Source organism: Meles meles, chromosome 12 (assembly GCF_922984935.1).
Source record: "Meles meles chromosome 12, mMelMel3.1 paternal haplotype, whole genome shotgun sequence".
NCBI lineage: Eukaryota > Metazoa > Chordata > Mammalia > Carnivora > Mustelidae > Meles > Meles meles.
In genome coordinates this window covers 75,315,954-75,445,236 of record NC_060077.1, presented here as the reverse complement: position 1 = coordinate 75,445,236, position 129,283 = coordinate 75,315,954, and the positions used below count along the sequence as shown (strand labels likewise).

General features: G+C 39.8%; 1 protein-coding gene across 2 annotated transcripts; it reads left to right on the top strand.

Moving 5' to 3' along the window:
• Nucleotides 1–33,535: 33,535 nt before the first annotated feature.
• MBD2 (methyl-CpG binding domain protein 2) lies at nt 33,536–103,566 on the top strand. Of its 2 annotated transcripts, none has more exons than XM_046024758.1 (7): nt 33,536–34,177; nt 47,752–47,911; nt 65,496–65,633; nt 89,299–89,389; nt 90,858–91,038; nt 95,774–95,912; nt 100,708–103,566. In XM_046024758.1, the coding sequence occupies exons 1-6, from the start codon at nt 33,639–33,641 to the stop codon at nt 95,898–95,900; spliced, it is 1,236 nt and encodes a 411-aa protein (XP_045880714.1). In that variant the 5' UTR covers nt 33,536–33,638; the 3' UTR covers nt 95,901–95,912; nt 100,708–103,566. The 2 variants fall into 2 exon arrangements, with proteins under 2 accessions (XP_045880714.1, XP_045880713.1); XM_046024757.1 differs by lacking the exon at nt 100,708–103,566 and adding an exon at nt 99,895–100,364.
• The last annotated feature ends 25,717 nt before the right edge of the window (nt 103,567–129,283 follow it).

Genomic DNA, 129,283 nt, shown 5'->3' with positions numbered 1-129,283 from the left:
AGAAGGTGCTCAATAAATGTTAATTCTCTTTGCCTTCTGTTAAGATGCTTGTGTGTGTGTGTGTGTGTGTGTGTGTGTGTTCCAATAGAGGAAATTTGGACATTTCTCTGTGTATCTTTGTATTTGTACACATTCACACACATATTTTGCTTTTTTACAGGATTCTCTTCTTACAAGTAGGATCTGAGAACCTTGACAAACCCTTTAGAGGACATGCTGATGCATCCTTAAGAAGGAGTAACCTGTGATACTGGGGCTCAGTTTGGAGACCAAGTCTTCCTCTTCGGGTATTTTGCTCTTAGACTTCTGGACCAGGTCTCCAGTCTAGGATCTAAAATAATTAAAGCTATGCTGTTTCTTTGTGAATGTTATTTGATTACTCTGGATAAAGAACTTTTCAATTAAGTGCCTCTTTGGCCACTAAGTGCCTCTTGAGCTATCACCAAGTGTCCAATTTCTTATAGACAACTAAGGTATTTTTTTTTAATTCCTCCATGCTAAGAATGATACAAACCCCTGAAATGGCATGGCAGAGTAAAATAGCTCCTTTATAATAGCTCTAGGCCCACTAACACTCAACAACTTGAGTAAAAGTGAGCCAGCATTGAAAACCAAGCCACACAGTCGAGCCCTCCTTGGTTAGTTACATTTATTTGCCTGTCAATTGTCAAATTGAAGAGGGGCTTTTAATTTAGTAGAATAGACAAATGGAACCTTGAAAACACTAGGGGAGCAAGCAGGGGTGGTTTTATGAGTATATAGCTGATGCAGTAACACCGAGAGAGCCCCATGCTTAGAAGGGCCCCTCATTGGATTAATGTTTTGCTGTTTTCATCTTGATATTCTTAATTTTGAGCAAGGGGAGCACTCATTTTTATTTTGCACTAAATCTCACAAATTATTTAGCTGGTGCTAGGAACAAAGGAGGGAAGTACCACAGAAATATTAATAAAACACCTATATGTCAGGCACATGGCTAAAAGCTTAAAACAGATTATCTCATTCAACATGCCCTAGAAGGTAGGGATTATCATTTTCATTTTACCAAAAATGAAACTGGCCAGCAGAGACTAAGGTGCTTACTCACGATTATGAATCTAGTAATGGTAAATCCACTTGTCAGGGTTTTTCATAGGGAAGAATTTATTAATAATGTTTCTTCCATAGAGGAAATCACTCCATCTGCCCATTTTCCTTGGTGCTTCAAACATCAGACGACTTGAAGTAGGGAGAATAAACACTATTTGAATACAATAAGAGGCATAAAAATACAGTGTATATGAGTAACATGTGTTGCTTTGTTGTGGAATGAATTAGGAAGTGCCTTTTTAATTCTATACATCCCTTTCTTGGTTTTAATTAGTTGCTATATAAACATATTTAATTAAATAAAATTATGGTTAAACCAATATTCATGGGAGAGCATGGGGTTGCAGTGTGACTAGCATATTTTAAAAAATGCAGACATTTACAAGCTTCAGTTGTCAAGACACCATGAATATTAAAAGACACAAACAACCATGTCACTTAAAAACACCATGAACATTAAAAGTATGAACACCCACATCAGTGAAGGGGGGAAAGTTACCAGTGCTTCTCTCCTCCTAGTCAAACTGGCCACATGTGGCTCAGAGGAGAAACTCTAGACAGTGTTCAAGGGCTTTAACATGAAAAGTGTGAAGGTGTTTTATGTCTGTGTTTTATGTTGGTAGGTAGCTAGGTAGGTAGAGGTTGACTCTGAGGTCAAAGAAAAAATCTGAATTGGCAAAAGCAAATTAGTAGTCTTGTGTGTAGAGGCCAGGGATATTGCTGAACATCTTATAATGCACAGGCCAGCCTTTCACAATAAAGAATTATCTAGCCCAAAGTGTCAGGGGGGCTGACCAGAGGTTGGGCACTTTGACCTTGTAGTAGCATTTTTACCATCCTTTCCTCCATTTTACCATCTCTCTCTCTTCTCATAAGATTCAGGTCCCCAATTGGAATGAAGAACTGATCTTCGCATGTGGGCTTTTAATTATAAATGGACATTTTTTAGAGAAGGGAGGATATAAGAGAGGGAGAGAAGTATTATTTAGTTGCTTTTCTTTGTGGGAATTTACATTCTGAGGCTAAAGAGGAACACATTTGCTAGAAAAGAGATTTAAGAAAATAGCTGCATTTTTTATGGATTTTGTGAGTTGCCCCTAGGGTGAAAGGCTGATGACTCAGAAATAATTTATAAGGTTTAGAAGTGAAAACCAGAAAACACAGAAAGGCTTCAGATGGTTGAAAGCAAACTATAATTATGACACACTGCCGTACAATATGCGTATCATGCAGTATTTACTTAACAGCTTTCATCCAAGGATCTCAAACCCTTTGTGCAAAAACTTTAATCATCATGAAGAAAACCTTTTCCCTCTCTCTCTTTGCACATCCCATTGCACACCAAAGTTGCAGTTTCAAAATTTCTCCGTGTAACCTAAAAATATTTGCTTCATACCATGTGACTGCGGCTATGAGAAGGTGTAAGAGGCTGGAGTTTTTCTAACAGTCAGCTTCTCTTTGCTCTGACCTTTCTTTGTGGTTCTGTAGAAGTCTGATGAAAGCCTGCATAGTTTTAGTAATGACATTTAAAACTTTGCTCGTCAGGTTGTGCTCAATGGACCTTTCTTTGTCATTTTGGAGAAATGGGGACCAATGTGATCACAATACAAGTCATTAGGTCCCAGCTTGTAAATACAGTCTGCAAACTTCAGCCATGGAGGGAAAGAGAACTACTGGATGTCACATAGAAAGTGCAAGCAAATTGAAATAGATCAGGTTTATTTTGTTACATTTATAGGCACCTAACTTTAATGTAACAATTTTTTTAAAAAGGAAACTCTATTTCTGATTGCAAAGACAATTTCATGATTATTATGGAGAATTGGGAAAATATAGGAAGGAAGGAAGAAAATGGAAATAATCCATAATAATCCATAATTCGGGTGCTCAGAGATAACCATACTTTAATAGTCTTTTCATAAAGCACAACTTAGGGGTTTTTTTATTTCACAAATATATTTCCGCATCTATTTCTTTACCAAACCGCAAAAACCATTGTGAGATGCATTGTCAGAACAAATGACATCGAAAAACCTTTATACATTTACTTGCTTTTGTTGTTAATATGGAGGAAATGAATAAATATGGTTTCAGCATCATCTTGGAGATGTTAATAATTTCAGTTTAATCAATAATCTCCATGTCCCTGGTTTCAGTTTACTATAAACTCAAAAAGGAAATAATATTTATATGTATTAGACTTAGTTTTTTTGTTTGTTTGTTTGTTTTTGTATAGGACTTAGTTTTTAAAGCTGGTTCAAAGACTTCATTAAAGTTCCTGTTAATCCTAGAAGTACTGCTTGTGTCCCTGATATTTTTAAAAATTATTTTTCTTCTTATCCATTGTTTAAGATTTTCTAGCAAGACAAAAAATAAAGAGTATAATGTGAAAATCTTTCATAACCCCGCTGCACTTTGATACAACCACTGTTAACAGAGTTAACCACTATTAACAATATATAGATATACTACATCAGACCTTTTCTTATAATGCTTAGTATAAGGTAGACATAGTGATAATCATTTCTAATTTAGATGAGTGGGCTCATACCATACAGACTTTCTACACTATGTTTTTTCAATTAGTATCTCTTGAACATTTATTTTCCATGTACAAAAATGTACTGTATTCTTGGGGCACCTGGGTGCCTTTTAAAAAAATGTACTGTATTCTTTTTAGTGGTCACATTATTTTACAATTCCATATTGATAGGTACTTATAACTTATTTTCTACTGTAATAAATATCCTTGTACATACATCTTTGCCCTTCTTTAGGAATTCGAACCCACCCTTTCCTAGCACAAATTTAACCTAAAAGTCTAGTAAGAATATTATCTTTATCTTTTCATATTAAGAAAACACCCTGTGAAAACATACCATGATACATACACAAGACCTGTCAGTTCTGCTTCTGGACATGCTCTCAAATCTCTCCACTCCTCTGAATTTGCAACTGATACACCCCATGTCCAGGCCACATACATCTGCCTTTTACCATCTATGGGCCCTAGAATGATCTTTTAATGATCTATAATTTCATTTTCCTGCTAAGAACCTTTTAAAGGCTTCCCACAACGTTTAGAGTAAAACTCAAACGCCTTTCTTACCATAGTCTTCACGGCACCACGAGGGCACACTTGACCTCTCTTCCTTACTTCTTCTCATAACAGTTTATCATTTTTTCCTTGCACCTGCACCACGCCAGCCCCCTTACAATTCTGGGGGTGTATAGTAGTCTGCAGTTAGCAAGCTGGAGACCTAGGAGAGCTGGTGATATAGTTCCAGTCTGAACCCAAAGGCCTGACAACCAGGAGAGCCAATGGTGTAAATTCCAGTTTGAGTCAAGCTCTGAAAGCAGAAAATCAATGTCTCAACTCTATGACAGGCAAAGAAGAAACACAGATTCTCACTTAGTTTTTTGGCACGATTTAGGCCTTCAACAGAAGGGGATGAGGCTATCCACATTGGGGACGGCACTCTACTTCACTCATTCTACCAATGTAAATGTTAATCTCATCCAGAAACATTCTCATAGACAGACCCAGAATAATGTTTAACCAATATATGGGCACCCTGTGGCCCAGTCAAATTGATGAATGAAATTACCACAGGACCCTTCCAGCCTCTAGACCACTCAGTCATTTGAAAGTTTTTTCGTATTAACTGGCTTGCTCTTTTTTTCCAGTTCTCAGTTCAAATGTCAACACCTCCAACTGACTTTTCCAAACCACACTCTCTCAGATGGCCTCCCCCAGAATCACATTCTCTCTTGACATACCGAGTATTGTTTATAACACCCAAATATGTAACTGTTTATTTGCTGTTTACTTGTTTTTAATCTCTGTCTCCTACTAGAATGTAAACTGTATTAGGGCAGGGACATAATATGCCTTATACCTTACTAACAGCTACCAAAAACATATGTGCAGTAAATGGCACTATTTCAACATCAGTTGGCTAACTTAATAATGTTAGATTTTTAAGTACTATATAAACAAATCGTCCTTATAGAAGAATTCTAAATTTTATATGTAGGTAAGCTCCTCCAGGAGGAGGAGCTTAGTTTCTTCCTCTTACAGGTGGACTAGATAGTGACTTCCAAAGCATAGAGGATGGAAAGAGAGGAATAGCAAATTTACAGTGGAGAAGGCTGGCAGTCACTGACTCAATCAAATGATCATGTAGGTATCATAAACCACTGGTAAGATGCATTCTGATAACATCACATCTGTGGAAATCTTGCCCAAAACTTAGAACTTCAATGTAATCATAAGAAAACCTCAGACAACTGAGGGACTTTACAAAACTATTGATTAGTAGTCATCAAAGCAGCAACGTCACAAAAAGCAAGGTAAAAGGAAGTGTTACAGGTTAGAAGAGACTAAGACCTGACATCTAAACACAATGTAGATCGAATTCCAGAACAGAAAGAGGACATTTATGGGGGAAAACTGGTGAAACCCAAATAAAATTTCAAGTTTGCAGAGATACATCAATGTCAGTTTCTTAATTTTTTTTTTTTCAGATTTTATTTATTTAGTTGAGGGACAGAGAGAGCACAGGTGAGTGGGGGATAGAGGCAGAAGGAGAAGCAGACTGCTCACTGAGCAGAGAGCCCTATGCAGGGCTCAATCCCAAGATGCCGAGATCATTACCTGAGCCGAAGGCAGATGCTTCATCGACTAAGCCACCCAGGTGTCCCTCATTTCTTAGTTTTGACCAAAGTACCATGGTAATGTGAGATGCAAACACCTGAGGAAACTGGTGAGGGCTGAGAGAGACCTCTCTTCATTATCTTTGCAACGTTTCTCTAAGCGTCAATTTATTCCAAATTACAATGCTTATTTTTAAAAAATAATCACAAACTAGAACCTAAATAAACCTTAATGTTTTATTTTCAATCTTTACAAATAAAAGACAAAAATGAAAAAGAGAGTCCTCTGGACTCAGCACACACACACACAGGGAACTAAGTCTGTGAGTTGATGGCTGTGTTAATTAACTTGACTGTAGTAATCATTTCACAATGTCTATGTATATTAAATCATCATGTTGCATACCCTAAATATATATAATTTTATTTGTAATTATACCTCAATAAAACTGGGGGGGGGAACTTACATAGTTGCTGCTGATATCCAAAAGTGCGATGAATATTTTGCCTTTTTATTAGTTAACATGTGTATAAATTGATAACTACTATCTTCTGAATCATGTTTACAAAATTTTTGAACTTCCTAGGTCTCAACTATTATTTTCCATTTCTCTTACCATACTGTAAAATTCCTCAAAAGATGCTATCTGTGCAGTTAATGCCCATTTAATTTTTATAATTGAAGGATATTTTTGAACATACTGGCACCCGACAGATAATTACTGCTCTTTAAATCATCACTCCATAAAAAGAGTTTCCACATGAGATGATTCTTACTCGTCTATAAGTTTTAGTTATTTTTCTTTTGAGTAAAAGCCAGAAAGATTATCAAGAGATCAATGGTAATGAGAACCTGAAGTCAGAGTTGTTCAGTATGGAATCCACCTGAGGTGATGGACACAGAGCATTACCCACAGATTCTTCGGCCAGGGTCTGAAATTGTTCCTCCTACAAGGTAGTGACTATGCAAGAGCAAAAGCACTTTGTTACTTTTTTTTTTTTTTTTTTTTATTGGACAGACAGAGATCACAAGTAGGCAGAGAGGCAGGCAGAAGGCTCCCTGCCGAGCAGAGAACCAGATGCGGGGCTCAATCCCAGGACCCTGAGATCATGACCTGAGCCGAAGGCAGAGGCTTTAACCCACTGAGCCACCCAGGCGCCCCGCACCTTGTTACTTTTGTTCTCACTCAGGCTGTTATCTTCATTCAGATACTGGCATCTGTTACATTCACTTGCATAATGACAAACCAATAAATAATCCACTGGAGGGAAAAGATTCTGATTTTGAATTTAATTTAATACAAAATCAGAAAATATTCTGGTTTTGGATTTATACAGCATTACCTAAGAAATCGATCCTTACTTGGGATGTTTATAAAATGTTGATTTTCTTTTCTTTCCCTTCATGAAGGCGCAGATCAGAATCAGGAAAGACTAAGAAAGATGAGGAAATATCACAGATGGGAGGAGACTGAGAAAACGAAACAAATAAATGAGAGCTAGGATCCTGGATTGCATCCTGGGACGGAAAAAGGACGTTGGGGGGGAAAAAACAGGCAAATTTGAATCAGCTATGCAGTCCATAGTTTTGCACCAATGTTTGTCTCCTGCTTTTGATAATTTGATTATGGTTATGTACATGATTAACATTAGAGAAACCGAGTAAAGGGGAGAAAACAACTTTCTGAATTATTTTTGCAACTTTCCAATTTTTTTAAGTCTATAATAATTGCAAAATAAAAAGGGTTTTCTGTAATTGCGTTGGAAAATTCCTCAGGAAGTTGTTATTTCAGAGGGAAACATACTGTTTCTCAATAGTTCCAACAGAGTTGGATTTCCCTCCAGCATTGAAACAGAGCATTGTTTCTTTAGTTGAGCAGCAGATAAAGTACGATTACTGATGTGTGCTTTAGGAATATTTTGTACAGAAATACACGTTTCAAGATGCCAGAATTATACTTTGCACCATGAAATGTCTGTACTTTGAGAGGCCCATCAGAGGCAAGACCAACTGAGAGAAAGATCCATATTTCTCAACTTGGTTTATGCCAGAGTGTTGGTTCACTGAGTGGGCTATTGGGCTAAAATGCTTAGATAATTTAAAATTGGGGGAACTTTTCCTCTTTCCATTTTTTTTCTTTCTTGTCAAGTGCATATAGTTGAATTTGAATAAATAAAATGTAGATTTCATGTGACTTCACTGTGGTCCAGTGGAGGAAGTAAGTACCTACGAATTTGCTATTCGAGTGCTGGGGGAGTTCACTCTTTGAGATCATCTTGTAAATGATAATCATTAAAAGTAAGTTCTTTTGGCACTTCAGCAATAATATCGTTTTATAATTACTATTCAGTAATCACCTACCACGTGCTTACCCATTGGTCTCCCTCTGGTCTATCTAATACATAACTCAAGAAAGAAACGTCTCTATTTTACAGAGGAGGGGAAATGGACGCTCAGAAGAGTTAGGCAACTGGCCCACTCTGGCTTTGACCTCAGATTGGGCTATCTCTAAATGTCTCACTATTTGTATGGGTTGGCCTAGCCTGCAACAAATTCTACCCTTAATGAAGTTATGTCATAGTGACATTTCAGTAATACAAGTCCTATGACCTGTTTGAATAGTCTGCTAATTTTAAGAGGAAATGTGATACTTGAAAATGGTCTTATATAATTATATTTCCTTCAATATGAAATATATGAGAAAATCCAACATCTTCTAGTTATTAAGTTATTAGGTTCTATTAGTAATGGAATGTATTAAAGCTAATACATTATGTATTTCATAAGTACGTTAACTTAACTATATCGAGATCCTAGAATGCCTTTTCATAATGTATAGTATTGCAGTATAATAAATGTGTTTTTTAAAAGCCAGAAGTCAGTGATCTAAAAGAAGTAACTCAATGTTTACTTTGAAATGTCTACTTTTTTGGCCCTTTATTTATCATTCAGACGTATAGTGAAAAATTTATGGGTAAACTCCTTAGTACAAAGTCACTCTTTCAAAGCAAAGATAAATAACCAATCTTACCCTGATCTCACTGAGAGTTCCAACTAAAAATTTAAATTATGGACTTTGGACATGGGAAACATTATTCAGTTGAGCTTTTATTTTAGAATACAGATGCTCTGTAATTGAACTGGTAGACAAAGATCAATTACTTGATAAAGAAGCAAGGAAAACATTGTGCCTATTTCCCCTTTCACCTTACAATTAAAGCGACATAATTAGATACTATACTTTCACTCCCTGTTATAAGATACAAGTTTAAACCTATCCCTTACATCGCAAAACCCAACAAGTTTCATTCCCTGCACATCAGCAATCCTTCTCAGTGAAGTCAAAATGCAGTAAAAGGGGTTCTGAGATCCTCCTTGCCAGACCAGACAATGTTCCCTCCAAGGGATGTAATAAACAAAGAATACCAGCACTCCTTACCTGAGTTTTCAGAACTACAGTGTGACCTGCATGATCATTGTTTCCTAAACTTTCCTGAGCACAAGAATAATCTAGATGTCAATTTAAAATACCTTTTCCCAGGCATGTCCTCTAGAAATTCTAATTTCTCTCTTTTTAAAAAAGATTTTATTTATTCATTTGACAGAAAGAGACACACAGAGAGAGGGAACACAAGCAGGGGGAGTGGAAGAAGGAGAAGCAGGCTTCCCACCTAGCAGGGAGTCCCATGTGGGACTCACATAGGGCTCATGCAGGGCTCGATCCCAGGACCCTGGCATCATGACTGGGATCATGACCTGAGCTGAAGGCAGATGCTTAATGACTGAGCCACCCAGGTGCCCCTAGAAATTCTAATTTTATAGATTGTAGTGGAGCCTAAGGTTCTGAATTTTAGATGAATGTCACAGATGATGAGGCATATTTGAGACACAGATTTTAAAAAATAAAATGAAACATCTGGTGCTCCTATGGGGTATTATCGGAAAACTGGAGGAAGTAGAACTCTGCTGTCAAATTTCAGTTTTCCTCATTTATGAATTGTTTTAACCTCTCCTTCAATGCCCATTGTAAAAGGTAATGATAATATCTATCTCTTAAATTTGTAATAAGTATTAAATATGAAGGATCCAGGCTCTTGCTCAGGCTCCAGACTCTCTGGTCTGAGGATCAGCAGCTAGAAGTCACTGAGAACTTGTTAAAAATGCAGAATGTCAAGCTCTGCTCCAGACCCACTGATTTCTGAACACACTTGTTAAGAGGGTGTCTTGGATGATTCATAGGCACGTTAATGTCGGTGAAGCGCTGACCTAGTCACTGAGTGAGTGTTCAGGAAATGCTAGATTCTTTCCTCCTCATTATAGTCGTACCAATAATCCAGTTCAGCTGGAGCTCAGAGACTGTCACCACCATTTCTTTCTTTCTTTTTTTTTTTTTAAAGATTTTATTTATTTATTTGATAGACAGAGATTACAAATAGTCAGAGAGGCAGGCAGAGAGAGAAGAGGAAGCAGGCTTCCCGCTGAGCAGAGAGCCTGATGCGGGGCTCCACCCCAGGAGCCTGAGACCATGACCTGAGCTGAAGGCAGAGGCTTTAACCCACTGAGCCCCCCAGGCGCCCCACCACCATTTCTTATTGCTGGTTTCAGCCCAGCAGGTACCTTTCTCTCTCTTGCACCGTGGAAAGGGGTCCATACGTAAACAAATGCACTGGCTGGAAACCAGGCTACCACAAAAGGTTAAGTCTGAGGATTTCTGCCTTTGCTCCTTCACGCTCCCCCAGGCAGGCAGCTGACAACAGTCATTTTACAGTCTCTTCTAAGGATTATTTCAGAGCCTCTCTACGTGCCTCAATGGGAGTTTCCTGCTCAACTTCTGTTACCATTTAGCAACTATTGGTAGCAGGGGAGACCTATAGTTAATGTTTAAACTGCTGCTTAAATAAAAATTTGGGGAAGGTTTCATAAAAGGGTTTTGGGGCTTCCTTTTTCTCCCCCCCTTCCAGATTTACCATTGAACCCTGCAGCGTCAGAGGAGGAGAACTAGGTAGAACCTGTCTTACTGCATCAAAGACATTTTCGGTAATTGCCTGCATTAAGACGTGCAGCAGCACATGTTAGTACCTGACAGTGAAAATGAAGACCATATTTTAAACATCGGGGGTACACTCAGGGAACAATGGAAAAGGCCAGCTACGACAATGAACATTTTAGCTGAAATGCTTCTATTAAAACTTCAAATAAACTTAGTTTAATGTTTAAAAATAAATAGGCTAATTTTCAAATTCATAGATACCCAAGGCACAAAAAGAAAGTCTTCTTCAATGCCCTGTGTTTCTTAATGAGTTTGCTCCCCAACAGAACCTATTGAAGTATTGAAGTCTGGTCTTTGTTAGGGTGCTATCACTCCTATAAAAATAGTCTTTTTGCTTTTCCCTTTGACACAGATGAACGCCCATCCTGAGCGGCTTCTGCTTACACGATACTCTGTAGCTAAGCCAGCCGACTGCCTTCAACCACAGCCACACCTCTCATTTTCTGCGCTCTGCAGAGGGTGGTAGATTCACTCTTAACCTATTGTTCCTAAATTCTTGGGGGAAAAGATCTGTATATTGAAAGACTGAACACCAAGTTGAGTATGTCTAAATCCCACATGTAGGTCTTTGAACTCACTACCCGTCCTTTGCAGTGTTGTGGAGGGCAAGCTTATCTGCTTTTTTCCATTCTGGTTTGATAGATTTCAGCAGGGAAAATGAGACCTGTCTCAAAATTGAGAAAGTAAGGGAAAACATCTTTCACTAAGATCAATGAGTCACCAAAGGATTAGGTCTTCAACAAAAAGGATTTTGTACCTAAATTCACCAGATAAACCATACTTCATGGTATAGGTTGAATTATATCGTCCCCAAATTCATATGATGAAGTCCCAACCTTCAATACCTCAGGATGTGACTTTACTTAGAGATGGAGTTTTTACAGAGTTACCATGTTAAAATGAGGTCGCTAGGGTGAATCCTAATCCATTCTGACCAGTGTCCTTTTAGAAGAGGGAATTTAGACACAGACACTCACAGAGGGAAAACTGTGAAGTGACATGGGGAGGAGATGGCCATCCATCAAGCCAAGGAGAAAGGCCTGGAACACATTTTACCTCAGAAGAAACAAACTCTGGTAACACTTTGATTTGGGGCTTCTAGCCTCAAGAACTGTGAGACAATCAATTTCTATTGTTTAAACTACCCAGTTTGTGACACTTTGTTGTGATAGCTCTAGCAAATTAACATACCTCATGAGTCACTGGGAAGAGCAAACAGCAAAGGATGTTGTATTTGTCAGGATTAGGGCAGCCAAACTGTCTATAATGTGCTTATAATGTAAAACAGCAAGACTTCTGATATTTTCTTTTTTCAGTTTAACCTTGGCTTGCTTTTAGCTGAATAACAACTACGTCTATTATAACTAGTAACTATTATAGTCATATTGCCTGGCACAGTTCAGGAATGCTTTCACGTGTATTATTTCATTATCATTACAAAATACTTTCTTATTTGTTAATTCTTTGATCTTCACAGAAACCTTGAACCACACGGGAGCTTAGTATATTACCTTCAAGTATGGGACCAAGTAGCAAGAACATTGCTAATACATTCTGTCTGTAAGCGCTGCTGACATCCCAAATCCTTATGGAACTGGGTAGGATTCCCCACTCCATGCTCCCGCAGTCAGGAATAGTTGTGTCAGATAGCAACAGAAAGCTGAACATATCTATTCTGGTTTGTACAGAGATGGGCTGTCTGGCAAATCAAAGGAGAGATGGACCTAAGACTTTCTTTAGATGGAAATGGTGAGATCTGAAGGGCGCTCCCTAAGGGCACCATATCTTCTCACACCTCCAGGGCTACTACTACCAAAGTGCCTGAAATTTCCACCCTGGAAAAGGGTTCTGGAAGAGCCCTTTGTGCAGTGCACATATCCCTTGGGAGAGTTACAGAGTTGACAGTAGAATTTCCTTTGAGTATTTGTATGGGAAAAGGCAAAGACTTGTGGGAAGGGGCAAAGATCAACTGTCCAATTAAAACCAACTTTAAAATGATACTTATAATGCAGGCAATGAGTAAGCGCAGTTTATTGTCACCTCGTGAGTGAATTGAAGGGCTTTCCCCAGTTAATCTAGCTGTCCTAAAAGGCCACTTTCCTTTTGAACTGAATATCTGCATAGAAGTCACTGAGTTTCTTGCACAGAAGTCACTGAGCTTTCTGAAATTTATAATCTATACTGGTTTTTAGGTAACACGGAGGTTGGCAAACTTTTCCTGTAAGGCCACGTAGTAAATATCTAAGTTTCTTACGCATAAGGTCTCTGGTGTCTATTACAAATATTCAGCTCTGCCTTTGTAAGTGTAAGCAGCCAGAGACAATACATCAACAAATGAGCATAGCTGTAATTGCAACTTTATCTATGAGCACTGAAATTTGAATTTCATACTTTTAAAAAGATTTTATTTGAGAGAGAGAGAATGCAGAGCAAGGGAGCGAGAGAGAGATCGTGCATGAGGGTGGGGGGAGAAGCAGAGGGAGAGAGAAAAGCAGACGCGCCATGAACAGGGAGCCCAACTATTTCCTAAACCTATTTCCTAAATCCTATAACTCATATTGACATATAATTTTGTATTCACAAATCTTTTTTATTGCAATATAAGTATTGAATTTATATCCTTTCCTAATTTTAATTCCTTTCAACATGGTACATATTTTGTGTTTCTCATATGCTTTTGCTGTTCAAATACTTTTAGTCTATGAGTTTTCTTTAGACTCATATTGCATTTTAACCAGCTGACTAGTGAGGGTTTCCCAATTCCTTGTCTTTGCTCATTGCTTTGTTCCCCTACCGCCTCCAGTGGCTTATCTCTGCATTTCTGGGAAGGAGTGGCGGTAACTGAATCATAACTTTGCTCCACACTGCCGTCTCAAACTTACCCACTCAGTTAAGCTGCTGCCTTCGGCTCAGGTCATGATCTCGGGGGTCCTGGGATCGAGTCCCACATCGGGCTCTCTGCTTGGCAGGGAGCCTGCTTCCCTCTCTCTCTCTGCCTGCCTCTCTGCCTACTTGTGATCTCTCTCTCTCTCTCTCTCTCTCTCTCTCGCTGTCAAATAAATAAATAAAAATCTTTAAAAAAAAAAAAAAAAAAAAAAACTTACCCACTCAGAACACAGCTGCTATCTCTCCATCTCTTGTAATTACCCCCATATTCCTATCACAACAGAGCACTGGTAATTTTGTTACTTTTTTTTTTCTGTTATTTACCTTTACTTTGAGCTTAGCATGGTCTTAGTAACTAAAGTCAGTATGGATAGTAGAAGTAACTCATGCATATAATTAGGGATTCCAGACAGTTATGCTTTCTCTTACTTCTTTTTGTGGCCTACACAGAAATTTGTGGAAACTGGAAGACCTGAGCTTGTGTTCTAGTCCTGCTATTTGTCACACAGGTAATCTTTGGTCACCAAACTTCCCACAACCTTAGTCACCTCACCTACAATGATACCCACTACCGGGAAGCCTGGATGGCTCAGTTAGTTAAGCATCTGCCTTCGGCTCAGGCCATGATCTCAGGGTCTCTGGGATCGAGTCCCATGGTGGGCTTCTTGCTTAGTGAGGAGACTGCTTCTCTCTCTGCCCCTCTTCTGCTTGTTCTCTCTCTCTCTGACAAATAAATAAAACCTTTAAAAAAATAAATAAAATGATACCCACTCCTCTATCCTCTAAAGACCTGCTTTGTCTACTTTAGGGATTTGTTTGAGGATAAATGCTGAAGATATGTGAAGGGGCTTTATACCAAATGCCAAAATATTCTATTTTATTTTATTCTTTTTTATTTTAGATACAGGGAGCAACACTTACTGGTTTCTTTTTTTTTTTTTTAAAGATTTTATTTATTTATTTGACAGACAGAGATCACAAGTAGGCAGAGAGGCAGGCAGAGCGAGGTGGGGGAGCAGGCTCCCTGCGGAGCAGAGAGCCCGATGTGGGGCTCAATCCCAGGACCTTGGAATCATGACCTGAGCTGAAGGCAGAGGCTTTAACCCACTGAGCCACCCAGACGCTCCAACACTTACTGGTTTTATTTCTAGCTTTCCCCCCCTTTCATCTTTGCTTCTTCTCTTATTTATCTTTCAAATTTTTTTACTTAAATTCAATTAATTAACATATAATGTATTGTTAGTTTCAGAGGTAGAGTTCAGTGATTCAACAGTCTTATATAATACCCAGGGCTCATTACATCACGTGCCTTCCTTAAGGTCCATCACCCAGCTACCCCATCCCTCCATCCTCCCTCCTTCTAGCAACCCTCAGTTTGTTTCCCATGATTCTCTTACAGTTTGTCCCCCTTTCTGATTTTGTCTTGTTTTATCTTTCCCTCTCTTCCCCTATGATCCTCTATTTTGTTTCTTAAATTCCACATATGAGTGAGATCATATGACAATTACCTTTCTCTGATGGGCTTATTTTGCTTAGCATAATACCCTTTAGTTCCATCTACGTCTTTGCAAATGAATGCCAAAATATTTTAAAACTGTATTCACTCGAACATTCAGAGTTGGAAGAGATCATAGAAATTACGGAGTCCAATTGGGTCATTTTACAGAGGAGGAAAGTAAAACCCAGAAAGATTAAATAACTTGCTTGTCGTCATTGAGCTGTTTAGCAGAGCAGGTTTCCTGGTTCCTAAACCAGTGCTTTTTTTTTATCTCAGCAAACTCTTCCTAGGTAGAGCGTGTACCTCCTGGCTCTGTCCCAGGACCCAGGGATCAGGCTGTCGCTTAACTGACGGAATCACCCAGGCATCCCAGCCAAATACTTTTCAAGTGCCAGGTCTGCGGAGTATAATTAAATATACAAGCTTACAAAGAGCAGGACAATTTAAAGATAAATGCACAAGGATTATAGATGACTTGGAATTTTATTTGACAGTATTTGAAATATCTGTCTGGAAATGATTCTTGCCCACTGAGGTGGCGGTTTTGTAAAAGCTTCAATAACAAGGATTTACATTAAGCTTAAACAGATTAGCCCTTGCTTCAGGGTCAACAAATGGCTAACATACGCTGTCAATAATCATCATTTTCAAATGATTTCATTACACACACTAACGTGGAGTAGCAGGTTAATCGTGGAACGGTTCTGCCTAAAGTTTAATTCAAATTGATGTAAAAATTTATATTTGGAATTATTGAAGAGGATACTGACATAATTTTTGGATGAAATAGGCAACAGATTAATTTGTTTACAGTTGAATTTTGGAAGAATACTTTCTTGGACATTGGGTTGAGTTCATTCTCTGTACCTTCGAACAGAATTTTGCTCATAGAATTTAAGAAAGATATAGCTGGCAAGCCTCCAAATTCATATCTCAAATCTTTGAACTGTTGTGATCACAAAAATCTTCTCTGTATAACCTATTTAATTCAAACTTTTTATTCAAGTGGATAAGGAACTATTATTAGGTGTTAAATTAGAGAAAAGACTTCAGTGGACAAAGTACAGGATAATTGTCTTAAGGACATTAGAACTGAGAAGGCCTCCCAAATTTTTGTTAGAGTTGAGCTTCTAGAATCTCATCCACCAGCATTATTCCACTGTCCTCACTGAAGTTTTAATGACCAGATTCAGGATTGTACACATATTTTTATAGATAATAAATTTATAATAAAAATGAAAATTGTAGAGTTCTCTGATGGTCTCATTGGAGTCTGTGCATCTAGCTGGCTCACTAAATTTGAGAAGGATAAAATCAGCTTTACGTTGCTGTTATCTGTTTTTCTATAGCTAAGGCAAATTTTAAGACATAATAGAATTTGAAAGCCCATGAATTTTGATCAGGCCATTTACTAAAGTATTGCTACAACCCCAATCACAAAGAACACAGAGGGTGAGGAAAAAATGCATGCCATAAAAATAATATGTATGTGTTTAATGCAATAAAGTAGAATGCAACTGCTTCAGCAACAAGCCAGCCTTGAGGGCATTAAATACCTTCTCCAGTGGGGTCACCCTTGCCCTGCGTCACCTTTAACCACGGTTCGGGAAAAATTGCTGAGGCAGATTCTCACATTAACATCATGGTATCAGACTGTAACTGTATTTAATGCTTTTGGATCAGCCCTTTGTGCCTTGAAAATTCTTTTATTAGCATTTCTTTTTTTGCAAATGTCAGTAAATGTTTGTGTAACACACACCTTTTTTTTTTTTTTTAACAAATTATCTTAATACTTTAGGAGTAGCTGGGAGAAGGGAGTTAGTCTTGAAGGAATATGCAGAGTGTGGAGCAAAAAAAACAGAGTTCACCACGAACGGCACCACGCACACGTCCTTTGAATTGGGCAATGCTTCCACAAAAGGAACTGAATCGAGTCACACATTTATATAAGTCAATTCAAGCTTTTTTTTTTTTTTTTTAAAGCTCACAGCCCATAGCTCATCCCCTCCAAATCTACTAACTCAGAAATAGACCCAAGGACACAGATGACGTTTTCATTCTCAACTTTATTAGTGGCAAAAGTAGGTTTGTTTTTTTTGTTTGTTTGTTTTCTTTAAAGATTTTATTTGTTTATTTGACAGAGAGAGAGATCACAAGTAGGCAGAGAGGCAGGCAGAGAGAGAGGGGGAAGCAGGCTCCCTGCGGAGCAGAGAGCCCGATGCAGGGCTGGATCCCAGGACCCTGAGATCATGACCTGAGCCGAAGGCAGCGGCTTAATCCACTGAGCCACCCAGGCGCCCTAGTAGGTTTGTTTTTTGTTTTTTGGGGTTTTTTAAAGATTTCATTTGTTTAGGGGCACCTGGGTGGCTCAGTGGGTTAAAGCCTCTGCCTCAGCTCAGGTCATGATCCCAGGGTCCCAGGATTGAGACCCGCATCGGGCTCTCTGTTTAGCAGAAGCCTGCTTCCTCCTCTCTCTCTCTGCATACTTGTGATCTCTGTCTGTCAAATAAATAAATAAAATCTTTAAAAAAAATTTCATTTGTTTATTTGAGAGACAGCACAGCCAGGAGGAGAGGGAGAAGCAGGCTGCCCTGCTGAGCAGGGAGCCCGACATGGGGCTTGATCCCAGAACCCCCAAGCCGAAGGCAGATACTTAGCTGACTGAGCCACCCATGTGCCCCCACAAAACTAGGTTTGAAGGAAGAAGTTTTTTTTTCCCCTCTACCTCATCACCCTCCCCACCATGAATTGAAGATAAATAGTCCCATGTGAACAGCCAACCTGACTTTTCCACCCAGTAACAGGGTAAGAAGCTAGATGTAAGACAGCAGAGGCCTGTCCAGGCATGCAGGAGGCCCAACTCACCTGCCGGTTGCCTGGTTAGAACCTGGAAGCACAGCTCGCCAGCAATGCCACCGGGGAGGCGCGCCCAAGGCCGAGCCGCAGCAAGTTAACCCCACCCGGCCTTATGATTGTCAGACCCTCCTCCTCACTAATTAAATAAATACCTATTCTGGCCGGTGGTGGGGGGGGGGCGGGCAAAGAGAGGATGAAGAAAGAAAAAGAGAGAGAGAAAGTAAATACATTGCCTCTGGGGGAGTAGAGCAGAGGTCCTTTTCATTACTAAAATATTAAGAGCAAATGTTTCACACACACCCCCATCGACAACAGTTGGAAAAATAGATACCACGATTATTTTGGGTATGACTTCATTCTTTTATCTGTATTAAAGTCCAGTTAAGCACACAGCTTCCTTTGGAGACAACTATTCAAGATTTAGAGTAAAGTGGTATCAGTCACTGCCTATAGAATCCAAAATATCTCCCCGGGGGATGGTAGTGAGCAAAGAGAGCTTAACTATTTTTTTTTTTCAATCAACCTCTCTTGTTTTAAATAGGTAATGCTAAGTCTAAGGGTAAATAAAAGAAGGCTTCCCTTAGATTTCTACTGGCAATATCTCATTTATTTATTGAGATAGCTAGAGAAAAGTTTTCCATTTAAGTTGGCATGCTCTCCCTGGAAAGATAATCATAAATCAAGACCCAACACCCTTCTCCCATTCTACATTGATCGTAAGGAGGCTTTCAATAGCTTCTGTACCAATTCTAGTACTCATATCTCCAAAAATAGTATCTGCCACAGGGTATGAAAGATATAAATATAGAGGTAGAGGACATCGAATATACTAGGTGTCAAGCAGCGCAGAACAGATTCTTGCAGCAAGAACAGATCTATTATAGGAGAGGAAAGTAGCAGTTGCTTCAAAGTCGCTGGAAATCAAAACGGTTGACGTATCATTTCCAGAGCCAAAATGTTCAACATATGGAAATGGGTTATTTAAAGCCCAAGTCTTTTCCAGACATATTCATTAAAAATACACTGGACAACCTAGCAAGAAAATGGGCAAAAGATTTGAACAGACACTTCACAGACGATTAACATCATGAGTCATTGGAGAAATGTAACTTAAAACCAGTGCAGACCCATTGAGAAAACTCAAGAAAAATGGACTATCCCATGTGTCGATGAGGATGTGGAGCAACTGAAACTCTCATACACTGTTCAAAACGATGCGATAACTTTGGAAAGCAGTGTGGCAGTTTCTTAAAAAGTTAAACATAGCATTGCCATATGTCATTCAATTCCTAACTATTTGACTTAGAGAAATGAAAACAGATGCCCACACAAAGACTTGTACATGGAAGTTCTTACCAGGTTCATTTGAAAGAGTTGAAATTGCAAACGACCCAAATGTCCATCTGTAATGAACAGATAAAACTGATACATCCATAGAATGGAACATTACTTAGCAGTGAAAAGGAATGGACAATTGATGTTCATCACAACATGGGTGAATCTTAAAATGTATAGCTGAGTAAAAGAAGCCAGGCAAAAAAAAAGAGCAATTGGATGATAACATATATATAAAATTCCGGAAAATGTTAACCCATAATGACACAAAGCAGATCAGTGGCTTTCTGTGGAAAGGGGTAAAGTTAGGGAGGGATTAACAAGGGGCAAGAAACAATTGAATTAAAGTATTAATTAAGCTCTGAGTTTCCTGGATCATTCACTAACGGTAGATCCAGCTTTCCTTTTACTATTCTGTTCAAACTTTTTTGAGACTTTCAAACTTTCTTTTAAAGCAATAGACTCTTGGGGACACGTGGATGGCTCAGTCATTATGCCTCTGCTTTCGGCTCAGGTCATGATCCTGGCCTCCTGGGATGGAGCCCCATATCGGGCTCCCTGCTCAGCAGGGAACCTGCTTCTCCCTTTCCAGCTCTCCAGTGCTCCCTCTCTCACTATCTCTTTCTGTAATAAATAAATAAGTAAACAAATAATCTTAGAGCAATAGACTCTTTAATCAAGTAAAATTTCACCCGAAACACCCACCTCAATCATTGTCTCTGCTGTAGATTAAAGAAGAAACTTAAGACTCTATTTTGTAAGGTTATGTTTTTAAATTCTTATCAATAAGTGCAACGTAACTAGAGAATGGTAACCATAGATTTGCCATTTAGGTTTGTGAGTGATGTTCATATATTGACCTCAGCACCTATTTCTTTATCTAGTTTGGATCACAGAATTTTCAGAAATTCCAGAATCGTATAGATAAGCGATTTCAAATGGTATATATATTTTTGATCAGTGCCCATTGTAAACTGAGTATGCTCTTCAGTTGAACTGATTCAGAAACTAGAGAGGATGTTAATAAATGTTTACCTCTAGATGGAACCCCCAATAGTATCTGACACCTGATATCATTCCTTACCAAAAAAAGGAGGCAAGAAGCACTAAAAATTTACAATAAGTGTTAAAATTATTTACTATGAAAGTATCATAACTCGGTGTGCTGTGCATTTATTATTGTACAACTTTTATTCTGTGGTGAGCACACATAGAGCAGACACTTTCAAGTCTCACCTGGTAATTCACAATGGTGGACACATGTTGCAACAGTGTTTTCACTTGTACAGTTTTATGTGTTCAGACATGTGAAACTCTACATTAAAACTGACAAAAGAAAAAGCTGAGTCAGAACTGAGTAACAAAGCCAATAGCCAGTGAAATAACAGAAGTTCAAGTATCTAATTCAGATGGCAAATGTGAAGAATGTCCCTGATTAGTTTATTCTGAGTTAATCGAAAGAGATATTATAATTGATAGGCTTGACTTAACCCACTGAACCCTTTAAAAGAGGGTCTAGAGATCAGAAGCAGAAATCAGAGGCTCTTCTGTTGGATTTGAAGGCCTAGGCCGCCCTGAGTTACAAGGAAGGAAGACTGCTGCCAACCAAGTGAGCTTGGAGAAAGACCTAAGCCTCAAATCGAGACCCTGGTCCCAGTCAATGCCGTCTGTACCCGCGCCCCCACCCTCCCGCCCCGGAGCGGAGGACCCACCTAAATTGTGCCCAGACTCCTGATCCATGGAAACTATGTGGTCATAAATATGTGTTGTTTTAAGATGCAAAACTTGTGGTAATTTGTTATCCCATATAGAAAACAAATGCAGATGCTTTAATCCCAGGCAAATAAATACTATGAATATTTCAGAGCTATCATTTGGTGTAAACATTCTTTAAGCTCAGACGTATAGTTGAGAGTAATCTCTGTCAGCTCGGAAAACTCGGATCAACTAAAAAAAAAAAAATCAATATGAAGAGGCATTCAAAATTGTATGGTAGGACCCTGAGGGAACTAGTAAGCAATGTTCTGAGGTCTGTGCAAAATGAGCTAAGCCATCAAGTTGAAATGGCCTCCAATGAATTAAAAGTTGTTTTAAAACATATTCAAATGTATTTTTTAAAATTTTTTATTAACATATAATGTATTATTAGCCCCAGGGGTACAGGTCTGTGAATCGCCAGGTTTACACACTTCACAGCACTCACCATAGCACATACCTTCCCCCAATGTCCATAACCCAACCACTCTCTCCCTAACAACCCCCCTGCCCTCCCGCCCCCCCCCCCCCCCCCGCAACCCTCAGTTTGTTTTGTGAGATTAAGAATCTCTTATGGTTTGTCTCCCTACTGTCAAATGTGTTTTATTCTCATTTTTAAAAGTTTAATTTACATACTTAAATATGTATAAATTACAAAGGTTAAAAAATATAACTTCATGGTGAAGGAGATTTCCAGATGCCACCTTAGTCAAGTGATCAAAGTGAATATCCACCAGTAATGGGACAAAAAGAAATCCTGGGTCAGCTGATAAGTTGCAAGGAGAAGAAAGAACACAGTGTCATTTCTGTGACGTTCCTACCAAAGACGGACATTCCCTGAGTTTAATCATGAAGAAACATCAGACAAACCCAAACTGAAGGACATTCTTCAAAATAACCAACCTGAAATCTTCCAATGCTTCAAGTTCAAGAAAGTCGACAAAAGACTGGAGAATTGTTACACAGTTGAAGAAAATCAAAAGACAAGACAACCAAATGTGCTGTATGACTCTGGACTAGATCCTTCTGCTGTAGAGGACATTATTGGAACAGCTGGCAGAACTTGAATGCTGTCTGAGGATTGTGGTTGTCTGTCAATGTTAATTTCTTGATTTGATGGTTTTATTGTGGTTATCATAAAGGAGAATGTCCTTGTTTATTAGAATTACACATTAAAATATTTGGGGTTATAGAACATTATGTTAGCAATTTACTTCCAAATAGTGAGGAAACAAATATTCTTACAATTTTTCGGTCGTTTGAGATTGTTTTAAAATAAAAGATACACAGAAAACTATATACTTGGACCTTTAAAAAAGTATGCATTTGGGGAATCCTTGTGCTTCTCATGGAGTTCTGATTTTAAAAATCTGTTATTTTTTTTTTTTGTCCAAAATGGATGCAATATTAACTAAAACTATCACTAAACTACCTGGCAACCATACAGTTTTTCCTATTTATTATAAAAAGGGAAAAATTTGTCAATTTTCTTTTCTGTGGTTTTGTTAATTGCTTAATATTTCCCCCCATTTTTAATAGATCATGATTTGTATAATCATAAGCTTTGAAAAATTTGCAGGAGGTATTTGCTGGAATAAAAAAAATTTCTCTTGGGGCACTTGGGTGGTTCTGTCAGTTAAGTGCCCAACTCTTGATTTTGGCTCAGGTCATGATCTTAGTGTTGTGAGACTGAGGCCCGAGTTAGGCTCTGCACTCAGCATGGAGTCTGCCTAAAATTCTCTCTCTCCCTCTTCCTTTGCCCCCTCCCTTTCTTTTTCTTTCTGCAATAAATAAATCTTAAAAAAAAAATTCTTCTTATGTTTTCATGCGCTAGTTCTCCACTTCTCTGTAAAATGTAATGTAGTTTGGGATTTTTTCCTTATGTATCTTCCAGTGATATTTATTATTCAGGACCAGTTATTTATAGAATTCTGCAAGTTGTGGCGGCTAATAGCAACTCTATTGTACATATTCCAATGTTATTTTAGTGTAAGCCACAAAAATATACAGTTGGAAAACCATTTCTTTCTGACATAGTTGTAGATGCAAAAAAATCAATACATAATTCCTTTTATTCTTCATTAGATTCCAAGAAATACCTTCTTCATATATAATTACTAGAGACAAGTTACATGTGTAGAAAAGTTTATAAACATTTTCATGTTTATACATCTTTCAAATAAAAATATTTCCCATTCACTTTTTAACATTTCTTTAATACTTTCATACATTTTTCTCTAATGATACCCTCTACGTTGGAATAATTATTCCCTGATTAAGAGATAGAGATGACTAAGGGAAAGAAATGACATCAAGAGAGCAAGCTTTACTCTTTCTCCTAAGGCTGCCACTATAATATTTGATCCTTTAGACAGGGAGCCTACAGAAACTCTGATTTTCAAGACACACCTCGCCTTCAACTAATGCTTTACCAAGCAGTCATACTGGAAAAGCGACACTGAACAGTTCGGGTCTATCATTCTGTCCTAAAAATCCTTTAAGCTCAGAGTTAGAGCTGAGAGTAATCTCTGAAACTTAGATCAGCTAACAAAGAAACATATGAAGAGTTATTCAAAATTATACACTAGGAGCCTGAGGAAGGTAAGTAAGCTACATGCTGAACATGTCAACTTAAAGAGTGACGGTATAATGGACAACGCTGACCCGCACATGCATAAAGCCCTCACCAGAATCATTAATCACCATGTGCAAAACTTAAAATTATATGTTCACAGAGGTGAAGCTGTAGTTCACCACAATGTGTAACTGAAAGAGCCCAGGTTTTCAAACTGCTTTATTATTTACCATTTAGGTAAACTCTGATGGGTAATTTATCATTTCAGTGGCTTAGTTTCTTCATCTATACATTGGAGGGGAAAACGGTAAATTATCCAGGAAAAAAATGGTAATTATCCTTAATATCAATGAGGTTGTGAGTGAGGTACCAAAAAGTAGTCACATTATAATTTTTAAAAAATGGTTATATTTTTACAAAATCATACAAGCACGTGGTTCAAAAAATTAAATACTAAGAAGTATGAAAAGAAAATATGCAGGACTACTCTCATCTCTCTCTGTTCCTCAGTCCCACTCCTCAGAGGCAACAATTTTCTGCTTTCTTAGCTGCTTCCTCTTATATAGTTCACCTCCCCAATTGGTGGGTAAATCAACAAAAAAAGTTACTATAAATTACATAGTATCATAATATTATAACGATTCTATTCCTTTTCTTCTTTATATTCTGTGTAATTTCCCCCCACAGTCTCCAAGAGATTTCTAATGTAATTTCTGCCTAGGCAACAGCATAGACAACCAATCCTCTTTCTGTGCCCACTCCCTCCCCCGACCCCCCAACTAGAGATGTGTCCCCTTATAACTTCTGTCTTCTCCCTCCAACTGGGATATTGCTCTCTGGGCACTTGCACAATTCTTAGGAGCTCCTTTCCCATCATCCTGGAGATTCTTTGGCTTCTCTCCTGTTTCACTGAAATCCTTCCCTGGATCATCTTTCTCAGTCTTGTTTTTCTTTCTTATTCTGGTAGAGTGCATCCTTCAGTGGCTTCCTGGGAAAGAGCCCTTAGGAAATTCATGTTTTGATACCCATATTGCAGTTCTTAAAAATGGTTTTTGACTAGATATAGAATTCTAGTTTGAATTTTTTTAAATTTAAATTCAATTTGCCAATGTATAGTCCACCATTAGTTGCAGATGTAGAGTTCAATAATTCATCAGTTGCGTATAACACCCAGTGCTTATCACATTCCTTGCCCTCCCTGATGCGTATCAGCCAATTACCCCAACCCTCCATCCACCTCCCCACAGGAACGCTCAGTTAGTTTCCTATAGCTGAATCTCTCATGGCTTGTCTCCTTCTCTGATTACTTCCCATTCATTACTTCCCTTCCCCAGTGATCCTCTGTACTGTTTCTTATATTCCACATATGAGTGAAACCATATGATAACTGTCGTTCTTTGCTTGACTTATTTCATTAGGCATAATAGCAACTCTATTGTACATATTCCAATGTTATTTTAATTTACATTGTTACATATTCCAATGTTATGTTAATTTACACCGATGTACACATGGATGTAAATGGTAAGTATCCATCCTTTCTGATGGATGAGTAGTATTCCATTGTATGTATGTATGTATGTGGGTATATATATGTGTGTGTGTGTATATATATGTTTATATATAAAGAAGATGTGTTTTTATATATATGTAATCACATCTTCTTTATTGATTCATCTGTTGATGGACATCTTGGCTCTCTCCACACTTGAAAATAATTTTAAAAAATTTAAGGCCTTTTTTTTCCTTGTAGCTTTCAGTGTTATTGAGAATTTCAGTAGTATTCTTATTCTCAGTGCTTTGCATGTGAATTTTCTATTCTCTGGGAGTTTTTAGGACCTCTCTTTTACCTATGGTGTTCTGAAATTTCATGATGCTCTATGTAGAGATGAGTTTATGTTTTTCTTTATTGTACTGGGGCCTATCCGTCTGGAGACTCATGACCAAGGAATGTTCTTAAATGTATATATTTTGATTATTTACACCTCTTTGGTTTTCTTAAATCGTCATTCCTAAAATTCTTATTGGTCAGATGTTGGAGCTCCTAGTTTGATTTTTTTCAATATTATTCTGGAGTAGTTTCTTAACTTAATTTTTCAGTACTTCTATTTTTAAAGTACTTTCTATTTTTAAAGCATTCTGCAATCACAGTCACATTTCTAAGAGCTCATTCTTACTCTCTGATTTTTTCTTTTTAATATCATCTTTTTTATCCTGAAACATGAGTATATTAATTAGATTTTTTCTAAAAAAAGTGTATTTAATTCATTTTATTGACAGTTTCTTCCAAAATTACTTTTCTCCACTTTTTTCCCCTCTGTTTTTCTACATTAAGGGCTTTCTTCAAGTGTCTAGAGATTCTAGGCTGCCTGTATTAAAGAGTAAAACATGAGAATGGGAAGTTCTGTGCTCATGGACAGGAAAGATTTTAAGACTGTCCTGATAGAATAAAGAAATAGCATAATACACAGAAAGCAGGACATTTACATACCTGGAAGAAGACTTGGGAATAAGTGCTGAACAGTTAAATAATATCTTTTGAGAAGAAATAGGATAGGCAGAAAACAGGTTGGGGCTTAGACCCACTTCATAGAACAGTTGACATGTAATCAGTTGAAGGGTTTTACCTGATTAGATGCAGTGAGAAAGAACCACAAGAACCTAAGAATGGGGTGGTCTGGTCAAAATGATACTGAGAAAAAACATTTGGAAGTGAGTTAAGGATAGGCTGTTATGCTGAAGAATCCAGTGATAATATTATAACCTTAGTGCAAGAAAGAAAAGTCAGTAGTCTGGTCGTTGTACTGCTTCTACAGGCGTGGAAATGACATATGACATGTTCTGCCTCTGGTTAGGAAGACAAAACTAACACCAAAGTACGAACAGAGTAAAAGGAATATTAACATTTGGTATTCTGATTATCTCTCTATATTCAGTAATCTGATTATTTCAGCAAGGGACATGCAAAAATTCTACCTGCAACTCCCCCATTCCCCACCCCCATTCATGTGTACCTTTGAATGATTAAATAGCATATACTCCAAAATGATATTTCTCTGGCAAAGAAAATCCACATTTTCATGCTGGTCACAAGAGGCTTACATTTCAAAGTATGTTCAGAGATTATTACCCTGTCTCATCCATTCCACGATAAAGCAAGACTAGGCAAAACCTAGACCTGAATAAAATTACATTCCTTTCCTTGCATTCCCCCTGCCCCTGCAATACATGCCCCAGAGAAATACCAAAACTTGCTTCCCTTTACAGAAATATTATGGCAGTATTCTGTCCTTCTATCTTATTAGACCATTCAGATGTTGTAATGTAGTTATTCTAAGTTTAGGGTTAACTCATTTGAATATTTTCCAAACTCCTCAGAAAAAAGTATGATTTTGAAATGTAACATCCTGGAAGGGACAATTTTCAGCATTTACAAATGATATAGAAGGAAATGCCTCTTTAGTTTTTAAACAGAGAGATGTTTTTGTTTTGTTTTTCCTAAGCACTCTGGTCTCCTGCTTTAATTCTCTGAAGAGATAGGATGAATGAGGAATTTGGGAAGGAATAGAATGTTTGCAGCTCAGCCCCTTCTCTCTCTTTCTCTCTGGCATTTTGTTGTCTGCCCAGCCAGCTCTTGATTATTCCTGGTCGTGTTATAAAGATGAATAGTAAAGCCTGGACCCCTAGTGAGTAGATGGAGAGACTACATAGTCTGGTCCTAAGCTCACAGGTTAGTCTATTGAACTTTGGGTTCAGTAACAAGCCCATTCACCTCTCATACAATGATGTGTCCTGGAACCTAATCTTTCTCAGTGAGAAAAGAGTTTTTTTTTGGGGGGGGGGGCATCACCTTTCTTATTCCCTTATTTCTTGATTAGATTCCTACTCAAGATTGATAGATGGGGGTGCCAAGTTTGGATCCTTCAAGACCTCAAAGGTAGCCAACAAGTGTGATTCTCTTTTTCATCGGAAGAACTACATAATAGGATGATCTTGCCAGTGCTGCCTAAGCCATGCTAGGCATCAAGTGTAGGGTTCAATTTTTGTGGCTAAATCTGTTGAGTAGATGCCATTGCCAGGGGAGAGTATGCTGAATGAGCAGACAAGAAAAATTGGAGTTGGGGTAGAGGTAGTCCCTTGGAGTGCTTTTTCCTTCCAGCAGGGTATGAAAGACAGATTGTTCTTGTTTTGCTACTGCCAGGGGCCCAGTTGACCAACTCCTCCTTTGCTCTGTTGCTCTGTTCCCTTCTCTCTGACTCTCTCCTTCACTCTTTGCAATCTCTTACCCAAGGGTTTTAAGCTTGGGAGCTGCCTGATTTTTCAGCAAAATATATCCATTGAAGGGAGGAATTGTATCTCAGTTAAAAAATGTTTTCTGCTGCAGTTGTCTAAGAACGCAAGAGGGGCTTAATCCAAAAATGGTCTAGTTTCTCATGTAATACAGTAGCCCGGAGATAAATAGTTGCAAGACTTGGTTCAGCTGCTCAGGAAGTTTCTTCAAGTTCTCTATCCTTTGGCTCTCCTATTCTTATGGTGCTTGCCTTTTATCTTTGTGTTCCTTGCCTTTTTTTTTTTTTAAGAGATTCTAGGCTGCCTGTATTAAAGAGTAAAACATGATAATTTTGAAAATTAATGGAAAATTTTGATTTTCTATTAATCAAAAGTTATAGTTGTAGGATGGCTGTCATGGCTCAAGAAATCACATTCTTGTTTAAGGCAGGAACAAAAGGAAGAGGATAGGGCCAACCCTATCAACCCTATCTCTTATTTTGTCTTGTTTTACAGAAAAATAAAAACTTTCTTCAGAATCACTCCCCGCTCTCCCCCGTTCTCACCTAAGACAGCCTGGGAGTTCAGATTTCCTAGTCTGAACTAGGTATTTAGATACTAAATACTCTGAACTGAGTATTTAGATTTCCTAGTCTTATAGGGAGGTTGGTAGTGGGTGCTGGACTAGACTAAGCAATATGTCTCTCACAGATGGTGACAGAGAAAGTTGCCTGCTCACTGCTCTTCCCATCTTCCACCTCAGCAGAGAGACTTCCAAGCTATGAAGATGAACATGTGACATAAATAATAATAGATGCCTGGAAATAGCAATATGATATATTATATAATATATATCTTGTGTATTATATAATAACTGTACAATTGTGATGAACTTGTTAGGAAGTCTTGAGGTAGATGAAGTGTTGGGATATAAAGTCTGAAAGTAATTCATAATGGGATCGTTAGGCCAAATCATGGGTTATCTATTAGTTTTTTTTTTTTTTTAAGCTATGCTACAAACATAGACCAGGGGTAAATTAGAAATTAGCAAAGCCAAAATGAAAATACTCAGAGGAAAACTTTGTAAAAGATTCCACAATAAACAAAAGACATCGAAATAGATGCGTGTGTATATTATTTTAGAGAATATTAAGAATCAACTTATTCATAGTCAAAGAGCAGAAACATAAATGTAGAGAAATATAGAAATTCAGAAATGGTTGTTTAGACATAAATTCTCATTTTGTGATTAAATCTTTTATGGTACACATCCCACAAACTTTTTGAGGAACTGATGAATAAAATTACTTTCAATTCATGTAGAAGAGATGACTATAAAGAAAATGATATAACTATCTTATCATCAAACATGTTTGTAAAGCCAATTTAACCCTCACCTTTAATTAAGTCAAATTTATTGTTAAATATCTCTTGGGACGTGGAAACCCAAATCAAATTTATTGTTAAATATCTCTTGGGACGTGGAAACCCAATCGTATTTTCTGACTAGAACAGCTGTTATTACTCTGCACGGGGATGCCATGGTGAACATGAGGAACAGCTCTCTAGGTTGGTAAGGGGAAAGACAATGAAACAACCAATTATAATAAAGGGGTGGGGGATATACTTAAATGGGAGTACACAGCCCAGAGGGTGCAGGAGTGGAGGTACTGTGGAAAGGCTCTCTGGATGAAGTGATGTCTCAGGTGAAACCTCAGGGATAAGTCGGAGTCAGCAAAAGAAAGGCACTGAGGTGTGTGTGTGTGTGTGTGTGTGTGTGTGTGTGTGTGTGGTGGAAACAAAGGAGCAAATTCCAGGGTGAAGAAGCCAGAGATAATATGGCTGTTTGAAAGCAGCTAAGCACACAAGACTGAACTTGGGGTCAAGAGACTTGGGTTCTAGTCCTAGCTCTGCTACTTCCAGAGACATAGGTGAAAGCCACTTACAGCATGAAATCCACTGGCAAGATGCATTTATCTACTTACAGGGTTACTGCCCCTCCCCCTCTCCTAAATACCAACCACATTCAGCCCTCATTTTTCATGGATCATGTGTCTAGCATTCTGGTGTTTTGCAGCCAGAATTAAGGTTAAAAACCACTGTTTATCACGTTAAGTGGTACCATGGGGCTCTGAAACCTAAAGAGCATTTTCTTTTTACTGGTAGTACTGTATTTTCTATTTTTAGGAAGTTAAATCAAATAAGCATCTCTCCAACCCTTAATCCTAAACACTTAATACCAGCCACTTACCTATAGCTAATGTAACAGTGAGCAGGACAATTTTAAAGTACTGGATGCCGTCTTCTGAAATAAATTTCCTTGGTTCAAAATTCACCTCTCCTTGTTTTCTCTTGCCTTTCAAATAATTAACTCTTCTCTTTTTAGTTTGAACTCTGCAGGGTAAGATTCCTCTGTAGTCATTCCAAGTGGAAAGCAATTAAAAAAATCTTTATTTATCCTGTATGTACTTGAAAGTGTCAGTCGGCTTCCTGACATGCCAGGCCAGCAGCATTTCATTTTGCTTGGGAATTAGGTGAAAAGCAGTTGGGCCAACTCAGTGAATCATAAAACCTGCTAATTGGAGCTGGAGAATGTTTTTTTGGCTATGCCCTCGCTTGTATTTAATATCTTGATAAAGTCTGACCATGCTTCTTGAATTCTGTAAAAGAGGAAAGTGATGCCCCTGCCGTCACTTGATCCAAATATGCTCCTGGAAAAAAAGTAAGGTTTTTCATTGTTTAAATCTGTCTTTTACTGAGCATCTGATTACACTCGTACATTTAAATGTAGGTTATATATTTATCAATAAAATACACAGATCTCAAAACAAACACCACCTTCCAACAGGCCTTTTTAGTTTCATTCACTGAATTTGTTCTCTTTTTCTTAATAAAAACACAAACATGTATGGTGTTTTTCCTGGGAACTGCTTTTTCTTTAAGGGCTTAACCTCAGTTTTTCCAGGTAAACAATAAAGGAGAAAAGAATGGATAGTTTTAAAGAACGGATAGTTTTCCAGAGGTGACAGCTGGTGTTTCAGCACCTGCTTTTACACCTGGGAAACAGAGATCAGAGGTGGTTAAATCTCAATTGTTTGTTTAATGGACCAGATTTCATAATTTTCCCTAGTTGTTGTTTTTCACTTTTGCCATAAAATAAGGCTAGCAAAACCCTTTGCACTGTAACAGAGATAAAACTGAAAAATTTGGTCACAACTCTACAGCTTGAGAAAAACAACGTTCCTGTTTGTCAAGGAGTGATATAAAGTGCATTTTTCCGTAATTGTGAAGTGGTATATTATTTGTCCAATTTTTAAGAGAAACAAAGTGATCTTTTAAGTATTTAGCACCTTTTCTCAATATTTTTAGGATCTCAATCCAGACTCTGTAAGAATTTAATGTTTCCTTAATTAGATTTCTTTCTTCTTTTAGTGGGAGAATAACAAAACAAAACAAAACAAAACAAATTTATACTTTGCATTATGGTATCACAGCAGAAAAATTCAAATTGTGACCCAGAAAACTTCTGAAAAACCTATTTGAGATTTTTCTTAACTGAAGGAACATTAAACTATGATTTAGTAAATGGAATCTGGTAATAGAAGTCAAAGTAATTACTTGGAACTCAAACTAATTTATTCCTTTAAACATGCTTTTTATATCCATTATGTCACTTGATCTATATAGCCTTTCCATGACAAAGCATGGAATAATAAAAACTTCCAAAAGTATATCTTTTCCCATGAATTGTCTCAACTACCATATTTACTAAGATTTTTGCTTTGTTCATCCTTTAAGTTTAATTAGGTGTGAAAATCAAAATCCTTTTTACAGAGTGTTTGTCATCCAGACTTTGATCTCATTTTTCTCTGACTTTAACTCCTTCACCTGAGCCAGATTGTAGGTGTTCCTTAAGATTTAATTATTGGTCCACTTTTTATTTTTATTATTTTAAAATTACTATTACTACTATTTTAACCATGTATGTTCTTCCTCGGAGATCTTATTTGCTTGCAGAGTTAACTTCAATTACCACTTTCACAAGATGACTTCTAAAAACACATCAGAACTGACCACTCTCCTGAGAATTTGACTTGAATTTCCAACTCTTTGCTAGACACATTTTTAGAATGCCTTCCCGGAGGAAGCTGTAACTTAGTGTTTCTCAAATCAAAGACATCAAAAGATATCTAAGGTTAAGTTCAGGTTCAGATTTGTGTGTATGATTTAGTGTTTGCATATATTGCAAATGTGTCAAATAAATTTTGATTTTCCATTAATCATTTTTTTCTTTTTTTCTTTTTTTTTTTTTAAGATTTTATTTATTTGACAGAGAGATCACAAGTAGTCAGAGAGGCAGGCAGAGAAAGAGGTGGGAAGCAGGCTCCCTGCTGAGCAGGGAACCCAATACCGGGCTCTGATCCCAGGACCCTGAGACCATGACCCAAGCAGAAGGCAGAGGCTTTAATCAACTGAGCCACCCAGGCGCCCCAATCCATTTTTTCTGTACAATAAACTCAGCCCTCAACTCAAGTCCTATGTGTACAAAAACTGAAATTTATCATCAATCTGATAAAATGTGCATTACATTTTTCAGTCTTCCAAACAGTTCTTCACATACCATCTTGAATTTTGATAGTACATTTCTGTAAGTATTAAGCATCACATAGAAAACGTGCTTCTCTGGAATTTAAATCAGTTTTCTTAATCACTTTGGCATTGTTCTTTAAACTCAATTCTGAATGATGAGTTGGCAGATCCAAATGAATTCCACCCAGATTCCTAAAGGGTTGTCATAATGGGTTAAGTTAGTCTTTCAACACAAGGGAGTATTTACCGAGCCAAAGGCCACTGATAATTGTCAAATGCCTTTTATACAAGGAAGTCTAAACTAAGAAAAAATCCTCCAAAATATGATAAATTTTAGGTGGATTCAGGGGTTCTGGTCATTTTAAGAATTTAAGGGTAAACCCCTGTAGAAGTGGGGGAATGTTCCAAGTTGCCATTTTTCTCCTTATAGCTTTACAAAGTTTCTGGACGATAATCACTCCAAGGATCTAAATCCAGAATCCAGACTTTGGAGCATAGTGATATTCATCTAATGGGACACTTTGACCCACTTCTTTAATCTGAGCTCCTTGGCAAATTTTGGTAGAGGCGGGAAAGGGAGTATTGGGTTATCTATCACCTCCTTAAATGAACTGTCGAGTTAGTGACTATAAAATGAGATATTCTGTTACGCATTAATTGGGAAGCAAACGTAGGTAAAATCATATAGAGAGGGAAGTTAACCCTACAGGAAATAAAGTAACCGCAGTCCTTCTGACATTCCTCCACAAATGACTCCGAGGGCCCGACCCGCCTTCCGGGCTCTGCGCACGCCGCGGCGGTGGGGCCGGAGGCCGGAAGGGCGCGGCCGGGGACGGAGCGGGTGGGGCCGGGGGCGTGTCCTCGAGGAGGCGGAGACAATATGGCCGCCCAGAGCGCTTGGAGGACCTAGGAGGCGGCGGCCGGGGCCACGCCCCGAGCGGGAGGGCCGCTCTGTGCGCGTCCGCTCTATGATGCTTGCGCGCGTCCCCCGCGCGCCGCGCTGCGGGCGGGGCGGGTCTCCGGGATTCCAAGGGCTCGGTTACGGAAGAAGCGCAGCGCCGGCTGGGGAGGGGGCTGGATGCGCGCGCACCCGGGGGGAGGCCGCTGCTGCCCGGAGCAGGAGGAGGGGGAGAGCGCGGCGGGCGGCAGCGGCGCTGGCGGCGACTCCGCCATAGAGCAGGGGGGCCAGGGCAGCGCGCTCGCCCCGTCCCCGGTGAGCGGCGTGCGCAGGGAAGGCGCTCGGGGCGGCGGCCGTGGCCGGGGGCGGTGGAAGCAGGCGGGCCGGGGCGGCGGCATCTGTGGCCGTGGCCGGGGCCGGGGCCGTGGCCGGGGACGGGGCCGGGGCCGGGGCCGGGGCCGCGGCCGTCCCCCGAGTGGCGGCGGCGGCCTTGGCGGCGACGGCGGCGGCTGCGGCGGCAGCAGCGGTGGCGGCGGCGCCCCCCGGCGGGAGCCGGTCCCTTTCCCGTCGGGGAGCGCGGGGCCGGGGCCCAGGGGACCCCGGGCCACGGAGAGCGGGAAGAGGATGGACTGCCCGGCCCTCCCCCCCGGATGGAAGAAGGAGGAAGTGATCCGAAAATCTGGGCTCAGTGCCGGCAAGAGCGATGTCTACTACTTCAGGTACCGCCCTGGGGGCGGGGAGGGTCAGCGGGGTCAGGTCGGGGTCAAGGGTCAGCAGCTGACCTGGGCAGGGGATGTCTTGATGAGAGCAGGGCCCGAGGGAAGTGGCAGAGACAGGCTGGCCTGGTAGTTGAAGGTCCCTGAGCTCTTGGGTGAGAGTTGACCCCAGTACAGTGACAGGGCAGGCACAGTGTCTGAATGGTGGGAACCCGGAGGGCGTCTTAATGTTGACGGTGCTGGGGAAAATGTTTGGTGGAAAAAGGGTACTCTCCCGCAAGGATGGTTAGGCCATAGAAGGGTTAAAAGAAGGTGTAATTCATCGAAACTATAAAACCCAGTCACTGTTGGCTCCTGTCCCAGCCTTTCCCAGATTCATCATCACAAGAGTGTTTAATCATGCACATGTGGAAGAATTCGCTATCTGCAGTAATAAGGTTTCAGTTACTTTGTGAGATCCAGAAAAGTTTGGTATAAAGTAGCTACTTGGAATGCCTGAAGTTTCCTGGAACTGTCTTGGTGTCGCAGAATTTACTCACTTTTGAAAACTGAAACACTGTAATATGTTGTTAGACTCCTAGACCAAAATTTGTCCCCAGGGGATGTTTGGCAATGTCTGGGGACATTTTTGGTTCTCATACCTTTGGAGGGTATGATCCTGGCATCTAGTGGTTAGAGGCCAGGGATGTTGTGAGATATTCTATAACACACATGATTGTCCCCACACAAAGAATTACCTGGCCCAAATGTCACCAGTTTGAGAAATCTTGGTCTGCATGATTCAGGTTTTTACCCTGATGTGGTCTTGCAATCCTGTGGTCATGCTGTCCATGTCATTGGATAATCCACTAAGCTGAGAAAAATGCCTGTGGCTATTGATATCAGTGGAATTTTGTTATCAAAAAATTTACTAACTTTTAAAAATAAACCATCCTATTTATAGAAGAGAGTATAGACATGTTATATTCAGAGGTGTGGAGGGCCATTTTTTTGGGCCGATTGAATCATTTTTCGGGGAATACATTTGCGTGTTGGAGCCCGTTATTGTCTGTCATTTAGCCATTGGAATAATGTTTTAAAGGATTTACTTTCTTCATCAAGTAGGTTAATACATTGGCCCTGAGGGGGAGAGGGGAATACACATACATACACTCTACAATGTTTATGAATTGAGAGTACTTTTTAATAGACTTGAAAGGTTAAAAAAAAATAATACAAATGTGTGTGTGTTTATACACACAAGAATGTGATCACCAGTGCACCTGGGTGACTCAGTGGATTAAGCCTCTGCCTTCAGCTCAGGTCATGATCTCTGGGTCCTGGGATCAAGCCCCAAATCAGGCTCTCTGCTCAGAAGGGAGCTTGCTCTGCTCCCCCCACCCCCCAGCCCTCAACCTCCCCCATCCCCGCCTGCCTCTGCTACTCGTGATCTCTCTCTGTCAAATAAATTAAAAAAAAAAAAAAAAAAAAAGAATGTGATCACCACTGGAAAATATATAAATATGAACATATTCCTGATGGTTGTTCAAATATATGGAAGAATAGTTTCTGTAAATTTATTTCACCTTTTCAAGAAAAAGAAATGAAAGTGGTGTTGCATTAGAACTTATTTTGTCACTTGATCAGAGATCACTTGTTTTGAAATCTTAAATGATAAAATGGCAAACTTATTCTAAACATTCAAAGGTGATTATCTTATATTTCTCCATTATTAAATACTAAATTTACTTCAGTAATACTGAAAAGGTTATTGTGGAACAGTTGTTACTCCTCTCAAGTTCACTTGTTTCATTTAGTGCTATTCACAATTGCTCACTTTTGCACATTCTTTCCTTAACAACTTATGTTTTCCTTCTAAGCGGATAATATGCTATTTTCTAAGTGGATAATATGCTACTTTCTTTCCGTGAACTATGTATTGACTTGTAGCCAATTATATTTTACAAGAATATTCTGTGTCTGGGATTGAACTCCTTGAGGAATAGGTGTCTAGTCTATTCTCAGTAGAGCGTCTTAGACTTTGAATTTCACTCTCTATGGCATTTCTCCTGGGATATAGTGTGTTTGGTTTGGGATGACGTATTTGTTCAGACTAACTTTGGGCTATTGCGAAGTGTTTTTTGTTGTTTTCCTTGCAGTAGCTGGAAAAGTTATTTAAAAAAGCATCTTGCTGTAGTGCTAATTTTGATTTGTGGTCACTTAATATTTTTTTAAATGTGTTGTAAATTTTTCAGTGTTAACTTTTTAAATACAAACTCAAACATTTTATGGTATTTACAAAGAACTTTCCAAACAAATTCATCTTACAGTAAATGAGAAACCAGTATAGTGATACTTTCAGAATTAAAATGTTTTTATTAGTGCAGCATGATTTGCTTTTTACTTATGCAAAATGAAAAGACACTTTGAATAGATTTGTGCTGCATTATGTTTAGTTCAGGGTTGGAAGGAATGTTGTCTAATTGATTACTGACTACCTACAACATGTTAATTACTTTTCAGGATTGTAACACTCACTGTTGATAACCTTCTGTGAGGTTACATTCAGAGGTAGTGCGACTCAGGGTAGCATGATGTGGTATTTGTAGTACAGCAGTTTTTCTGACTTTGACTTCCTTTTGCCATGATGAATGGTGGAGGGCACCTACTCATAGTGAAGGTGAATACATTCTTTTTCAACCAAACTGTCACACTTTGCATATCAGCATCCCCATATATGCCTCAGTCTTCAAAAAACCAGTAGCTCCGGGCGCCTGGGTGGCTCATTCGTTAAGTTTCTGTCTTCCGCTAAGGTCATGATCCCAGGGTCATGGGATTGAGCTCCCTGCTCCTTGGGGAGCCTGCTTATCCCTCTCTCACTCCCGCTGCTTGTGTTCCTTCTATCGCTGATTCTCTCTGTCAGATAAATAAATAAAATCTTAAAAAACAAAAACAAACAAAAAAACCAGTAGCTCACAGACACCAGGCATCTCTGTTGATAGGTGGGTTAAGAGTTAACGCTCCCCTTCCCCCCAAAAAAAGAGTTAACGCTCCCATCGGTAATGTGAACACCTGCGCCCATTTGTTCACACAGATTCTAATAATGCTAACTCTTGAATTAGCCTGCCCCTGGGGAGATTAATTTAAACAAATCTGCGCCTGTTAACGTAGAGTGTGGCTTACACTTATTAATTGGTCTGAAATTAAGCTCAATCGTGAAAGCCTCAAATTTTGGTAAAATTGTGTTTTGGCTGTTTCCTGAGACTACCAGGTTCTAATAGGAAGGCGTGCCTTGAGTTGCCAGTTAAGCAGTATAATTATGCCTCCTGTCAGGATTACTGATAGTGTGTGGCAGTTCATACATTATCATATAAAGTATGTTTTTAAAAAAGGTGTGGTTAGATAAAGTGCTGGATCCATTGGTAATAGTTTCTGAAAGTTTGTTGCCATCATATAAACCCATTATGTGAACAGTAATTTTCTAACTGGTCTACTTGACTCCTGTCATTTCTAGTTTTTGGTTCCCTGCAGTTGCTGACTGGTATTTTTTGAAATTATTTTCCTCTGCATAGGAGGACCCTATGGGAGCCAACTCATGCTATTTTTATCAAGTCTAAACTTGTTGATTTCTAGACTTTTAGTTATCATTAGGTTAAAGATCTGGGAATCATGGCAAACTGTTAAGCTGCTGTCATAAAATATGTGGTTGGAGTTTGGAAACAATAGTAAACATTTTTGTTTCTTGTGTCAAAATTATGATGCATTTGTACCTGATCACTTCCCTGAAAAAAGGATACAGGGGAACCAGAGAACAATTAAAATTATCATAGGGAACAGGTGCATGAAGAGAGACTAAAGTTATTTCACTTTGATCTGGAAAGAAGAGGACTCAGAGGCAGTAAAACCGAGGTCTATAAAATCATGAATGAATGATAAAAGTGGAAGTCTAGGGAAGGCAGCAGCACACAGGGATGAAGAGGTCAGGAGTTGGTCTTCTAACTCTGCACAAAAGCATTTGGTGCAACCTTGAGCTTGTCACTTACACTTCCTGGTCCTGTGGTTTGTCAGTTTGTAAAGTGCATATGCTTTTTACCTGTACCTCATTGTGTTACAAGAATTCAATTTCAGGTCACTGAAATAAATACGTAGATCTCTTAAAGCTTCAGATATGTTTAATGACTAATTAAGGAAAATAATTCATTAAAGTTGTATGGGCTGAACATACATGTAGGTTTAAAAAAAATGTATACGTATATCTGACTTGCTACCAGAGATTGGTATGCTGCTTTGAGGGCATGAATTCTGAGTCACTAAGCATGTCAGAGTTCAACCAGGCCTTTCCCTCTTTTTTTTGGCCTTTTATCTTAAAAAAAAAAACACCAAAAAACAAAACAAAACAAAAAACCAAAAAACAAAAAAACCCAACAACAACAACAACAAAAACCTCTGCCTTGTGTTCTTTGTTGGGAAAAACTAGCTGAATGGACCAGGGAAGAAACTCATCATCACAGTTCTTAAATATTAAAGTCTCTTTGGCTTTCAGTAAATTGTCTTTTCCCCTAATAATTGGATTTCTGGCCATCACTATAGTTTAGCCTGGTGTCCCATCTGTTACTGCACTATTTACGAAGAACCTATGGCTCTCTCACATAGCTGTCTTTCCTCCTAGTACAGTACTGAACACATAGATGCTAAATAAGTGTTTACGAATTGACATGACTCTTAAAAATTTGTGAAACAAGTCTTAAATGACCTGTTAGCCATTGCTTTATATTTTCTGGTGGTGTGCTGGAGTGAAATTGGTTGAGATAGGAAGTCCAAACATTTTCTAGTTCCTTATTTTCATCATTAATATTGAGGATATTATGGAAGGCCAGAAAGCATTTTAGAGATACAGGTACAAGGATAAGTAAATTGCTCGTAGTGCAAAGATACAAGTGAGAAATCAACATTTGAATTTCATTGAGTCTAAGTTTTTTTTTTAGCATAGGATCTTATGTGCCTTATTTCTTTGTGAGTTTTGTGTCACAACTCTCATAGTTTTGGCAGACATTAGTATTATTTTTTTTAAAAAATACTTTACATATATTATCTTACTGGGTTCTTAAAACACTGTTATCTATAGGTACAATTCTCCATTTTACTGATGGGGACTTAGGACAGGGAAGTTAAGTAATATGCTTGAGGTTGTACTGTTGGTAAGGGCAGAGTTAGATTCCTGATGCAGGGGATTTAACCCCAGAACTTTTAACCACACTGTTCTCCTGCCTCCCGTAGAGATCCCTATGTGTAATTCTCAAATATTGCAACATTTTATGCCTAATTTACATTATTGAGCTTGGCAAGCTACTAAAACCATGCAGCTAGTTACTATTATATTTGTACCTTAAGTTGACAAAGGGTAAATTTTAAATCCTCTTTGGTACTGAAGCTGTTATACCAAAAGATGATCTTCCAGCTCTGTGTAATATTGGAGAAGAAAAAAAAAAAAAGGAAAAAATTGTAAATTAACATAATTTAAAGCAGTTTTATTCTGGATAATAGAAGCGGTCATTTTGTTCAGAAATGTTTCCCACCTTTTCTCTTACTTGCTCTCCATATATATTTAACTTAGGATTGACCCTATTATTTCTCAGATATTCATATAGGCAGTATGTTCCCTAAGGAGCAAGCTATAGGTCATCTTCATTTTTAAAAGTTTTCACTTAGGGGCGCCTGGGTGGCTCAGTGGGTTAAAGCCTCTGCCTTCTGCTCAGGTCATGATCCCAGGGTTCTGGGATCGAGCCCCGCATCGGGCTCTCTGCTCAGCAGGGAGCCTGCTTCCTCCTCTCTCTCTGCCTGCCTCTCTGCCTAGTTGTGATTTCTCTCTGTCAAATAAATAAAATAAAAAAAAAAAAGAAATTGAGGAGAGCTAAAAAAAAAAAGATCACCTTATTAAAAAAAAAAAAAGTTTTAACTTAAATTAGAAGAAATCACATTGTAGCTTGAGGGTTAAATGTAGCTTATGAGATAGTTTTATATGTTTCCTGCAAAAAGCTCCTGTGCTTCTTTCAGAGTTGAGGTAGAATTGAAATGTGCCCTACAGACCAATTAAAAAAAAAAATCTCTTTAGTTGGAGGGGGAACTAAGTGTAATGTTTATTACTAAGTGCTTACTGCATAATTGCAAGTTTGACTTGCTTCTAATCTTTTTTCTTCCTTTTTTTTTTTTTTTAAAAAGCTTTATTTATTTGATAGAGAAAAAAAGAGCAAGCGTGCACACAAGTGGGGGGAGGGGCAGAGGGAGAAGCAAACTCCCCGCTAAGCAGGGAGCTGGACAATGGGCTTGATCCAGGGACCTTGGGATCACGACTCGAACTGAAGGCAGGTACTTCAGTCAGGTACTGACTGAGCCACCCAGGAGCACTTTTAGTTTTTTCTTCTTGATATTGCCTGATTGAACCCTGGATCTGGAAATAAAAGATAAACAGCTATGGGGAAAACTGTGCTCTGGTAATTCTTTCTCCGCTGTACCATCACAGCTGTTGGTGTTGTGCTAGAGGAAATTTTGTTAGGGTGCAACACTGCCATCTGTCCTACATTTGATTTTTAAAAGCTGACATGCAAAGTCTCACCTGCCAGAACCCCCACAATACCTGTGAGAGAGGAAATACATAGCTCAAAAGGAACCGACATATATTCTAAAAATAATCTCAAACAAATTGATGATTTTTTTCAAATTGCTTTTAAAAAGTATCATTTGTGAGATAATACTCAATTATCTCAATAATCTCAATAATATACTCAAACTCAAAATTTAATTTTTCATAATTTTAATTAATGGGATAGAAGCTGGTCATTTGCAAAGGTGGTAATACTTTGTTAATATTTTGACATATTGCCTTCCATTCTGTGCGTATATGTGTTTATGCTCTTTTATTGTTCTTTTTATACTGGAAGAATCCATATGTAAGATCAAGGATGAGTGTCCTTAAAATAATTTCTAACATGTATGCATGTCTTTAAGGCCTTTTCCAGAGGCCCCTAGCTCTTTTTTCAAAATATAGTCTTTTTGGGTATACTTACCTGACTATTTTTTATTGTGGAAAAATTCAAATACCTGCAAAAGCAGAAGTAGTTAGACAAGTATCTCCCATGAGCTCATCAATCAGTTTTAACAGTTATCAACTCCTGGCCAAGCTTGTTTCATCAATATTCAACCCCCTTTTCCCCATTATAGTTTGAAATAACTCCCAGATGTTTTTAATTTCTGACATTTCCACAAGTGTCCAGAATAACCAGTGTTTTTCCTTTTTCCTTTCTCAAAAAGTGAGTACTTTAAGGCAGTGGGCTGAGATTAGGTATAATTCTACATTTAGTCATTTTTTATTTTTTAGTGGATCACCCTGGCTTTCATTTTTTTCTCAACTATGATAAAAGAGGTAATAGAATTTGCTATAAGTAATATACTGTTTACATGTAATATTTGTTCCATAAATGCTAGTTTATGGAATGAGAATGATTGACACATAATTTGGATTATATTTAAGGTCTTTTATACCATTTGTGTTGGTGATTCCTTAAACATATATGCTAAGGAAAAAGGTGGAATGCTGTCACATTTTACCAGCAGTCAAATTGTATATAATTTTTTTCCTTAATAGTGCTTTAAAAATAATTCTCTACTCCAGTCCCAACTGCTAAGGAAATTCTTTAATGCTCCATTTTGCCCAAACTCTATATTTAAAAAACAACAACAACAACAACAACAACAAAAAACTACTTTTCACTTTTCAGGGAATATATTCATTTTGTATATTTTAGTGTTTATATTCTAAACATTTCAGTATAGAAATTTTCAAATGGATATATAAAAGTAGAGAAAATCATATAAGAAATTATCAAGTATCCAGTTCAGCGATTGTTAATCTTATTTCTTCCATATCCCATTCCACTACCCCGACTCAGTCTTCATTATTTTGAAACCAATCTGACATCAGATAATTTCATTCATAAATGACTACTTCAGTATGCTCTTTGTGAAGATAAAACTTAAACTTGTAGAAGTTTTATAACCATGCAGAATTCAGTATTTCAATACTAGAATACAAGAGATGCCAATAAGCAGTTCGTGATTATTTACCTGTTACTGGTGGCAATTGTTGACATTCCGCTACTTCATTCTGGGAAAGTTTTATGGAAGAAGTATAGTGTGAATTGGTATTTCTGGGCTCTTGGGGATCAGGGTTGGAGTCATGCATTATAGATTAGGTAAAAGGTAAAAGATATTCAGCAAAGGACTGAAGAGGGAAACCATTCAGCCTGTTCAGAATAAATAAACCAATATAGTTGGAGCAAAGGTCACTGGGTTCAGAAGAGTGGAAAGTAGGTTTTAAAGGTTCTGAGGAGGTAGAGGAAAAAGACTCTTACACGCAGGGCTAAGATGTTTGGCTTCCATTTGCTAATGGGTTAAAGTCATTGAAGGCTTTTAAATTGGAACTCTGGTCAGAGTGGTGTTTTAGGAAGAGTCCTTTGGATAGTTGAGAATGCAGAGACAAGCAAATACAGTCACTTATCTTGTCCTGGTGATTTAGACCCAAGGTGATAAAGACTTGATTAGGCAACAACAAAGGAAAGGAAGGATGGATTCAAAGGTGAAAATGAAGGAACTGGATTTAGTAACTGACAGGATATGGGAGAATATGAATAAGGCAAGCGGAGATAAAATCTGCGGAGGAGGGCTGAGGATGGGTCACTTTAGGACAGGCCTGCATGTAAGGATTGGGAGGAAAAGAGTTAGAGACAGGGGATGACTTGTAGGTAGATTTCTTTGTGTTTATGGCATTCAGTTTTGAGGCAATGGCATGTATTATTTAAATTAATTGATTTGGCAGTTTTCTGATTATATGTTTTTGTACTGACGTACAAAAAGTTAATTTTAATTTCAGATCTTAGTCCCAGCCAAAACTTGACTTGTGGAGACACTTGTCATATAAAGTCAGAGAAATCTTTTTCTTTTAATACGTATTCTGTAGCTAACAAGTAAGCTTTAATATTTGAAGAAGGTAGAAAATAGGGGCGCCTGGGTGGCTCAGTGGGTTAGCCTCTGCCTTCAGCTCAGGTCATGATCCCAGGGTCCTGGGATCAAGCCCAGCATCAGGTTCTCTGCTCAGCGGGGAGCCTTCTTCCCTCTCTCTCTCTCTCTCTCTGCCTGCCTCTCTGCTTACTTGTGATCTCTCTGTCAAATAAATAAATAAAATCTTAAGAAAAAAAGTAGAAAACAAAAGAAAGTTAGGTGTTTCTTTATTCTCAAAACGTTTCCAGTGCTGTAGTTTAGAGAATTTTTAGTGTGGAGGTTTTTATTATTCCTCACAAAATACTGTTGGCAAGTGATGCACTTCGGAACACGACCTCCGGCCGCATAGCCACCATCTGCTGTCCGCAGTGCTCCTTGACACTCATAGGCCGGTTTCACCGTATTGCACTCTGATTATTGCCATCCCTGCAGTTCATCCTGTTAGAAACTGGCTTAAAGATATATTTGTGTTTGCTCAGAGTCTGGTCTCCTCATAATGTTTGACTAAACGTCATGATGATCCGTGTTACCCAAGTAACATGAGAAAAGAGGTTCTGCTGTGTTAGGGGAGTGTTTTCAGAGCGCAGTTGCACGGCAAGCAACAGGTTTTCAGAAGAATTAGTTTTTATATGGAAACTGGCAAGGCATGTGACAGTTGCTAGCTCAGGGAATGATGATTGCCATGAATTTATAGAGTGATAAAATGAGAATATTACTAAATTAAGATGACCACAATTTAAGTAGTTTCTGTATCTCAGTTAAGTTTTTTTTTTTTTAAGTTGAAAGTCAGATACCAAATTTCTTTCTCTTTGATAATCTGTAGTTAGAAACCTCTAAGGATGGAGTTAGGCTTAAGAAGTGCTTTAAACAGTTTAGGGGCGCCTGGGAGGCTCAGTGGGTTAAAGCCTCTGCCTTCGGCTCAGGTCATGATCCCAGGGTCTTGGGATCAAGCCCTACATCGGGCTCTCTGCTCAGCAGGGAGCCTACCCCCCCAATCTCTCTCTGCCTGCCTCTGTGCCTGCTTGTGATCTCTGTCTGTAAAATAAATAAAATCTTTAAAAAAAAAAAAAGTGCTTTAAACAGTTTAATCAAAATGAAAGCAGGGGTGCCTGGGTGGCTCAGTGGGTTAAGCCGCTGCCTTCGGCTCAGGTCATGATCTCAGGGTCCTGGGATCGAGTCCTGCATCAGGCTCTCTGCTCAGCAGGGGGCCTGCTTCCCTCTCTCTCTCTGCCTGCCTCTCTGCCTACTTGTGATCTCTTTCTGTCAAGTAAATAAATAAAATCTTAAAAAAAAAAAAAAAAAAAGCCTCTGTCTTCGGCTCAGGTTGTGATCCCGGGGTCCTGGGATCAAGCCCGGGCTTTCTGCTCGGCAGGGAGCCTGCTCCCCGTCCCGCCGCCCCCCCCACACCCCCCCCCCCTGCCTGCCTCTCTGCCTTCTTGTGATCTCTGTCAAATAAATAAAATCTTAAAAAAAAAATGAAAGCAAAGACACAGTTCAAATGATGAAATGTTCTTACATGAAAAAAAGTTCATGTCTTTTAATTTAATCATTACTTTAGGGTATTTGAAGGGTAGGAGAAGTTAAAGGTGAAATCACAAGTCGGTTCAGGACTGGCGTATCTGGGGGCAGTTGGTAGGGAATTTTTTTTTGTGGTTGAAAGTGAAATATTAGTATTTCATTACTGGGATTACAGGTAATCACTTTGGTTAGAAACTGAAAATGACTAATATCCTTCATTAGTCTTCTAGAATTTTTTTTAAAAAAGTAATTTTCCTAGGTTGTAGTTTGCTGCTTTTAGAATAAAAGCTTAGTCACGTTAAGTTCTGGTGTGTGGGGGACTGCAATTTACCGCAGCCATCTTAGAGGACAGACTGATAACTTAGTCTGGGTTAAGACCAGAGCTTAAGTGACAGGCAGTCTTTTTGTTAATCTAACATTATTTCATCTGCCACTGCCAGGTTTGTTTTGGTGCTGTGCACATATGTTATATCTGATGGGCAGAATTCTTATTTAACCATTCCCTTGGGCCTTGTCTTTCTGTATGCTTGTCTTCATCCTATACGGAGGAAGGTCCCTTGTTTAAAAATCTCCTGGGGCAGGCAGGTTGCTGTTCCATTTCTTTTCTTTTCTTTTTTTTTAAAGATTTTATTTATTTGAAAGGGAGAGAGCACAGCAGAGGGAGAAGCAGATTCCTTGCTGAGCAGAGAGCCCGATGTAGACAGAGCTCAATCCCCGGACTCTGGGACCATGACCCAAGTTGAAGTCAGCTGCTTAACTAGCTGAGCCACCCAGGCACCTCTAGGTTGACTTTTCTTAAAGCACCAAAGACAAACTATAGCAGTTACAGAGAAGAAAATGGCTTGTACCACTGTGTGTATGACGAGTACTTGTAGCTATCCAGTATGGATGCTTCATAGAATTCCATCTTATGACGGGGGACAGTGAATTTGGTATGAATACCAGACTGGTTACCAGTTGATATTCCACCTTTTTTGGGGTATGTTGACTGTTAAAACTTGATTTCCACTTTCTTACTTCATTGCTAATTTAGTTATCAGTGGAATGTCTTAGACCTTTCAGTTTCCATTTGGTTTTTAAAATTAATAAACATAGGAACAGTTTAAGCCATATTAAACTGCTAATCTAGATCATAAACTAGGCAATTACATTTCATGAGTATGGACTTTTAACTGAGTTCTTAAGTATTTAGATTTTCTTAATTTGGGGAGGAGTGTTTAAAACTGATCTCTAATGAGCTTTGTTCTGTGGAGGAATGTTGTAGTGAGGCTCTAGTATGCTTTCAGCTGCAGTAGGTAACTGGTATTCCAGCTGTTCATAAGGAATGACTCATTGCAGGGCTTACTGGAGAAATTAGTCAATTGATTTCTTAAAGAATGACTTTCGGGGCGCCTGGGTGGCTCAGTGGGTTAAGCTGCTGCCTTCGGCTCAGGTCATGATCTCGGAGTCCTGGGATCGAGTCCCACATCGGGCTCTCTGCTCAGCGGCGAGTCTGCTTCCCTCTCTCTCTGCCTGCCTCTGCTTGTGATCTCTCTCTGTCAATTAAATAAATAAAAAAATCTTAAAAAAAAAAAAAGAATGACTTTCTAGTTGTCTCTAAGCCAGATGCTTAAAAATAATAGTGCTTATCTTTTTGGGAGAAGTTGCTACCTTAGTATTTTCATCTAATGGAACACTAGTCTCTCGAAACTAAGTCCACTCTTAAGCTCAGCTTTTATTGCACCAATGAGGTGTCTCATCAGAGTGATATCTGATTGAGAATGTCGGTTGTGACCTCCTTCTGTAGGTTGCATTTTAGAACTTGAATTGTGTTTCAGGAATACTTACATTATGTGATTGTGGGGAAAAAAATCCTGTGATGATCATTTTTTGTCTTGACGTCATTGGTGGCAGAATACCATAAGTTTGTGACAAAGTGCAGTGTGTTGGTTTGGATTTGACCCGAAGAGAAGTTTTGCTCTTCCAGGGCAGTTTTTTATTGTTTGGTTTCCCGGCCAAAACACTCTGTTGTCTTCCTCTTCAGTCATTTTTCATTTATTGTGGTCAGTTTGTACAAGGTTAAGTTCTAAATAGGACATGTTGGCTTTTGGAGAAATATTTTAGAATTCTTACAGTTTTCTTCTGGTAACATATCTATGCTGACATTAACAGTTGATTTTAGCAAATTTGGCCCCGAAAATTAATTAGATGAGATGGGGCATTCTTCCTATAAAATTTTTCTTAAAGATGAATGCTATATAGCAAAAAAAAATTTTAGGAAAGGCTAGTTTTCTGTATAATTCAGGCACTTTTATAATTTTTTGGCTTTGACAATATTTCTTATGATAAGTAAGTTATCCTGATAAGCTTCTCACGTAGGAGTTTGGCTAATAAAACTCATGTCAGCAATGTACAAACACATTTGCAGATGTTTGCCTTAGTTTTCTGCTTTGAGTCGTTACATTAGGGACCATTTAAATATTGTCAGAATTCAATATTTTTTCTTTTGTAAATGTGATTTCAGATTGTTAGTCCAAAGAATATATGGGTTCCAAGTATTTTTATGTGTGTGTTTTTAATAAGAATTGTTGACTTCAGAAGAGTTTTTTCTGAAGTTCTGATCACTGCTAACATTGTGTGTATGTAATACTTACAAAAAAAGAAAAAGCACTTCAGAAGTCAGTTTAGAAATAAGTTTGTAATATTGAAGACATTTGCAGTGTGCGTATTGTGCTGTGCGTGCAGTTTGTACAGGGATTCTGTCCGTGGCTGCTGAGTGATCGGTGCGCTAATCTGCAGTAACATCTGTTACGTACTCCGTTGGTGTACCTAGGGGAGTGTAATATTCTGTGATACATTATGTCTTCTTACAGGGAAGTTATGAAATTCCTTTAAAACTTTGCCATTTTTTTGAGGAACAAAGATGTAAAACATGTAAAATTCTGGTGTAACAATCAGGATAGGAAGAAAGAGTGAACAAAGGTTTATGTACAGATCTAGGGGAAACATTGTAATTTTTTGTACAATGAATGTTCTCTTTCTTCTAGTCCGAGTGGTAAGAAGTTCAGAAGCAAACCTCAGTTGGCAAGGTACCTGGGAAATACTGTTGACCTCAGCAGTTTTGACTTCAGAACTGGAAAGATGATGCCTAGTAAATTACAGAAGAACAAACAGAGACTGCGGAATGATCCTCTCAATCAAAATAAGGTTGGTGAATTTACTTAGAGCATATGGTTGCTATTTCAGAAGCTCGCCACAAAGTATCTTACACTGTAATTATGTCACTAGAATTTTGGCTGCCTGAACCTCCCAATCTCTCCCCCCTCCACTCCCCCCCAAAGTCCAAAGTATTTGGACTTACAGATCTGATTAATTTCCTGGTAGTTTACAATACTTTACGTAAGTAAATTGTGCATAGTTGAAAATAGTATTTCAGTGTCTGTCTAGGCCAACATAACATTTTTGGCCCACTGGGACTGTTTACAAAAGATTTCTGTGTTGATGTTAATTGACTCTCTCTTTTTTTTCTTAAAAAATATTTCCTATTTCCCAAAGAGGCAAATTTTAATGTGGCAAGTATGCTTACCACATAGTTTATGCTTACCTATCAGTTTTCAGAATTAGGATTTGAGAAAGGGCAATTTTTATTTTGACTTTTTATGATGCTGAGGTTAATGACTTCTAGCAGTAATATTCACATCCTAATATTGTGATTGGAGATTTTTCCATTAGCTCTAAATTTTATTGAGCTGCTTAGTTGATGGTTTATTTTATAAGAATTTAAACAGTAGTATTTGGATTATTTTGCTAATTTAATTGTATCAGAGCACCCAATATCTTTACCAAGAAAGGCCCCCCCCCCCCCCCAGGGCAGCTAATCTTATATACCCATTTTGATTCAATTTTTCTTCCTCCAAATTTCAGAGATCTGTGTGTATTTCCACCACTGTCATTTCACAGACTATGTGAAAATAGTGGAGGGAAAAGTAAGGGCTTTTCTTTCCAGGGTGTGCATAACCTTGATACAACCTCTCATGCTGCTTGGGAGTACTGTGTTCATTTTAGGAGCCCGGAGGCAGTGTGTAGGATGGGATGGGCTCTGGAACCAGGCAGGCGTGGTTTGATGTACTGGCTCTGTCACTTATTAGCTCAGGCAGTCATGGGTAACTCTTTTTAACCTCTGATGGCCTCAGATCTCTCATTTGTAAAACTAAAGTAATGAACTCTTTCCCTTTGCATTATTGCAAGGAGTAAATAGAAATTTATATGAAAACATCTAATAAAGTATTTGACCCATGTGCGTTCCTCTCCTTTCTCCACTGTACCTTCCTAAGCACCAAGCTTCCTTGGTGAACATTGCTTGGTGGCCAGTGTACATGGAAATTTTTTGACCCAAGATTTATTCCTCTGTATCTTTTTACTCTTCCTGAAGATGATACAGGTCTCTGCTTTATGTCCCTCTTTATTCAGAATTCAGCTTAATAGTTTGTTAATAATAGTCTAATATCCAAAAATTGGTATGGGAGACCCAGTACATTGTTTCTTCATCTGTTGCATTGGTTACCATGCATCGATTTACCGTAGGGACATTGTCAGGTACCTTGTTTCTAGGCGGAATGGGAAGGGAAGGCTGAAATTGCTTTCTCTGTTGCTTAACTGTGGGGGTTACTTTGGGTTGATAGCTATGAAGGTGTTAAGAGTAAAAGATGGTGGTGGTAGAGGAAGCATAAAAGAAAGTGATAAACTGTAGTGTGTATAGCTCTGTGATTCAGCTTAAGAAAACCCTTATTTTAGGTTGATTTTTCTCCTTAAATATATAGAGCAAAATTAAGATTTAGTTTTCTAAAACTGCCTTTAAAAAAAAAAACTAACCACAATGCTGGGTACCTATCAAAAGAGGTCAGATATTTATGAAATGAATGGGATGCTTTCAAGCCGCCCTATTGTTTTCAGAATCACAGTTAAACTACACTAAGTATATGAAGATGTGTTCTTGATAGTTACGATTCTCTAAAAACCCAAAACTAATTCGTCTCTTTAGTTTGTGTGCACCTTTACGCTCTAGCTGCGCTGGACCGCTCACCGTCCTGCACCATGGCGTGTGCTTTCAAGATTCTGCTTGCTCATGTGCTGTTTCCTCTGCTTGGAATGCGCTTCCCCCCTTCCCCTCCATCTGGTGAACTCCTCCTCATCCAAGGCCCAGCTCCATTGTCTCCACCTCTGTGAAGCCTGCCCCTGCATTCTCCAGGCAGAACCAGTCCCTTCTCCCATAATACCTCCCTGGTGCTTTGTCATTGTATTTGTGATTGTTTGTCTGCTTCGACTAGACTGTGAGCTCCATGAGGGCAAGGACTGTCTTTCTTTTCTTTTCTTTTTTTTTTTTTTTGTATAGGTAGTCCAAAGCCTAGCACTTGGTAGGTACTTAGTAAAATGTTTGCTTCATGTTTATTTGAGTTAATATCCACCTCATTCCAGAAGTTTATAGTGGTCATAAATATTGAATAAATTAATATACCATACATTATTTTGAAAGTGCCTTTCATTGTCATTGTTTTCTGAAGTTTCTGTCTGAATTTGGGGGGGGGCATAGTCTTATTTTTGCACCTGATTTTATCTTAATTAAGCAGTCACAAAAATGGAGTTTTGAAGTTTTAAAAATAAGCTGTCTTTTGGAGTAATGCCAATATTGACTATCTCTAAAAAAGCAGAAAATATTTTTGTGGCTAATTCTGTATTATATCTTTTTTAAAAATAATACAGTATGAAGAACACTGGGAGATATAAATCGGTAAATGGGAGTGTTAGCTAGTTTTGGTATATATTATAAACTTGGCTAAAGTGCATAATTATGTTGTTTTTGAGGTTTTTAAAAACCCTTGAAAGAGGGATGCCTGGGTGGCTCCATTGGTTAAGCGACTGTCTTCAGCTCAGGTCATGATCCCAGGGTCCTGGGATCAAGTCCCCAGAGGGCTCCCAGCTCAGCGGGAAGCCTGCTTCTCCCTCTGCCTCTGTTTGCCACTGCCCTGCTTGTGCTCTCTCTCTCTCTGACAAATAAATAAATAAAACTTAAACAAAAAAACCCTTGAAAGAATTTGAGATGTTATTAAAATAAACTTCGAAATAGTTTAAATTGTAGTTTATAATGACTGATTATAAACTGAGATCTTAGCATATGTTCCATATCAAAAGTAAGTTTACTGGATGCATAATACTTCAGGTATGGTAGAGAAAATATCTTTTGAAGATCTTTGCAAAGTGGCAGTTATTTTAGGATGAAAGGGTATAGTGGAATGGGCATTATCTTTTGATTAATATTTACTGTTTCTGCAGTACCTATTCCTTCTTGTCTAAGTCTCAGTCTTAACCTTACTCTGAAAATCTGTTCCATTCTTGATCATATTGTGCCTTACTGATTCGCCACTACCATAGTTATTTCCAGTTGCCACCTCCGTCTTTCTAGTGGATAAAGTGTATCTATCAGTTAGGTTGTTGGAGCTATTCCATTAGGTTAATGGAAAAAGACTAGACAAAGATTTGGAAGTCCTCAATATGGAGTTTGAAGTGATGAGCAGCTTTCTCCAAATCTTACTCCCAGGAAGAAGTTATAGTTACATGGTGATGGAAATGTAGGCACCAGCCATGTGTGGCTGGCTAGTGAGTAGTGGGAATGTGGCTAGTGAGACTGAATAACTAATTTTTAGTTTTATTTAAGTTTAAATAGCCACATATTTCTGGTGGCTACTGTACTGGACAATATTGAGAGCTGTGCCTCTCCATATGTAAATAAGACAACAAAACCTTTGCTTAGAAAGCTAAATATTTAGGCATTTATCCAGGCTTTGATCTTTTAAAGAGGGATGTTTTAAGGTTTCAGAGATATGACCCTCAATTTAAAAAAGGAAGCTAATTTCTTAAAAGGGTAAGTTTCCTTAAAAATGTAATTGGAAAGACTAGAATTGGATTTAAAAAAAGAATAGAGTGATTCCGGGTGCAAAATATGTTTTGGGAAATCCAGTAGTTTGGTTTTGTTGTTAGCAGTTCCTTTTGTTTCAGTGTTTCAGATGTGTAAACATTAAAATGAAATTCTTACGTTTCTAGTTCTTAACAGCACTGAAATGTGTATAAATTAAAGCTACAAAACGAATACTGTCCAGGTTCCCTAACGTTAATGTGACATATGTATATTTTATAAAATGCTTACAATATATATTGGTATGCAACAAGTTATTTTTTTAGATTGGCTTGTCAGTGCTACTAAGACCTTGGAAAGACTCAGTTCTTTCATCACATTCTCTCTTCACACAGATTTGATACATTGGGAAATAAAGAGCATCACGTTGTCTTATACGGAATTAGTTGTATAAGTCTGCCATTACTGATTTCTCATAAATTACTTTGGTTTATGGTAGTAGTCTATTGTGATTTTATAAATACTTTGTCTTGGGTTCTATATGGCTGTGTCCTGGGTATGTAACCAAGTGATGTAGAATGTACTTATTTTAATTATTCTCAACAAAATAATAAAAATTCTTGTAGTGAGCTAATATATCTTGGGGGCAGTATCTGTAGTTTGAGAAACTAAGTGAACAGCTAGTGATGGTGGGAATCAGATTGGGTATTGGATATGGAACGGGTGCAGTGTGGAGAATGGATCTGGGAAAAGATGAAACTGGAAGTAGGGATAGTGGGCTGTTGTAGTCTAGAAGAGTGATGGCAACTAATGCTATAGCAGGAAGTCTGGAAAGGTAAGAGATTCAGTCAAGAGAAATTAGGTATAAGTACTGATGATTGTGGAGAGAACTTTTCATACCTGCTGCAGTTTTGGCTTGAGTCACTTGGGGGTGAAGATCGATAAAGAATAGGGGAGGAAGAGCAAGTCTGGAGATGGGGTGAAGAAGATGGGTTAAAACTTTTATTTCTTGGAGTCCTGACGGGTTAGGTGCCTGCCCAGGAACTCTGAGGTCACACTTTGAGAACTGTCTTTGTAGATTGTCGTAGCTTGTTAGAATTGCTTAACAAAGGTGCAAATAAGAGAAAAGTATCTTGTCACACTGTTAGTAGTGAATAAATGAATAAATTAATTTTGTGGAGAGTAAGAAGGAACTTCCAGAAAGGTAGTAGGAGAATCAAGAAAATTTGGTGTTCTAAAAGCCTAGGAAAGAAAATTTTTGTTAAATGACATGGTGAGGTCAAGGGGGATAAAGACTTTGTAGTAACCATTGGTTTCCAAATTAGAAGGCATCTGATAGCCTTTCATAACCAGTTTTGAGGGGCCTGGTCTTAAGAAGTCTTTCTTAAAATGCTAGAAAGTTTCTGGGAAATGAGAAATTAGAAGCAAAATGTAGCCTGCTTATTTAAAAGTTTTAAAATTTAGATTTATTATTATTTGATTAGGTAATTTGTACACAAGGTGAAAGAATAGTCAGTAAAAAAAGTCTCCCTCTCCAGCCTTTCATGTGTGGTCTTCTTCCCGAGACGAAACTGTTATTAATCGTTTTTTTTTGTTTGTTTGTTTGTTTGTTTGTTTTTTTTGTATGGCCTTCCAGAGCTTCTATACATTTAAAAACATGGGCATATATGTGCATTTTTACCCCTCTCCCCATAAAAATGGTTAGACTACTCTTACAGAGCTTGAATGAGAGGTGAAGGAGAGAGGACAATATTTAGAATGTGTGACTAAGGAACATTATTATTTTTTCCTTCAGTGTATGAAAGAGGCAAATAGAGAAGACAGGCAGGTGTCCAACCAGAGAGAACATTCTTCAGGAGGCCCTCCAGGAACCTTTGAACTGAGTGCAGTATTTTCTGTTAGGAGAGAGTTTTCTGAGGAGAGAGTTTTATCTTTATCAAATTCTCAAAGGAAAATAGAACTAAGGAAGTTAATAATGACTGTTTTAGAAGCAGGAGAGGAAGCAAGGCCTTGGCAAAAGATATGAGGCACCAACTCACTTGTATCTCAAATTAGGCCTTTGTTGAACAGATAAGGGATTTTTTCAGTTATTCCAGTAGTACCTTAGGGAGCTGACTTATTTGTATCCTTGGGACCCCATGGTCAATTAACTAGTACTAATGAACTCTGTGGTAGGGTCAGTTCTAATTACCAGCCCCTGATAGAGTACACTGTGTGGTAAGAACTGCCTCTTGGATTCTTCCTAGAATCTTTCCATCCACACTGGAAACAGTGACCTCATTCCTTCTACCAACAGTCCTGACCTTTAGAGAAAGTAACTAAAATCTTTGCGAAGTTGCTGGTGTCCTCTTCATCAGTGTATTAAGCATTTGTTGAATGGAGTGTCTTCTGGTATCTCTCTAGTGGATATAGTTGGGGGTGAAAAGAGGGAGTGAGCAGATCACAGGTGAAAAATTAGCCTTTGTAGGCCTTGAATTCCTTATAAGGGATTATTGGCATCTCCCTTAAGTATGGGCCACTGTTCAGTTTCTGTTAATTTGAAATGTAATAGACAAAGTGGAAGTGAGCAGCAAGTAGCTATTACAGTAGTCTGCTGATAAATGATGATAGCCTGGACATGTGATGGTGGGAAGAAGCAGTTTCTAGATATGTTTTGAATATAGAATTTACAGGATTTGCTAATGATTGGGTGAGGAAGAAGAGAAAGAAAAGACTCAAGTGTGAGACCTTAGGTTTTTAGATGAGTGGGAAGATTGGGTTACCATTCACTGAGGTCACCTTAGGAGAATTTATATGGATGGATAAAACACATTTTAAACATGCATAGTTTGAGTTGCTTATTAAACGTCCAAATGGAAGTGTCATGTGTGCAGTTGGTATGCTGATGGAGAGGGCTCAGCTGGAAGGTCGTTGGCACATAGGTAGTATTCTGAGTGATGGGACTAAAGGAGATTACCCAGACTTAAGGATCCCAAACCAACCTCTGAGAAAATCCAATAATTAGAACTTGGTTAGAGTAGAAGGAATCAGCAAAGTGGGTTGAGAAAGAATGTCTAGTAAGATAGAGACATGGGAGAGGAGAAAGCTTCAAAAAGAAGAGTGGTCAGTTACATTGATGCTGTTGAAGGGTTGAGTGGAGGAAGACTGAGAAACTTCCATTGAATTTGGCAGCATGAACCTAATTAATAACCTTGGTTTTCAGTGGCAACAGAAGCCAGATTTTAGAGGGTTTAAAATGAGTGAGAGAGAAAATTAGCATGGGCAAATCTTTCAGTAAATTTTGTTTGGATAGAGAAGAGAATCACCAGATGGTAGATAAAGAAATGCTCATTTGGTTAAACTCCCAACTTAAAGGACTTCGAAAAGTTTAAGAAGAATGGGGTCTGTAGCACAAGTGGAGAAACGGCAGAGGTCAAGAAAGTTAGGTACATTTGCAGTATGATGATGGTGGACCATAGAACCTGTGCTGGGTAGGGTGGAATGTGAAAGTAGTTAAGGCCGAGGGAGAAAATAGGGCAGTCAATGGATAGGAGATATTGCTGGGGTGAAAGAAATGCAGAGGGCGGTTCTGAGGAAGTGAGCTGCAGTGATAGGAAGTAGGAATTGGAGAGTTGGATGCTTGATTGAGATACTGGAGATGGTGTCGTTACTAGTATTGACAACCCTGTGGCTGTAATTTTAGTTGAGTGAGGGTGCGCAGAGGAAGAGATCAAAGGACTCAGGGTGTTGGGTGAATTATCCACATGGATAATGAGGTCTCGCAGAAGGAGGACAAGAGTTGGAATGGAGAGAAAGACTGAAATGGAAACTAAAGTCTAGCGAGAAAGGGAGGAGAGGAAAATATAGTATAGCCAGATACGAGCTTCAAAGAACTGGTATTTTTAAAGGATCAAAAATGGAGAAATTATTTGAGAAAAATAGGAGAGTTATGATAAAACCTATACCACCTCTTGGCCCTTGGATATGCAGTTGAGAGTGAGAAGGAAAAAGGGAGAAAGGAGTTGGGGGAGGGAGAAAAAGAGAAAAGTTTGATTTGAGAGAACCTGAGGGGCTATAGTATCTTCAAGGGATGGCCAGGACAGTAAGTGCAGGAGCTGGAGAGAATGTTTAGAGAAAATATTGAGGACATAGGAAAGCCTAGTCGGTCATTCAGGAGTGTACGGTATAAGATTGGGAGTGGGTTGGGTCAAAAAAGTTTAAAACCCACTGAACAATGGGATAGATGAGTGAATGTACAGAATATTACAGGGATGAGTGATGGGTGATAATGTATGATCAGAGGGAATTGACTGTTTGGTTACTCCTGAGATTGGAATGTGATATGCAGTGGTATTAATTGATAAATGTTAGAACAGAGTATACAGTTGAAATATGGTCCTGACTGTGGGCTGTCTCTGTGACTCAGACAAAGACACTGGCCAGATACCTATAAGTATATGTGCTCAATAGTAATAGATGGAGGAAGTCTTGGGACTGTTTCTCTTACATTGATAATCTCAAGGCAGATAATACAGGTGACTATTCTTTACATAATAAAATTGAGATGGATATTGTAGACTGCATTAAATTATATTATCCACCTATTTAGCACCCGTAAGTTTAAAGCAGAAAATGAGACTTGAAGAGTAAGGTCTTCATAACCAAAGTTTTACATATAATAGACATTTTATGCAATCATTTATCCCACAGAAAATTTTTTTAGCACAGTCTATGCTTAGGCATTATTGCAGACTCTGAAGATAGAGCAAGGGAAGTCCCTGTCATTATAGACCTATAGGTCAGGAAGAGAAACCCTACAGAAAATGATTTGTGTGACTATGTCCACAATTTTCCCAAGGATGTATACACAGCTAGTGTCAGGCTGGATGTAACGGAGACAGTTTCACAGAGTAGCTGCCTTAGTTTGAATAGAGCTGCTCTGTAAGTATTGGGTTGAAACTCATTCCCATCTTTTGCATAAGTCCTTTAATGACCTGCTGTTCGCTAAAGCTGCAAGAAGTTATTTTTCAAGTAGAACTCTTCAAACCTCCAGCTTTTCAATTAACTACAGTCCTTTTTTTTTTTTTACAATTTTTTTACAAGTCCTTTTTAATGAGCTCAAAGTGTAGTCCACCTTATTTTTTTAAAATTTATATATATATATATATTCCCATTGATCTCCTTAAAAAATCTTGTTCCTCACTTGGGATTTTACACTAAGTGGATTTTTCAGTACAAAATCATAGATCCCAGATATTCTTTACTTTTTTGTAAAAGCTTACGGAGTTGCCACAACTTTGTGAATATACTAAAAAAAACAACTGAATTGTAAACTGTAAAATGGTGAATTTTATGGTATGTGAATTGTATCTCAATTTTTTAAAAAATTGAAAGATAATAAAGTGCATTGTCTTGATTTTGTGAAAAGGAATTAACTATAGGCTACTGTACATATTCTGGAATAAATCTGAAATTATTTTTTGATGATAATACTGGTTTGGTCTAAAGACACCACTCAGGCTCTCTTGTGAAGCAGGAGATGGCTTTCCTCCTGGAGAAGCTTAATAGGTTTAAGTTCCTAAATTAATTTCTTTCTGATCCGCAAGTAGGCGGAGAGGCAGGCAGAGAGAGAATGGGGGAAGCAGGCTCCCTGCTCAGCAGAGAGCCCGGTGCGGGGCTCAATCCCAGGACGCTGGGATAATGACCTGAGCCAATGGCAGAGGCTTTAACCCACTGAGCCACCCAGGTGCCCCCCCCCCTTTTTTTTAAGATTCTATTTATTTATTTGACAGAGATCACAAATAGGCAGAGAGGCAGGCAAAAAGAGAGAGGGGAAGCAGGCTCCCTGCTGAGCAGAGAGCCTGATGGGGCTCCATCCCAGGACCCTGGAATCATGACCTGAGCTGAAGGCAGAGGCTTTAACCCACTGAGCCACCCAGGCACCCAAGTTCCTGAATTTCATTAGCATGGTCAAAAGCATGTTAATGCTGATAATAGAAATAGCAACTATTTTTTTGTTAAAGATTTTATTTATTTGACAGACAGATCACAAGTAGGCAGAGAGGCAGGCAGAGGGGGGGGGGAAGCAGGTTCACCGCTGAGCAGAGAGCCCCATGCGGGGCTCCATCGCAGGACCCTGAGATCATGACTTGAGCTGAAGGCAGAGGCTTAACCCACTGAGCCACCCAGGCGCTCCAGAAATAGCAGCTATTTATTCAGAATTTACAAGCCAACATGATTATAAAATACATGCCTATTTTGTTAATTATTGTCTTTCCCTAACCCCCAGAATGTTAGCTCTGAAGCAGGGACTTTTTGTTTTGATGATGATCTTATACCCAGCATGTGGCTGGCACACAGTAGGCAAATTTGTTTAGGATATTTGTTCAGTGACTGAATGAAAGCTGCATTGCAGCAGCATCATACATGCATTACCTTGTTTGATCTTTGTAAGGATCTTATGAGTGGTTATTTACAGATGAGAAAAGTGACCTTAGAAAAAATAGTCTTTGCTTTTCAAATTGGGGCATGAATATCTCTTGGGGGCTATGTACTATATGGAAAGCCATAGAATTAGAATGGTACTTGAATGATACTTGGACGTATCAGTTTTACTTGATCATTTTGGGTAGGTAGAACAGCGTTTTTACATTAAAACAAACATGGCTTGAGGTGCCTGGGTGGCTCAGTTGGTTAAGCATCTGCCTTCAGCTCAGGTCATGATCCTGGATCCTGGGATCGAGCCTTGAGCCCTGCTTCTGGCTCCCTGATGAATGGGGAGTCTGCTTTCCCCTCTGCCCCTCCCCCTGCTCACACTTGCTTGCTCTCTCAAGTAAATAAATAAAATCTTTTAAAAAACTTAAGGGGCACCTGGCTCACTCAGTTGTTAAGGGTCTGTCTTCAGCTCAGGTCGTGATCCCAAGGTCCTGGGATCGAGTCCTGCATGAGCCCCACATCGGGCTCCTTGCTCAGCGGGAAGCCTGCTGCTCCCTCTTGCACTCCTGCTCGTGTTCCCTCTCTCGCTGTCTCTCTCTGTCAAATGAATAAATAAAATCTTAAAAAAAAATACAAAAAACCTTAAATATGGCTAATTTTTAAAATAAAGTACAAAATTTGCAGGATTTAAGATAAAAATGAGTCCTTTTGGCTCTAGTCATAGAATATGTACAGTTCCAAAAGTCATTCAGCTTTAATTCAAAGCCGGGCTGGGAAAAGTGATTAGTTAGAATAAAAAATTAAATTCCTGCTGTTTGGACTATGCTGTGTGACGGCTTATGTGGTATACACAACAGGGATGATTTTAAAAGTATTTCTGTATCCTTAACTTCTGTGTGTCCTCTTTCCTGTAGTTGATCTAAGCATGCACCTGAGATGGAGGTACAAGCTCTTTTTTTTTCGCGTTCCCCTTTCGTAGTCTACCTTCTCTCATTTTATAGGAGAGCACACTTTTTACTTGTCTGCAGATTTACCATGGTGCAGAATGTGTGATCTCTAGTAAAGGAGTAATTTAAGATATTGGTGTTGATGCCAAGAAAATGAATTACTTGGTAACAGTTAAGTTTTTCTGCCAGTATAATTCTTTGTCTGAAATTTATAGAGAACTTAATGTAGACATTAATTAAAAATTTTTGATGATTCACAATGCAATATTTTGACATATAACTCAAAAGAAGTTCAGAGATTGACAATAAATCTCATTCTATTTACTCATTTATGCGAACAAGTTTTCTTGGTGTTCATCTTTAAAAAATGAGAAGTAGGAACAGAATTGGTTCTAAATCTTGGCCCATTCTAGCAGCTAATAATACTCATCCAAGCCCATGAAGTTAGTTCTAAATTTAAAAAAATCTCTTCTTTAACACAACTAATTTTTATTTCACTTACTAATGTGTAATTTACTGTTTGGGGCAGTTATATGCTACCGAGGTAGTAAACCAGAAATTTATTAACTTTTTTTTTTAAAATCACTGAGAACTTTATGATCACAAGAAGTTTAAAAAAATAATCTCATAATGTATAAATGATCAGTGAAAAGTTTTCAAGTTGAAAACAGGAAATAACTTTGGGAATGGAATTATTCAAAGAGATAAAGGAGTGAAAATGTTTAACCATTGAAGAGTTTGTTCATATGTAAGTGGTTGGTGGGTATATTTAGATTGTGTTAGATATATCTTAAAGTGATAAGTTTATTATCAAAATGTCAACATTTAAAATACATTCTTTGCAATTACTTACATTAAAGTTTGAAATAGTCTTGATGTCAGCTTTGAAATGTAGGTGAGGTATTTTCAAATATTTTTTAGCCGGTAGGAATGTAGAAATGTTTGAGAAATCACTGGTTGATGACACATGCTCTTCATCCACCTCTTTAATTACCCTCTTTTCTAGCCTGACTCAAGCTAGGTCTACTGAAAGGCTGCATGATAATTAGACCACACTCGTATTTAGTCCCTTTAAGAACCACCGTCTGCAAGTTTCCTTTAAATTTTATGTTCTTGGCTTTTAAGGGAGGTCATTGAAAAAGAAAAAGCATTTGAAATTTGCTTAATATTTGTTGTGATATTAGTGCCTTTAATTTTTTTCTAGACTTAATACCAGAACAGCTTTGTTTTCCTTATTAATTGGTATGTTTCCTCCTCTCTGACCTGATATCTATATGATTTAATGTTTCTCTTTCACCCAGACTTCTAAAAATTTTAGATCCACTTTTGATGCTCAGTGCTAGTATTGATCAGTATTAGTCTTTTCAAAAGGAAATTTGTTTTCCCCTATCACTGATTCTATATTTTTAAAAATTAATTTTTATTGAATATTTGTTCTGAGTGTATAAAGATCCACCTCAGGTATTTATTGGAAAAAGATAAACTTTTGAAAAGAATTTATAGATTTATTTTTGTATTCCTCCCAGCACCTAAGGGGATAGAATAGAGTCTCAAAAATTATTTGAGTTATTTGAGTGCTTCCAGCCTAATATACACATTATTATAAAATACATTAAATTTTGGGGGCGCCTGGGTGGCTCAGTGGGTTAAAGCCTCTGCCTTGGGCTCAGGTCGTGATCCCAGGGTCCTGGGATCAAGCCCCACATCGGGCTCTCTGCTCCGCGGGGAGCCTGCTTCCTCCTCTCTCTGCTTGCCTCTCTGCCTATTTGTGATATCTGTCAAATAAATAAATAAAATCTTTAAAAAAATACATTAAATTTTGATTTGAGGGCTAGCTTATATACCGAGATTTAGCAAGGTGGGAACCTTTTCTTTCTAATATTAGATTGTGCATGTTTGCTAATTTTTTTTTTTTAAGATTTTATTTATTTGACAGAGAAATCACAACTAGGCAGAGGGAGAAGGGAAGCCGGCTCCCCAGTGAGCAGAGAGCCCAATGCAGGACTCGACCGGAAGACCCTGAGACGGTGACCTGAGCCAAAGGCAGAGATTTAACCCACTGAGGCACCCAGGCGCCCCATGCGTGTTTGCTATTTTAATTTTGTGATATAAGAAACTTCTGCTTTACTTTTTCTTGTACTGAAAAGAAAGATTACAACTATTGAAAAAGTATTTGCTTTATAACTCCTAAGTTTATGACGGATTAGTCGTTATTTACGATTCAGACAGGGCGCCTAGGTAGCTCAGTGGGTTGGGCCTCTGCCTTCGGCTTAGGTCATGATCTCAGGGTCCTGGGATGGAGCCCCGCATGGGGCTCTTTGCTCAGCGGGAGCCTGTTTTCCCCTCTCTGCCTGCCTCTGTGCCTACTTGTGATCTCTGTCAAATAAATAAATATAATCTTGAAAAAAAAAAGGATTTAGACATACAACTGGACATGAACATGACTCTTTGGCATTCCTCAGGTGAGAGTCCTAATAAAATTTAGTGTTTTTGTGACAGTTTGTGGGAAAACCAGTCAGTCCAGTTTTTCAGATCACATGCCACTGTTTTGGAATACAAAATTAATTAGTACAAAAATTCTGTCTTCAGAGCTTTCAAGCCAGTTAAAGGGAGAAAACATAATAAAAATCAAAATAAGATCAAGAGAAAAGTAACAATAGCTTCTTGAATAATTTCTTACTCCGTCCCACTGAGGAATGCACTCTTTATCAGACAGTGGAGTTGTGTATTTTGAATACTTTTAGTCAGATTTTTCTTCTAATTTTTTACTTAATGCATCAAAAATATGTTAAGGAAAAAAATAACAATCTTACCATTGTAGCACCAATAATTGTATATGTTTCATGCTTCCTTCCAGTCTTTGTGAATTCAGGATTTATTTAGAATAGACCCTGCTGTCTGTAGTCATTTTTGGAACAATGAGAATCTTAAGAGGCTCCACTGTTTCGTCATACAAAAAGTTGCAATATACTTCTGTGTCTGCTGATGCCATCTTGTTCTAATACCAGCAGAGTATATTGTTCTTTAATAAAGAGTGGAAGCATTAAAAACCAAACAAGGTATTATTTAGTGATATATACTAATTTTAACTAGTGACAGGAAAAGTTCTCTATAAGTTTAAGATTGAATATTAACTATTTTAGAGTTTGGGTAGCTTCACCTAGAGCCTCAGAATGCTCTACATGTCATAAACAAGGGGTATCCAAACCTGTGCATCACAGAATTACCAGGAGAGTTTTCTTCTTCTTCTTTTTTTTTAATATTCATTTATTCATTTGAGAGAGAGAGTGTGTGGCTGTGTGTGCGTGCGCAGGTGAATGGGGAGGGGCCAAGGGAGACAGAAGCAGAGCGGCAGACTCCCTGCTGAGCGCAGAGCCCCATGGGAGGCTCAATTCCAGGACCCTGAGATCATGACCTGAGCCAAAATCAAGAGTTGAATGTTTAGCCGACTGAGCCAGGTAGGTGCCCCATCCAGAAGAGCTTTAAAAAATGCACATTCCTGGGCTTCACACTTTTAAAGATGGCATTCTAAGTGGTGGTTTTGCAGCTTGTCAGTCAAATTGGCGTCCTTCTAAATAATTTTCTGAAAATCTATAAAAATAGAAAGCTAAATGCCTAAGAGACATTGTTAGTCTTATTTAAGATGAATATATCTTGAGGCCCAGGCAAACTCAGTCTGAAGAGCAGGCGATTCTTCATCTTGGGGTTGGGTGTAGAGATTACTAAAAAAAAGAGTTAAAAAAAAAAGGATGAATATGCCTCATAAAGGTAAGCACATACATTGGAAAAAGACTGAGACAGAGGAAGGACAAGCATGCCCAGTACATACAGAGAAGAGGGGATAGGGGGAAGGGGGGTGTGGAGAGGATGGTAATGGAGACATATTTAGTAGTGGTCCAAGTAATACCATAATTGTTCTAATTGTCAGTTTAATATATTCTGATGCTTACCTTTCTAGACATTGGTAACATTTTTTTTTAAAGAATATTCTAGATAGTTCTTTGGGTTCTTCAGATTAATTTCCCCAAAATGAGGTTAATCCCAAGCAATATTCTTTTTTTTTTTTTTTAAGATTTTATTTATTTGAGAGAGAAAGAAGGAAAGAGAGAGAGAGCATGAGAGGAGAGAGGTCAGTGGGAGAAGCAAACTCCTTGCTGAGCAGGGAGCCGGATGTGGGACTTGGTCCCAGGACTCCAGATCATGACCTGAGCCGAAGGAAGTTGCTTAACCAAGTGAGCCATCCAGGCACCCCCAAGACATTGGTAACTTTCCTAAAGCAGAGGTCACAAACTCAACACCTAGGGTTCAGATAGGTTAATTCAAACATGAGTTGTTGAGAAGTTTTGCTAGAAGAGAACCCTTGACACCTCTTGTGAGCAGCCATTATTAATTAGTTATGGCCTGCTGTGGTCTAATCAAGTCCAGTATTTCTAGATCTTTGAGTTTTTAAGAGAAGCTAGAATCCGGATGTTATGTGAAATGTCCAGATTTGTAGATGTTCGTTCATTTTATTAAACACTAAAAACTGAACAAAAGACATCTATAGTTTAAACTTGGTTCTCCTGCCACCAATTTGCAATCTTTGTTTCAGAGTATCATTTCTCCAAGTGGTCCCTGGATCAGCAGCAGCAGCAGCATCACCTGAGACCGTAATAGAAATGCGAGTTCCCGGGCCCCACTGCCAATCTCTACTGAATCAATCTCTAGTAGGAATGAGGCCCAGGATTCTGTTTTAAGAGACCCTCTGAGTGGTTCTGATGTGTGCTGAAGTTTGAGAACCATTGTTGTGCAGCCTGGAAGTTGATAGCACAATTTTTATCTGAGGATAGTTGTAAAGACAAAAATTCATTGGCTATCCTATAGAATTATCAAGTATATTTCTATGTCAAAAATACCAGAGGTATATTGTTTTCAGATACAGATGACCATATGTGTGTGTGTGTGTGTGTGTGTGTATAGCCAGAATACACACACATATGTGTGTGTGTGTATGTGTGTATGTATATATATATATATATATCCAGAATCAAAATATACAATGATTAAATCACATTTTGGTTTTTTTTTCCTCCTTCCTTGCCCCCCTGCCCGTCCACCTCCCGTGGTTGTTAGAGCATTCGTTGCAAATGAACTTCATAGCAGCTCTGCCACATTTTGACTTCACTAGAACACATCTTAGATTTTATTTACTAGTTGATTACAATTAGTTAAGTTTGTTGCCAAATTGTGTTCTGTTTGCTAGAATTAGAACTTCCATTTCTAATTATCTTTTTATATGGGAGTGAAATTTAACTTATGTGGTTTTATGTAAGCCTGGCCTCCTGATAGCTGACCAGTTCACATTTCAATAGCCCAAGTATGCCATTATTTTCCTCCATTCTCAAGTGTTGAGATGATTGCTGTACTAATTATTGTTCTGAAAACCCTCCTTTTTGTGTTACCCATAAATACATTTGTTCATTTAAAAATCCCAGTTTTATGTAAGCCTGGCCTCCTGATAGCTGACCAGTTCACATTTCAATGGCCCAAGTATGCCATTATTTTCCTCCATTCTCAAGTGTTGAGATGATTGCTGTACTAATTATTGTTCTGAAAACCCTCCTTTTTGTGTTACCCATAAATACATTTGTTCATTTAAAAATCCCAGTATCATGCTAATCAAATTAATTATGAATTTCATAATTTTCTTATATTTTAAAGTACACAGAAAGCTTTTATTTATTTATTTTTTAAGATTTTATTTATTTATTTGACAGACAGAGATCACAAGTAGGCAGAGAGGCAGACAGAGAGAGAGGACGAAGCAGGCTGCCTGCTGAGCAGAGAGCCCGATGCAGGGCTCCATCCCAGGACTCTGAGATCATGACCTGAGCCACCCAGGCGCCCCCACAGAAAGCTTTTAAATGAGAAAACTTCATGTATGTCTTGGATAATGAAGTGCTAAAGATGTGAGCTTGAGTATTTATAATGCTGAGATTGAGAAGTTTGGAATAATCTGATTTAAAGTAATGGATAATGGTATTTGTCTTTCTCTGATTGACTGACTTTGCTTAGCATAATCTCCAGCTCCATCCATATGATTTCACTCATGTGGAATTTAAGAAACAAAACAGGGGCGTTTGGCTGGCTCAGTCAGAGAAGCATGTGACTCTTGATCTCAGAGTCATGAGTTTGAGCCCCATACTGGGTGTAGAGATTACTTAAGTAAGTAAAAAAAACTTAAAAAAAAAAAAAAGAGACAAACCAAGAAACAGACTCTTAATTATAGAAAACTGTTGGTTACTAGAGAGGAAGTCGGTGGGGGGATGAGGGAAAAAGTTTATGAGGATGAAGGAGGGCACTTGTGATGAGCACTGGGTGATGTATGAAAGTGTTGAATCATTATTTGTACATCTGAAACTAATATTACACCATATATTAACTAGAATTTAAGTAAAAACTTGGAAGTAGTAGATAAATTAATTCATCAAATTATATTTATATGTAATATTTACTAATGAAAACATGCTTATATTCACAGGGTAAACCAGACTTGAATACAACATTGCCAATTAGACAAACCGCATCAATTTTCAAACAACCAGTAACCAAAGTCACAAATCATCCTAGTAATAAAGTGAAATCAGACCCACAACGAATGAATGAGCAGCCACGGCAGGTAAGGATCTAATTGACTCTCCAATCTTATTTGTCAGAAAATTCTGGTATTTTTACCAGACATAGTTCAAGTAAACTGGTTAAAATGGAAAATATTTGGAAAGAAAACTGTTTTATGTCCTAGGCTATTGCATGAATGCTGGAGAATAATACCATATTTAGGTAAAATGTTTTAGGAAAAAAGTTAATTAAAAATGAATCTAAATTAATACTATGGACTACATTTTTATGCTTTTGTGTGGTAATGTACATCAGATTTGCTTCCGCTAATCTTAGTTTTTTCCTAAAGATTATCTTTCCAGGGGATAATATTTCCCAAGGGGATGAACCATGCAGTTTGTGTTGCTTAGCTTAAAAATATTTTCTATTTATAGAGACTACTTTTTGTTCTGATTTCCTATTATATGAAAGCTGTCCCTCCCCTTTTGAAAAACAGAATTAAATAAGCTTTGTCAATATGGTATATTGTCCTGTGACTTCCATTTTTGCAGAAATTGAGTTTATATTTCTCTCTCTTTATTGCTTCAAGCTGTATTGCACCAGAATCTGTTCTTAGAAAAAAAGTATTATCTGAGAGGCCTCCCTGCTGCTTAATAATGTCACACAGACAGGGGAGGAAGACTTGACAAAATACTTAGCTTTCCAAATAACCTTGCTTATTCACTCCCTAATTATGGTCAAAAAGCTTAGGTGCTTCTGGAATTTTTAGTAGCAATTGGGGTGAGGAAGTGGAGGGAGAAACATCTGTGCATATTTTTTCTCTCCTTTCTCTGCCTCCTCCCACTTACAGATTAGAAATGCTGATTTACCTACAACGATTATCTTTTGCTCTCATATTCCTGGTTTAGATGCCTCACTCCACCTTTTCATTTGAATTTGTTTTTTCACTAGTCCCTCAAGTGTCTCACCTCCAGACTTCATAAAGGATTGGGCCAAAACTTTCAGACAGTTGCTCTAGAAGAAACTACATAAAGAAATTCAGTTCCCACATCCTCTGTAGTGTTTTTTCCTCTTCAGGTGAGCCAGGAAAACAGAAGATATTTGGAGCCACATTGGATCAGCATCTTGCTATAGATGTCTCAAGATTTGAAGTTCTAAACTTGCTTTACTGTTGGTCCCCAAGAGATTCAACAGGGGCCATGTAAGTGTATCACATCCGATATAAAAGATGCGTACCTGCATGTGCCTTTAGGCTCTTGTCACCACTTAGGTTTTCTTTGGGCCATTCGGCATTCTGTACCAGGCTTTCCCCTTCTGTTTTACCGTTGCGCCCAGTGATAGTCAGCAAACCACCGGTAGTTGTAGTATATTCGTGACAACAGGGAAGCAATTCTGCCATTCTGAACTTTGCCCACCTTGATAAAGCCGTTCCCTGATTGTATTCTTCCTTAGAGACTGTCGAAAGTCTTGAACATCTTGTCCTTTGGCTTTTTGGTGATTTTTAAATCATTTCCTTGTAAAGATTTTTATCAATTGAAATTTTTCAAAGTATGTAATTGGGTAAGACAGTTTGCTTCAAAAAGCCCAAAAGATGAAGAAAGTGGAATAACTAGTAATAATAGTTCCATATTGGGAATTGGAGTTGTCTTACTGAGAATAGGTAGTAGATGGATTTTAGTCTCATCTTTTCCTTGTCAAATAATTCTCAGTATAGTTTATAAACCCAAATATTTTACAGACGAATTGACTGGCAAATTATAGTGACTTAAACAGTAATTTAATTGTTCTCTGTACCTAAGTTCAGTCACAGATTTGAACAACTGTAGTAATTATATTCACCGGGTGTTTACCTGGCTGTGGAGACACTGGTAATGGAGATTGTTAAAGCTGAAGTAGTCAGATCAGTTACTCCTTATTCACTGATACATTGGGTAGTTTTATATTTTCCTTCTTTTATTAAAGTTTATGACATTGTTTTCAAATGAAAAAAATATGTCAAAAAAAGCTAAATCCCACCCCCCCATCTTATGTCATTTTAACTCAGATCTTTTGAGGGTTTTATCTTCCTTTTAGCTTGCACAGACAGGAAGTGTTAAAATTATTTAGGAGGTTACTTCTCCAAAAGTTTGAACTGTTTTTCCCTTTATCCTCATGTCACCTGACAGTTTTTGCTGTTTTTGATTATACCAAGACACTAGTTGGCTTTCCCCTGTCTATATCTTCAGCATTAGAGTTGAGGTAATATTTGACTATTGTCACACTAATAGGATTTCAGAATAAAGGACTGGGCATTGGGCAACTCTAGGAAAATAGCAGAGACAACTTTTATATTAATGTTTTGAAAATCATAATGTCATTCTGACTATTGCAGTATAGATCCTGGTTTTTTAAGTAAAGGAAGGATGTTGATTTAAATTATATTTTGACATATATATGTCAGATACATGCTAATCAGCTCTCATTGTTGAGGAGATAGTTGACCAAAAAAAAAAAAATAGGCAAAAATAATTCTTCCAACTGTGCTTTTCCACAGCCTTGCTGAACCAGATTGGCAGTATAAATTGCCAGATAGTCCATTTGGAGAAGTTATTTTGATCATCCAGTAAAAAAACTAGACAAAGAGGTTTCTATTTTTGAGGTTCCTGTGGATATAAATGTTTTTTATTCCTTAACTGTGTCACAGTCTTTTAATAAGGTATTCAAGCCATTGGTATTGTAATTCTTTTTAGAGTGTTGAATTTTGAGACCTAGAACTAGGATTAGATTTTTGGATCTTAACTAGGTTCCACTTTGAATAGGTTGAAGTGATTAATTTAGATGTGAAGCAATCATATAAATTAATAATTCTATCTTATATACTATCCTATGCCTGCATCACCATATGACAGTCTGATTTGAATTCAGTAAAATATATGAATTATAAATTTCTAGTGTATTGATTCCTTGAAACTGCCTTAGCTTTAAAATTACAAATTAGGGCATGTGAACAAAAATGCATTAAACAGAATTCAGCAGGGATTTCTGCCTATAATTAAAACTACATGGTAGAGATGGAATCTGTAAAACCTGGTTATGATAGGGTGAATATATTTATATGTATACTATCAGCATATTTGATAAGTGCTTGTCCTTTCATTAGATTAAAAAGATACCTGGAGTGGGGTGAAGGGTACTCTACCAACTATAAGACTATTATCACAAACAGTAAGATCACTGAAATGTCCTTTTCTGGTCAGATATGTAAAGCATGTCCAGAAATCTTTTTAACCTAATTGAATCATGATTTTGCTGTTAAGGATATGTTTCCCAGCTTTCTTCCATCAATATATGAAGAAATCACGTTTCTGTTTCTTATCTCTTTGATGCTGTCATCTTTGACACTTTCTGGTCTCTTGCTTTTTCTTTTATCCTCAACTCAAAGAAACTTCATTGTTGAACCATTGCTGCTTCTTTTTAATTATTATAGGGCACTCAGAGGCTATGGATGTTTTTGATACTCTTTGAATATTAATTACATATCTTACAGAATATTCACTTTTTTTAACCAAAATATAAATATTTAAAATCAGCAAAGAAGTGGATTTAAATGTTATATTTGATCCTGGATTTTTTCCTTGTCTTTGCTAATTCTTCTCTTAAAAGATAAGAAACTTTACTCTCTTCAAGAAGTCAGACTTTTTTTTTTTTTTAAAGATTTTATTTATTTATTTGACAGATAGAGATCACAAGTAGGGAGAGAGGCAGGCAGAGAGAGAGAGAGGAGGAAGCAGGCTCCCTGCCAAGCAGAGAGCCCCATGCAGGGCTCGATCCCAGGACCCTGGGATCATGACCTGAGCGAAAGGCAGAGGCTTTAACCCACTGAGCCACCCAGGCGCCCCCAGACTTTTTTTTTTTAAATGATTTCCCCCCCCCAGCTTTATTGAGCTATAACTGACATACAACATTGTGTAAATTGGAGGTCTACAATGTGATGGTGGTTTGATACACATATACACTGCAAAATGATAACCACAATAAGGTTAGGTAACTCAGCCATCACTTCACACAGTTGCTCTTCTTTTGTTGTGGTGGTGGTGGTCTTGGTGAGAATAGCTCAGATCTCTCTTAGCAACTTTCAAGTATACAATACAGTATTGTTATCTATGTTCACCATGCTGTACATTAGGAACCCAGAACTTACTCATCTTATAACTGGAAGTTTATGCCCTTTGACCATTTCCTCTCCATCCACCCCCACCCCTGGCCACCACGAGTCTTCTCTTTGTTTCTATGAGTTCAGCTTTTTTAGATTCCACATGTAAGTAAGATCATATAGTATTTGTCATTCTCTCTCGGACTTATTTCACTTAGCATAATGCCCTCAGGGTTCATCCATGTTGTTATAAATGGCAGGATTTCCTTCCTTTTGATGGGTGATAATATTTCTTTAAGCATTCATCTGCTGATGGACACTTAGGTTGTTTCCATGTCTTGGCTATTGTGAATAATATTACTGTGACATGGGGTTATAGATACTTCTTAAAAGCAGTGACTTCAATTCCTTTGGATATGTACTCAGAAATGGGATTGCTGGATCAAATGAGAGTTCTATTTTTAATTTCTTGAGGGAACCCCCACATTGTTTTCCATAACAGCTGTACCAATTTACATTCCTATCAACAGTGCACGAGGGTTCCCTTTTCTCCACATCCTTGCTAGCACTGAATAGCCCTTGTTTTTTTTGTTTGTTTGTTTGTTTTAAGAATTTTTAATTTTTTTATTTGACAGAGAAATCACAAGTAGGCAGAGGCAGGCAGAGAGAGATGGGAAAGCAGACTCCCTGCTGAGCAGAGAGCCCGATGTGGGCCTCGATCCCAGGACTCTGGGATCATGACCTGAGCCAAAGGCAGAGGCTTTAACCCACTGAGCCACCCAGGTGCCCTCTTGTCTTTTTGATAGTAACCAAGACTGAATATTTTAAAATATGTTAGAAGAAACTTTTAAGATGAAATTAAATTTTAAAAATATGTGCACTCTAAAGACATTGTGTATGAAAAGCTTGTAAAATATTTCAGTATTTAGTTATTATAACCCATAAAATTACTCTTCATTCTAGACATTTTAACAGTATTTACTTCTTCCTAACCTCAGAAGGTTACTTCTAGTATAGTCCTATATTAGTGGTTTTTTTTTTTTTTTTTAAAGATTTATTTATTTGACAGAGAGAAATCACAAGAGAGGCAGGCAGAGAGAGAGGAAGGGAAGCAGGCTCTCCGCTGAGCAGAGAGCCCGATGTGGGACTCGATCCCAGGACCCCGAGATCATGACCTGAGCCGAAGGCAGCGGCTTAACCCACTGAGCCACCCAGGCGCCCCTATATTAGTGGTTTTATGATTGAGAAATAGACAAGCTAAAGCACGGAGTTCCATAGAGGATATTATATTCCTTTTCTCTAGATAGAAACATTGGCTGCCTGGGCAGAGGAACTAGACGACATGTTGTCTGGTACTACTTAAAAGCATTATTCTGGGTGATGTAGGAAAGATCTCCTGTACAAAGGTTCAAATATAAATAGTATAGACTCGTGCTATAGGTGTTCCAGAAGGATGGCACTGTGGCTAGGAGGGTTGGTGAAGTCTTTGGAAAAGATGCAGGACATATAAGCTTTTTTTTTTTTTTTTTTTAAAGATTTTATTTATTTATTTGACAGATAAAGATCACAAGTAGAGAGGCAGGCAGAGAGAGAGAGAGGAGGAAGCAGGCTCCCCTTCAAGGAGCCCGATGCGGGGCTCGATCCCGGACCCTGGGATCATGACCTGAGCGAAAGGCAGAGGCTTTAACCCACTGAGCCACCCAGGCGCCCCAGATGCAGGACATATGCTGGACTTTGCAGACTGAGTGGATTTAGAAAAGCAGATGGGAGGGTGAAGACATTCCAATTACGGAGAGTAGTGTTAGCAAAGCTCTTAAAATGGGAATGGGCAAGGAATGAGAAGATAAGTTGTTTGGGTATCAGGGTTTCCATGGGAAGTAGTGGGAGTTGAGAATGTTGTAATGGACTTCCTTAAATGTCAGTCTTTACAATTTTAAACATGTTATCATTTGCTATATTTATAAGAGAAAAAATTTGGGATAGATAAAATTTCTCATAATTCTTTTTTTATAGTATAATTACAATAGTATTTTAGCATTTTTAATATTCTTTCAATATTTTTTATTTTTAAAAATTTTTTTTAAAAGATTTTATTTATTTAACAGAGAGAGAGAGAGCACAAGTAGGCAGAGAGTCGGGCAGAGAGAGGGGGAAGCAGTCTCCCCATTGAGCAGAGATCCCGACATAGGGCTCTATCCCAGGACGCTGAGACCATGACCTGAGCCGAAGGCATAGGCACCCAGGTGCCTCCAATACTTTTTAAAAAAGATATTATTTATTAGAGAGAAAGAGAGTGAGTACGAGTTGGGAGAGGGAAAGGAAGAAGCAGATTCCCCACTGAGCAGGGAGCTTGATACAGGGCTCAATCCCATGACCCAAGCTGAAGGCAGACACCCAACTGACTGAGCCACGCAGGCGCCCCTATTCTTTCAATATTTTAATGCATCTTTTGATAGTATCTTGATCATCTTTTGATAGTCACCACAATATATATACATATATAGACATACTTTAATATGTATACATACCATTATCCATGGTTTTATATATTAAAACGTTATCCATGTTTTATATAATTAATGTGCTATGATTTTACGATTAATTTATATTGCTCCAACAACTGTGTATTATGCTAGCATGATTTACTTGACCACTTCGATAGTGTTATTTCCAATTTTTCACTATCATAGGTAGTTCTCCAGGGAGTCTTATATATGTACCTTCCTTCCTATATTTTGCATTGTTTCATCAGACTAGATTCCCAGAAAACAATTAGTGGGAATATATATGATTTTTGATAGATACTGGCAAATAAATTGCCAAAGGGTTACACCAATTTATTTATTTGTTTATTTATTTAAAGATTTTATTTATTTATGACAGAGAGATAGCGAGAGAGGGAACACAAATGCAGGGGAACTGGAGAGGGAGAAGCAGGCGCCCCGCTGAGCAGGGAGCCCAAATTGGGGCTCCATCTGCAGGGATCCTGACCTGAGCCAAAGGCAAATGCTTTATGACTGAGCCACCCAGGTGCCCCAGGGTTGCACCAATTTAAAAGTCTGTGCATAAGTTATGTGCATACTAGTTTTAGCTTACCTTCATGGCCATCGAGCATTATCGGTACTTTTTCTTTTTGGTAACTCAATATATAAAAAATGGTATTTCACTGTAAATTTGCATTTATTTGAATAGTCATGTAGTTGAACAAACTAAAGCATTTGTGTTTAACTTTGCAAATAAGAAGCGTTTAGAGGATTTTGAATAAGGGAGTAGCTTTTTTATTACCCCTCTGAACTGAATGTAAATGTATCTCCTTGTGGCCTAAGGCTAATTCCAACATCTGTGCTCCTCAAATGCATTCCCTTGGATTATGTCAACTACAATTCACCATCAACTTCTCTCTCCAAATAGCTTCTTCCCCAAAGCTTTTAAATATACACAAATTTTCCCTATTATTATTCATTTTACTCTGTGTCCCTTTTAAGATTTGTTTTCTTTCTTTTCCTTTGACAGTCAAGTTTCTTGGAATTGTGTGTATTTAATACCTACCTTATCTCTTAGTATTTATATCTCTGAAATACCACTTTTGTTCCTGCTTAGCCATTTGAATGGCTCTCATCTAGATTGCTGATGATTCCTATTAAATTGGATGGACAAATTTCAGTCCTTTTTTTTTTTTTTTTTTTTTTTTTTAAAGATTTTCTTTATTTATTTGACAGAGAGAGAGATCACAAGTAGGCAGAGAGGCAGGCAGAGAGAGAGGAGGAAGCAGGCTCCGCGCGGAGCAGAGAGCCCGATGCGGGGCTTGATCCCAGGACCCTGAGATCATGACCCGAGCCGAAGGCAGCGGCTTAATCCACTGAGCCACCCAGGCGCCCCCAGTCCTTTTTTTAAATTAAAAAACATTTTGTTTTTTTTTCCTAAATAAATAAATTTCAGTCCTTAAATTGCACTACTTGACCTGCTTTCGAATTATGCACTATGACTACCCCTGGCTCCTGAAAAACTTTTTTATTCTGTGACTCTGTACTCTTGGTTTTCCTCCTTCCTTGTTTTTTCTCACTCCCCTTCTTTGGTTCCTTTTTTTCTATCCATCTTTTAAAATCATGGGGTTTCCCAGGGAATACTGTGCACTCACTCTATGTAAGGCCTGCATGGATGATTTCATTCATTCTCATGGCTTCAGTTATCATCTATATGTTAATGATTTCCAAATTTATGTCTTTACTCTGAGCTTTAGTTGTTTGTATCAATCCACTATTAACATTGTTTGCTTGGAAGTCTCACCAGGACTTCTAATTCATCTTGTAATCTCAATCGTCCTATCAAACTGGCCCTTTCTTCTGTGTGCTGTATCTCAGTGAAAGTACCACTGTCTACCTGGCTGCCTAAACCAGAACCCTGAGCATCATCCTAAAGTTTTCCCATTGTTTACCGCAAACATCTAATTAGCCAGCAAGTCCCATTGACGTTGTCTCTGTAAATAGTCACTTGTTCCATCTCTATGTCAGGTAAATGGCATTTCATCTCCTCTCTCTGCTTCTTGTCTTATTCTCGTCAGTTTATTCTTCATACTGCATTCAGAAGCTCCATCTGACTTGAAGATCTGATAGCGCTATTCTTCTGAGGACGTTTCAATGATTCCTGTTAAAGGAAAAAGCCACTAAATATGATGTATAAAGTCAAAACACCTGACATGACTCACAAAGTACTTCATAATTTGGCTTTTGCTTATCTCCTTGGCCTCTCTTCCTTTTCTTGTTCTACACGTGAATCACATGAAACTTTTTGCAGAGTTTTGAGTGTGCTATTCATCCCCCCACCCCATGCCCACATCCTGCCCTTGCATTCTCTGGTCATATCTCATGCTGTTTTCTTTCCTACATTTAATTACCCATTTTCTACTCCTCACTCAAGTCTTAACTTAGATATCCCTTTACCTGTTCAGAGAACCTCTTATCAAGTCTGGAGTTAGAGTTCTGCCTTAGCATCTCTCCCTTTTCCTCTTCTGCTCTAATTCTATTAGTTATTCATTACTTTATCCACAGTATCTCCATTATGTTGGTGTTTAATATGCATTTGTTGAGTTACGAATTAATGAACTTTTTAAGTTAAAAATACTTTAACCGAGTCTTCAACCTGTCCCAGCACTTAGCTAAGTAGTGGGGATATTGCAGTGAACAGAATAGCTCCTGATCTCACAGATCTTCTCTCCGACTGTGATAGGGAGAGAGACAGACAAATACGTACATATTTATCACGGTATGATAAAGGGCAATGAAAAAAAGAGCAAAGGAGAGAATATGTGGTCTTCAACAGTGGAGAAGTATCGGGAGAACATTCTAGACAGAAGTCTTAATCTGGTTATTGTAGGTAGTATGAGAAATGACTTAAGGCTAGGAGAACACTGAAGAAACTATAGGAAATTAAGGCATAAATGATAAGGTCTGTTTCATGCTAGTCATAAAGTAATTTGACAAAATTTGTTGACTTATCAGCCATGCCCATGAGGAGTCTCAGAATTTAGGTAACAGGGAGAATTATACCATTGATAGGAATATGGAAATATTGAGGGGTAGCTCAGTTTTTAAAAAATAATAAAATATGAATATGAGTATTAGAAAATTGTATCCTTAAAGCAATCATGGGATCTCTGGGTAGTAAAAGATGATGGATTAGAGCCCAGGAGAGAAAACTGGTTTGAAGACTTGTCAGTTTTTATGGAGGTAGTAGTTACGGTGAAAAGTTAGATGTAAATTTTTAAAAAATTAACGAATCCATGGGTTATTCATTCATAGTAACCTTTAATCATCATGTATTTGTAGTCCATCTAAAAAATATTTCAGCTATCATGTAGGGAGATCCATGACATTTTTCAAAGTTTTAATATTTAGGTAACATAGGAATATAGATGAAAAAAATACTAAAAAATTTGTGTTTCAAAAGAGTAGTTTCCTACTTTTTATGTGTTTTAGTCTCATTTCCAGAAGGATTTATTCTTAATTCTGGCTGTTTTCCTTTATAATTGCCTCTGTGTTTCTGAATAATATACTTAGTCTGCTATTTTGTTGTTGTTGTTAATTTTTGACATTATTTCTTGATTTCTCACAATGGTAAATGAGTACATAGTTCTCTGTTCTCATGTTCCGAACATAGTTGTATCATGTTTTTGGTTTAATAGGGTCTACATTATAATGACTGAAAATATTCATGGGTAGGTCAAATAATGCCCAATCATCATCATCAGGATGGCTTTCATAATTTGTTGTTGTTGTTAATCTTAAGAATTGTATGCTAGTTTTTTTTATAGTTAATCTTCCCTAATGCCTTAGTATTTCTGCCACAGGCCTATCAGTAATATTTTTCTTATGCTGAAATCCATGGGGCTCCATCTTGTGTTTTTCCTGGAGTCACCTCGATTCCCCTTAGGCTGGATTCATCCGCTAGTCCTGCTGGGTAGCTGTGGCTCTCTCAGTATACTCTCTGTAGCTCTCTCAGTATACACCCTTAATTGTAGCTAATCCTCCAGTACCTTTCTCATAAAATATAGCGGGAAGTAAAGTTTTTGAGAACCTGCCCATTAGAAATAACTTTATTCCTCTTGGACATAATCAGGTTTGACCCAGCATCATTTACCAAAGAGAGCATTCTTTTTCATTGCTCTGCATTGTCACGTCTGTCTTAAATGAAATGGGAAAGTGTGGAAGTTTTATGAAGGTCAGTTTTTGGGCTTCCAGTTCTATTTTTGGTATATCTGTACATGTGAATCAGTTTCTACACTCAGGCCTATGTCATGAGTCTTTTTGTCTCTTCTTTCCTAATAACTCACTGTCTTCATTACTGTAGTTTTATAAAAAGTCTTGATATCTGGTAATGTACATTTCCAGCTTTGTTATTCTTGGTTCAAGATTATCTTGGTTAGTTTTGACTTTTTTGCAGTTTCACATAAATTTTAGACTCACCTTGTCCACTATTCTCCAGAGCTGCTAGGCTTGTAATCTACAGGACAATTTGGGGGAGAATTATCATTTTTACAATGTTGAGTCTTACAATTCACAAATCTTATATATACCTCCATTAAAACATAACATTATATTAAAATATTAGTTTTTAGTCTAATGATCTTATATATCTTTAATTGATTTCTAGGTATTTGATGTATTTTGATGCTACTCTAAGTGATTACATTAAATTATTTTTGTTTTCTAGTTGTCTGTTGCTAATATATAGAAAAATTTGATTTTATAGATTGTACTCATTTATCTTTCTAAATTCACTTATTTAAGTAGTCAGTGAGCCTCTTCAACTTTATACATGAACAAACAAACCTGTCATTTGCAACTGAGAATTTTATTTCTTCCATTCTGACCCTTAAACCTTTTTTTTTTCTAGTCTTATTTCACTAGCTAGAACTTCTAATACAGTCTTGAATAGGAGAGATAGCAGACATCTCTCTCTCATTCATGTTACCAGGGAGTGATTTTAGTGTTTCTCCATTAAATATGATACTTGATGTAGGTTTTTTTTGGGTAAATACCTTTTTTAAGATTAAGGAAATGAAATTCACTTCTATTCCTCATCTGCTAAGAATATTTTTCATGAATGGGTATTGAATTTTATCAAATTCTTTTTTTCTACCTAGTTAAATGGTAAAAAGGTTTTTATTCTTTATTCTGTTAATATGTTGAATTACAGTGATTAGTTTATGTGGTGGATTGCACTGCTTGATTGTTTTTTTGAATGTTACATAAGCCTTGAATTCCTGGATTAAGCTAAACGTGGTCATGATGTATTATCATTATTATTGTTGTTTAGATTTGCTGTTATGTGGTTTAGGATTTTTTGCATTTATATTCACTAAGAGATTGATTTGCATTTTTCTTTCTAGTAATTTTCTTCTCAATCTTTAGTATGGAGGTTTTGCTGGCTTTGTACAATAAGCTGGGAGTTGATCCTTCTTTTATGTACCCTGAAGAGTTTGTATAAAATTGGTACTTTTCTCTATGTGTTTGGAAGCGTTCATTGTGAGGCATCTCCTTCCTCTGCCCCCCCCACTTTTTTTTTTTTTTTTAAGATTTTATTTACCTATTTGACAGAGAGAGAGATCACAAGTAGGCAGAGAGGCAGGCAGAGAGAGGAGGAAGCAGGTTCCCTGTGGAGCAGAGAGCCCGATGCGGGGCTCGATCCCAGGACCCCGAGATCATGACCTGAGGCGAAGGCAGCGGCTTAATCCACTGAGCCACCCAGGCGCCCCCCCCGCAACTTTTTTTAAATGAGAAAGCTTGAAATTAGGTTCAGTTTATTTGATAGGTATGTAGATGAATATCCATATTTTCTATTTTTTCTTCTTTTAAAAATGTATGTATGTATGTATGTATGTGACGGGGGGAGGGAGAGAGAGCACAAGCAGCAGAGCAGCAGGCAGAGGGAGAGGGAGAAGGAGATTCCACGCTGAGCAGAAAGCGCAGTGTGGAATTTGATCCTGGGACCCTGGGATCATGACCTGAGGGAAGGCAGACGCTTAACTGACCGAGCCACCCAGGCTCCCCTCTATTTCTTCTTGTATCGAATTTGAGAATATGTTTTTCTAGTATTTGTAGATTTCATAATTTTCAAATTTAGTGGTTTAAAATTGTTCCTAACACTTCGACAAGTATTACATGCCTGCTCTGTGTAGGCTCGTTCAATAGTGCTCGTGACAATCTTCAGACAAGCGGATGGTACTGCCTATCCATCCCCCTCAACTCTGAGTCTTGCTGTTTGCGTCATTCTTCCAGCCTCTTTATCCCAAAATGTTACCTTTTGCCTTAACGAGAGATCTCACTGTAGTTTGCACAGCCACATGAGTCAAGCTTTTCCTTGATTTACATAGTAATTTTCTTGTCATGATCTTGCCCTTTCTTCCTGGGCCACTCTCACAAAATAAGGAGGTAGCTAGGGTTTGACTTTGATGTTTACAGACTGTGGTATTTAAGTTAAGTTGTTTCTGCTGACCAGAACTAGACAACTCAGATGTCATGCGGGGTTGATTTGAAATAGAGCACTTTATAAACTGGACAGTGAATTCCTTCTGGGCAGAAACATCATTCCTCTGTGTAGCCCTAACCCAGGGTCTTGCATATTTAGCTTTTCATGAGTCAGTGAATATAAAGTGCACATTTTCTGGGTTTTGCTTTAGTCTACAAATACATGACAAGGCCCTTTGATGAGGTTAGAAAAAGCCTTAGAAAAGTGAATCACATATTCATTGAATTTATGAAATTCTAACATTAGAAAATGAGAAATTCAATAAAAATTGTATATTTTCAAAGAATTTCCTCATTTTTTTAAATCAGTGTTTTGATGACTTGAGATGGATAAGACAGTGATTAGTATTTCTATTTTACTAGTGAAAACACAACCAAAGAGATTAAGTGACTTAGGTAAGCACATCTATTTAGTAGTTTAGTCCAGGATCAAAATATTCAGCTCCCAAACCAGTGTCTTTCTTTTACCCTGTACTCCTTCTACATACTCTCTAAAACATGTGAGTGCCAACGCTGTATCTAACATCATGGTCTTCACAGAGATGAAGACTGTGCTGAGTAAAACTCTTAAAACCGTGAGATTTTAAAGGTGACTTTTGGTTCTTCTATTTTACAAATTATTAACAGATTCTTTAAAAGGTATATCCCATTCATGCATCGTAAATATTCGTTTTTTTTTAATATTTTATTTATTTATTTGACAGAGAGAGAGGTCACAAGTAGGCAGAGAGGCAAGCAGAGAGAGAGGGAGAAACAGGCTCCCCACTGAGCAGAGAGCCCGATGCGGGGCTCGATCCCAGGACCCTGAGATCATGACCTGAGCCGAAGGCAGAGGCTTAAACCACTGAGCCACCCAGGCACTCCTGTAAATATTCGTTTTTGTTAGAAAAAAATTCTCATGGTCTTCTTTCCTTGACTCTTACCATTAGTTTTAATTTGTTTCTTAACAGTAATAGAAAATACAGAAGCATACAGAGAACCATCATAAAAGAGACTTTCCTAAGTCTTCTGACAGCAGGTGAATTCAACAGTGAGGTAGGGCTCGAGTCAGGAACTGGATTTGGTAATTACGAGGTTACTGTGACCTTGAGCAGGTCAGTGTTAATATACTAATAGGAGTAGAGTAGAGTTTAGGAGGAAGAGAATGAACGGAAGGTTCAGGAAATAGAGGGAAAGTTTCTCCTCTAGTAGAAAGAGGAAGATAGAGCTGGTTGAGGGAGAAGTAGTATGTGTGCATAGGGACATTTTTTAGGTTATCAGTGTTGGAGTAAGAAGCCCAAGGAGAGGAAGAAGGAAGATGGAAAATGTAGGAAGAGAAGTTGGGCAAATTGTTGGGGCAAGATTAGGAGGAGGCAGAAGATATGACCAGGAGCCAAGTGTAGAGATAATCTGAGAAAAGCACCAGGATACTTATTCCTCTGAGACAAAAGATAAGTAAAGAAAGGGTAAATGACTTGGAGGGGTCTATTGTAGAAGGGATATTTGAAGAGGCTGAGGGCCCTTGCGCTTGAGCTTCTGGCTTTCTGGTCAGCACAGAGTCTGTGGTTACAGCTTCTCAGCATAGGAGCTAACTAATGTTTAGCTTGTGGTACATATTCAATAAACAGAAATAGTTCAGATATATAGGGGTTTTAGATGAATTTAGTTTCATTATCGAAATTTCAGTATGTTTCTGTATACAATCGGTTTACTCTTTTAGTGGAGATTATAATTTCAAAAGGTAAGGGAGGATGTATTTTCAAACAATATATGAGGGCTAAAATCAGTTCCAAGGTTTTCTGTGGCTCAGTTTGGTGAGATGCTTTTTCTCTGGCCTTTAAATTTAGAATTGCTCAGGTCCTACCTGTAGGTAGGACATTAAGATCTTATGGAAATTAGCATGTTCAAGATGTTTGGTTCTGTTTTGTTGCTGTACCTAGACTTGAATACCTAAAATCATTCTGAATGGAGATGCACCTTTCTCGGTAGTCAGTGGCAGATTTGAATATGCATGTGGTCTCTGACCCTTTGGGAATAACAAAGAACTCTTTCTAAAATCTGTACATAGAGGGGCGCCTGGGTGGCTCAGTGGGTTAAAGCCTCTGCCTTTCGCTCAGGTCATGATCCCAAGGTCCTGGGATCGAGCCCCGCATCGGGCTCTCTGCTTGGCGGGGAGCCTGCTTCCTCCTCTCTCTCTCTCTGCCTGCCTCTCTCCCTGCTTGTGATCTCTGTCTGTCAAATAAATAAATAAAATCTTTAAAAAAAAAAAAAATCTGTACATAGAGATTCTTTCCAACTTATGGGTTGGAATATAAAATGTCGTGTTTCAGTTATTTGAAACTCTATGGCTTCCAGTAGAAATGGTTTTATAAATGGTTCTAGGGGCACCTGGGTGGCTCAGTGGATTAAGCCGCTGCCTTCGGCTCGGGTCATGATCTCAGGTCCTGGGATCAAGCCCCGCGTCGGGCTCTCTGCTCCGCAGGGAGCCTGCTTCCTCCTCTCTCTCTGCCTGCTTCTCTGCCTACTTGTGATCTCTGCCTGTTAAATAAATAAAATCTTAAAAATAAATAAATAAATAAATGGTTCTAGAATCCCAGACCGGCCTATAAAAGACCATTTAATCTTAGGTGTGTCTCAATTATTAAAAATGCTTACAGTTTATAACCATGTTTCTATTTGGGAGTGCCTTAAATTTCAAGTCTTAAGGTAAGAAATAGTTCTCCCACTTCAGCTTTGTCTTACACCCTTGCCTGGCAGTGACAGAAGACGTGCCCAGCTCCAAGCTCCTTGGGATGGTTCTTACAAGGCTCAGGAGTGATGATCTCCGATCGAGACTCTTGAAAGTTGGGAAAGGAGCTGGTGGCAGTCTTGGCATCTACCAGTGGAGGGCTCTTCTTTCTGTTTCAGCAATGAGATTTGAGCCCCGAGCACTGTAAACCTCCCACCTGTCCTCTTTGTCCTTCTCTGAACCAGGGGTTCTCAACCAGACCTGATTTTGTACCGTCTTCCCCCATATACCCAGGGAAATTTGGCAATGTCTAGAGCCATTTTCGGTTGTCACAACGGGGGTAGCGCTGATGGCAGATAGTGTGGGTCTGGGCCAGGGATGCGACTAAAGAGCCGCAACAGAGAATTGTCCAACCCAGAATGTTAATGATGCCAAGATTGGGAAACTTCTTTTAGCTGTCCTTCCTGGTTCAAGTTTTTTTGTTTGTTTGGTTTTGTTTTGTTTTTCTTTCTCTTCCTGCTTCACTGCATAATGGAAGTGTAGTTTGCATTCCCTGATTCCCTCCTACCTTCTGTTCTTGAAATAAGCTCAGAGCCCTTTTGAGGTTTTTCTAAGGGCTTTACTATCATCACAACATGGAATAGTTGGAGTAAAAATAACAAGAAAATTACAGTTTCAGGAAATCTTAATTAAAAGCTACCCATGTTATCCACTGGACTTTAAATAGAACAAAATTCTGATCCTTCTCTGGGCTTCCCACTGTTCTTCCCCATTGTGGTTTCCTCATTCCCTGGGTTCCCTCCTTCCTCACTCATTCAGCTCAACTGTGAAGGGCCTTGGCAGTGATTCTTTCACAGTCTTCCAAATGAGCAGTGATAGGAGGGATGAAAAATCCTTGCATTATTGGGGCACCTAGGTGGCTCAGTGGGTTAAGCCTCTGTCTTTGGCTCAGGTCATGATCTCAGGGTCCTGGGATCGAGCCCCGCATCAGGCTCTCTGCTCAGCAGGGAGCCCGCTTCCCCCTCTCTCTGCCTGCTTCTCTGCCTACTTGTGATTTCTCTATCAAATAAATAAATGAAATTAAAAGAAAAATCCTTGCATTATTTTAATAGGGAATTATAGGAAGGTTCCTTTGTGCATAGGCCCAGCCAGAACTATTTTCTGTCATCCTCCTTCTTTTTAATGAAATTCACAGAATGAGATTATATCACAGCATTTTCCTATATCCTGCTGCATGGCACAGGGGTCTCCTTTCCCTGCTAGTTTCTCCTTTCCCCCAGCACTGTTTCCCACCTTGGATGTCGTGGGTGTGCAGGTGCACAGGCCCCGTGCTTAGGACAGCCCATGCCTATTGCTATTGTGAAATTCTTAATACTTTTTGAACAAGGGACTTCATGTTTTCATTTTCATTTCACTGAGTCCTGCAAATTATGTGGCTGGTCCGGCTCACCAGAGTTCTCCCGACCAACTTTGGTCTAGGTGAGAGGCAGTCTGGCTTGGATGAGAGGAGGAAAAGGAGGAGTTTTAAGATATTTGTAGAAAGAAAACACCAGCTGAAAATCTGGGAGGGAAGGGCAGATTCAAATGCATGTGCTCAGTCTTCATGTATGAATACTTACTTTCAGAATTGATAATTTGTTGATTTGTTTATATTTATTAATTTTAATAAGATGACCATTTACTTATTGAATGCTATTATATGATCAGTATGCTGAAAAATGTAGTAAAATGATAATTGCTCTGTACTGGGCATGTTCAAGTGTTTGTAAACCTCCTCATTTAGTTTCTGTAACTCTTTAAGATTGTTTTTGTTTTCCCTTTCCCTAGAGTTGGAAAATGGCTTTGAGATAGGTTAAGTTGTGTAACTTTATAAAACTAGTGAGTGACAAAGCAAGAATTTGAACTCAAGCCCAGTCACTCTGCTACTCAGAAGTTAACCTTCCTACCTTCCTGCCCTTGACAATTTACTGTCAAGTTGATGTTATGAGTATAAACAGAAGGTCAGTTTCTCTTCATCAGTGAATTTTTTTTGAACAATACACAGGCACATCAGTGCTTTTCAAATTAAATATAAGAGTTGATGAAAATAATACTGGTATATTTGATCTAATGTTTCATGATAAATAGATACTAATATAATTAACCTAAAATAGTATTCTTATAGAAAAAATTCTAAAGTCTTCAGTTTTGTATGCTCACTAAATCACTCCCCTTTCCTGTTTCCTGAAATGTCTGCTACCACTCTGTTGTTAGTGGGACTCATCTGAAAGCATTTTCTTGGATTGGGGGGTCTCAGACTTTAATTTCCGCCCACCAAATAAAAATTTGATGTTCAATGGGGTCGGTACTTGCAATTAATTCTAAGAAAGCTAATTTGCAGAGAATATATGTTACATCAGTTCTTTGGGTTTTATCATGCAAGCTTCCCCAAATTATGGTTTGGTATCTTAAAACTCCATGCTAGCTTTAGTCTAAACATTACAAGCCTGGGCCTCTTAGTTCTTCCCAAGGAGGAGGCAGGTATCAGCACAAATTGCCTACAATTGATGACTTACACAGTCTTACTTAGTAGGCAAATGGATTAAGAGTAACTCAACAATTTTCTTTGCATTTTTTTAAACTTTTGTCAGCCTTTGATTTCATGAGTGGGAGTGTCTGAGGCCTGTTACCTTCTGATCTAACGTAGGGCCAAATATGTAAATGCTCTTGCAGAGCTGTTATTGTTAAGATCAGACCATTTAATCACATTGACTTGAGTTTTAATTCCAGCTGCACCACTGACTAGTTATGCAACTCTTGGTAAGTGACTGTATATGGGACTAATAATGTCTTCTTCAAAATGCTGTAGGAAAGATTCACTGGATTTCTGTACATAAAGCACTGAGCACAGGGCTGGGCCTCTGGAAGGGGCTTGGTGGTGGGTAAGTGGTAGGTTGTCCTCTTCCTCCTCTTCTTTTCCACCGAGAGAATGTGACCTCTCTGTGTACGCCGAAACAATTTGATGTGCTCTTAAATATACCTTGACACATGTCTTCTTGCAGTGAGAAAGAGAAAGGCAGATATCTTCCTCCAGTTCTCTGCAAGGACAGAATAGAATAATATACTTTTACTTTTCTGGTATAAGCAGGAATAAAACTCGGAGATCTTGGTGATCAGTATAAACCAGCCCTATGTGTGCACTACCTTTCTTTCAACACAAACCAAACCAGTCGTTCTCAAACTGAGATCCCTGGGCCTGCTTCAGACTCACCTAAGACATATACATATATATATATATATATGTCTGTATATTAACCCATAATCCAGACCTACTGGACAGAATCCCTAGGGCTGAGACCTTGGGATATACATTTAAAATAAGCCACTGTGGTTATTCCTCTGTGTGAGAACACATAGAAATACTGACTGGCACTCTCGTCTCCCATCCTTGCCTGCTTAAGCTATCTCCTTGGCTTGCCTTGCTGCTTTGTAGAACTCTTACACATTTCTTTCAAGAGATGCCTCCTCCTGAAAGCCTTCCAAGATTCTCCCAAATTGAAGTTAAGTTTGTATCTGGATTGTTGCAGTTGTCATAGTCTACCTTGTAGCATTTTGCTAGTTTCCCAGCAAACAGTTAGCACTGAGAGGGCAGCGATTGCCAGTTATCCTAGTAACTATCTCCAGGGCCTAGCAAAATACTTCACACATAATGGGTACTAAAAGAATATTTGTTGAATTTGGATTGATCCTCTGATTACTTTTTTTCCAGTAAACCATCTTGTCCTGACTTCCGCAGAAAAGCAGATTCCTTCATAGTACATATTATCAGGCTCAGGGTTTTGGAGGGCAGTACTAATCAACATAACTAGCCCAAGTTCCCAGTGCATCAGAATGGGGATGTGTGTTTGTGCGTGATTTGAGCAGTTGCTTTGCAATCCCTGTTTCTTCCTTATCCTCTTCTTTGGATATCCTCTGGAAGCCAAGTTGAACAAATCCCCCAAAGTCCCAGTTAAATCCACAGCAATTAAGAAAAGAAAATGCTACTATAGTTGTATCTGGGTTGGTCTTATTTTCAGAAAACAGATTGATCCTCTCACTAAAGAAGTAGCTTTCATAACACACTATCCTGTTTGTCCCCGAGGACTCTGAGATAGACTAAGTGCACCCATCTGTATTTCCGCTGGTGGGGTAGAGGTACTTCCTCTGTCCATGTGAGGAGCAAAGGTGTGGAGATGAGCTCCAGCGTCCAGAAGGGTAGTTCCTCTAAAGCCATGCAGCCCCTGTCACTGATATTTTAGACACTGTTGTGGTTTGGGATCACCTTTAATCCCAGCTTCTGCTTCTCCATCAGCTAGTCAGCTGGATAGGGCATTGCCCAGATTTTTGGCAATATAATGTGATGCTCCGGAATTGGAGCTCTCCAGTTGTCTTCCATGCTGGAGGGTGACAAAAACAAACAAACAAACAAACAAACAAACAAACAAACAAAAAACACACCAAGGTATAGAGGCATCTGGAGAGTCTAATTAGTGGGGATTAGAAAGAGAGATAATAACTGAGACTGGTAGCAAATTTAGGGATTTTCTCTAAATATTAAATCACTGTTCTTTTAAAGTGTTAAATTGATTATTTGGCCTCACATCAGGCAGCAGGGTTACACTGAGAATATCAATGGATTTGGCAGGTGAAATCAGATTTTCAGTGGGTAGGTCAGGATTTATGAAAGCCACAGTGCTTCTGGAGGTGTGGTGGAAGAGACTGGGTAGCTATAGTAGATGGAGTCTCCTTACAGATTTAGGGAGATTCATCTTTCTTTCTGTCAGTCTGTCTGTCTTTGGACTTTTAATGGCTGGAAAAGGAATGTAATAAGATCCCCAGATGGCCACGATTTGTCACCTAGTAAAAACAAGGAATTCACAAATGAGCAGGTCAGGAAATTTTAAATTTAGGCAAAGAAAGTCTTCTCCCCTCCCTGTACCTCTCCAAAGCATGCAGGGTTATAAAATGATCAGAGGTAAAGAGAAAAAGTCATTGAATTTGGTAAGAGGAGCTGACTCCCTCCTAAAGTAAATTTGGTGAAATGAGGAAAGGGATGGGGTAATAACGTTGAAACGGGCCTGGAGGATGGAGTTAGTGCATATTGGTCATTCCTTATGGAACTGGCTTGGAAAATAAAGAAAATGGTAATTCTAGCAGCTGGAGAAAGTTCATATATATTAAAAAACAGAGAACAATTGCAGCACCCCCAAAGAATTCCCTTGTGCTGGTCTTTGTAGTCAGTCCCTCCCTCCACCCCTAATCCCTGGCAACTATCCCTATAGTTTTTTCTTCCTCAGAATATCATATAAATGGAATCATACAGTGTGGAAAAGACTAGCTTCTTTCACTGGGCATAATGCCTTTGTCAATTTAAAAAAAATATTTTAAAATATTTTTTAAAGAAGCCCCCAGCCCCAAAACAAAACAGGTAATGACCTGAGGAAATGAATGTAGGGAAGGTGAGTTAGGAAGATATAGATTTGTAGAGACATCTATCTCATGAAGACTGTTTCAGTTCTCACGAAAATTGGGTGAGCTGATCAGTGTTGAATGAGTGGTAGAAAGGACCGAGAGCAGGGCACTGGTGACCTGTACCCACCATGCGTCATCTTTGATCAAACTAGCCTTTTCTTCTTTCTCTGGCCTTTCCCACATCTCCTGCCTCCTCTGGGGAGAGTGAGTGGGGGTAGAAATACGCGTTCAACATACGCACATACGCACACGTAAATCCATGTATCTCCATTTTCATGGCATAAGCATTTCATTTATAGAGAGGTCTTCCGTGCATATCTGATTCAACTCCAGGCTCAGTTGGGGGCTGTCAGATGGCATGTGATGGTACCAGGACTTGTAATCTAGAGCCACACACGCGTTTCTCAGTTCAAGGTTTATTCTGCAAAATATAATCCTTTCTAAGTTTTGTATCATTATCTTTTCAATTAATAGGAATTTAGAAATTGAGAGTGAAAAATTGTAGAATGTAAAAAATTCAACTTTTGATATCTAAAATTGGAATTGTATGTAAAATATTAGTGATCATATCTGTATATAACTTCTATGCTTCGGGTAGTGTTGATTTATTTTGCAAATTAAGTTATTATTTCATTATAAAAGCACTTACTAATCTCATACTCACCGATTCTTCCAGATACTTTTCCCTTTTTCATTAGGAATTAACTGGTGTTTGTTGTCTTTGTTTTTTCCCATAGTTGTAATAATCGGTACATAGATGATATTATTTCCCACAAAAAGTAAATAACAGGTTTCTTGGAACATTTATCACATTTATCAACTACTACCTTCACCTAACTATTGTTCACCCATGATGATTGATGCAGTCCTGTCCTCATATATGTTGACCATGTTTGCTGATGACATAATTTATAGGGAGATGTAAGGAGTCGTTACCATATAGAAGAGAGTGAAGCGTTCCATTGCACGTCACTCTTGGTGCTCGCAGGGGTGTTGTTAGAGATCCAACATACTGCTCTCCGGTCATAAGGAGATTTTATTGTATCTTGCATTTATCTGGAGGGCAATTACCTGGTACTTTTCATATATCTCAGAGTCAGAATATAAGCCCTCAGAGTGGTCAAAATTTACTAAAAGTAAATACGATAAACCTTGCGCTGACTCCCTGACAGGTTCTTTATGGATATGGCCTTGTCAGACTCCACGTTAATCTTATGCGGTCCTCATTGCTGTCACATTTTACAAAAGAGGCAGTGGAAGGTGTAGACATCTAGAGCTGGGGTTTCAGTTTAGGTTTGTGTGTCCCTCAAGATTCTCACTCTGAGTCCTGTTGCTCCATATTTGGGCATTCAATATTTTTTTCAGTACCTACTTGTGACAGGCCCCAGGTGTCCAGGGTTAAAGACAGGTACATGGAGTCCTAAGGAACTCCTATATCTGTTTTGGGGGCTGCAGTAAAGAAGAGAGAGCCTAGGAAAGAGATAAGGCTTGAGGACAAAGACACAGTGTATTTCATCTAGGGCTGTGTCCACAGTGCAGCTCCTAGTTGGAGCTCAGTAAATACATGTGGAACAGATGAATGACATTACTGAGAAGTAATAACTAACTAGGAGAGAAAATGAAGTATAGGAAGGTTATAAAATCAAACAGCAGAACTGTCTTGGACCATTTAGTGTTCGACTGAACAATTGCATTCCGCAGTGGCCCCGTGGAGTATGAGGGGCCTTCGGTGTGCTGACTCAGGCCCAGAATGAAGATGTAGGGCCACTGAGCGACTAAGGTGACCTGGGCTCCACACAACAGGGGGAAAGTCACCCATGAATGGGACACCCTTTTTAAAGAGCAAGGGAGTATGCAAAACATTTTAGAGACATTTCCATTAAAACTGGCTCTTTACCCCTTAACAGTATGCCAAAGGGCTAACCTTCAGTATTGTAGAAAAATCACCCAGGTGGAGGAGCTTTTTCCCTAATGATATTGGATGAAGGGGTATTACATAATGTGTTTTCTTTTCCCTCATAAATTATAACATTAAATTTTCATACCAAATGAATCTGTAAAGCTTCAAGTTCTACTCTTTGGAAGAGACCTTATGAAGTAAGATATGTAGTAGTATATGGCATATAAAGATCTGTAGTACTGTAACAATTGAGTAGATGGCATAAAATAAAACATCTTTTGATTAATATCACTGAAAGAATTGTGATGTGTTGAAATAACTCATATTTGGAGTGTCATTTAGAATCTATAAGGAAAAAATGGGGAAATTAGGAAACTATTGAAATGATTTCAGTTTCATCATTCAGCAGCATCGATGCGCTACTTTCTTGTCCCAAGAACGTGTATTAACAAGTGATGTTTTGCCTTACAGCTTTTCTGGGAGAAGAGGCTACAAGGACTTAGTGCATCAGATGTAACAGAACAAATTATAAAAACCATGGAACTACCTAAAGGTCTTCAAGGTATTATCCAAATCCAGTTGGGCAGTACCTGCCGTGTGCCAGGCTCTGTGTTAGCTGCTGTGGAGTCAGAAATGATGAAGACAGGGTCTTTACATTGGGGGACTGGATGCCTTGCTGGATGATGTTCCTTTTGTGTTTCAGTAAACCCAAAGAAAATGGATCTGAAAAGCTTGTGTGTTGCAGGGATGTTTCAGATTTTTTTCTGTTTAAAAATTTTGGCCTTAGGTTAGGTTCATCATATAAATTAACCCATGTGCTGCTTTTAGAAACAAATGCAGCTGGAAGGCAGAATTTCTCAGGGTTCCTGCTCAAAGCAGCATCTGTCTCCAGCACTTGCCCTTTCACTCTTCGTCTTACCTAAAGAACAGCTAACAACTCTTTTGCCTCTCTCTGCACCAACTCCTGCTGTCTGTAGCCATGGGAACAGGTGCACCTCGGTCTAGTAACAGCAGCAACAACAGCAGCAACTGGATTGTAGAACTCAGTTACCTAGTGTGCTTGTCATATCCCATGTTAATTCCAATTATAGAGAAGCATTGCTTCTCAAGCATTAGAACTTTCGCTTCTAAATGTTGATAGTGTGGATTGCTCAAAAATTCTCCTCATTCATGGTTATGACATTGAGTCATCCCTCTATGTTCTTGAAAATTATTGCTTTAATTGGTTTAATAAGTTTAGGATTTCAAGCAATGCATTTAAATGTGGTCATGTTGCCTACAAGTAGTCTTTTAGAAGTAGTCAGAGTATGCAACTATTCTATTAATTTGGATATTTTGTTTGGCATTTGAAAAAGATGTGAAAGCTGCAGGTAGAACATGCTTGCATTGGCTTTTCCTTTGAAGTCCCAAAACAAAGAAAATTGTGGAGACATTGCTAGAAATTAATGTTAAAAACTGTAAGAGAAACTATTCTAGGACTTTAGGGATACATTGATAGGGAGACTTGGGTATAATATGGCTTTAGAATGCATTTAGATCATTAAAATAGTTGACTCCTGTTGAAATGTAGCCAACTTTAAAAAGTTGGCTTGGAAAATGTATTTTGAAGTTGTGTTAAAGTTTTATTGAAATGCTCAGCCATTTTGTTACTATTTTTTTCTTTAAGGTTTAGTTATTTATTTTGGGGGGTGAGGCAGAGGGAAAGAGTGAAGCAGACTCTACTGGGTTCGGAGCCCACATGGGGCTCGATCCCACAACCCTGAGATCATCACCTGAGCCGAAACTTAAGAGTCAGATGCTTAACTGACTGTGCCACCCAGGAGTCTGTTGTTACTGTTTTCTTTTAACGTGAATTCTTTGGTATCTGTAACTATGAGGAGATACGATATTATCCTTTACTTCTTTGTGTCAGTTTTAAATATATGATTCCAGACAAACATAAAAATATCAATTATTTTAGGTTTCATAAGATTTGCTTAGCACATCTAGAAATTTCCCAAAATTTAGCCGGTATATATTTCTAATTGCAGGAGTTGGTCCAGGTAGTAATGATGAGACCCTCTTATCTGCTGTTGCCAGCGCTCTGCACACCAGCTCTGCACCAATCACAGGGCAGGTCTCCTCCGCTGCTGTGGAAAAGAACCCCGCTGTTTGGCTGAACACATCTCAACCCCTCTGCAAGGCTTTCATTGTCACAGATGAAGACATTAGGTAAGGCCATTTAACACAGCTTCAAAAACTTGTTCTTTACACTGGATACATTTTAACAGATCTTTTGTGAAATTAACAGAAGGTGATATAGAACAGTTCAAACAAAGAGGTGCTTGGAAAAAGGTGGAAGTGTCACGGTGGTATCCGAAGGACCCATCAGTTGTACTCTCTTCACATTGTTACTGAGTGTCTTCTGCACTTGGGAGTTCTGGCTTTCTGCTCTGAAGTATCCCTGGCATTCAGTGATGCCTTTTGTGGTTGCTTCCTGCATTGGTTTCTCTGCAAACCAATCTCTCTTTAAAGCAGATCATAACCATGCTGCTTTAAGAGGAGTTATGTTTTTAGAGTTCAGTTTGCTTATCCTGATTATGTTTACTCTCTTAAGCTCAGTTTAGAGATTTATTTATCTCCGCTTCATCTTGTTTCAAGTAAAGATTTCAGGTGGCTTCAAAGACACGCACGCACATAATAAAGCCAGATGAGAAGCCAAATGGCAAAGATCAAGCAAAGGGTAAAGCATAAAGCAGTAAACCAGAGTCGGGAGAAAGGCAAGGATACAAGCTGCATCTCCTAACATCTTCTGCTTTCTAAGACGGGGCCACAAGTTAGGTTTTTGTTTTTGTTTTTTTTTTTAAGATTGTATTTATTTATTTGACACGGAGAGAGAGGTCACAAGCAGGCAGAGAGGCAGGCAGAGAGAGAGGGGGAAACAGGCTCCGTGCTGAGCAGAGAGCCTGATGTGGGACTCGATCCCAGGACCCTGAGATCATAACCTGAGCCAAAGGCAGAGGCTTAACCCACTGAGCCACCCAGGCGCCTTGCACAAGTTAGGTTTTTAGCAGCAAATAGTGAAAAGAAAACATACAATCCAAATTGGTAATGCCTAGAAGGATGTGCTCAAAAGAAGCAAACTATTTCAAATATTAAGACCAGAAAGAAATTCTTATATGGGATTTATGAATTTGAGTATCATTTGCTTATAATGAGACTGTAGTGTATTGTATTTTCTTTAAAAATAGGACAGTGTGTCTACTTCACTATTTCTGCCCTCTGAATGTTAAATCGGGTTTTATTGGAGTATTATTTCTAGACAAAACCAGCAGGTGGCACTTTTGAATCATATAATTTTAAAATATGTTTTATATTTGTATTTTTTTCCTAAATCCATAAAAAGTTGGCATGAAAATGTTTGTAAATGAATGAGTCTAGCTACACTTGTAATTGGAAAGCCCTTCCTGGGTTTTAAAGTAGTTCCTTTTGCAAAGATGTAACATGGCTTAAAGTTGCATTCATGTTTACTGATTGTATGGAATTTATGATCAGCTTTATTTTTAAAGAAGAACAAAATGTAAAATCACGGGGAGGAATCACCTTGCATTTTGGCTTATTCTTACCCTCGAGGAAGGAAATTCCTCTGAAGACAAGTTCTTACCTGTCTTGGCATGAATACCTAGTTAACCAGCAGGGGTTTGGCCAGGTCATCACGGGTGTTGACTGAGGGCCTCTGAGTGATGTCATGGGAATGCTGATGGCTTCAACAGCAGATGTTTTGATGGCAGAGGAAATCTCAAAGCCAGATCTGCATGATTTCCTTTTAGGGTAAACTTGTTTAACAAATTGTCCATCTGATTTAATTGTAGTAACAGAAATTATTAAGCAAACATTTCTTATTGAATTAGTGCAGTTTCAAAATAAATTACTGCACATGGAACTTTTACCCTTTCTGTAATTGTACAGTCGATATTCTGTTTATATTAAACCTTTAACTAAAGACTCTATTAAACACACATATATATTTGCATATACATGTATGCATGTATATATATATTAGCATATTTGATAATGTTTTCATCCATGGATGTATTTGGGGTTTTTTTGTTTTGTTTTTGGGTCTTGGACTCATGACCTGAGATCAAGATCTGAGCTGAGATTGAGTTAGACTCTTAACCAACTGAGCCACATAGGCACCTTCTGTATTTGTTTTTTGTTTTTTAGATTTACTTATTAGACAAAGAGAGAGAGAGAGAGAGAGAGCGCTCAAGCAAATGGGGGAAGGGGAGAGGGAGAGAATCCCAAGCAGACTCACCACAGCTCAGAGCTGGAGGTGAGGCTTGATCTCACAACCCAAGATCAAGATCTAAGCTGAAGTCAAGAGTCCCTCGCTTAAGCAACTGAGCCACCCAGGTGCCCCTGTGTTTGTTTTTTAATATAAGTAACAAGTTCTCACAAACTTAACAGCCTAAAGCAACACCCAACCACTCTCATAGGCCAGAAGCCTGGGCCAGACACAACTGGATTCTTTGCCCAGGGTCTTCCAAGGCTGAAACCAAAGTGGTGGTTGGACTGCATTCCCTTCTGGAGCGTAGAGTCCTCTTTCACGTTCCTGTGATTGTTGCAGAATTCGTTTCCTTTTAGTTGTAGGACTGGGGCCTCTGAGTATCTTGCTGGATGTGGGATAGTAGAGTCAAATGGCAGTTCCTTGCCCTGACGTCCCCTCCAGATTCCCTCTCCAACTTTTTTCCAGGAAGGGCATAGCCCCTTTAAGGAGTTTCTCTTATTAGGCCGGGCCCTCTAGTATAATCTCTTTTGATTAACTCAAGGTCCATCGATTAGTAACCTAGTCATAGAGGGATAGCCCGGCCTATTTACAAGTTCTGCCTATCCTTAAGGGGAGGAAATTATACTAAGGAGTCTATCCAGGGCCAGGGGCTATGTTAGAATTCTTCCTGCCACAATGGGCAAATGCTTTAATTTCAGCTTCCATAAATATGGGAAGTAATGCTCAAGACAAAAGAGAATCAAGCAAACATTAAGAGTTTAAGATATACTTCTCCACCCAAAAGCACCATTTGCTCTATTTTCTTCCTAACAGGATTACTCTAGGGCACTTGCACAGATTCTCATACTCTCTTATTAGGAGTGAGAGATTGCTAATGCAACTGATATGCCATTTGTCATAAACCTTGAGTCACAAGGCCAGAGGCAAGACTAACTAACTCTGTAAGAAATAAACAATGTGTTCTTCTTGACCCTGCTCCAACTGTATAAAAATCTGTTCAACTCCAGTTCCTTTTAATATGACAGAGGCTAGAGAGCTCAGACTAACTCAGTGACAGTCTCCTTCTTTGTGAAAATTCAATAAAAAGTGGAAGCCTATACCTTTTAACTCCTTGTGCTGTTTTTGGACTTGGGTTCAGACGGCATTAAAGTTTTTGTGCCTAGGCGATTTCTGTTAGCTTCTCACCTTGGATAGAGTCTCATGAAATAGATCAGATGGAATCTAGTAAATGTAACTTTACAAATGATTGAGGACACAAGAAGTACACATACTCAGTGAATCTTAGCACCAACTTCCAGAACGTTCCCCTCCTACCCTTGTGCGTTCCCAGGTTTGAGCAGTGATGTGCTTTGTTCTCCTCAATATCAATAGAGAATCTCCCCCCTCCCCCTGCCCCACTGTGGAACCCGCAGTATTCCTTGTTGTGTCTCTTACTTGTTACTGTTCCATTTCCCATTTGACATCTGTCCTAACTGCCTTTCCCCTGGTCTCAAGAAGTGCTTTGTCCCACTAGAAAGTCAGGGCTAACACTTCTACCCGTACCTTTGCTTCTTTCCCTTTCTTGTTTTTTTCTAAGACTCTAAACTTCCCATTGTTTTCCCTTCTCTTGTGTTTCTTCTTGGCCTCCTCTTTTGGCTCTGGATGTGAATTGCTATTTACTGTCTTGGCTCATTAGAACTATTTTAGGGGAGCGCCTGGATGGCTCAGTGGGTTAAGCTTCTGCCTTTGGCTCAGGTCATGATCTCAGGGTCCTGGGATGGAGCCCTGCATTGGGCTCTCTGCTTAGCGTGGAGCCTGCTTCCTCCTCTCTCTGCCTGCTGCTCTGCCTACTTGTGATTTCTCTCTGTCAAAAAAAAAAAAAAGAACTATTTTAGGAATCCCTCTCTTGTACTGTCAGGGAACAACTGAATTTTTTTCTGATTTTGAAACATTAAGTACATAACAATAGACTTTCTTCCTGTGCTTTGTTTCCCATCAAATTGTTCAGAACCTTTTTTTTTTTCTTTTATGACTTGGTATTACTGACTTTCACTTTTGAGGTTCCACTGCAATCCCCCAAACACAGAGAAACTTGTGGCATGTTCTTAACCACTCCACTCATCTCAACGAGATGCTGTTCAGTTTCTCTCCGTGGTACATAGGGTGCTGTGGTCTTGGCTTCTTCACGATGCTGCAGTCAGCAGGACTGGGGACCCGGGAGAGAGCTCCGTCTGTCTTTCCCTAACACAGCCGCAGAACGCCAAACTCAGTCCTGTCCTCACTTCCTCCCTCGCTCTGCTTCGTTGAAAAAAAATCTCTTCTTCTTTATTTTCTATGTGACTTCTTTCTTTTATTCCTGCTTTCAAGTTATTTCTAATATCCTTTATAACAATAACCCCAAATCTTGAAGTTTTTGAAGTTGAAGAAAAAGTCACTGAGCTAAATCTACTCCTACCAGAATTCTCTGTGAGGTGTGGAATACCTGCTTATCTAAATATTCCTCTTTTTGGCAAGGCTCACCTTCTGTGCAGTTTGGTTCTGTGGGCGCAGGAGAAAGTCTTGCAAAGTCTGGGGAGAAGGAAATGTATTCTTCTCAGGAATTTTCATGATTTTGAACTAAAGATAACCTGTAGTACCAGTTGCAGGTTCCCATTACTTGCCAGACTATCAGTGTATTTTTACTCTATTTTGTAAAAGGAAACAGGAAGAGCGAGTACAGCAAGTGCGCAAAAAATTGGAAGAAGCACTGATGGCAGACATCTTGTCCCGAGCTGCTGATACGGAAGAGATGGACATTGAAATGGACAGTGGAGATGAAGCCTAAGAAGATGATCAGGTAAACTGGGAACAGAGAGAGAGGGACTTACAACTGAAGGTGCTTTCTTTTCTTGCTTTTGGCCTTTGTAGCCTGCCTCAGCCAAATCTAAAAAAGCTTCTCCACTGCAGAGGTAGGCAGGTACCGTTTTTGGCCTCCTCTCTGTTTAAGAATCCCGTCCTTTCGTCCTCTTGATATGCAGACATTCACTCCTCTTGATATGCAGACATTCACGGCCCTGCAGCCACTTGCAAGGGATCTCACCTCCTTCTTTAATGCCAGGTGGAAAACCTGCAAGGTGTCCTTAGAAACAAGCAGAGGAAGGGACAAAGGACTCTTCCAGGTAGGGGACAGTGGCTGCAGGAGATGAAGGTGGCTGCTGTCCCCACCACGCTCTTTCTGGGGTCTCTTGTGCCCTCTTTAAAATTACGGCTATAAGGTAGGCAAAGTCCCTTTTTTTCTAGGTTCTCTCTAGTGCAGGCTTGATACAGAAGGAGTGGGAAGGTCATTTTATAAGAGAATAAATGATTTACCTTACAGCACACAAACTTGGGCCCTATTGTGAGCTCGCGTGAGTGCCACAGGCTGTGTCCCGGTGGCTGTATTTTCTCGTTAGGTCGTTGTGGTCAAGTCCCCAAGGGCTCGTGCGGCACCTTGCTTTCCAGCCGCCATCCTGCTTTGCTTTGGTGGGTCTTGTCTTATTTTGCGCCCCCATAAGCCAATTATTTATTTGTGTCCTTTGAAGTCAAAGCTGAAGTGTATCAGGGAGAGAAAGAGAGACAGAGGGAGAAGGAACAGAGTGAGAGTCCTAACTCCAGTTGTTTTAGGACCTGTCCTGCCTGTCCCTTTCTGTCTGGGAACCTGCCCCTCATCCCACTAGCATTCTTACCTTCAGTGCTCGTTCTGGGGACACAGTGGTGGCCACGACCACACAGTCCCTGTGCTCACAGAACTTCCTGTATGGTTGTACTGACAAATGCTCACACAGCTCCGTAATTACCAACTGTGATAAGTGCTCCAAAGGAAAAGCAGAAGTACCCGGAGACCGGTGGCATGGGAGCTGGTACGATGTGAAGGGTCACCAAAGCCTCTCTGAGGTGGTGACATTGACGTTGAGTCTCAAGGACAAGCAGCGGTAGGCCAAAGTCTGGGTAGAAAGTGTTCCCATCAGAAGAAACAACAAGGAGAAGTTGCTGCCTTTAGGGAACAAAAAAGAGATCTTCACAGTTAGAATGTCATCTGGGGAGGGTTGGGAGAATGCGAGGAGGTAAATGGAATCACACTTAGCCTTATGGGTTACTGGTTAATATCAAAGCTAGTGGGAATCCACTGAAGCCTGAGGAAGGTGATGAGATGTGCTTATTTATAAGATCCTTGTGGGGGCCCCTGGGGGGCTCAGGTCCTGATCCCGGGGTCCTAGAATCAAGCCCTTCATCAAGCTCCTTGCTCAGCAGGAGGCCTGCTTCTCCCTCCCCCACTCCCCCTACTTGTGTTCCCTCTCTCACTGTGTCTCTCTCTGTCAAATTAAAAAAAAAAATCTTAAAAAAAAAATGATTGGGGCGCCTGGGTAGCTCAGTGGGTTAAAGCCTCTGCCTTCAGCTCAGGTCATGATCTCAGGGTCCTGGGATCGAGCCCCGCATTGGACTCTCTGCTCAGCGGAGAGCCTGTTTCCCCCTCTCTCTCTACCTGCCTCTCTGCCTACTTGTGATCTCTGTCACATAAATAAAATATTTAAAAAAAAAATGGTTATAAAATCCTTGTGGCTGCACCCTGAGAAAGAGAGCCTGGAAGCAGGGTGACCAGTGGGGAGGCAGTTATAGTCTGGCCGTGATCGAGACAGTGGCTTCACAGAGGTGTTGGCAGTGGGTGCAGAGAAAAAGAGTTAAGCAAAGGTCCATTTGAGATGTATTTGGAGACAGAATCAAGTGGATCAGGTGAGTGAGTGGAAGTGACAGGGGGAGAGTGGCGTGGATGACTCCAGGTTTTTCCCTGGAAGCACTGTGGGGAGGGCCAGGGCCTGTTTGGTACAGACACAGACAGGGTCTGTGCGGGGAGGCTGAGTTCATCATTCACACAACCATTCCATCCCATCTGTGCCTTTGTGGGAATGCAGGGAGCGCAGCTCGTGCTGCAGGGTTAAGACGTCGGGTAATAACTGCAATGCCTTCCACTACATCTTGACAGTGTCACCATTTGGTGACTGTTTTCTGCACACGCAGAACTGTTGCAGTCCAGTTCAGTGCTATTTTAAGTGTTTTTCTTCCCCCGTATTGAGGACGGGGAGACGCCATGTTGATCTTAATGCCTGTTTTCTACTCTGGCAAGAGTATGTTTTATGGGCTCTGATGAGGATGGTTGGTGTTTGTCAAATCCTTCGGAGGGAGACCTGAAGCGTGTTTCTTTGAGAGCTTCCGCCACGCTGTCTCTGGAACACGGGGTGGCCTTCGGGACGGTGTCTGTGCTTTCTCCAAACCGACTCTAGAAAAGCCCTCCTCTCCTTCAGAGCTTTCCAGCTTTTTATTGTCTCTCGGGCTCTTCTAAAAACAGTTTAAGACAATCGAGGATCATCTAACTGAGGTTTCACTAGACTCTTGCTGGCTTTACAGATTACTTTACGGGTGCATATCAAGGCAGCACCCTAAGTTATGTGAGCAAGCATGTGTCATATAAAAGCTGGCATTAATCACTGCCTGGCACAAATGTGGTTAATGGTGTTAACAAACTAATTAATACTGAGTGATTAGAGTTTTAATATATACTTACTATAGCCGTTATTTCGGCATGTTGGGTAGAGAGAGTTTCATAGTGTATGTATCACACTGCAAACTTGAGAATGGTATTATTACACCAGGCTAGTGGACTTGGAGGTTGTGGAAGAATTAGAAGCATTCCTTAATTAGCAAAATTAAATTTGCCCAACTGACTCATTTAGCTTCCTGTACACTTAAAGTGTTTCACAAACCGGAGCACTGCCGCTGGACTTCATTACGTGTTCATGATAACCTGCAGAATAGGTAGGACTGGGCTTGACCGAAGGGTAGGCCATGGCCCTCGTCACGTGGCTGTAAGAGATGGAACCAGTACCACGTAGTTCCGTGTGGGTCTGTCAGCCTCATTGTGACGCGGCTCCCTCACGCTCCTTATTAGCAACGTGGGCCTTGATGTATTTGTTTTATGTGTGTCCTCAATAACAGGTTGAGATTTACTGTGTTGGTTAAAATTTTACAGTCATAACGGGGTACCCGGGTTATCAGAATTTTAGGAGTGCTTGCAAGAAGGAGAAAACTGTAAAAACCAAAGGTGTCAAAATAATGAGCTACAAATGGGACACAGGATCAGATCTATAAATAGGTCTGTCTGCAGTTGCACCGCTCCAGATCAGCCAGGTTAAATAATGAGAAGGCTTCAGTGCATGTCAGCCATAAATGCTCCAAAGTAAAATAAATCATGGTTCGTTGACGTTTTTCTAAATTCTCTCAAAAATTTTGTGTTTGGTGGGAGGGGTGTGGTGGTGGGGTGATGGACATTGGGGAGGGGAGGGGACGTGCGATGGTGAGTGCTGTGAGACATGTAAGCCTAATGATTCACAGACCTGAACCCCTGGGGCAAATGATACATTCTATGTTAATAAGAAAAAATAAGAAGAAGGGCAAAAAAAACCTGTTTGGATTTAGCTGTCTATTATGGTTCTCTTTTTTTTATTTGTATGATTTCTCTTTTTGTGTAGGCTTAATTACAGATAGAAAATATTTGTGTCAGCATACAACGCTGTATATTTGATTTCTCTGAAAATGACTTGAGTATAAATTTATTATTAAAGCACTTGAAATAATGAGGGGATATGTTGAAACTTTTTTTTATGTGCAAAGTGCTGTAACTAAATGTTAAGGCTTTAAAAATGTGGTTCTAAGTGAAGTTAAGCTTCTAAGTACTTTTTTAAAGTTCTGCTGAGCTCACCTGAGAAATCATCGCAGTACTTAAGTTTGTTTGTTTTTCCTTACAGGTAACTTTCGACCAACTTTCCCCAAGAGCAAATTTCTAGAATTGAACAAAAGCGTTTCCACTGGGTTTTGCCTGTAAGAAAAAACGTACCCGAGCACATAGAGCTTTTTAATAGCGCTAACCAATGCCTTTTTAGATGTATTTTTGATGTATATATCTATTATTCAAAAAATGATGTTTATTTTGAGTCCTAGGACTTAAAATTAGACTTTTGTAATTTCAAGCAGGACCCTTAAGATGAAGCTGAGCTTTTGATGCCAGGTGCAATCTACTGGAAATGTAGCACTTAACGTGAAATATGTTTTCCCCCCATTTTAATATGAACCGATCAGGAGTACCAAATAAATCTCCCAATTAAAGATTATTGTGACTTCACTGTATATAAACAGATTTTTATACTTTATTGAAAGAGGACACCTGTACATTCTTCCATCATCACTGTAAAGACAAATAAATGATTATATTCACAGACTGATTGGAATTCTTTCTGTTAAAGAGCACACATAATAAATAGCCTCCCCCCACTTAGGATTCCTGATTTACAGTCAGCTGTGCTCCCTGGGCCTTAGGTTTCAAATGGAGGTGGAGAATAGCTCATCCATTTGCAATTCGCCTCCGGAAAGCGTGGAAACATGCCGCTTTCCCCTGAATTCTAAGTTACCATCTAGTATGTGTGATGGGTTTTTTTTCTCCCGTGACTAGTACTTTTGTTAGTTCTATAAAAATAAAGCAATTTGTTCCCTGGGGCACGAGTGAGGTACACAGGTACCTCCAGATGGTACTGGTGGGTCCATGTCTGTCATTTTTTTTCTAGGACACTTCGGATCTTCTAATGTCCACTGGCCCTACAAGTTAGCAGGTACAGGTAGATCCTTTGTCACCGAGAGAGGCAGCTTTCTAGACAGAGGTGCTTCGTGAGCCAGATCGTAGCACTCTTCTAATCAGTACCTGGCCTCCGCAGTATTACCATCTGTTGTTGTTGAAACTCCTCAGTGTAACTTCATTCCCGCTTGAATTCCTTGATACCTAAATTACTAGAACTGGCACAACGTCATTAAGTGAGTTTCAAAATCAAAACATGTTTAAGTTAATCCGATGCCAAGGAAAGGAGGGGAGTGTTCATTAGCAAATTTAAACACATTTTGAGAAATAATACCTTTCTGTGGGAAGGGTATATGTACTTCTTCACTCTGAGTTCTTCTAACATTAGACCCCGAAATGATGTGGTCCCCAGTGTGACCAAGTCCATGTAACTGTCACATGCACATTCTATTACGGCTACCTCCAGCACCCTTCCCGTTCCTAAGGAAGGGAGAGAAAATAGTCAAAGCAATACGTCTGGCTAGGTGGGGGCTGTTGTCTCTCTGGACCTTATGCCAAACTACGTAATAACACCTTTTTGGAATTCCTGATTTATGTTCAACTTGGATCTCTGGGCCTTAGGCCACTAGTATCCTCAGAGCAGTCTCGCTGGCAGATGAGAGGGATGCTTGCAGACTCTGGGCAGATCATTGGCCAATGAGGCATGTTCTGGGCCCATCAAACTGCCCCAGCGGGGCTGGCAATAGGAAGTTAATACTGATTTCTTTTTAACATCTGTTGTAACTACTTAGAACGGATGTCCAAAGGATGTCTTTCTTAGGCTTCCCCAAGTCCATCAGTTCTCTTTTGTTATCAAGCTTGGGGTAACTTCAGCTTGGGGGTCACATGTTCTTTTTACAAAAGTTATCCAACCAAGATAGACATGCTTTTATGAACAGCTTTTGTAAAAGCAAAAACACAATGTACACACATACACAACTTTGATTTTTGTTCTTCTGTACTTTGCTCAGGTAGAGAACAAGGTATGAAAGCCATTACATGGTGTCCAACTGGGACCATCTCATAAATCCAGGTGTTCCCAAGATACCCACAGGACAACATGTCCAGAATTAAATTCATTATCTTATCCCCCAAATCTGCCACCATCTTGCATTCCCTAACTAGGGTAAAAGCAAGTCCTCTGATCCAATTGCTCAAGGCAGATGCCCATGAGTGATCCTCGATGCCGCTCTTCCCTTGCCTCCCCTGTCCCATCAGTCCTGTTAGAACTGCTAGATGCACTTCTCATACCCATACCTCTTCTCCACTCCCCGCCACTGCCTTCCTACAACCTCCTTCCCTCTCTGGACGTTCAGTCCCTTGCTCCCTCCCTCCCTCCTTCCTTCCCTTCTCCTTCTCTCTCCATTGCTCCTTTTTCTCCTCCATGTAGTCATCAGAATGGTCCTCAAAACCAATGTGACCGTGTCATTTCCACACTCAAAATTTCTCACCTCTCTGTGTAATTTTTAAGAATTATTTTAAGAATAACTTTTTAAGAGTGAGCACTTTGCAGTGAAGAGAACCTGTGTTTGAACCCTGATTTTGCCATGTGTGTGACTTGTCAGGTTACTTAATCTCTTTGAGCCCGTTCCTCCTCAGTGAACTAGGAATAATACTACCTACCTCATAGAGTCGTCGTGAGGACTACGTGAGATACTGTTTATCAAGTGGTTAGCACAGTGCCTGTAGTGAGCACTCTGCTGGGCTTGCTCTCATTGTAAGCCCTGCAGATGTCTGTTTATGTCACTTCCAAGAGGCATTTTCTAATAACTGTAACTACTCTCCACCCCCCATAAGACTCATTTTCTGCCTCAGCACCCTGTTTATTTCCTTGGTAGAATTCTTCCACATCTGTATTTATTTGTTAACTTTTTGTCTATCTCTTACTAGAATGTAAGCTCCATGAGAGCGAGGATGTGTCTGTCTGGTTCCCTGTTTCAAAACCCCAGCACTTAGCCTAGTGCCTGGCACATAGTAAGCACTTAATAAATGTTTGTTGAATAAATGGATGAATGATCAAAAGGCTCTTCATGATCTGATATCCGCCCATCTGTCTGGCTCATCCTGCCACTCTCCCCATTGCACCTTCAGCTCAAGAAAAACCGCATTACTCAGTCCTTCGAAGTGCCCCTTGGGCCTCTGTGTCTTTGCACCTGTCATTCCCTTTGCCTGCCTGTCTACATGGCAACTTCCCCGTTATTGGTCAAGTCTCAGCTCAGTGGCTACCTCCTCTCTGAAGCTGTTCCTGATTTCTCCAGGCAGATGTTCTTCCCTCTTCCAGGTTCCCACTGCATTTTGTAAATACCTCCATGGAAGCACTTTACTGTATTGTATTGTAAATTTGTTTGCATGTCTGTTTCTACTTTTAGACTGTAAGCACCGTGAAAGCAGAGATTGCATCTTTTCATCTTAATGTCCCCAGAGCCTAGCACAGTGCCCAGCACAGAACAGTTTTGTCAATAAATATTTGTTGAATGAATTTGTAAATGAACGAGTCTTGCACTGGGACAGGTATTGCGAGACGTATGTATTATCGAGGGGAGGAACGCCCCTGGTGGCTTCCAGTGTATTTCTTTGTCCTAGAAAAGAGATCTAGAAAGCATTATGTAATCTCTCTGAATATAAGATTACTTGTTTGAATTTTAAAGATAAGTTGAATAAAATAGATCTTCATAAATGATTGCAAAAGATATCAAAAAGCTTTGTGATCTCTCAAATGCTACAAAGTCCAAAATAAATATTTGCACTATTAGTATTTCCATAGTAAATGCTATGCGAAAATGTACAGCAATAAATTTTGAAGCTTTAAAAATGTTTGTGTAAGTCTGGCCCATGCTTCCTGGACACAAGGTGCTTTAGGTTGGGGTATAGGTCCCCAAAGCATCCGGAGCTCATTCAGTGACGTTTCATTTGCTGAGACAGTTGCTCCGTCATAGGCGGGGATGTCTGCGGAGCAGAAAGGACGGAAAACTTCTCCACAGAAGCAGAGGGAGGCCGCACTAAACCTTGTGGGGCCGTAGCCCCTGCCTGGGCTGTCACAGCTCCCTGACGGCCCCCGCGGAAGGTGCAGGTTCACGATGACGGTTCCATCAGACACTTCCAGCAGGATTAGCTGGAAATGGCTTTGGGATTGGGAACTGGAATAGAGAGCTATCATCCGCATGTCTCAAAGGGTCTGGGGTGGACTCCAAAAATTTAAGTTACACACTGATTTCTCTAGGAGGGCATATATATGTAAGTTACTTTGTCGATTACTCAGCTTTTGTTTTTATAGCAGGAAGACAAGTTTTTATTTCACTTCTATAGCATCTCATAATTTATAGAACATTTTCACCCCCGTTAATGTTATGTCTGAATTTTAACTTACGTTTAAACTATGTTATAGGCATGTTATCCCCATTTAAGAGTTGAGGAATCTAAGAAGCAGGCAAGTTAAAGGACTTACTCTGGCCAGAAAGGTGCAGAGGTCTTCTGTTTCTAGAATGCCCTGCAACCTTCCAATGCTCTTCCTCACTTGGGTTTCGAGCTGCATTTCTTTCTGTGACTTCAGAGAACAACATAGTTTGGTTTCTTAAGTGAGTGTGATTCTCTCCTGAAAGCTTATATAGGGCAGGGTGCTTTTTATTTATTTTTTAAATAGGAAACCTGCTTCTTTTATGTGGGAATAGTCAAAGCTTTTCCATTTATCTCTTCTGCTAAGCAACCTTTACTGGGATTACTTCTCTTTTATAAGAGGTGGGAACAGATGCAGTTTCTTACTTAGTCACAGAATTTTGGGAGTTATTTTTCTCGTGGGGGGGGGGTTAGCATTTTCTTTCTGCTGTAGTACATTCAGCTTTTTGCTTCATGAGCTTGATGCTCTAGGAAGTCCAGCGGCAAGATGCAACTGGACCATAGGTGCTGGGGAAAGGGGCTTTAAAGTGGGGGTGTGTCTACACATGCGTCTAGGGCATGAATAAAAGCATTCACCAGGGGTGGGAAAAATACCTGCCCTTTTGATATTTATTTGCTTCTCATCCTTTTGAGATCTAAGTTTTTGAGTGTTTTATTATACACATATTAGTAGAGTAGCACATGCATCTAATTTATAAGTAAATCTCCCCAAATAATTGGGATATATGCTTTTGTTTTTGAAAGCTTTTTAAAAGATTTATTTATTTTGGAGAGAGAGAGAGAGAGATTGTGTGAGGGGAGGGGCAGAGGGAGAGAATCTCAAGAAGACTCCCCACTGAGGCGGGGACCCTACACGGGGCTCGATCTCCCATAACCCATGACATCATCAGTCATGAGATCATGACCTGAGCCGAAACCAACAGTCAGATGCTCAACCGACTGAGCCACCCAGGCACCCCAGAAAGGGTTTATTATTAAAAGGGTTTGAAGACCACTACCTCAGTGCAGGACTCCTTATCTGGGGTTCATGGACCCCTGGAGTCAAGGAGCCTCTTCTTGCCATTGGATGCAAAGGTTTGTGATAACCTGCGCTTCTGAGATAGCCGCAGCCTCCACAAAATTCTCGACGGAGAATATGTGTGCCAGCGGCTGGCGTGTGGCACGCATTTCACAAACAGTAGCAGCCCCTTCCCTCCAAACAAGCCGAGTGACTTTTGGGGGGATTAGGATCTGCTTTTTGAGGAGCTACCCTGAATTTTTCTAACTGGGCAAACACTCCTTGGACGAAGAGAGAACCCAAGCAGGGAATATTTGGGGGGGGGGGAGTGGAGGATAAGCTGTCCCAGTGCCTTGATAGCAGTGTGATTTACACTGAACTGCCTGGGACCCAACAACAGCTAGTTGTGTGAAAACAGAAACATTTGGAAACGTAAGGAGAAAGATACAAATGACAGCACGGTAGAAAATGCTGTTTACGGGGGCATGAATGCCTTCTTTGAAAATCTTTCTCTTTCCCTCCCCTGTGTCCCCCAAAACATAGAGTCACTCAGTATAATGTTATAAATGAGGAAACCGCAGCTGTATAGCTATAACAGTTATTTTTAAAAGCTGTGGTGCTGCCGCGGAGCAAACCAGATTGGAGTGTTCCCGAAGCTGCTGTGAGAAGGGATGGATTAGTCACCTTTGGCCCCGGGGAAACACAGTGACTCAGTGAACAAAACACATTCTGCTTTCCTGGAACTTTAAACTCATTCAGGGAACAGTCACTATCTTTGTTCTTCTATTTTTTTTTTTTTTTTTTTTAATGAAATCCGATGGGCCCCACTGCCATATCCCTGAAGACCAGTGGAGAGGCCAGAGGCAACGATGGGAGATCCCTACGTGATACGGAGGAATTCGGGGAAGAGATGAATGTGACAAGGAAGAAACCTAGACTCTCACGAACATGTCCACTTAGTACGCTCTCCTGTTAATTCAGATGTCTACACCTAAATTTAGATCATATCCTCAAATAGAAAAGGAAACCTCTTATCTTCTCCATTTCCTTATTTAACCATCTGTGGCAGGCACAGAGGGTTGGTTAACCCGCTAGCCATTCGCAGATGTTCTGGTGCCAACCTTCACGCTCCTGATTAAGATCTGATGCTTAGATCTTCAGCAACTGTCATGTGACCTCAAAGAGACAAATATGAAGATGAAAAACCAGCACTGCAACGAAGATGGACTGGAAACCCAGCAAGAGGCCAGATTCTCAATGGCGATGTTGAATTCTTGGACCAGTTCTGATCATACCTCCCCTGGGCTTTTTGTTAAATCAATAATATCAACATGAAATGAATGAATCTCCCCCACCCCGACCCCCGGCAAGCTATTGCTAACTGGTACATGCCCAAATTTAGACTTTGCTTTGTGCACTAATGTTCAATAAGTCACCCAGAGTTCTGTCAAGTTTTCCTTCTCATTGTCATTTTTCTTAGGTTACTCATATCGGGCTTTTGTTAACGTTATCTGGGTTACTATAGTGACTTCTATCAGCTCTCCCTGCCACTGACTCTTCCAGCCCCACGCCTTTTTAAATATTGTTGCCAGGTCTTGCTCAAGCGCTTTTAGATTATCTGATGTTCTGAGTCACATTTCTGCTGGGTTTCTATCCTTTTGGACCAGGTCTGAATTCCTCAGACGACCCTCTTGTCCTTGGTCTACACAGCTTACCTACGGACACTCCCAGCTAAAACCTCCCTTTTAAAAAACATCTTAATTTTATTTTTTTCAGTGTTCCAAGATTCATTGTTAATGCACCACACCCAGTGCTCCATGCAATACGCGCCCTCTTTAATACCCACCACCAGGCTCACTCATCCCCCTGCCTCCCTCCCTTCCAAAACCCTCAGTTTGTTTCTCAGAGTCCACAGTCCATCATGCTTCCTTTCCCCCTCCGATTTCCCCAAATTCACTTTTCCTTTCCTTCTCTTAATATCCTCCAATTATTCCTTATGCTCCACAAGTAAGTGAAACCATATGATAATTGACTCTCTCTGCTTGACTTATTTCACTCAGGATAATCTCCTCCAGTTCCATCCATGTTGATACAAAAGTTGGGTATTCATCCTTTCTGATGGAGGCGTAATACTCCATTGTGTATAAGGACCACATATTCTTTATCCACTTGTCTGTTGAAGGGCATCTTGGCTCTTTCCACAGTTTGGCGAATGTGGCCATTGCTGCTATGAACATTGGGGTACAGAAGAACTTTTCACAACATCTGTATCTTTGGGGTAAATACCCAGTAGTGAAATTGCAGGGTCATAGGGAAGCTCTATTTTTAATTATTGGAGGAATCTCCACACTGTTTTCCAAAGTGGCTGCACCAACTTGCATTCCCACCAACAGTGTAAGAGGGTTCCCCTTTCTCCACATCCTCTCCAACACTTGTTCTTTCCTGTTCTGTTGATTTTGGCCATTCTAACTGCTGTAAGGTGATATCTCAATGTGGTTTTGATTTGAATTTCGCTGATGGCTAGTGATGATGAACATTTTTTCATGTGTCTGTTAGCCAGTTGTATGTCTTCTTTGGAGAAGTGTGTGTTCATGTCTTCTACTCATTTTTGGACATGATTATCTCTTTTTTGGGTGTTGAGCTTGAGGAGTTCTTGATAGATCTTGGATATCAGCCCTTTTTCTGTAGTGGCATTTGTGAATGTCTTCTCCCATTCCATGGGTTGCCTCTTTGTTTTGTTGACTGTTTCCTTTCTGTGCAGATGCTTTTGATCTTGATGGAGTCCCAAAACTTCATTTTCACTTTTGTTTCCTTTGCCTTTGGAGACATGTCTTGAAAGAAGTTGCTGTGGCCTATATCGAAGAAGTAACTGCCTGTGTTCTTCTCTATGATTCTGATGGATTCCTGCCTCACATTGAGGTCTTTCATCCATTTCAAGTTTGTCTTTGTGTATGGTATGAGAGAATGGTTGAGTTTTATTCTTCTGTACATACCAGCTAAAGCCCTTAATTAAGATAGAGACACTCCTAATCAAGTATGGCATACATTAACCCCTCACAAACTGAAGACCATGGTTAGTCCTTCTTTTTTTAAAATAAGAATTCTTTTAAAGATTTTATTATGTATTTAATTGAGAGAGAGAGAGAGAGAGACAAAGGGAGAGAGAGAGAGAGAGAGAGAGTAGGGTGAGGGGCAGAAGGAAAGGAAGAGGGGGAGAATCCCAAGCAGACTCTACACTGAGCATAGAGCCATACTGGGTGGGGGGGCAGGGGATGGGGAAGGGAGCTTGACCTTAAGACCCTGAGATCATGACCTGAGCCGAAACCAAGAGTTGAACACTTAACCGACTGAGCCACCCAGGTGCACCTTGTCCTTTTTGACCAAGGCCAAATTCTTTACCATACACTTTGTGATAAATATTTTGGTAGCATATACTAACTTGGTTAGTACCAGGATCTTGAGCAAAGTTCTGTTGATAATCAAATTAGTATTTAGGTATTCTAGAATGATCATACTTAAAGAGCAATTAGCATTTAGTGCCATTCCACTAAAGCCTCATTTTTCAACTTTTATTACTACACAGGAATACTTCCTTGTACTTATCACATAAAATAAGCAAGAGAATCTCTCTGCTGCTCTTTCTTCACAAATTATATAAGATAATTAAGACATAATTGCTTTCTTTTTTCTTAATCTGGAGCAAATAAATGGTGTGAGAATAAACAACAAGGCCACAGACTGAGTAATCTTGTAAACACTTTGCCTCCTGGAAAGAAAAAGCAATAATCTCCACTAAACTTGAGCGATAATAATTATTTCAGCAATTGCAAAGTCATAGGTCTTTCCTACCTTTAATTTAATACTTTTCAGACCTTTTAAAAAGTCCATCCTTTTAAATAATCCATCTTTATCATATTAGAGGTTTTCTTGGTTCTAAACTTAGGACTCTAGTAAAATTGGTAAACCAACTCAAAATAGAGTTATCATATCTGGGGAGTCCTGAGGTTCCAAAGGCATCAAGAAAGTGAAAATATACATAGTCAAAATTACCCTTAAAAACTCTAAATCTCCTATATAGTAGACCATACATAGTTTGACATATATGACTCTATAAAGTAATTCTAAACATCAGTCTGAAGCAGTGATTCTCAGTCTGGAGGACTTCTGCCTGCCTCTCCCCGGCTCCTTCCACCAGGACTATGGCGGTGTTGAGACATCTGTGGTTCTCCCACAGAAGGGAAGAGGGTGCGGTCGCTGCTGACATCAAACGAGCAGAGGACAGGGACGCTGTTACAAATCTGACAAGGCACAGAACAGCACCCACAAATGTCCATAGTGTCAAAAGCTTGGCAGGAAGAGAGAGACTTAAAAAAAAAAAAAAAAAAAAAGGTCTTTATGGAGATATCTGTGCATTTTATGTTGCCTTTCAGGTAAATGTTACTCCCCAGAAGTGAATGGGGGATGGGTGAGTAGAGAATTCTAAAACACTCCCCCATGCCTGAAGGATTACATACCATTCTGTTTTTTTTTAAAAAAATATTTGTTTTTAAAATCATATGCACTAAAGTTCAGGCTTTTGGAGTATTTGAGTACTAGAGTATTGAGGCCTATGAGTAGTGACGGAATAGCCATATATCCTCCTCCATAACTGAGAGAGGAAAGTTATCTCACAACCACCTTCCCAAATTCCCTTGTGCCACCCCTTAGCGGTCAACCCTTTCCCTACCATAAACCCTTGTCAGCCACTGGTCTGCTCTATATTCCCCATAGTCCTTGTCTTTTGTAGAATGTCATGTGAATGGAATCATACAGTATACAGCTTTATGGGACTAGCTTCCTTCACTTAGCATAATGCATTTGAGAATAAGTCATGGTTCATTCTTTTATTGCATGGATGTTTGTTTATCTGTTGTTATCCATTCATCTGTGGAAGGGCATTGCATTACTCCGCTGTTTCAATAACAAAACTTGATAACATATCTTTTTTTTCCTTAGATTTTATTTATTTATCTGACAGAGAGACAGAGAGAGAGAGAACATGCACACGCAGGGGAGCAACAGAGGGAGAGGGAGAAGCAGACTCTCCGCTGAGCAGGGAGCCCGATGCAGGGCTGGATCCCAGGACCCCGGGGATCATGACCCGAGCTGAAAGCAGACACTTAATCGACTGAGCCACCCAGCTGCCCCAACATAGCTTTTAAAATCTTAACACATCTTAAAGGGTTTTGTTTATTATTGAGAGGATCGAACAAAAGAGTAGCCTCATATTCTGTGCATAGGGAAGTTCTAAATTCAATGAAAGTCAGATACACATATGAGTCAATTGCTCTGTTTTTTTTCCTCATTCTGTATTTTGCTTTGGAGAGTTGCATCCATTCACCTTGATACCCATGCTCAGGATTGTGCTGGATACAATAATGCAAATACAACCTACTCTCCAAAGGCAACCCATGCGTTAGACATCACCTTTGTCCTCTGGTCTAATCCATTGAAATGTGGAGATGTTGTTTGTGTGGTAATCACAGTCTTTGTGGAAGAGGAAAATGCTATCATATAATCTTAACGATATTCTTTTGGATTCATAACTTAACCTGATATTCATTTTAACATTTTTTAAGTATTTTGAATGATCTCTTTCTTGTCTTTTGAGAAAGACACTAAGCTATTTCACTCTTAGTGATGAGAATTCCTTTTGCTATCCTAGCATTAAACAAATATGGATAGGAGGGATTTCTGGCTGCAACATCTACCATATGGCTAACGCACAGAATAGATCCACCGATCTGTCTGGAAAAGGGCATGTTGCCTTTCTCATTTATCAGTGTGTGAGCCTCCTGGCGCTTTGCCGAGAGGTGGACTTCCTGGGTAGATCTTGGTCAGTGTCGGTCCAAGACTGTAGCATCTTCCTTATTGTAAATTTCAGTTTTCAATTTCTTTCCTTCCTTGGTGGCCGACTCATTTCTTTGTTTTGTCAGACAGTATTGGTGACAGGTTTTGGTTAATTCCTGAAGAAAGTAATGCTGGCATCTGATTTGGTCTTCTATGGTGATGTTAAAGAATAGAAAATCGGCTACTGGATTAGTGACCTTAATAAATAGCTAACAGTTTGACCCAGTGATGTGCTTTCAAACGATCTAGCTACTTTATGAACTGTGTGTAAAGATACAGACGACAAGGGGAAAGGATCCGTGGGACACTCCTGTGGTCACATTAATTAAGATGCCACACTAGAAAAGGGTTTGAGCTCTGCAATGACTGGCCCTCCCTGCCTTAAAATTTCTATTAGTGCCGAGAGAAGTAACACAGATCAAACACTTCCAGGATAGAGCCTTTGTTTCCTATTACAGCCCTTTTTTATTTCCATGGAAAAAGCATAGCAGTTCTTACTCCTGTGTTCATAGCAAAACTTCCAGAGCTATCTCATGACATAATAAGCAATGCCAGACATACACCTCCTCACATTCCAGACTCACCATACCCCCACAAGAGAGGGTTACTATCCCCATTTTGCAGATGAGAGGAAGGAGTCCTAGGGAACCTTCAGCAAGCCCTCTCAGCTGGTGGACACCAGATCCAGGGCAGAGCCCAGAGCCAGGGAACATGCAGGACATCTTCCACACCTGTCCACTCTGGCTGTGGGGACAAAAAGCACGTTCACAGGAAGAAGAGCATGAGGGACCACCGCGATTCTATAAAGGAATGCATTGTGTGAAAATGAGAGAACTACGTTTCTGGCAATATCCTTGTGAAAACCCCGGAAGTGAGAGAAATAACAAGACTTCCAATAAGTGGCAATGGGGAGTCTGAGGCGAGCAGAGGGTCTGGGAATGAGAGAAGAACAAGAAAGTAAGAAAATACATCTTGTAATAGAAATACGTATGTTTTAAAATGGAATGCTAAAGAAAAATGTAAAGGAAGGGCTTATGTCAAAGTCCGAAAGGAAATGGGCACACTCTTCCGATGTTGAAAGAAGCCACATTTAGATATTTTAGCAAATATTGCTTCTTCAGCATTTCGCATCTTCGCTGAAATGGCATGCTTTATTTCTCTAATGCTTCACTTTCCCTAGCCTTTGGTTGGAGAGGCAGCCTCATTACCTTCATTTTTTACTGGCTGTCAAGATAGCTCAGGTTCAGATGGGCCACACTGAGGTAATGACCCAGGCAGCGTAAATGGGAAACTTTCTGTACTCTTGGGAACAAGTCATCAATTTCGTATATTACCCGAGTGCTACATTCTTTCTAAAAATAGCATAAAAAATGTATGCAAGCTAGTTTCTGAATTGTTTTTATTCGAGAAAATTTTCGATGGGCCGTGCCAGCTCATTCATCAACGTCCACGAAATACTTAAATGAAATGCGCTTCATGAAGCAGGTGCTGAAAGTCAGTCCTGAGTTTCTAAAACAACTCTTTGGAGGTTGTATTTGCCAGGATCTCTCAGAATCTCGTCCTGGTTCTTTCCCAGAGCTGCTGTGTAATCCTAGTCCGGGCCAGATCAAAGGGAACTGTTTCCATGAGGAGGCTGCTTTCCCTTCGCCTTCCCTCTTCCTTCTTGTCGGCATTTCCACAGCGTGCAGAGCTGCACTTCAGGACCTGCACTAAGAGGAAAAAACAGGCAGGCTTGGCTCACAGAATGGGGCTATTATTTTCCTAGAACCATCGTTGGGTGTTAACATTCATGTCCTATCCGCTCGCAGACGCGGCCTTGCCATTAGCCTCAATTATGAATGGCGACAGCATGAGTATCGTGGGAGATACCATCTCAGCTCTCCGGCCAAGAGCGGACTGGTGTGTTTGACACAGGACAGCCACAGCCTTCCCCCGCCAGCTCCCCCCACCCCCCGCGCCCCACCACTCCCCGCTCCACCCCCGACACCAACATCTACATCATCCGTGCTTGTATGCACTTGCCCCCAAGCCTTTCTCTCTCACCACATAATTAAATCCATCTGGATCTGAAAGCTTTGTATTATTGCTGGCTCATTTGGACACTCTCTTTCGGTCTCACATCGTGCCAGTTGAAGAATTTCAAAAGAGGTAGGATTTTGAAACAAGGCCTCCGGAGAATTCATAACAGCAACTGTTTCTCTTCACTTCTTTTCAATATCCCCACATCAAAGTGTCAAGACGTAAGTGTCCTTCCTCTTTTTTGCAACTCTTTCAGCTCTTTGGTGTGGCCTGGGCCATTGTTCTCGCTGCTTCAATGACCCTGTGTGTTGGTTTGCCAGGGCTGCTGAAAGAACATGGCCCAGACCCCAGGGGGCTTACGCAACAGCTTGTTTTTCCACAGTTCTGGAGGCTGGAATCCAAGATCAAGAGGGTGGCAGGTCTGATTTCTCCTGAGGCCCCTCTCATTGGCCTGTACATGGTTGTCTTCCTCTCGACATGTCCGAGTCCAGATTTCTTCTTCTTACAAGGACACCAGTCAGCTTAGACGAGGGTCTACCCAAAGAGCTCATTTTAACTCAATTACCTCTTTAAAGACCCTCTCTTTAAATAAGTCACGTTCTGAGGTACTGGGGTTTAGAACTCAACATAGGAATTTGAGGGGGATGTAATTTGGTTCTTTCCATGCTAAATACCTGATTTCAGTTTAATGCAGGACTCCTTGTCTGGAGGCCATGGACTACTTTGGGTCCAGAAACATGCTGAAATTGTATGCCAAAGCTTACTGTCATGCTTTAGGAACATGATGCTCCTATCAGACTCTTAAAGGGTTCACAGTGCCAAAAAAAAAAAAAAAAAAAAAAAAGTTAGGATCTAATGGCTGTCGGAAAAGTCATTGTTAGGTCTCAGAATATTTTTCCAGTAAATAACAAGGCCCCTTCACCTTCGTGTTTGTATTCCCCATACACACACAGAGCATTGCACAGCCCTTACCGTGTACCAAGGGGTGTCCTGAGTGCTCCACGAATATGAACTCCGTTAACCCTCACAAGGAAGCAACAAGGACGGTGATATTGACAGATGAGGAAACAGAGGCACACAAAGGTTAAGTAACTTAGATCATAACATGACTTACCAGCAGAGCCAGGATTCAAATCCCAGTAGCCTGGTTTAAGAACGCTAACTTCCCACTAACTCTCTTCTGTCTTATGATGCACGAGGACGCCAAGCCACGGTACTTGCATCCAGAGAGTCAGTTATCTTCACAACCCTTGCTATAACTTACATTTCACCCCAAATCTATATTGGAAGGATTTCAAAGGGATCAACTGCATTTGTGGGGGTACGCCTGCCGCTTTTGGCAACTTACAGTTCTAACACCCACTGCCTTCATTTAGCTGATGGTTGTGTGTTTCTACAATCACACCTTCAGGCAACTGCCAGCCCTCCTTGAAGTTAAACTGTTTGATTCAGATATAGGGGCAGTGGTGATGCCTCCTAAATCGAATAACACTCAGTTAGCACTTTCATAATATAAATAATAGTCTTAAAAACCCTACCAGGCTTTCTGCCCTATTGTAATCATTCTATATAGACCCAACATTTGGAGGGAAAAGGAAGACATTCTTGATAGAATTTTTAGTTTTCTGTAGATTTTGGAGGAACAATAGTGTTGTCACTGGGTCGTTGAGAGGACGTAACCCCAGCTGACCCTCCAGCTGCCCCCCAACCCCGGGGCAATGAGAGGCACCCTGCCCTCTCTGCTGTCTTTGGGATGGACATTCCATGAGCAGTCATTTCCAGGAGGCGCCTTGAGAGAGTAAGGTGTTGCTGAGACCCTCTGGATGCTATACATGGACACTGAACCCTAGCGAGGCCTCTTTGTCAACTTTGAGGATTCTAAGGGATGGTGCAGAGGTCTGCTGGTCTTGGGGAGCCCAGGATATCCCTCCTATAGTAAGTTCCCTTGCTCGTCGAAACTGCCCCCTTCCGACCTGGAGGGACAAGCCTATGCTCGGCAAATGGGGCTGATTCTGATTTTCACCCTGGAAGCTCCTGAGGTTGAGAACCAACAACAACGTTCTCTCATTTCCAGGCCAAAAGAGGCAATGAAAGGAGCAGTTGCCTTTTGGGGCTGAGTTGGGGGCAAGAGTTAGCCAGCAGCGTTCGCTTTCACACCTGTTCTTGGCTGCCTTGCTTCTGCTGTCTTCTGCCTTCCAGCCCCATGGGACAAGAAGAAATGCCTCCTTCCCTTGAATGAAAGGTGCCCAACGAACAGAACGGGAAAGGAAAGTAAGTACAAATCCCGTCCTTTTGTTATTTGGTAAGATTTGTATTCTCCCAGTTTTTCAGAGACTATAGACGTCACTGTGAAGCCTTAGAACTTGGTAGCAGCGTTTGCTCTGATGCTTTTTTGAAACTCAGATGTGTGTGTGGAAAAAGATACATTTTAAAGGTTCAAGTTCCTATGTGTGTTAGGACTGACTGTGTCAGGATTCCCTGTGAAGGAGAGTGGAAGCCGTAGACTGACTGTTGCCAACAGTAAGGTGGATACATGCGGTAAACGGTTACGTATTTATGTATCTCTCATGCTTAGCTTCTTGGCATACTTTCCGAGTCACAACTACAGTGGAAGCTGGACAATTTTGTGAATAATTATGATGCGCTTGAATCTATTGAAGGAAATGCACGAGATCCTAATGGGTGAAAGGTGGTGTGTAACTTCCTCAGCTGTGGAAATTGTCAATCCAATTATTTCAGCTAAGTCACCCGTCAAATCAGATCACTGCCCAGTCAATTACTGAATTATCAGTAGTAAAGGCAGCCTGAAATGCCAGATGAATAGTGTCCGGGACAGTGTCGAAGGCACAACTCTAATCTTCATGGAACTGGCAACTGGTTTAGCCACAGGATGTGGGTTGCTTAATGACATTTCATGTTTCTATTTTTGGTATCACATCAAGTGTTTAGACTGGAAATTATGCCTCCCCCCACCTCATTGCTCCTAACCCCTGTAGGGACTCATTTTTAAAAAGAAAAAAACATTCACCCATGTATATTCAGGCTTAAAATCCTTCTTCCAGAGTTCATAGGGATAAAGAGATTTATCTGAGATTGTATTTCTCAGGCTCACCACTTTTCAATAAATTCAGCCTCTTCCCAGGTGCATGGTGCTCTGGAGAGGCTGGTTTTGTTTGAGGTGTTAATGATCATCACTGCTGAGGAAAGGAGCTTAGGGGTAGCCATCTTGTAGGTGAGACCATTACTGCCCAGAGAAATATTGATTGGGAGCCTCATCTGAACTCTTACGTGCTGGGACCAGGACAATCCTCCCATTAACCCCAGTGACCATTCACTGAGTCCCCAGGGAGCCCTGAGCCCCGATGGACTGCCAGCTGCAGACAAAGCCACTTTAAACCCAGAGATGGCCTGGAAGGGCAGCGCCCCTTAGGTAGGTCTGAGCTCCCTCAAAGGATAAAAAGGTCCTACATGGTGTTTTGGAGGGGGATTGAGCGGTGGTTCTAGAACTATTGTTTCCAAAGACCCTTACATTTCTCCTTTGTCCCTATTTGTGACACTGTGTAGATTTCCTGACCGAAACGGTGGATCATTTGAATTTTAGAGCCTGTATCCCAGCCCCTCTGGGACCCATCAACCTGGCCTGTCTGCCCTGAGTGGGGTTGACCCCTCACTGCAACCCGGGGGGTGCACCCTCAGAATCAACCGCCCCCCAAAGTCAGGCTTGCAGACTTGGAATCGCGGCTCCCCCGTTGTTCCAATCGCGTGATTTCTTTTCTTCTTCCTCCGTGTGGGGACAGATCCCCGAGTGGCTGCGTGTCAAACATCCACGTTTCATTTGCTGGAAGTGTGTCGTGGAAGATCCTTGGGAGAGCTCGCCGCGCCACGGTTTCCGCACCCTGCGGCCGCAAGGCGGCGGGCATCCGCGGGACGGCGCCGGCGACGCAGGGCCGGACCCCACCTCCTCTTTCGGAGGGAAAGGAGGCAGAGGGAGGAGGCAGAGGAAGAAGCCAGGCTGGTGGTGCAGACAGGACCCCCGGGCCGCCTGGGTCCCCTGAGCGGGAGCCCGACTTCCCTCCTCCCACCGCCATCCGGGCGGGGACCGGGAACCGGAATGGCTGGCGGCTGGGCTCGGGTCTCAGCTGCCACGTAGGGCAGGGAGTCAGAGGCACGTTTAGTTTTATTTATTTTTTAAAAGATTTTTATTTATTTATTTGGCAGAGATCACAAGTAGGCAGAGAAGCAGGCGGGGGGGGGGGGGGGAGCAGGCTCCCCGCTGAGCAGAGAACCCGATGCGGGGCTCGATCCTAAGACCCTGTGATCGTGACCTGAGCTGAAAGCAGACGCTTAACCCACCCACGCACCCAGGCGCCCCGAGGCACGTTTAAAATGCACGCACTTGTTTCCAATCTAATACCGGGGCGAGCTGCACTGCCGGCGCCGGACGGAGTTGGCGTCTATTGAGGCGGTTTTAACGGGTGGCACTTGACAGTGAGATCCCGTTTTCCTCTTGTCCCCTGCTCTCCACACCTCTTTCGATTTTAAGAAAGTAGAGCCGTATTTCCCCTTTATTTATTTATGTATTTTCCCCCGGGCCGGACGCCTAGCACATTCCGAATGAAAGGGAGAACCTCTAGGGGTCAGTGCGGCGTAAAAAATGGTCCGAGCTCGGCCCGGGCCGCGCGGTCCTTGAAGTTTCCATCACGGCTCTGTCCCTTTTTCATTCTAATGAGGGAACAGTCCCATTACTTCATGCTGAGCCGGGCTCCAGAAGCAATCCCCTTGATGGCAATTTCCCTTTAATATAAGTTTAAACATTTGCAATCAAGGCAGCTCTAATCTGAAATTTAGGGCTGTGTTCAAATTTGTTGCCTTTCACGAACTGTTTTCCTGGAACCCGAAAAGCTGCCCCCCCTCCCACTTGTCCTTTCGAAGCTCCATCCCGGGTGGGAAGAGGCCTGCTGCCTTTTCACCTTATTTTCTTCCCTTTTATTTTTTATTTTTTTCTCTTAGTGAAAAAGCGCCTGCCTGCTCCCAGGCCCGTGTCCTTTTGTATACAGATGTTCTTTTGGCTTTTGTCTTTCAAATTTGAAAAGTCCTAATTTATTTCATAATGTGATCAAAGGGTAGTTAAGCTTTCTGGCCTGGTGTGGGGGTGTGTGTGGGAGAGAGGGAGAGAAGGCAGCACTCATTAAATGGTGGGTGGGGATGGAGCCATGTCTATTGCTTCCCTGCGCACACGCACATGCTGCAGGAGTGGGAAGAAAGACCCTGGGGATTTCTCCAACTTCTCCTCAACTCCTCAATTCAACTCCTCCCTTTTACTCCTCAAGCCTCTCCATCACTGAGACAGTCCAGCTTCCACTTCTCTTCTCCAGCCCTTGATTCTGTGTGATCTCCTGAGGCCCTTGGCCCTGCTGAACATTTCTTTCTGATGTGCGTTTTGCTGTTCATTTGCACTGCTGTGTCTCACAAGCAACTAAATCTGGTATGGTATTGGCACCGCTATGTCTAGACCTTCTCTTTCTCCACTAACAACCTCGTGAGTCCATCTTGGCACCCTGAACGTGGGCCCTAGAATCTTTCTTGGTGGTTCCAAGGAGGCACTGCCAACAGATCAAAGTTGACAAGATGGTGTCCCCCTGCCCAGCTTGCCTTAATTACATCTCTCCCACAATGAAAAGAATTTCATTTTGATATGCATCCTTTCCCTGGATGACATCCTCCTCCCACAGTTCCAACAGCACCCCAGTCTCAAGCTCCAGAACAAGTCTTTCCCTGATCTCTAACACGGATAATTCTATAACCTATTAGATTCCTGCATCTGGAACACCTACCAATCCTTCTAATGTCACATGTCTAAAACCAAGCTCATCATTATACATCCCCCAAATCTGGGTCTCCCGTATTCTCCAACTTTGTTAGTAGCATCACTATCTATCCAGTAGCTCAAGCTAGAAGCTCTCTTCCTTTCTTGCAATCTCCTCCTACCCTTACCTCCTGTATCATCATTGCTTTTCCCTCAAAATTCAACCAGTAACAGAGAGTGGACATGAGGAGCACCAGATGACTGGAATGAGTATTTGGCAGAGAAGACTTTAGCATCTTCATAATCTCTATTGAACTACCACTCATATCCAGCCATCCCATGTAAACATACACTAAGTGTAAATGGCGTATTTACTCTACAAACACAGCTTTCCCATTCAACCTCTCCTTTCAAGAAAGCAGGCTCTAACATCCTGCATGTAAATTTTGGTGCTTTCTACAAGAGCAAGCTTACTAAACCATAAATCTAGTCACACCATTCTCTAACAAACCTTTGCTGGTTTCTCTTTGCCTATGAGATAAAGGCCCGAACTCCAAGCGTGTTATCTGATGTTCTGCTCCAGTCTATATTTCCACCCATATTTACTGTCCTTTCCCCCTCAACATCCAGGTCCCTTGCCTGACATGATTTTTGCACACGTAATTAGTTCCTGTTCTCAGGGCATGTTTCTTGCAATTATCTTCCAGGTGTACCTTTTATTTCTAATCCTTTATTTGGTCAGTCAGCTCAAATGTCATTTCTGTGAAGCCTCCCCCAACTTATGCAAGTAGACCAATTCGAATTAGATAATCTCTGTTGTGTGCTCCCTTAGCACATGATGTGTTTCTTAATAGCGTCTATTATACAGTGTCCTGATTGTGTGCCTTTCTTTGCCACCAGATTCCGAGTTCTTACTGGGAAGGACTGTCTGCTTGCTTTTTGTGTCCCTAGCACCTTGCATGGTATCTAGGACATAGCAAATGCTCATTAATTGTTTTGTGAATGACAGAGGTAGTGGATGTGCCAAAGGAAGACAGGAGCATCATTGATGACAAATTGTTATAATTTTGCTGTAGAACAGTCCCTAGTAAGAGCATTTAAAATCCAGAAGTGTGGTTCTGGGCTCTACAAGGCACAAGGGAGCCCTACTCCTGGCCCCACCCACCTGGAATGAGGAGCTCAAGAAAGATGGTGCTTGTGGAAGAGTATGGATGAGTACTCTGGCCAGACTCTGTGTGTGTGTGTGTGTGTGTGTGTGTGTGTGTAGGGGAGGGAGGGAGGTGGAGAGCAGGATAGGTAATTCTGCATAGAACTATCTGTTGTGTAGCCTGTTTATAAGCAAGATAAGCATGTCCTGTGCTCGCCCATTGTCAAAGATAATAAAACCAGTTGATTTTCAAATGCTATTTGAGCTGCTACTGGGAGCAAATGTCTAGAGTCTCCATCATTGAGTCATTTACTGTCAGCTAAGGACGTGAGATTTTTGCAAAGGTGGATGAATGATCTCAGTTTATTACCCAGACTGGGGTGTTTCTGAGTGGGAAAGGGGACACTATTAAGTATTTTACCAGGAATATAGGTACAAACCAGGACGGTGCCATGGAAACCCAGACAGATGGCCATACTAATGGAGACTGTCAGGTGTGTCCTGTGGACTACAGGTGTCCTAGTTTCAGGGAAGAAAATCATCACTATGAAGTGGGGGTTCACAGAGAGAGTCCCTGAAGAGGGGCACCTTGATGTAGGCCTCAAAGGAGGAGGAGGATTTGGCGTGGTGAAAGGAGGCAGGAGAGAGTGTTCAGTGAGGAAAAGGGAGTGAGCATGAATATGATGGTGGCACATTGAACAATTTGTATAGTGGAACACGAACAGACCGCTTTGTTGGGTGTTGGGTCAAATCCCAAATGACACATGGAGATGGTTTGCATTTGAGAGGCAATAAATAGGGACAGGGGGAATCCAGGAAAATTTGACACAAATCCAGGCTTTGACTCTCGGATGATTGCAAAGGTGGTCACCCTAAAAAAATAGATGGAAATAGTTTGATAGTTAAGAAAGATAATTAAGTAGGGGAAATAGAAAGATAATCAAGTGGGGGAAATTTGAAATATTTTTGCCTTTTGATTTTGATGTCAAAAGTGGTACATCTTATTTTAGAAAACTTGGATAATGTAGGAATTATGGGTGAGGATTTAGGCATCTTGTGATTCTGATACCCCATTCCTGGAATATTCCCAATGTTATATTCATTCTAAAGGAAGACATGGAAACAGCAGGAGGAGTGAAGGTAAAGTCTGGTTTCCATGTGAGCTTTTCAAATAGTTTGTCTTCTGTGCTTTAGACAATATTTCACTGATAAAAATGTATTTGTTTAAGACTTATTGGTCCCTTACTCAGTGCCAGACACTGTGAAGGAAATGGTATTTTTTTTGAGAGAGAGAGAGAGAGAGATTGAGATGCACATGGGCATAGATGGGGGGATGGTAGAGGGGGAGGGAGGAAGAGAGAGAGGACAGAATCTCAAGCAGATTCCTCACTGAGCACAGAACCTGATGCAGAGGTCTAGCTCATGACCCTGAGATCTGAGCTGAAACCGAGAGTCTGACACTCAACTGCCTGAGCCCCCGAGGCACCCCAGAAATGGCATTTAAAAGTGACGTGGAAAGATTCGCAGGTGAAAACTTAGGAACAAGTGTCACGTGAATGGTGATGAAGAGTTTGGAGAAGGGAGAGATCAGACACCTGAAGGAAAAGACCTATTGGAATATACTCCCGAAACATGAATTCCAGTGGTGGGAGGGATTAAACTATAAGAGATGTCGACAGGCTCCTTGAGTGTTTGAGGTTTAGACAACTGAAGATCCTTTAGGGTTTTTATCTCTGTGGAGTCTGGGTTTTTATATTCTTCCCCAAAGTAGTTTCTTCTGTTTCCTTAGTTCTTGACCTATCTTCATTCATCAGAGCGGTTGCTGTTTAAGCAGTGACAATATTTATGTGGTATATTGCTGAGTTGTGACAAGGCTTAATTCCATGACATTGTCTAAAGGTTCCCGACTGTGCACAAGACTGATGGAACTCTCTCAGGTCACATCAGCTTGAGCTGAAAAAGATGCTTTTAATAACAAATACTCTTTCTTCTGGCTCCTTCCTGTCCTCCTGTCCTCTGATTTCAGGATTTCCAACAGCCAGTTATTTCTAGGGTCTTCTGAGAGTATTTCTGCCGAGGCTCTGGTTGGTGCTGTGGGTTCCAGGGAGGCCACAGGTGGAGCTGCTCTTTTTAGCAACATCTGCCAATGCTGGGAAGCTGTTGCCCCCTCCCCCGAAGGGCCTTGTGGCCTCCTGTGTATGCACCCACACTGCCGAAGCCATCTGATAGCCGCTCCCTTCCCGTGATGACTTGGAAAGCAGGGTGACGTCTTTTCCCCAGTTTTGTGTCACTTGGTTCCAAGGCACTGCTACCTTCTGCCTCTGAAATAACAATGAAGATAGATGTTTCAGTTTTTGCAAGTGACCCTCGACTTCCTGAAACCCTACCATGAGACCAGAACTCCTTGGGCCAGAGGACGGTGTGAGGGAAGGATCCCTGCGTTACTGGAAATGCTTCCTCCCCTGAGATTCTGGGACATGGTCATGGGACCAGGGGTCGGGGCTTGTCAGCTTCCTGTAGGATGAGCTTTTAGGTAGGCCTTCTCTAGTCTCATATAACTGTGTCTCTGCAGAAGTGACACAGCTACTCTGAAGACACCCCTGGTGTGTCCTTTTTTTTTTTTTTTTTTTAAAGATTTTATTTATTTATTTCACAGACAGATCACAAGTAAGCAGAGAGGCAGGCAGAGAGAGGGGTAAGCAGGCTCCCCGCCGAGCAGAGAGCCCCATGCGGGGCTCCATCGCAGGACCCTGGGATCATGACCTGAGCCGAAGGCAGAGGCTTTAACCCACTGATCCACCCAGGTGTCCCCCTGGTGTGTCTTTTTAACACCGTCAGGATGGCATCATAGTCTTCTGCCCTTTCGATAAAGATGCTACTTTAGGTCCACAATTTCGCTGTGGAAAGCAGAACAGTAAAGCCTGAAGTGATCGTCCCATCCCTCCACCAGAGGGCAGATATGTCCTATGTCTTGAAACACTCTCAGGTTATGTTTTACAATAAAGACGGCATTAATAAAAAAGGTGACATAAAAATTATGTTCCCGTCTCCTTCTCTGTATATATCTAATATTTACAAGCATCTACAGGGTGTATTAGCATATAGAATATTAATATCGATCCTACGTGAGTATGTATATTGTTAGAGTGGTTTAACTTAGACTTCCACTGATAGTGGTTTTATGGACACGGAAAAGGTAGTTAGTAATAAAAATTGTTTCATGTTATGCCGGATTGCCTTTGAAGCAGAAGACATACATCACAGAGGTGATTTTAAGAAGAAATGAATGGAGAATTAATTGACACGGCATGCCATTTTGCCAGACTCTTTGCTGTCATATCCTACTTTTATCTAAAGTATCTTTGAAACAGCAGTCCTGATTTACTGATTTATTTCTATGTCAAGTTTTTTTTTTCTTTTTCTTTTTTTCCCTCAGCTTGGAGAAGAGCTGTCTGCTGTTTCTAGGTGGCACTATTTTGATTTTGAGTCTCCTTTTTGTTAATTTACCCCAACTAAAGGCGAAGTTAAGTCCTCATGAATGTTATGGCTGATTTGTGGTTTTAGGGAGTTCTCTAAACCACATAGAAATGGAGCCTGATAGTGGCAACGTGAGGTAGAGTCCATTATGGATTTCTCTTTGTTGAGAAAACCAACATGTAGACATTATCCCAAGGCCCTGATGAAGAGAAGTTCTTTATATACCTTTATTTAGGCCATGGCTTTTAAAAACATTGGTGCAATGGCGTATCTATTATTTTTTTTGAGTACATATGTGTTTCTAAAAATATCAAACCATTGTCTCACAGTTGATACAATGTTCAGAGCCCAGAGGTGTTCTGGGGCTTAGGTACTCACTTTGCCTTAGTTCAAAGGAAAAATTTTACATATCCTGCACTATTCTAGGGACATCTCAAGAGAGGAAGAGAGCCAGGGTAAAGGCCCTGCATTAATTTTGTTGAAAGAGTGAGCGTAGGGTGGCTCAGTGGAATGATATTGCCTGAGATCAAAGTTACAACCTTTGACCATCTCCAGTATGTCCTGCCTTTTCCTTGCTGTTAGGAAATGCAAAGACTGCTGAAAATGTTATGGTAGCTGATTCCTGTGCCAAACAGCTCCCTCCCATCCCTCTCCCCCACCCCCATGGTGAATGGGAGTGTTGCAATGTAAGGAAACATGAGGAAAAGGAAATATTGTCTCAGGGAGTTTCCTTTTTCTCTGTCTTTTCCTCACTGTTATGGTTTGGAGACCTCAAGGATGTTGTGCCTGGATGTTCAAGTTCCTGGCAAACTGCATAGGACGAGGTATATGCTTCTAAGCCTCTATTTCAGGAACTTAGCTTAGATTTTTGCCATGTAAATATGGTCTGTGGATCAGCATCTTTTGTATCACCCAGCAACTTGCTAGACGTGCAGAATTCTGTGCCTCGCCCAGACCTCCTGAATCAGAATCTGGATTAAAAAAAAAAAAAAAATCCAAGTGGCTCACATGTGCATTAAACTTTGAGAAGTGCTGGCTTAGATTTCTTTTTCTCTCTCTATCTAAACGAGGGTGTTCTAGAGTAGACTTTCCCTTTTCTTACGCTGCCTTTTTGCTGGAATACTGGTCTACCCAGTGCAAGTTATCCAAAAGTAGAACCCCGGATGTCATGAACCTAATGAGTAGATTTCATATGGACAAAAAGTTTGCCAGTTTATGGCCATTTCCTCTGTATGTCTTTTTCTCTTTGAGCATCAAGTATGAGATGCAGTTCAACATGCATTAAACAGCTTTGACAAAACGCCAACTTACAAGACATAAAATAAGGGAGTGATTATTCACATTGTAAAATAGTCTCTGCTTTACAAGGAAATTTACTAAATTATTTTTTTAAATTGCCTCGGGATACATTTGAAATAGAATTTGACTCAAATGTTGAGTTGCAGTCCCATTTTTGAGACAGCATATCATACATATCATAGATGGAGACAAGATTGCACATTAGTGGTTTTGGGCATATTTTTTTTTTTTTAAGATTTTATTTATTTATTTGACAGAGAGAGAGATCACAAGTAGGCAGAGAGAGAGGAGGAAGCAGGCTCCCTGCGGAGCATAGAGCCCAATGCGGGGCTCGATCCCAGGACCCTGAGATCATGACCTGAGCCGAAGGCAGCGGCTTAATCCACTGAGCCACCCAGGCACCCCAGTTTTGGGCATATTATTAATAAATTTCTGAAAGAGCTCTTGACCACCCTCCTCGTTTCTTTTTCCCATTTCATTCTAATTTCTCTAAGTCTACAGTGTGGAATGACTTCTTTTTATTAATCTACCTCTTGTTCATCTAGCTCTTATATAACCCAATTCTTCACATCCCTATGAAGCCAAGACTCCACAGAGCTTGTATTAGGAGAGAAGACACCTAGAGATGAATCCAAGAAAAATGACCCTTTAGCCTGATGAATAGTAATAGTGGTATTACGCTTGATCTGAGCCTGTAAAATCCTCTCTGGTAGTAAAACCCTGACAAGGGAAAGTAGATCCATTCTCTCAGAGCACTGAGTGACACCATAGGAATATTCTTCAGGTCCCAAAGTATTATTGACAACTGGTAAACCACATTGGAAAAACCATCCAAATCACCAAGTCCTTCATGTTCTCATGGCCTTTGTTCATATCTGTATAATGGTACCTAGGTTTCTATAGTGCAATCTTATTTTTTATTTTTTCTCTAGGAGTTTTGTGGGGGTAGGAACTTTGCTTTTTCAATCTTTAGGCATCAAGTGCCTAGCACATGATAGTATTTCACAAAAGTGTATTGGGTGAAAGATTTACTAATGTATAGCATAATTACTGATACCTTCAGAAAGAGCAAGAATTCGACATTTGAACAAAACACCTATAGAGTGAGGGAAACACCAATCAGTTGCCTCTTTTCAGAAAGGCAGCAGTAACATGGTTCATCTGAAACAGTAGATAATAAACACTAGTATTTGGCTTAGAAATTGTAGCTATATTTGAATAAGAGTAACTATGCAACATTGGGAGCACTAAAAGACAACAAGAAGCAGAAGCAGCAAGAGGAGGAGGAAGAAAAGGAGAAAGAGAAGGAAAGGGAGAGCAGGGAAGGAAGGGGAAAACGATGCCTATTTCTGTGAAAAGTTTTGACTATCCTGTTACACCTCAGGCAAATCATGCTTGTGAACTGAGGCATTTTTCAGGTCAGTACGAAGAAGTCAACTCTGCTTGAAACCTTGCTTGTTAATATAAGCAGATAATGCTTTAAAAAGTAGGACTCCTCGGGCACCTGGGTGGCTCAGTGGGTTAAAGCCTCTGCCTTCGGCTCAGGTCATGGTCTCGGGGTCCTGGATCGAGCCCCGCATCAGGCTTTCTGCTTGTCAGGGAGCCTGCTTCCTCCTCTCTCTCTGCCTACTTGTGATCTTTGTCTGTCAAATAGCTAAATAAAATCTTTTTTTTTTTTTTAAAAGGGACATTTATAAAAAGTAGGACTCCTTTTTTCTTGCTTAGAAAGAATCAGAATCACATATTTGTCACCTAAGTCCCAAAGTAAATGTAGAGAGTACTTCCAGACACATTAGAAATCTGGTAAGGTAGGTGACATTCCAGGGTACCACTCTTTATGTAGTCTGTGCCTCCCCAGCCAGGTGCTTGAATCCTGCCTGCTGTGGTCATTTGGGTCCATCATATTCAGAGATCTCCTTCCCATGCTATCTGGAGGTGGTCTTCAATTCAGAAATTTGTGAAGATTTATTAGTTCATGATGATGGAACTCATGCTTTGGGATGAAAGTTACACCTGTTTTCTGTACACTTAAAAATAATTATGTACCACAAATTAAAAGTGACATAATTGGGTTCTGATATAATTTTTCCTGTTAAGGAAATGGTGAGCTAATGTAAACAGAAGGAGCCCTGTTTCTGTCCAGTTGGACATCTCTCTTAGCATTGCTTAAACTGTGGCTATCCTCTGAAGTATTTTTCATGGAGCTAGTTTTCCTTATTGGTGTATCCAGAGATTACACTTGCTTTTATCATGACCCAGTTGGCTGAAAATGCTGCTTTTGTTTTTAAGAAGGGGCAAAAAATTATTTTACTTATAGTATCCTACTATATTCATCGGGTAGCCTATTATCTCCAGCAAAACTGTCATTATTATTATTATTATTATTATTATTCCAAGAATGGGATAAAAGTTGTTTGTTCCCATAGCTTTCTCATCTTCTACTCCAATTGTTCTCAAGGCTTTGGCCATCTGCCCTTGTGTTTTCCATGATCGACCCTTTAGTGCTTGGAGGAAGATGATTTCCCATTGTTGACAGGAAAAATAACTCTTTGATCAGAGTGAGAGCTGAAAATGGATCCGCTGTTGGAGAGAAAATATAGGCACCCCAGGTGCTTCCCATGTGACATTAAATACGTCCCTCTCCTAATGGCAACAGCTAAGTAGTGATTCTCTTTAAAAATACCATACTCAATATCCCATAGAGTTTCAAAAATGGAGTTGGTGGCAAGAACGTGGATGGACAGAATATAGAAAAAGACAAATATAAGGGGAGTAAATCTTTGAAGACGATTGAGCTGGCATTAGCATTAGTCAAGAAGCACCAGATTTCTCATAATTAAACAGAGTAGAAAGTTAAGGTTTCTTCACTAGTGATTTTTGGAATCACACGACAAGTAGTTCTTTTCCTTCTCCTTGGGAAAGAGCTAATCCTTGGAGATGTGACAGTTGCCGGAATCATTCAATTAACTCAAGCCCACTTGGTTGTTTATTTTTTAATTTTAAGGACTTACAACCACATTTAATCGAGCACTTCAAAAGTGAAACTGAATATACACTTGATTGATTTCCTGGAATGTCCATCTCCTGTTGGTTAGGGTGATGCATGGATAGTTTATGAGAGTGCGTGCTGTAGCCTGAAACCTGGGAGGGAAGAGGCGTATTTGAGGCATGACTGGGTCCTCAGCATTTTCTCACTCTGGAGCTTTACAGGCTGCTTGATCCCATGGACTTATGGATACTGTAATGTGTCTAGGGAACTTTTTTTGTGGGGATCAGAGGTATGACTGCAATCATTATGAAATGTGGCTCAAGCCATTGACAAGTGATAAAACAGTTGATCTCTCATCTTCCAGGGGCTGTTTAAATGCTGTAAGCGCTCTCTTGAAGAAGATGGGAAGCAAAGCTTTTGACTTTTGCTGCATTTTTGGGTGGGTTAGGTTTAAGTTGTGTTGACAGATGCTTGTCTCCAGAGAACTTGTTGGGAGGAATAAATACATCTGTGGACCATATAGTCCTTTTTCCAGAGTGTTCTAAGAGTGAATATAGGATTCCTCAGACTCATGTTTTATACTACAAAGAATTACCACTAATTATTTGGGAATGCTGGTTGTTTTTGTTTCTTTTGCATTAGAGGATTTAGAATTTTGGGGATTATCCAGTAGCTCAGGGTTATCAATCCCAATTATCCAAAGATCAGATCCTCCTGACATTGGCTAGAGTAATTGGAAGAAATTGTCTTATGATAGTTCCAGCCTTCTCAACACCTGTCAGCCCATTTAGAATTGTGACATTAGCCTATAACTGTCTTTTCCAACATCCAAATTGTTTCTGGCCAGGAAGCTGTCTGGAGTGCATGATGTACTTCTTGGAAATATTTATAAGAGAAAAATCAAACTTTAGCATGTGGTAGGAAGTATACAGACAGGTCTGATGTATGAAAAAGCAGAGAGGAGCACAAATTTTAATTTCAGCACTTTGGATATTTCCTTTGAGTGTTAATTTCCTTTTCTGTATTCCCCAGCTGGCTTAGGGATGCCTGCTTTCCTTCTTGTCTTTATAATAAATTATCCCTGTTTTTCCATGTCAATAAAATATATGTATCCACCAATAATTTTAATGGGTGCTTATTATTTCATTGTATGTGTTTTCACCAAGCCCTAACTGATGGATATCTATATATTTATATAAATTTATATATTTATATGTTTACACTTCCAGTTTCCTGCTCTTCTTTGCAATGCTTTCTTTCTTTTTTTTTTTTAAAGATTTTATTTATTTATTTGACAGAGAGAGATCACAAGTAGGCAGAGAGGCAGGCAGAGAGAGTGAGAGGGAAGCAGGCTCCCTGCCGAGCAGAGAGCCTGATGCGGGACTCGATCCCAGAACCCTGAGATCATGACCTGAGCCGAAGGCAGCGGCTTAAACCACTGAGCCACCCAGGCGCCCTGCAATGCTTTCTAAGAATTTTCACATACAACTGTGTATCTTTATCAGATATCTTA

Excerpts from the sequence above, each read along its gene's own strand:
- MBD2 (XM_046024758.1), top strand. The coding sequence starts at position 33,639 with ATGCGCGCGCACCCGGGGGGAGGCCGCTGCTGCCCGGAGCAGGAGGAG. Across the intron at positions 47,912-65,495 it reads ATCCTCTCAATCAAAATAAG|GGTAAACCAGACTTGAATAC; the intron begins GTTGGTGAATTT and ends TTATATTCACAG. Across the intron at positions 91,039-95,773 it reads GTCACAGATGAAGACATTAG|GAAACAGGAAGAGCGAGTAC; the intron begins GTAAGGCCATTT and ends ATTTTGTAAAAG.